Source organism: Scyliorhinus torazame, chromosome 7, assembly GCF_047496885.1.
Source record: "Scyliorhinus torazame isolate Kashiwa2021f chromosome 7, sScyTor2.1, whole genome shotgun sequence".
Taxonomy (NCBI): Eukaryota; Metazoa; Chordata; class Chondrichthyes; order Carcharhiniformes; family Scyliorhinidae; genus Scyliorhinus; species Scyliorhinus torazame.
The window spans coordinates 258973983-259093707 of record NC_092713.1 but is presented as its reverse complement, the minus strand read 5'-3'; the positions used below and the strand labels follow the sequence as shown (position 1 = coordinate 259093707).

The 119725-nt window shown below is 46.6% G+C and overlaps 1 protein-coding gene across 2 annotated transcripts; it reads left to right on the top strand.

The window, feature by feature from the left end:
* The first annotated feature begins 8682 nt into the window (after positions 1-8682).
* On the top strand, positions 8683-107923 carry LOC140426986 (mothers against decapentaplegic homolog 5). 2 transcript variants are annotated; one of them, XM_072512341.1, is made up of 7 exons: positions 8683-8845; positions 72372-73000; positions 81224-81475; positions 87822-87950; positions 97859-98080; positions 99984-100240; positions 105355-107923. In XM_072512341.1, exons 2-7 carry the CDS (start codon positions 72601-72603, stop codon positions 105496-105498), a joined length of 1404 nt encoding a protein of 467 aa, XP_072368442.1. In that variant the 5' UTR covers positions 8683-8845; positions 72372-72600; the 3' UTR covers positions 105499-107923. The 2 variants fall into 2 exon arrangements, with proteins under 2 accessions (XP_072368442.1, XP_072368443.1); XM_072512342.1 differs by lacking the exon at positions 8683-8845 and adding an exon at positions 15226-15336.
* Positions 107924-119725: the final 11802 nt, after the last annotated feature.

Below are 119725 nucleotides of genomic sequence, written 5' to 3'. Positions count from 1 at the left end.
GGAGTCTTGTGTGCTACACTCCCGGATAGACTTCTTTGTGCTGGGCAGGGCGCTCATCCCGAAGGTGGAGGGGACGGAGTATTCGCCATAGCCGTTTCGGACCATGCCCCGCACTGGGTGGAAGTAGGGCTGGGAGAGGAGAGGGACCAACGCCCGTTGTAGCGGTTGGATGTGGGACTGCTGGCAGATGAGGTGGTGTGTGGGAAGGTAAGGGGGTGTATTGAAAGGTACCTGGAGGCCAACGACAACGGGGCAGGTGCGAGTGGGGGTGGTATGGGAGGCGTTGAAGGCGGTGATCAGGGGAGAGCTAATCTCTATCAGGGCTCATAGGGAGAAGACAGAGGGCAGGGAAAGGGAGAGGTTAGTGGGGGAGATTTTGCGAGTGGACAGGAGATATGCAGAGGCCCCGGAGGAAAGATTACTTGGGAAAGGCGACGGCTCCAGACAGAGTTTGACCTGTTGACCACGGGGAAGGCGGAGGCACAGTGGAGGAAGGCGCAGGGGGCGACCTACGAGTACGGGGAAAAGGCCAGTCGGATGCTGGCACACCAGCTCCGTAAGAGGGTGGCAGCGAGGGAAATAGGGGGAGTCAAAGATGGTGGGGGAGCCATGGCCCAGAGTGCAACGGAATAAACAAGGTATTCAAGGCCTTCTATGAAGAGCTGTACAGATCCCAGCCACCAGGGGGGGGAAAGAGGGGATGAGAGGATTCCTGGACCAACTGCGGTTCCCGAGGGTGGAGGAGCAAGAGGTGGCTGGTTTGGGGCACCAATCGGGTTGGAGGAGCTGAGTAAGGGTTTGGGGAGTTTGCAGGCGGGGAAGGCCCCGGGGCCGGACGGGTTCCCGGTGGAGTTCTAGAGAAAGTATGCGGACCTGTTGGCCCCGCTACTAGTGAGGACCTTTAACGAGGCAAGAGAGGAGGGGACCCTGCCCCAGACAATGTCGGAGGCGACAATTTCCTTGATTCTGAAGCGAGACAAGGACCCACTGCAATGTGGATCGTACAGGCCGATTTCGCACCTTAATGTGGACGCTAAGCTATTGGCAAAAGTGCTGGCCACGAGGATTGAGGACTGTGTCCCGGGGGTGATACATGAGGACCAGACGGGATTTGTAAAGGGCAGGCAATTAAATACGAATGTGCGGCGGCTCTTAAACGTGATAATGATGCCATCGGAGGAGGGAAAGGTGGAGATAGTGGCAGCCATGGACGCGGAAAAAGCCTTTGACCAAGTAGAGTGGGAATACTTCTGGGAGGTGTTGCATAGGTTTGGGTTGGGGGAGGGTTTATTAGCTGGGTTAAGCTCCTTTACAGCGCCCCGGTGGCAAGTGTGGTGACGAACCGGCGGAGGTCGGAGTACTTTCGGCTGTACCGAGGAACGAGGCAGGGGTGCCCTCTGTCCCCCCTGTTGTTTGCATTGGCGATCGAACTCTTGGCCATATCACTGAGGAGTCTAATAAATGGAGGGGGGTGGTCCGCGGGGGAGAAGAGCATCGGGTGTCGCTATACGCGGACGACCTGCTGCTGTACGTGGCGGACTCAATGGAGGGGATGGTGGAGGTCATGCAGACTTTGGGGGCGTTTGGGGAGTTCTCGAGCTATAAGCTCAATGTAGGGAAGAGCAAGCTTTTTGTACTACAGGCAGGGGACCAAGAAAGAGGGATAGGGGACCTACCGCTGAGGAGGGCGGAGGGGAGTTTTCGGTATCTAAGGATCCAGATAGCCAGGAGCTGGGGGGCCCTACACAAATTGAATCTGACGAGGTTGGTGGACCAAATGGAGGAGGACTTCAAAAGATGGGACATGTTACCACTCTCGCTGGCGGGTAGAGTGCAGTCGGTCAAAATGGTGGTCCTTCCGAGGTTTCTGTTTGTGTTCCAGTGCCTCCCCATCGTGATTACCAAGGGCTTTTCAAGAGAGTAGGTAGGAGTATTATGCGGTTTGTATGGGCGAACAAGACCCCGAGGGTAAGGAAAGGGTTCCTGGAATGCAGTAGGGACGGAAGAGGGCTGGCGCTGCCAAACCTAGGGAGCTACTATTGGGCAGCAAACGTGGCGATGATCCGTAAGTGGGTTATGGAGGGAGAGGGGGCGGCATGGAAGAGGATGGAGATGGCGTCCTGCAAAGGAACGAGCTTGGGGGCGCTGGTGATGGCACCGCTGCCGCTCGCTCCATCAAAGTACACCACGAGCCCGGTGGTGGCGGCAACGTTAAGGATCTGGGGCCAGTGGAGACGGCATAGGGGTGCAGTGGGAGCCTCGGTGTGGTCCCCGATCAGGGGTAACCATCGGTTTGTCCCGGGGAAGATGGACGGGGGGTTCCAGGGCTGGCACCGGGCGGGGATTAGAAGAAGGGGGGACCTGTTCATTGACGGGACATTTGCAAGCCTAGGGGCACTGGAGGAGAAGTTTGAGCTACCCCCGGGAAATGCATTCAGATATATGCAGGTGAGGGCTTTTGTGAGGCGACAGGTCAGGGAATTCCCGCTGCTCCCGACACAAGAAATTCAAGACAGGGTGATCTCGGGTGTATGGGTCGGGGAGGGCAAGGTTTCAGCAATACACCAAGAGATGAAAGAAGAGGGGGAAGCGCTAGCAGAAGAGTTGAAGGGTAAATGGGAGGAGGAGCTGGGGGCGGAGATCGAGGAAGGTTTGTGGGCTGACGCCCTGGGTAGGGTTAATTCCTCCTCCTCATGTGCCAGGCTCAGCCTGATACAATTTAAGGTGGTTCACAGAGCGCACCTGACGGGGGCGAGGTTGAGTAGGTTCTTTGGGGTAGAGGGACAGATGCGGAAGATGTTCAGGGAGCCCGGCGAACCATGTCCACATGACATGTCCGGCACTGGAGGGGTTCTGGAGAGGAGTGGCGGGAGCAATATCTCAGGTGGTGAAAGTCCGGGTCAAGCCAAGCTGGGGGCTAGCAATATTTGGAGTAGTGGACGAGCCGGGAGTGCAGGAGGCGAAAGAGGCCGGCATTCTGGCCTTTGCGTCCCTGATAGCCCGGCGAAGGATCTTGCTAATGTGGAAGGAGGCGAAGCACCTTAGCGTGGAGGCCTGGACAAACGACATGGCTGGGTTCATAAAGTTGGAGAGGATTAAGTTTGCCTTAAGGGGGTCTGTGCAGGGGTTCTACAGGTGGTGGCAACCGTTCCTAGACTACCTCGCGGAGCGTTAGAGGAAGGTCGGTCAGCAGCAGCAGCAACCCTGGGGGGGGGGGGGGGGGGGGGGGGGGGGAGGGGGGAACGAGAGATTGCTTGAGGGGACGGATGAGCGTGGGATAACATGGAGGGTGGGGGAAACTGGCATGAATGGGCGAGAGCCAGTGTATAAAGCTATGTAAACATATCATCTTACCATATATATATCTTGCTCAGGGCGATTTTGTGTTATTTTGTTACGGGGGGGGGGGGGGGGGGGGGGGGTTATTGTTTGTAAGGGGAAAAAATTGTTTTGTTGCAAAACTTTAATAAATATATTTTTTAAAAAAGGGCTTTTCACAGTAACTTCATTGAAGCCTACTTGTGACAATAAGTGATTATTATTATTATTGTTCACAGGATCTGGCGAATCATACGCATATATTCTGGTCTTGTCCTAGGTGTGAGCTTTTGGGTCTCCTTCTTCAGCACCATGTCAGGGATTCTTGGGATTGAGTTTTTTTTAAATTTAGAGTAGCCAATTTTTTTTTCAATAAAGGGCAATTTTGTGTGTCCAATCCACCTACTTGCACAACTTTGGGTTGTGTGGGTGAGACCCACGAAGACATGGGTAGAATATGCAAACTCCACATGGATAGTGACCTGGGGCCGGGATGGAACCCGGGTCCTCAGCGCTTTGAGGCAGCAGTGCCATCCACAGCGCCACCGTGCCGCCTCCTCTTGGGATTCAGTCAAAGCCTTGCCCAATGGTGCCGATCTTTGGGGTCTCGGACTCACTGGAGCTGCAGGTGGGGATGAAGGTGAATGCTCTTGCCTTTGCCTCGCTAATAGTCCGAGGGCGAGTTCTGTTTGGGTGGAGGACTCCGGTTCTGCCCAGTTCTTTGTCTTGGTTGAGTGACATTATGTAGTTTTTGCACTTAGGAAAGGTAAAGTATATCATGAGGGGGTTGGCAGAACAGTTCGACTCGAGATGGCAGCCTTTCATTTCCTATTTCCGGGAGCTGGTCACTGTCAGATGTTAGGGGAGGAGGTTGGTTTCTGGTTTTGTTCTGGGTTTTGTCTCGGTTGCTTTTCATTTTTGGTGTGGGGGGTGGGGTGCAGGGGGTGGTTGAGTCTGGAATTGTATTTGTGCAGTATGATTTTACGCTGTTATTTTAAAAAGATTTTCTCAATAAAAATATTTTTTGAAATAGCAAAGATGCCTCCCACAATCCAGTGGTTTTACCTGCACCTCTTGAGGTTCACCTATGAGACGGTATACGTCCAAGGTAAAAAGTAGACATCAGAAGACACACTTTCAACAGTCACAGTAGGTTTCCCAATAAAACAGTATGTCAATCACATTGAGCAACTGGAAGTGTACTCCCAATTGACAAGGAGACACCTATCATTGACCATAAATAATCTCCAAAAAGTCCATCAGGAACAAATGCACAATCAGCATCCACAGATACTGCCAACAATGATGGTCTCAGCAGAGTACAAATAGAGGGGCCATGAAAACCTGGTTCGAACAACAAAAACACTTTAGTGTTATAATGATATAATGATTTCCTGGTCTACGAGCAGCGGCTGATCATCCCAGACTCCCTGTGGCCAGACGTCCTCCAAAAAATACATCAGGGCACCCTGGCCATCACCAAGTACAGGTCACAGGTCAATCCGCTGTCTGCTGGTGATTGCAATTGTCCAGGTGTGTGTGTTGCACAGGACCAAAGAGAGCCCCTCAGCCCCACATAATTCTCGATTATGTCGCGGGAGAGACTGGGCTTGGATCTGTTCACCTTCAACAGGAAATCATTCATTGAGAAAAAAGTGGTGCATTATTTCTCCAGATGGGTTGAGTGAAGCAAATATTTACAACTATCACAGAGGCAGTATTTAAGACACTAAAAGTTCACTAGATGTTCACGAGCCACAGCATCCTGGAGGAGATCGTATCTGATAGTGGTCCAGAATTCTTTGCGCACGTCTCTACCACATTCGGCTTCTACCACTGCAACAACTCCCCAAAATAGCCACAGTCAAATGGGAGGCTGAAAGAGGGTCTGCATGGTAAAGGCCCTCCTCAAAAAGAATGAGGACTTCCCCACAGCTCAGGACCTCACATACTGGTCAACACTGCAGCCTGTCCTGATCCGAACTCTTGGATGGGCAGGAAACTCCATACACAAATTCCAATCCTGCCGAAAAATCTCATATAAGGATTGGTGACCAAGGAGAGGGGTGGCACAAGGAGATGAGCACTGCTACCTCACGGTGCCGAGGACCCGGGTTCGATCCTTGCCCTGGGTCACTGTCCGTGTACAGTTTGCACATTTTACAGTAAGAATCTTTGTTAGTGTCACAAGTGATGTGTTAAGTGGTGCCATGATGTGTTCAGTAAGTTGGTTCAACATTGAATGCAACTGGATGCAGTGAAACTAGAAACAGGAGATGGTCCAACACTATTTTATTGAACTTCCTGATTGCTGTACATAGTCTGCTGTGAGTTGAGACTATCAATCTAACTGATAACCTCCTACTGGCTTGACCAGACTAACTCTCTACCTCATGGTGATAGTGCTCACTGGCTTGTGCACTCTTACTATCTCAGTAGCTGTGTCCTGTAGAGAGAGAGTCTTAATGCCCTGTGTGCTTTTTAGTAGTGGTGTCCTGTCTGGTGATTCGTTGTTATGTGTTGTGTGTGTTCATTGGTTATCCTGTGCGTCAATCACTGCCTGTCTGCATCTCATTATATACATGAGTGGATATTATAACAACAAGTAGGCTTACATTAACACTGCAATGAAGTTACTGTGAAAAGCCCCTAGTCGCCACATTCCAGCACCTGTTCGGGTACACGGAGGGAGAATTCAGAATGTCCAAATGAGCTAACAAGCACATCTTTCGGGGCTTGTGGGAGGAAACCTGCGCAGTCACGGGGAGAACGTGCAGACTCCTCAAAGACAGTGACCCAAGCCAGGAATCGAACCTGGGACCCTGGCGCTGTAAAGCAACAGTTCTAACCACTGTGCTACCATGCCACCCTCCCCGTGTCTGCATGGGTTTCCTCCGGGCACTCCAGTTTCCACCCATATGCCCCGCAAGACGTAGGTAATTTGGACACTCTGAATTCTCCCACTGTGTACCCGAACAGGTACGCAACCCAAAGTTGTGTAGGTCAGGTGGATTGGCCACACTAAATTACCCCTTAATTGGATTTTTTTTTTAAATTAAAAAAGGACTGGTAACCAAGGATTACCAGGACACCCAGTCAAGAGAGCAGTCAGACAGGCAGAAGCAAGCAAGCATATGCAACAGAAGATACCAAATCTGGGTACCTTCCACAATTACAGAAAGGTGACAACATCTAGATTGAAGACCTTGAGAGAGAAGGGAGTATCATTCGAGTCAGTGAGGACCAACCTTGCTCCTACCTGATTGGCACTGCCAGTTAGGAGAAACAGGAGGTACCTTCTCATCTCTCGACTGCCATCCCCATTGTGCAAAGGAGAGATATCGAGAAACATAACCAGATGCCAGAACAACCTCCAACCTACAGAAAGAAGCAGCAGAAACAAAGCCTACCATTCCTATGATAGTAGTGCGAACAAGATTTGGAAGGTTTATAAGGCATCCAGTCAGCCTGAATTCAAGGAGTGAAGTGGGGAGTAATAATGTAGCAATGACAATGTAAATGTATGATAGTAATAAAAATGTAAGACACAAGGTAAACTATAATGACTCAAGATACATTGAATAGAGGTTTATGGGGAGGTGTAGTATGAGGGGCTGGCACATAAATTTTTTTTTCTTTTCTCGAATACCCAATTCATTTTTTCCAATTAAGGGGCAATTTAGCGTGGCCAATCCACCTAGCCTGCACATCTTTGGGTTGTGGGAGCGAAACCCACGCAAACACTGGGAGAATGTGCAAACTCCACATGGACAGTGACCCAGAATCGAACCTGGGACCTCGGCACCGTGAGGCAGCAGTGCTAACCACTGTGCCACCGTGCAGCCCTAAGGGGGACTGGCACATATAATATTAGTATGGGACTGAATACCGTATCACCCACACATATGAGCCGCACCCAGGGTGAGTTGAGTTTTGAACAGAGTGGTGTGTATCAGCAAGCATGAAAGCGTTTCCAATTTTGTACCCTTTACACTATACTTGTAAATAGTTCTAAGAGACACTAAAGACCCACATATCACTATGAAGGACTATTCAGACTATAAACTGGAACCAACACCATACAACAATAATCTCCCTTCCATCGCATTTATCATTACCCCACTGTACAAATCCCGTTTCCCCATTCCTTCTGTGAAAATCATTCATTCCCCAGAAACTCCCCACTGAGATAATGCCCCTCCATTCCCCAGATACCCCTCCCTGCTGTGAAAATCCCTTCATTCCCAGTTACTGCCCCGCTTGAAAATCTCCCTTTATTCCCAGTTATCTTCCACTGTGAAAATCCTGTTTATTCCCAGCTACACTGACCTGCTGTGATAATACCCATCATTCTGATTTAACCCCAACCCCAATGTGATAATCCCTGACTATTCCACAATTACCCCCCTCCTGTGCTGATAATCCTCTTCATTCCCAGTTACCCCACCAATGCTGTTTTATGTTCTATGTTCTAATGCAGTGATAACCCTTCTCATTCACCGTTACACCCTCCCGGCTATGGTAATCCCTTCATTCCCAGTAATCTTCTCCCTCGCTCTGATACCCCTCTTCAATTCCCAGTTTCGCCATCCCCCACTGTTTTAATCCCCCTCCATTCCCCATGAATCCCATCCCTTGCCCAGTAACCCCCTCCTACGTGGTGATAAACCCCCTCCCATCCCCAGTTACCCCCTGCCCCTGCTGTGGTAAACCCCCTCCATTCCCCAGTTACCCCCTCTGGTAAACCCCCTCCAATCCACAGATACCCCCTCCCCGCTAATAAACCCCTCCATTCCCAAATTACCCCCTCCCCTGCTTTGATAAACCCTTTCCCTTCCTGTTGCCCCACTGTGATAAACCCCTTCCATTCCCCAATTACCCCCTCCCCTGCTGGGATAAACCCTTTCCCTTCCCGTAACCCCCTCCCATCCCCAGTTACCCCCTCCCATCCCCAGTTACCCCCTCCCATCCCGTTACCCCCTCCCCCGCTGTGATAAACTCCCTCCCATCCCCAGTTACCCCCTCCCCCGCTGTGATAAACTCCCTCCCATCCCCAGTTACCCCCTCCCCCGCTGTGATAAACTCCCTCCCATCCCCAGTTACCCCCTCCCCCGCTGTGATAAACTCCCTCCCTTCCCCAGTTACCCCCTCCCACCCCCAGTTATCCCCCTCCCCCGCTGTGATAAACCCCTGCCATTCCCCAATTACCCCCTCCCCTGCTTTGATAAACCCTTTCCCTTCCTGTTACCCTCGTCCCCCGCTGTGGTTAAACCCCCCTCCCCCGCTGTGACAAACCCCCCTCCCCGGTCCTCCCGCTCCCCGCGGAGGGATACTCACTCCCGTGTGCTCCGCCTCCAGTCTGAGCGTCGCCAGTTTTTTTTTCCACTGGAAGTCGGAGGAAAGTTGAGGGTGAGGAGTGGGGGGGAAGAGAGAGAGAGAGAGAGAGAGAAAGAACGAACGAACGAACGAAGGAACGAAGGAAGGAAGGAGAGCGGTGGCGAGCGAGGAGGACAAAAGGCGCCGAAAGGTGATGGGGGTGGACTGCCGGCGGGTTTTGCGGTGGGGGGGCCTTCCTGTCCTGTCCTGGCTAAAGTTTTCCAGCCCAATCTCTGACATGGCGGCGGCCCGAGGCCCGGGAGCAGAGTCTCAGCCGCCTCCCCCTGTCCATCTCTGTTGGGAGTTTTAAACTTCGGCCCATCCCAGGATTTGTTTAGTTATCGTCCCCACCCTCCGGGCATTGAGTCAGCGCCACTATTGGGGCTGAGATTTGCCGAGTGTCGGGACCGGGCCGGCCCTCGGCGGCTCTCCGCCGTGTTTGTGGCAATGGACAGGGCGAGAGGATCCCCAGAAAGCCCGCAAAAGCTGCTGCACTTTGGGGGGGGGGGGGGGGGACACGCATTTCAAATAAAATTTTCATAAGGAAAATGTTGTGGGTGGGGTGGGGAAGTTTTAAAAAAAGGGAAACATTTATTCACTGCGCACTGTGCGAATTAAGGCTTTTCGCGGACAAAAGATGAAAGCTCGCCCGTCCCCGTCTGTGCCAAGCCTGCAGCAGAGGGCGATCCCGGCCGGGAAGCGTGAAAACTGATGTGGTGGTGGGGGGTGAAATGTGGTGAGGTTTGGGGGGAGGGGGGGGGGGGGGTGAAATGTGGTGAGGTTTGGGGGGAGGGGGGGGGGGGTGAAATGTGGTGAGGTTTGGGGGGAGGGGGGGGGGGGTGAAATGTGGTGAGGTTTGGGGGGAGGGGGGGGGGGTGAAATGTGGTGAGGTTTGGGGGGAGGGGGGGGGTGAAATGTGGTGAGGTTTGGGGGGGAGGGGGGTGAAATGTGGTGAGGTTTGGGGGGGGGTGAAATGTGGTGAGGTTTGGGGGGGGGGGGGTGAAATGTGGTGAGGTTTGGGGGGGAGGGGGGGTGAAATGTGGTGAGGTTTGGGGGGGGTGAAATGTGGTGAGGTTTGGGGGGGGGTGAAATGTGGTGAGGTTTGGGGGGGGGGGTGAAATGTGGTGAGGTTTGGGGGGGGTGAAATGTGGTGAGGTTTGGGGGGGGGGTGAGGTTTGCGGGGGGGGGTGAGGTTTGGGGGGGTGAAATGTGGTGAGGTTTGGGGGGGTGGTGAAATGTGAGGTTTGGGGGGGGGTGAAATGTGGTGAGGTTTGGGGGGGGGTGAAATGTGGTGAGGTTTGGGGGGGGGGTGAAATGTGGTGAGGTTTGGGGGGGGGGTGAAATGTGGTGAGGTTTGGGGGGGGGTGAAATGTGGTGAGGTTTGGGGGGGGGGTGAAATGTGGTGAGGTTTGGGGGGGGGGGTGAAATGTGGTGAGGTTTGGGGGGGGTGAGGTTTGGGGGGGTGAAATGTGGTGAGGTTTGGGGGGGGTGAGGTTTGGGGGGGTGAAATGTGGTGAGGTTTGGGGGGAGGGTGTGAAATGTGGTGAGGTTTGGGGGGGGTGAAATGTGGTGAGGTTTGGGGGGGGGTGAAATGTGGTGAGGTTTGGGGGGGGGTGAAATGTGGTGAGGTTTGGGGGGGGTGAAATGTGGTGAGGTTTGGGGGGGGGTGAGGTTTGCGGGGGGGGGGTGAGGTTTGGGGGGGTGAAATGTGGTGAGGTTTGGGGGGGTGGTGAAATGTGAGGTTTGGGGGGGGGTGAAATGTGGTGAGGTTTGGGGGGGGTGAAATGTGGTGAGGTTTGGGGGGGGGTGAAATGTGGTGAGGTTTGGGGGGGGGGGTGAAATGTGGTGAGGTTTGGGGGGGGGGTGAAATGTGGTGAGGTTTGGGGGGGGGGTGAAATGTGGTGAGGTTTGGGGGGGGGTGAAATGTGGTGAGGTTTGGGGGGGGTGAGGTTTGGGGGGGTGAAATGTGGTGAGGTTTGGGGGGAGGGTGTGAAATGTGGTGAGGTTTGGGGGGGGTGAAATGTGGTGAGGTTTGGGGGGGGGTGAAATGTGGTGAGGTTTGGGGGGGGGGGTGAAATGTGGTGAGGCTTGGGGGGGTGAAATGTGGTGAGGTTTGGGGGGGGTGAAATGTGGTGAGGTTTGGGGGGGGTGAAATGTGGTGAGGTTTGTGGGGGGGGGTGAAATGTGGTGAGGTTGGGGGGGAATGAAATGTGGTGAGGTTTGGGGGGGGGTTAAATGTGGTGAGGTTTGGAGGGGGTGAAATGTGGTGCGGTTTGCGGGGGGGGGGTGAGGTTTGGGGGGGGTGAAATGTGGTGAGGTTTGGGGGGAGGGTGTGAAATGTGGTGAGGTTTGGGGGGGGTGAAATGTGGTGAGGTTTGGGGGGGGTGAAATGTGGTGAGGCTTGGGGGGGGGGTGAAATGTGGTGAGGTTTGGGGGGGGGGGTGAAATGTGGTGAGGTTTGGGGGGGGTGAAATGTGGTGAGGTTTGTGGGGGGGGGGTGAAATGTGGTGAGGTTGGGGGGGGAATGAAATGTGGTGAGGTTTGGGTGGGGTTAAATGTGGTGAGGTTTGGGGGGGGGTGAAATGTGGTGAGGTTTGCGGGGGGGGGGGTGAGGTTTGGGGGGGGGTGAAATGTGGTGAGGTTTGGGGGGAGGGTGTGAAATGTGGTGAGGTTTGGGGGGGTGAAATGTGGTGAGGTTTGGGGAGGGTGAAATGTGGTGAGGTTTGGGGGGGGGTGAAATGTGGTGAGGCTTGGGGGGGGGGGTGAAATGTGGTGAGGTTTGGGGGGGTGAAATGTGGTGAGGTTTGGGGGGGTGAAATGTGGTGAGGTTTGGGGTGGGTGAAATGTGGTGAGGTTTGGGGGGGGTGAAATGTGGTGAGGTTTGTGGGGGGGGGTGAAATGTGGTGAGGTTGGGGGGGAATGAAATGTGGTGAGGTTTGGGGGGGGGTTGAAATGTGGTGAGGTAGGTTGGGGGGTGAAATGTGGTGAGGTTGGGGGGGGTTGAAATGTGGTGAGGTTGGGGGGGGTTGAAATGTGGTGAGGTTGGGGGGGGTGAAATGTGGTGAGGTTGGGGGGGGGGTGAAATGTGGTGAAGTTGGGGGGGGGGTTGAAATGTGGTGAGGTTGGGGGGGGGGATGAAATGTGGTGAGGTTGGGGGGGCGGTGAAATGTGGTGAGGTTGGGGAGGTGAAATGTGGTGAGGTTGGGGGGGGTGAAATGTGGTGAGGTTGGGGGGTTGAAATGTGGTGAGGTTGGGGGGGGGTGAAATGTGGTGGGGGAATGTGGTGAGGTTGGGGGGGGGAATGTGGTGAGGTTGGGGGGGGGAATGTGGTGAGGGGGGGGTGAAATGTGGTGAGGTTGGGGGGGGGGGGATTGTGGTAAGGTTGGGAGGGAAATGTGGTGAGGTTGGGGGGGGGGATTGTGGTAAGGTTGGGGGGGGGGGAAATGTGACATTGGGGGGGGGAATTGGGTGAGGTGAGGGGGGATTGGTTGAGGTGAAGGGGGGGCTAGGTTGGGGGTGAGGTGCGTGGGACTGGGGGGGTGAGGTTGAGGTGCTGTGGAGAGGGGGCTTGCGTGATGGGGTGGGGGGAGGGCTAGAATCGTAGAGTTTACAGTGCAGAAGGAGGTCATTATTGAGTCTGCACTTGGAGGGCAGACACGGGGAGAACGTGCAGACTCCGCACAGACAGTGACCCAAGCCGGAAGTCGAACCTGGCACCCTGGCATTGTGAAGCAACAGTGCTAACCGCTGTGCTGCCCCAGGAGGGGTGGCGTTGCAGGGGCGGGTGGGGGGGTTGCAGGGGCGGGTGGGGGTGTGTGCTTGGGTGAGGTGATGTGTTGGGGGGCAGGGGAGGGTGGGTGGTGGGGTGAGGGTGGAGTGGGGGCTGCAGGGATGGGGAGGCTGAGGTGGGTGAGAAGAGGCTGGGGTGGGGTTGGGGGCTGAGGTGGGGAGGCTGGGGTCGGGTGGAGTGGGGGTGCAGGGTTGTGGTTAGGGGTTGGGTGTGGGAATGCTGGGGTGAGGTGGGATTGGGGGGTCTTGGGTGGGTGGGGGCTGGGGTGGATGAGATTGATTTGCTGGGGTGGGTGATGTGGGGCTGGGTTGGGAAAGGTGGGTTTTGGGCGGGTGAGGTGGGGCTGGGGGCTGCTGGTGTTGATTCTTGGGTGAGATAGGGGAGAGGCAGATGAGTGTTGGTTCTGTTCTCGAGAGGAAATCGTTTTGAGCGGTACTCAGATTCTGACAAAAGGGGTTGCAGGGGCGGGGTTGTGTGTGCTTGGGTGAGGTGATGTGTTGGGGGGCTGGGGAGGGTGGGTGGTGGGGTGAGTGTGGAGTGGGGGCTGCAGGGATGGGGAGGCTGAGGTGGGTGAGGAGAGGCTGGGGTTGGGGGGTGAGGTGGGGAGGCTGGGGTCGGGTGGAGTGGGGGTGCAGGGTTGTGGCTAGGGGTTGGGTGTGAGAATGCTGGGATGAGGTGGGATTGGGGGGTCTTGGGTGGGTGGGGTTGGGGGCTGGGGTGGATGAGATTGATTTGCTGGGGTGGGTGATGTGGGGCTGGGGTGGGAAAGGTGGGTTTTGGGGTGGGTGAGGTGAGGCTGGGGGGGCTGCTGGGGTTGATTCTTAGGGGAGAGGCAGATGAGTGTTGGTTCTGTTCTCGAGCGGAAAACGTTTTGAGCGGTACTCAATTTCTGACAAACTCAGGGCGGATGGGGTACATCGCAGATTTGGATGTGGTTTTTAGATGTAATCACTGACACTGTGATTTGATTTACATACTTGGGTATAATAAACGCTGATGTATGGTAACCGTTTCAGTGCGTATTCATAATTTTTTGAAAAGATTTTGCGATTGAATGTGTTCTGTTGTACCCAATCTTATTTTTCAAAGGCAATATGATTTGTGATTATACTGTTAAGGAATAACATTTTATATGTTTGTGCATGGGGCTTTGGAAAAGTACATAAGTCAATTTTTTTTGTCAATTTCTTGATACTTCCGCCTTCTGGCACAAGATAAGATCATGGAATGGTTCTAAATGCTGATTGTTAAGTAAGTTGCATTGCAAGGGGGTTGGTTAGCCCAGTTGGCTGAGCAGCTAGTTGGTGATGTGGAGCGACACCAACAGTGCAGGTTCAGTTCCCCTATTGGCTGAGTTATTCATGAAAGCCCCTTCTCATCCTTGCCTGAGGTGTCAGGTTAAATCTCTACCAGTCCGTTCTCTCAAAAAAATTGTCCTCTGGGACAACAGCGACATTCATTTCATCCAAGACATCTCCATATGTATATGAAAAAGCAGTGATCCTAACACTGAACGTCACTGAAATTTTTTTTTAAAGCCACAACAAATTGAAGATATGCATGTATTTGCTGCATATATTGTTGGTGCTCAAAATTATGTAAAAGTTACCGTCCCACTGGAAGCTACAACCGAGGTTCGTAATTTAAAATGTCAGGAAGGAAATTTAATTTGGAGGGAGAAGAAAATTTTAGTTTTGGTAACAGATCACAATGTATAATCTGTTAAATCAATCTAATATTGCATTTATGCATTCTAGAAATATTTTTATCAGTACAATTAGTATTTTAAATAGTTGGTTGTTTTCCTTTATGAACTGTCATAAGGCACAATCATAGTAGGTATATATGAATTCTGGGTTGTTTTTAATACCCTTGCATTTGCTTCTTTAAGTAATTGTACATAATTTGTTCAAGCCAATTTGAGAAGTAATTGTAATGTCCAAGTTGCAAGCCATTTTGATTGTCAATAAGGGTTTGTGGTCACTGATTCCTGGGATAACATTTTGGTGCTGGGCAGACTTGATACTCTGATGTTGTTTTCTCTGGCTCGGAGGGTCACAAAGGGTCACAGTCTCAGGATATGGACAGTAAGAAGTCTTACAACACCAGGTTAAAGTCCAACAGGTTTGTTTCAAATACTAGCTTTCGGAGCACTGCTCCTTCCTCGGGTGAAGGAGCCTGAGGAAGGAGCAGTGCTCCGAAAGCTAGTGTTTGAAACAAACCTGTTGGACTTTAACCTGGTGTTGTAAGAATTCTTACTGTGCTCACCCCAGTCCAACGCCGGTGTCTCCACATCAGGATATGGAGTAAGACATTTAAGACTGTGATGAGGAGAAACTTCTTCACTCGGCTGGTGAACCTGTGGAATTCTCTACCACAGAAGGATTTGGAGGCCAAGTCACTGAATATATTTAAGAAGGAAATCGATTTCTAGTCTCTAAAGGCATCAAGGGGGTTAGGGCGAGCGTGAGAGTATTGTGCTGAGATCAAGATCAGCCGTGATCATATTGAATGGTGGAGCAGCATCAACAGGCCGAATGGCCAACTCCTCCTTTTTCTATTTATAATGACTTTCAATCACAAATTCATTAAATGGAGCAGTTCTAACATCAAATAACTATGTCTTCAAACAGATTACATCTCCTTTCTGTTGCATTCTCTTCATCCGCCATACATTCCATGTCATGTATGAGAATTTCCACATACCAATGTGTTTTATTTTCTCCCTTTCCATACTCTAGTACGGATAAGTACGTATCGTACACGTGGCACATCAAGTCAGATGGATAACAAAATGAGGAGGGGAGAAAGGAAAGAGATGGTGACCAAGGAGTCTCTTGCCTCACAGACTAGTGCGTAGACCCGCTCTTTCATATCTCACCCTCTTGCACTTGCTCAGCACTGCGATCAGTTGCTTGAGTTTTCTTGTGCTTATTAGATATAGTTTGATTATCCCTTCTACTGCTGTGACCATCAGGCAGGGGCTGTTTAGCACAGGGCTAAATCGCTGGCTTTGAAAGCAGGCCAGCAGCACGGTTCAATTCCCGTAACAGCCTCCCCGAACAGGCGCCGGAATGTGGCGACTAGGGGCTTTTCACAGTAACTTCATTTGAAGTCTACTTGTGACAATACGCAATTTTCATTTCATTTTTTCATTTCATTTTCATCATTCCCCCCCTTGCCTTTTCTTTCTCTGCAATCGCTGCTTCCTTTTTACTCCTTGGTCACCATCTCTTTCCTTTCTCCCCTCCTCATTTTGTTATCCATCTGACTTGATGTGCCATGTGTACTATACGCACTCATTGTGCATTCTTTCTCTTTATACACTGGATTTTTCTCTCTATTGATGTTGTAAGGGTCGTTCCTGATTATTCCTTTATTTCCCCTTTTATTTTGCAGTTATCACTTTTGATTCATGGGTGATTAATGGATATGTATCTTGAAGTCAAGCAGCAGAGAGAATGAGGAATTCAGAAGTTACAGCAGCGAACACTGCTAATATCTGCATAGTTTGAACAGGAGCTTTAGACTTTTCAGAGAGAGAAGTGAGCTGGGACTCGGTTTGATAGATTGGCTGGGTGCCAATGAATTGGCCCAAAAGGCTGTACTCTGGCTGGTAGCAGGTGGTGATTGTATTCTGTCCCAGTGGAATGGTTTGATTGATTGGCTGGGGGCCAATGGATTGGCCCAAAAGGCCGTACTCTGGCTGGTAGCAGGTGGTGATTAGATTCTATCCCAGTGGAATGATTTCCAGAGTCCCACGGAGTTTCAGTTTGACTCCTGGAAGTGCAGGAACAAGAACTTTCTTTCCTCTGTTTTCTCTAGAAAGGCTGTGAGTGCTGTATACATGAACCTGAATGAATGAATCTACAGGAAAACCATTAAAAGGTTACAAGCAAAGACCAGGACATTCGCTCACTCTCTTGCTCACGCTCTCTCACGCCCTGCCTCTCAGTCCTGTCTGCCCAGAAACTGAGTGCTGTGTTTCTAAAACTGCCGAGGTCTGACTGAATGTACAGCAAAAACTTCGACTGAAAGCAAAGTTTGATGAGGAGTAAGATGCTAATGAACCACCATCTGAAACAAACATTCTTTTTTGTTTGACTTATATTTTTAAAATGTCTTTCCTCCCTTCTGTGTCTGTCTGCCTTGTATGTAGAGGGTTGGGGGTGGGGGGTGGGGAGGGGGGGGGGGTGGGAAGAGGGGGGAGCAAGTTAAAGTGGGGAATTAGATAATTAACCAGTTGTGTTGCTGCATATTTCAATGTGGTTCATGTTCTAAATAAACAGTAATTGTGTTTAAATTTATAAACACGGTGACTAATTATTGGGCAGCCAGGGACCAAAGACTTTGGGTATTTTTCGAAGAATTATTGGCCAATTCACTTGAGCTGTGACTCCAGATCAAATAGGGCTGGAATTGACCGCACACTAGCCTAGGATGTTGTAACATTATTTCGGGACTTGTCCGGGATCTTTGGGATGGTAGACAGCGATGTTTGGATTACAGAATAAATTAAAAAGAGACATCAGGTTTATAACAACGCAACAGGATGGCTCTGGAAGCTGCTCAGGGTTTTCTTCAGGTGGAGGACTTGTCTCTGATTTATTTAAAAGAGCTTCGTAAAGATAAGCTATTCAAATTGGCAAGGGAATTAAAAATAGAGCTACCAGCTAGAATTATGGCTACATCATGATTTGTTTCATAAATATATCAGGTGGTCTGGATTACCTTGGTGCCAACACACCTAATCACTCAAGTCTCCGTGATGTGTATCATGATAAACAACTCTTCTTTGATGCTTTGTAACCACAGAACTGAAAAAAGAGCAGACCAGGCCAATCCAAATCCAACAACCTACTCTGAAAACTCTACTCACAATTTTACAGCCCTGACAATTCACCACAGCTGAGGCAGCCCACAACATTCTAAATGAAAGGACTCACAACATTTTAAAAAAAAAAGTAAATTTGTCCTCTGTCAACAGATCCTTTAAAAAAAAAATCCAGGATCCAGATCCTCTGCTTTCACAAAGACTAATCAGTTCTTCCTTGGGCATGCTTGTCTATCAAGTTTCATTAAAATCTGCGTATTAGTTTTTGATACACAGACAAACAGCAAAAATATTCAGTGGTGGAGGTAATTACATTGATGTACTATATAATTTATGCAGTGAGCTAAAGGTTTTAAAAACATTTCATGAGATAAATGTGTTGCTGGCTGTTGCCCTTGAAAAAGTGGTGGTGAGCTGTTTCCTTGAACTGCTACAGCCATGTAGTATAGGTGCACTCATTGGTGCTGTACGGAAGGGGGTTCCAGGAGTTTGATCCAGCAACAGGGAAAGAATGTGGATAATGACCCAAATCAGGATGGAGTGTGACTTGGAGGAGAGCTTGAAGGTGCTGGTATCCTCGTGCATCTGCTGCCCTTGTCCTTTTAGAACTAGATGATAGATATTGCAGGTTTGGAAAATGTTTGAAGGTGCCTTGGTGAGTTGCTGCAGTGCATCTTGTAAATGGTACACACTGTGTCAATGGTGGATGGCACGGCAATCATGTGGACTGCTTTGCCTTGGGTGGTGTTGAGCTTCTTGAATGTTGTTGAGCCATATTCATCCAGAGAAGTGGAGATTATTCCATCACACTCATGACTTGTGCGTGGAGATGGTGGAAGAGGTTTCAGGGTATCAGTAAGTGAGTTGTTCACCTCCGAATCCCAGCGTCTGACCTGAGCACTTAATTGCCGTGTAAGTGTCACTTGATAGCACTGTCGACAATACCTTCCATCACTTTAGTTTATTTGTGCTTTTGTTAATGGGTACTTTTATACTACAGTTACTTGCATAGACTGACAAATGGCAGTTAGGTGCATTCATCCTGTTGCCATTGCATTGGTTCTTCAGGGAAACTGAGTTCTGTGCTTACAATGAAGCATGTGCAGACGATCTTACGGCATTTAAATTCTGCTTAATTTTAAAGTGCCAATAAGATAATTTTCTATTTTAAATTAAATGGATTAGAATGAAGCCTAAGAACCTAGGTAGTTTATCAGGATGTCAGGGTAATCTTTAAAATACAAATTCCCAGCTGATGCAAAGTTGCCATGTTTTTCTTTAGCTCGGTCCAGATGACTTCATAATAGCCAAGTTAGACTACATGATTTAGTGTTGTAATAAAACCAAAGCTGCTTTTATGAATGCAACTTGTATTGTATGTGACCTGTAATTAGCAATAGTTAAAGCACTTCTGAAATATTAAAAAATTTATTCTGTGGGTATGGATACGAATGTAAAATTAAGTTGCATAAGCATGAAGTAGAGCTGAAATTATGAAGAAAAACATAGTTGATCCTTTCGTGTGAAATGAATCATTTGGATATCTGAATTTTGTAAAGCTAAAAAAGTCAAAAAGACTTTTGGATGAATTTAAATAAGTAATTTTCAGCAAACATCTGCTTTCTATGAAAGATGAAAATTCATATCCGTGTTTATGACGAGCAGCAGTGTATGACCATATATAAGTTTTAAAATAAACTTTTATATAGTCTAAATATTTCCACCCAAACTGTTTAAATTCTGTATCTGTAGAAAGTATTTTTTCCTTATACTTTTATTCAGATTATGACTTGTCAGAAACTGCTCAACATAGTTTTAAATTTTAGCTAAATCTATAATATTTCTTGTAATATTTCTGCACAAGCAGGTAGTTTTAATTACACTGACCAACTTTGTTCTCAAATACTTTGAACCCCTTTTACTTCATCTGTCTATTCAATCTAAATTTGAATGTTGCCATAGTTTCTGCTTCAACGTATGGGCCTGGAAGTAAATTCCACTGCCTTCTAATTCTGCTGGCCAATGAATTAACCTGATTTTTAGTGATCTGTTAAATTGAGCTGATACTTCAGTGCATGCATAATGCATCATGTTTACTGTATTTGAGAATTACTGAATGTCACAGTGCAGAAACAGGTGATTCAGGCTGTCAAGCTCACATTTTACTTCATGTGAGCTAAACAGTCATTTGTGGTTAAGAATTTCATAGTGCGACCTGCACTCTTCTCGGTATCAAATGTGAGACGAATATTGTGAACAGACTGGCTTAATTTCAGACTGTTGAGAGGGATGTGGCCAGTTGCAATACTGGAGGGAACAGAGTTTGGATTTGGGTTTGTTTATTGTCATGTGTACTGAGGTACAGTGAAACGTAATTTTCTGCGAGCAGCTCAAACAGATCATTATTACATGAAAAGAAAATACATAATAGGGCAACACAATGTGATACATAGACACCGGCATCAGGTGAAGCATACAGGAGTGTAGTATTAATCGGGTCAGCCCATAAGAGGGTCGTTTAGGAGTCTGGTAACATTGGGAAGAAGCTGTTTTTGAATCTGTTCGTACATATTCTCAGACTTTTGTATCTCCTGCCCGATGGAAGAAGTTGGAAGAGTGAGTAAGCCTGGTGGCAGGGGTCTTTGATTATGCTGCCTGCTTTCCCAAGGCAGCGGGAGGTGTAGACCAAGTCAATCGATGGAAGGCGGGTTTGTGTGATGGACTGGCCTGTGTTCACAACTCTCTAACGTTTCTTGCGGTCTTGGGCCGAGCAGTTGCCATACCAGGCTGTGATGCAGCAAGAGAGGATGTTTTCTATGGTGCATCTGTAAAAGTTGGTAAGAGTCAGTGTGGACATGCCAAATTTCCTTAGTTTCCTGAGGAAATAAAGGCGCTGTTGTGGTTTCCTGGTGGTAGTGTCGACGTGGATGGACCAGGACAGATTTTTGGTGATGTGCACACCTTTGGAGCAGGCCCAAAAACAATGGCTTCAGTCTTTCTGATATTTAATTGGAGGTAATTTCAGCTCACCAATAATGTATGGCAGATAATTGAGCAATAGTGGAGAATTCAAAAACGGTGATAATGAGGTAGAGCTGGGATGTCGCCAGCACATGTGAAAACTAGCGCTGTGTCTTTTCATGATGTCGTCGAGGGCAGCATGTGGATGCGAAGTAGGAGGGAACAAGGATAGATTCTTGGGAGGCATAAGTAATGGTGCAGAAGCAGGAAGGGAAGCTACTGTAAGTGATTCTCTGGTTATGATTAGATAGATAAGAACCCTAATAAAGAAGTATTGAAGTGAGTTGGTGTGATCAGTTGTGTCAAAGGGTGCTGTCTGGTTGAGAAGAATGAGGAGGGATAGTTTACCTTTGTCACAGTTACATAGAATGTAATTTGTGATTTTGATAATGGCTCTTGTGTTACTGCGGTGGGGGGTCAGAAATTTAATTGAAGAGATTCAAACATAGGAATTCTGGGAAGAATAGGAAGAGCTGAGGAGAAACTACTTCTCCCAAAGGTTTGTGAATCTGGAATTCGCTACCCCAGAGGGCGGTGGATACTGCAACACTGAGTAAATTTAAGGAGGAGTTAGACAGATTTTTAATTGGTAATGGGTTAAAGGGTTATGGAGAATGGGCAGGATGGTGAAGTTAAGGTCTGGATGAGATCAGTGGAGCGAGCTTGAGAGGCTAAATTGCCTACTGCTCCTAAGAAAGAACTACTCTGTCTGATTTCAGCATCCCGCTCTTGGTCTGTAGCACTGTAGGTAACAGCACCCAAGCACAAATATGGTGTTCAGGATCAATAAGGGGATTTCTTGGACTTCCGGTTGCGGCTATGCCTAGGTAGGTCGCACGTTCGGCAGCTCCCGCCGGAACGGACCTTTGGGCTCTCTAGAGGGGCCCCAACGGCACTTGTTCGACGGCTTCCAGTGTGGGATGGCGACAGCAGGGTCCCCCCGACATTATATGGATTGGACCAGGAGTGGAGCGGTGAAAAAAGTGATCTTGGGGCAGCGAAAAGTGAGAGGGAGAAAAAACAAGATGGCGGCGGGTGGAGACCAAGCAGCATGGGCGCAGTGGTCACAGGAGCAGCAGGGGTTTCTTAAACGCTGCTTTGAGGAGCTGAAAACCGAAATGCTGGCGCCAATGAAGGCGGCGATTGAGAGGCTAGTGGAGACCCAGAAGGCTCAAGGGGTGGCGATCCGGGAGGTGCGGCAAAAAGCCTCGGAGAACGAGGACAATATCTTGGGCCTGGCGGTGGAGGTGCACGAGGCGCTGCACAAGAGGTGGGCGGTAAGATCTGAGGACCTGGAGAATAGGTCGAGGAGGAAGAATGTTCGGATTCTGGGTCTCCCCGAAGGAGTGGAGGGGCCCGATGCTGGGACATATGTGAGCACGATGCTCAATTCGCTGATGGGCGCGGGAGCCTTCCCGAGGCCTCTGGAGCTAGATGGGGCTCACCGGGTCCTAGCAAGGAGACCCAAGGCCAACGAGCCGCCAAGAGCTGTAGTGGTGAGGTTTTGCCGCTTTATGGACAGAGTGTGTCCTGAGATGGGACCAAGAAAGAGTGGAGCAGCAGGTGGGAGAACACGGAGATCCGAATCTACCAGGACTGGAGTGCAGAGGTGGCTAAGAAGAGAGCTGGTTTCAATCGGGCTAAGGCGGTGCTCCATCGAAAGGGGGTGAAGTTCGGTATGCTGCAGCCAGCGCGATTGTGGGTCACGTTCCAGGATCGGCACCACTATTTTGAAACGCCTGATGAGGCATGGAGCTTTATACGGACTGAAAAGTTGGACTCAAATTGAGGGTTTGCTGTGGGGGATGTTTACTGTGTATATGGTGTTCATTAAGTTTAGGGAATGTTCCTTTGGTTTGGGTGCTGGATGGGGATGGGTGAAGGGATTTGGAGGGGCGGGGCCGGCTCAGGAAAGCACGGGCTTTTTCCCGCGCTAGGGAAGGACGAGGGGGGATGGGCGGTGCTGGAGAGGAGCGCACACTGACTGCCAGGGAGGGGGGATTCTCACACTGGGGGGGGGGGGGTCGATGGAATGGTGGGAGAGGCTGGGGTCAGCAGGAGTCAGCTGACTTACGGGAGTGCTATAGGGGGAGCAAATGGGCTAGATGTGGATCTAGCAGGGGGAGGGGGGGGTATAGGGTTGCTGATGCATTGGCCAAAGGGGAGCTGGAAGTAGGAGAGGTGGTCGGGGCGGGGGTCTGCCATCTGGAGGGTGCGGGAGGCGCGGGCACGTGGCTGTCCTAGAAAAGGAGATGGCTAGTCGGCAGGGGGGTGGGTGAGCAGCCCCCCAATCCGGCTGATAACTTGGAATGTGAGGGGCCTGAACGGGCCGGTCAAGAGGGCCCGGGTATTCGCGCACTTAGAGGGACTGAAGGCAGACGTGGTTATGCTCCAGGAGACACATTTGAAGGTGGCAGATCAGGTTAGGCTGAGAAAGGGATGGGTAGGGCAGGTTTTCCATTCAGGGCTGGATGCGAAGAACAGAGGGGTTGCAATACTGGTGGGGAAGCGGGAGTCGTTTGAGGCAATGAATATTGTAGTGGATAATGGAGGTCGATATGTGATGGTGAGCGGTAGGTTGCAGGGGATGCGGGTGGTACTGGTAAACGTATATGCCCCGAACTGGAATGATGCCGGATTTATGAAACGCATGCTGGGTCGGATTCCGGACCTGGAGGTAGGAAGCTTGATAATGGGGGGGGATTTCAACACGGTGCTGGACCCAGCACTGGATCGCTCTAGGTCCAGGACGGGTAAGAGGCCGGCTGCCAAGGTGCTTAGGGGGTTTATGGACCAGATGGGGGGAGTGGATCCATGGAGGTTTGTCAGGCCCCGGGCCAGGGAATTTTCATTCTTTTCCCGCGTCCACAGAGCCTACTCGCGGATAGATTTTTAAATTTTGAGTAGGGCACTAATCCCGAAAGTGGAGGGAATGGAGTATTCGGCCATAGCCATCTCAGACCACGCCCTGCACTGGGTGGAGCTGGAGTTAGGAGAGGAGAGGGACCAGCGCCCGCTGTGGCATCTAGATGTGGGATTATTGGCGGATGAGGAGGTGTGCGGGCGGGTGCGTCTGGGAGGCGCTGTAGGCGGTGGTCAGGGGAGAGTTAATCTCCATCAGGGCCCACAGGGAGAAGAGAGAGGGGAGGGAGAGGTTGCTGGGGGAGATCTTGAGGATGGACAGGAGATATGTAGAGGCCCCCGAGGAGGGACTACTCCGGGAGCAGCGGAACCTCCAGACGGAGTTCGACCTGTTGACCACAGGGAAAGCAGAGGCACAGTGGAGGAAAGCGCAGGGGGCGACGTATGAGTATGGGGAGAAGGCGAGTCGGATGCTGGCACACCAGCTTCGTAAGAGGGAGGCAGCGAGGGAAATAGGTGGCGTTAAGGATAGCGGGGGAATACGTTGCGGAGTGTGGTGAGAATAAATAAGGTATTTAGGGACTTCTATGGGGATCTGTACAGATCTGAGCCCCCAGCGGGGGAGGAGGGGATGTGACTGTTCTTGGATCAGCTGAGGTTCCCAAGGGTGGAGGAGCAGGAGGTGGCTGGTTTAGGGGCGCCAATTGGGCTGGAGGAGCTGGTTAAAGGATTGGGGAGCATGCAGGCGGGGAAGGCCCTGGGGCCAGATGAGTTCCCGGTTGAGTTTTACAGGAAATACGTGGACCTGCTAGGCCCGTTGCTAGTGAGGACTTTCAATAAGGCAAGGGAGGGGGGGACCTTGCCCCCCACAATGTCCGGGGCGCTGATCTCTCTGATCCTGAAGAGGGACAAGGACCCACTGCAATGTGGGTCGTATAGACTGCTCTCGCTCCTCAATGTAGATGCTAAGTTGCTGGCAAAAGTGCTGGCTACGAGAATTGAGGACTGTGTCCCGGGGGTGATTCATGGGGATTTGTAAAGGGCAGGCAGCTAAACACTAATGTGCGGAGGCTCCTCAATGTGATTATGTTGCCCTCGGTGGAGGGAGAAGCAGAGGTAGTGGCAGCTATGGACGCGGAGAAGGCCTTCGACCGGGTGGAGTGGGAGTATCTTTGGGAAGTGCTGTGGAGGTTTGGGTTCGGGGAGGAGTTCATCAGCTGGGTCAGGTTGCTATATAGAGCCCCGGTGGCGAGTGTGGCTACGAATCGGCGGAGGTCGGAGTACTTTCGGCTGTACCGAGGGACGAGGCAGGGGTGCCCCTTGTTGTTTGCATTGGCAATTGAGCCTCTGGCCATGGCACTAAGCGAGTCCAGGAAATGGAGGGGACTGGTCTGAGGGGGAGAGGAACATCGGGTTTCGCTGTATGCGGATGACCTGTTGCTGTATGTGGCAGATCCAGTGGAAGGGATGGCGGAGGTCATGCGGATCCTAAGGAAGTTCGGGGACTTCTCAGGGTTTAATCTCAATGTAGGGAAAAGTGAGCTCTTTGTGGTGCATCCAGGGGACCAGGGAAGGGATAGACGACCTGCCGTTGAAGAGGGCGGAAAGGAGCTTTCGGTACTTAGGGATCCAGGTGGCTGGGAGTTGGGGGGCCCTGCACAAGCTCAATTTGACGTGGTTGGTGGAGCAGATGGAGGAGGATTTCAAAAGATGGGATGTGCTGCCACTCTCGCTAGCGGGCAGGGTGCAGTCGGTTAAAATAATGGTCCTCCCGAGGTTTCTCTTTGTGTTCCAGTGCCTTCCCATTATGATTCCCAAGGCCTTTTTCAAATGGGTAGGTAGGAGCATCATGGGTTTCGTGTGGGCAAATAAGACCCCGAGGGTAAAGAGGGTGTTTCTGGAGCGTAGTTGGGACAGGGGAGGGCTGTCTCTGCCAAATTTGTGCGGCTATTATTGGGCTGCCAATGTGGCGATGATCCGTAAGTGGGTAATGGAGGGAGAGGGGGTGGCGTGGAAGAGGTTGGAGATGGCGTCCTGTGTGGGCACGAGCCTGAGGGCGCTGGCGACGGCACCGCTGCCGCTCTCGCCGACAAGGTACACCACGAGTCCGGTGGTGGCGACGACGTTGAAGATCTGGGGGCAGTAGAGACGACACAGGGGCGAGGTGGGAGCCTCGGGTTGGTCCCCGATTCGGGAGAACCATCGGTTCGTCCCGGGAAGGATGGATGGGGGGTTTCGGAGCTGGCATCGGGCAGGGATTAGAAGAATGGGGGACCTGGTTATAGATGGGACGTTTGCGAGCCTAGGGGCGCTGGAGGAGAAGTTTGGGTTACCCCCGGGAAATGCTTTCAGGTATATGCAAGTGAGGGCGTTTGTGAGGCGGCAGGTGAGGGAATTCCCGCTGCTCCCGGCACAGGGGACTCAGGACAGGGTGATTTCGGGTGTATGGGTTGGAGAAGGAAGGGTTTTGGCGATCTACCAGGAGCTGAAAGAAGAGGAGGAGGCCTCGGTAGAGGAGTTAAAGGGCAAGTGGGAGGAGGAGCTTGGGGAGGAGATAGATGAGGGTCTGTGGGCTGATGCCCTGAGTAGGGTTAATTCTTCCTCCTCTTGCGCCAGGCTCAGCCTAATACAATTCAAGGTTACTCACAGAGCCCATATGACAGGGGCGAGGTTGAGTAGGTTCTTTGGGGTGGAGGATAGATGTGGGAGGTGCTCTGGAAGCCCGGCGAATCACGTCCACATGTTCTGGTCGTGCCCGGCACTGGATGGGTTCTGGAGGGGTTTCGCGAGGACTATGTCCAAGGTGGTGAAAGTCCAGGTCAAGCCGAATTGGGGGTTGGCAATAATTGGGGTAACGGACGAGCTGGGAGTGCAGGAGGCGAAAGAGGCCGGTATCTGTCCTTTGCGTCCCTAGTAGCCCGCCGGAGGATCTTGCTATTATGGAAGGACGCGAAGCCCCCCAGTGTGGAAGCCTGGATAAATGACATGGCAGGGTTCATTAAGCTGGAGAGGATAAAGTTTGCCTTACGAGGGTCTGTGCAGGGGTTCTTCAGGCGGTGGCAACCGTTCCTAGACTATCTCGGGGAGCGTTAGGAGGAGGTCAGCAGAAGCAGCAACCCAAGGGTGTGGGGGTCTCTTTCGGGGGGGGGGGGGGATTTGGGTGGGTAGGGGGGGGCTTCCCTATGGGTACCTTTGAATGTCATATGGGGGGGTTACTGTATATGGGGAAACCCAATGTATAAGTTTTGTATAATTTTTGACTTGTGTTTGTGTTTCTTTTTGTTATGGGGGGGGGGTTGTTAAAAATGTTGTTGGAAAATTTGAATAAACATATTTATTTTTATTTTTAAAAAAAAGGGGATTTCTTGATTAATATGAAGATCGGGTTACGGGGAGAAGGCAGGAGAATGGGGATGAGAAACATATCAGCCATGATCGAATGGTGGAGCAGACTCGAAGGGCCAAATGGCCTATTTCTATTCCGATGTCTTATATCTATATAGAGGCAGGGTAGAGTAAAATGTTTCAATGATAACATTTAAGCTAATCCTTTGTTGCTCTTCTGTTTAATTCTGTGTTTAAATTTGTTTTACCATAAAAGCTTCCTCTTGGTCAGTGTTACCACTCCTGTGATGCAGTGACATTTCTTCACAATTTACCAAATGCAAATTATGGGTTCTAGCCCAGGATGTTAACAAAAGATTGGGGTTCTGGTCTGGACCCATATCACATGATTTCCCTTTCGTAAATCCATGCTGATTGTCTGATTCTCCCACTTTTTTAAGTGCTCTGCGATAAAATCCTTGATAATGGACTCTAGAAATTTCCTCACTACCGACCCAGGCTGACTGGTCTATAATTCATTGTTTTCTCTCTACCTCCCTTTTTAAAGAGTGGGGTTACATTAGCTACCCTCCAATCTGTAGGACCTGTTCCAGAGTCTATAGAATCTTGGAAGATGACCACCAATACATTCACTATTTCTAGGACCGCTTCTCTAAGTATTATGGGGTGTAGATTATTAGGCCCTGGGGATTTATCAGCCTTCAATCCCATCAATTTCCCTTGCACCATTACTCTCCTAATATTGATTTGTTTCAGTTTCTGCCTGTCACTAAACCCTGTGTTCCCCAATGTTTCTGGTATGTTATTTGTGTCTTGCTTTGTGAAGACAACCAAAGTATGTATTTAGTTGGTCAGCCATTTCTTTTTCCACACGATAAATTCCCCTGTTTCTTATTGTAAGGGCCTTGCATTTGTCTTCACTTTTTTTCTCTTCACATACCTATAGAAACTTTTCTGTCAGTTTCTATATTCCCCAAAAGATTACTCTCGTACTCTATTTTCCCCTTCTTAATCAATCCCTTTGTCCTCCTTTGTTGAATTCTAAACCTCTCCCAATCCTCAGGATCTAATACTAGCTCTAATTTCCCTTGTAAGCCGAGCAGCACGGCGGCACAGTGCTTAGCACTGCTTCGATCCCGCCCCGGTTCACTATGTGGAGTTTGCACGTTCTCCCATGTCTGCGTGAGCTCATCCACAAAACCCCAAAAGTTGTGCAGAACGGTGAATTGGCCATGTTAAATTGCCCCTTAATTGGTAAAAAATAATTGGGTACTCTAAATTTATTTTTAAAAAATAAAAATTTCCCTTGTAAGCCAAAATATGTCAACTTTTCCCGTTTTACTTTTGCCAGACAGAAATGAACAACTGTTGCAGTTCACCCATGTATTCTTTGGATGTTTGCCATGCCTATCCACTGTTACCCCTTTAAGTAACATTTCCCAATCCATCATACCCAACTTGCACCTCATAACATTCCTAGATTCCTTTAAGATTCAGGACCCTAGTCTCAAAATCAACTACTTCACTCTCCATGTTGATGAAAAATTAGAATTCTATCATATGGTCACGCATCACAAAAGGGTCTCACACAACTAAATTGCCAATTATTCCTTTAACATTACACCAAACTCAGTCTTGGATGGCCTGTTCTCTAGTTGGTTCCTCAATATATTGGCCCAGGAAACCATCCCATATACACTCTAGGAATTTATACTCTATGCTATTGTGACTAATTTTATTTGCCCAATCTATGTACAGATTAAGTGACTCATATTTATAGGTGTTCTTTTATAACATGGGTCTCTAATTTCCTGTTTAATGCCATTTCCAACATCACCACTGCAGTTTGGAGGTCAATATACGGCCCCCGCTAATGTTTTTTGCCCCATTAGTGTTTCTAAGTTTGACCCATAGAGATTTCACCTTGTTAGATCTAATATCTTTCATCACTATTGCATTGATTTCCTCTTTAAACAACAGCACAACTCCACCACCTTTTCCTTTTTATCTGTCCTTCCTAAATACTGAATATCCCATGATATTCAATTCCCACCCCTGGTCACCCTGCAGCCATGTCTCCGCAATCCCTATTATATCATACCCGTTTACATGTATTTGCGCAATTAATTCATCCACTTTTTTGTGAATGCTCTGCACGTTAAAGCACAAAGCCTTAAAGCCTGCCTTTTTAACACTGCTCGTCCCGTTCCCAATATTTTTCACTAAGGCTCTGTTTGAACCTGCCCCTTGATTTCTATGCATATCAGTTTTCTTATTCCCCTTTCTGTCTTCTGTTCTTGTCCTTTTTGCCCCCTCTGGCACCAAAGTTTATACAAATGAAAGCATTTGTATAGACAGCAGCTAATTAAAATGCCCCCTCCTCTGACTTCTTGCATACGTTTGCACCCCCTGTCATTTTAGTTCAAACCCTCCCCAACCACTTTTGCAAATACTCCCCCTAGGATATCAGTCTCAGTCCTGCCCAGGTGTAACCCAACCAGCCTGTACACCTCCCACAGAACCAGCCCCAATATCCCAGGAATCTGAAACCCTCCCCCTCACACCATCTCTTCAGCCACACATTCATCCAATATATTCTGCTATTTCTATTCTGGCTAGCATGTGGCACTGGTGGTAATCCTGAGATTACCTTTGAAGTCCTACTTTTCAACTTAATTCCCAACTCCCTACATTCTGCTTTTAGTACCTCCACCATTTTTCTTACCCATGTCATTTGTACCAATGTGTACCACGAACATTGGCTGTTCACCCTCACCCTCCAGAATGTCCTGTAACCACTTCGAGACATCCTTGTTCCAAGCACCAGAGAGGCAACATGCCATCTTGGAGTCTTGTTTGCGGCCACAGCAACACCTATCTATTCCCCTTACAATTGAATTCCTACGCATTTTATTCCTCCCCTGTGCAGCAGAGCCAAACGTGGTGCAATGAATTTGGCTGTTGCTTTCCCCGAAAGGCCATTCTCCATAACAATATATCTGTTTTTCAGGGGATTGGCCACAGCAGATATCTGCCCTGCCTGCCTAGTCCTCTTGCTTTGTCTGGTGGTCACCCATTCCCTTCCTACCTATGGGCCCTTAGCCTGCGGTGTGACAACCTCTCTATGTGTTATCCACAATACTCTCTGCCTCATGAATGCTCCATAGTGGCCGCTACCACTACTTGAGCTCCAAAACCCAGGCTTCCAGGGGCTGCAGCTGGAGACATTTCCTGCGCTCATGCTGGCCCTGGGCATTGGAAATGGTCCTGGCTTCCCCCAAGGAGCACGCCACGGCATTGAGCTCTCCTGCCATGACTTGCTTCTTTAAATGAAACCTTTGGAAGATGTTTAAAAAATTTTTTTTTAAAGAGTACCCAATTCTTTTTTTCCAATGAAGGGGCAATTTAGCGTGGCCGATTCACCTACCCTGCATATTTTTGGGTTGTGGGGGTGAGACCCATGCAGACCGGGAGAATGTGCAAACTCCACATGGACAGTGACCCGGGGCCGGGATCGAACTCGGGTCCTTGGCGCTGTGAGGCAGCACCTTTGGAAGATGCTTAATATCATATCAATAACGCCATGGGATCTTTTACATCCATCTGAAATAACAAACGGGATGTTGGTTTAGTATCATAGTGGTTAGCACTATGGCTTCACAGCTTCAGGGTCCCAGGTTTGATTCCCGGCTTGGGTCACTGTCTGTGCGGAGTCTGCACGTTCTCCCCGCGTCTGCGTAGGTTTACTCCGGGTGCTCTGGTTTCCTCATGTAAGTCCCGTAAAACGTGCTATTAGGTCATTTGGACATTCTGAATTCTCCACTCTGTCTACCCGAGCGGGCGCCGGAGTGTGGCGACTAGGGGCTTTTCACAATGGCTTCATTGCAGTGTTAATTTGAGCCTACTTGTGACAATAAAAGATTATTATTATCAATCACTCTGGGGCACTTCTTTCCTGGTCCTTATGGCTACAGGATATAGCCCTTGCGAACTATAAATCACAAAAAGACCGTACAAACTATAAGCGATAAAAGTAGTAAATCCGTACCTGAATGTACCCACTAATTAACAATCAGCTCTCTCCCTCGTAGTCTCTCCTGCTGCAGCAGGGCAAGACCACACTGAAGATTAGAAAAATTCGAAAGCAAGGGAAAAAAAGCACAAAGCACCACTTTCCCCTCTGCACCGAATTCCCACCCAAATTCCTGACGGTTACTCTAACTCTTGCCGTGACTCATTCAGGACGTGGTCTCTCCCACTGCTTGTGCACAAAGCTCATTGATCCAGTCAAATACATGCACTCCGCTCTGAGCCCAAGTTAGAGTCTGGATTTCTCCTCCGAATGCCCCCAGCTGATGATCACATGAGAGTTTCCAAACTCCACTCCCAAAATCTCACTTTAAAATCTTCTCTCATATTAATGCTTCCTCTTAGCAGTTTGCATTCTGAAATCTAGCCCAGGTTTTCCAAATGACATAAGAACATAAGAACTAGGAGCAGGAGTAGGCCATCTGGCCCTTCGAGCCTGCTCTGCCATTCAATAAGATCATGGCTGATCTTTTGTGGACTCAGCTCCACTTTCTCGCCCGAACACCATAAATAACCCTTTATTCTTCAAAAACCTATCTATCTTTATCTTGAAAACATTTAACGAAGGAGCCTCAACTGCTTCACTGGGCAGGGAATTCTATAGATTCACAACCCTTTGGGTGAAGAAGTTGCTCCTAAACTCAGTCCTAAATCTACTTCCCCATATTTTGAGACCATGCCCCCTAGTTCTGCTTTCACCCGCCAGTGGAAAAAACCACTGCATCTATCCTATCTTTTCCCTTCATAATTTTATGTGCTTCTATGCGATCCCCCGCATCCTTCTAAATTCCAGCGAGTACAGTCCCAGTCTACTCAACCTCTCCTCGTAATCTAACCCCCTCAACTCTGGGATTAACCTAGTGAATCTCCTCTGCACACCCTCCAGCGCGTGTACAACCTTTCTCAGGTAAGGAGACCAGAACGGAACACAATTCTCTAGGTGTGGCCTCACTAACACCTTATACAATTGCAGCATAACCTCCCTAGTCTTAAACTCCATCCCCCTAGCAATGAAGGACAAAACTCCATTCGCCTTCTTAATCACCTGTTGCACCTGTAAACCAACTTTTTGCGACTTATGCACTAGGACACCCATGTCGCTCTGCACAACAGCATGTTTTAATATTTAAATAATAATCCCTTTTGCTGTTACTCCTACCAAAATGGATAACCTCACATTTGTCAACATTGTATTCCATCTGCCAGACCCTAGCCCATTCACTTAGCCTATTCAAATCCCTCTGCAGACTTCCAGTATCCTCTGCACTTTTTGCTTTACCACTCATCTTAGTGTCGTCTGCAAACTTGGACACATTGCCCTTGGTCCCCAACTCCAAATCTCCAAATCATCTATGTAAATTGTGAACAATTGTGGGCCCAACACTGATCCCTGAGGGACACCACCAGCTACTGGTTGTCAACCAGAGAAAGACCCATTAATCCCCACTCCTTGCTTTTTATTAATTAACCAATCCTCTATCCATGCTACTACTTTACCCTTGATGCCATGCATCTTTGTTATGCAACAATCTTTTGTGTGGCACCTTGTCAAAAGCTTTCTGGAAATCCAGATGTACCACATCCATTGGTTCCCCGTTGTCTACTGCACTGGTAATGTCCTCAAAAAATGGGACAATTTCCATCCAGATGCCTCATTATTTCTTCCTCGGTGATAGATTCCAGCATCTTCCCTACTACCGAAGTGAAGGTAACTGGCCTATAATTACCCGCTTTCTGCCTACCTCCTTTTTTAAACCGTGGTGTCACGTTTGCTAATTTCCAATCCGCCAGGACCACCCCAGATTCTAGTGAATTTTGGTAAATTATCACGGGTGCATTTGAAATTTCCTTAGCCATCTCTTTTAGTACCCAGGGATGCATTCCATCAAGGCCAGGAGACTTGTCTACCTTTAGCCCCACTTTATCAAAGCTTCCACTCCACTTTTAACAGTGAATCCAGTCCAGTCCACCAACCCTTTTAGGATTTCTTTGTCTTGACTGCTTTGCAAAGTTCTCACAGTTTTAACTCTTGATTGCCAAACTGTATTAACCTGACATCAAACGTTTTATCTACCTCTGAAGTCTGGTGTCCCACTTGAAATCTATTTACTGTGATTGTCTCTTTAAGTCTGAACATCTTGTTTACTTTTTAATTCTTCTGACTCTTCCTTGAATTCTTCTGAACAATGGGCTGGGTTCTCCGGTCCCCCAGCCGCATGTTTCTCGGCCACGAGTCGTTTGATGGTGGCAGAATTGGATTCTATCTTGTTCCCCATAACCACCCCAATGCTGCGGGGGAACCCATGGATGGGGGGCACGCTGTCGGCGGGCAAAGTGAATTGCAGCGACCAGAGAATTCCGGCCAATAACGTGGTCTGTGTTCACTTAACTCAAGACTTCTTAGACACTTTTTCTGTCCCAATTCCCTGACTATCTGGATTGTAACTTGTACTCAAGGAAGCCTGCCTCCCGTCCTGTCTCGCCTTTCTTCTGACAGAATTGTGAGATGTTTACTCCCTGAGATTTGTCTCTCGCTGCTCTCAAATTGCCAAAACATAAACATTTTTTTACCGTACAAGGGCCTGCAGTTTCTGAGCAACGACCATGCTCTTATGCTTTTTATTTATTTTTCATGCTGTAACCTTCTAAGCACAAGAGAAACCTAGTCAACCTGGTTAAGTTGGAACTTGACCAATCCCCACACATACAAACACCATTGTCCAGCATGAATCTAACTGTAGGTTTTGCCCTTCTACGCACAGAAATTAAATTAAACCCACTTAAGAGTATATTTTATTTCTAATGTTTACCAATATAAATCCCTTTAAACTACTTTTATTTTCCTGACCCCTTCAACAATCTCTTTCTCCAGCTGGTTACATGCTTCTTAAGCTACTGTGCCACACCTTTTCAAATGTGTTTTCAAATTGGTATAGATCGCATTCAGTGCATTTTAAAAAATAACATTCTTTGTTTTTTAAATAATTCTTGGGTTGGCCAAACACCTCCCTTTTTAGGTATGCTGACCAGTTTTAATTAGCTGCTGTTTATATAAATGCTTTCATTTGTTGGTACAGGCTGTAGTAATTTTAAAATAATTTAAGCCCGGTCAATGGTTTTGTTGCTGTATTCTTTTAGAATAGGGGATAGTCACCTTTGACGCCATCCTCCCGTCCTAATAGCAATTAGAGTAGTTATTTGTTCCTTGGTTGTCCCGGGATCCCTGAATATCTATCTTCAGTTGAGGTTTATTCTTTAAATTCTGAATTATTCTTTAATTAACCTGCAATCATTGATGTTGGTGCCACAGTCTGAATGTTCACCTCTCTGAATGGCAGCAAAGCACAAATTCAGTATTTCTGCCATTTGGCTAAAAACTTTATTTTGTTACCTTTAATGCTACTTGACGATTCTTACTCCTAATTTGAAATCATTGCTTTTTATTATCGTTTTTTTGATTGCAAATTTTCTTTCTCGTTCCCTCTGGTCTTTTTAAGTGTCAGCCAGAGCTCAATGGTAGAACTCCCGTCCGAGAGGCAAGAGGGTGCAAGTTCAAGCTACAATTCACATAATCTAGGCTTGAGCTTCTGTGTGGTCTTAATTATCCATCAACCAACACTTAAAACGCATTTTCTACATTTTCCCTCATTGCATTTGTCCACATTACTGTAGCCACTACACTTCAAAAGCACTTTATTGGCTGTGAAGCCTGTCCTGAGGTTGTGAAAGGTTCTGTAGAATCCATTACTCTGCTCTTATTGCTTTTCCATCTTCCATTTATATCGTTTTCTCATGTACTTCCTGCATTTTACAGTATCTAAACATTGAGTACATTTTGTTCCAAATTTGATCCATTCTTCCATGGATTCCAGCCAATAATTATTTTTTTTTTGTTTGTTTATGTTGTTTGTATCCTTCAACCTCCTGTTTGAATATTGTCAGATTTTTTATTCGGCATTCTATTTATTGTTTTTTTTTCCTGCCATATAATTTTGGGCAATATCTCCCAATAATTTGCTTTTCTTTTGTCTTTTTTTCCTTTCTATTATAATTATATTTTGGTTGCTGTTTCCCTATTTTTAGTTTGCGTACTGAGTGCTTCCTTCCTTGCGTAGCAACATGTTGGTTGAGAGACATTCCTGGCCAAAATAATTTTCGCTATTCTAGTCTATTTTTAGATAATCCAAACCCCTCCATATAACTCTACTGTTAAAACAAACCCCTTTTAATTTATTTTTAGATTTCGCATTTGGCTTTCTGCTCTTTGGCCTACGGTATTGTTCTCACCGATGTATGTCCCTGATCCCTACCACTTCTCAGCTCCAAAGAGATTCTTTTTGGATCGCCTGTTGGTTTCCCTTATTATTGAAGATGGCAGTTTCAAATTGTGCAGTGGGCGATTTGTTGTGCATTCTCACATGATTGTGCATTTGCATACCTGCATGAGTTTCCAGAGTGTGGACAGGATGAATTGTCTGTTTTTTGTTGGGACAGCCCGGTCTTTCTAGTTCCTTTTGTTCTCAGCTGCCTGTATTATTTGCTGTTCAAATAAAACATCACCATTACTTGAAGTTGCTGCCCAGGTAGTTCTTGTTTGGGCATTTTGTTCAGTCTTTGGTGGATATGCGACATTTCCTGAGGAGAATTTGAACCTTAACCTTAACCTCTGCCTTCCTCCTAATTTTTTTTAATTTAAAAAATGTTTTAAAAATAAATTTAGAGTACCCAATTATTTTTTTTCCCCAATTAAGGGGCAGTTTAGCATGGCCAATCCACCTAACCTGCACATCATTGGGTTGTGGGGGCGAGACCCAGGCAGACACGGGAGACACTGGGAGAATGTGCAAACTCCACACATATAGTGACCGGGTATCGAACCCGGGTCCTCAGCGCTGTAGACAGCAGTGCTAACCACTGCGCCACCGTGCCACCCCACCGTCCTCCTAAATTGTGAATAATTGACCATCTTAGGGATTTTGTTGTCAGTGGTACACACGACATGTCCACTCCATCTGAACTTCAATTCTAAGTGTTTCTGCTCTTTGAAATACCTCTCGAGCAGCACGGTAGCATAGTGGTTAGCACAGTTGCTTCACAGATCCAGGGTCCTGGATTTGATTCCCGGCTGGGTCACTGTCTATGCGGAGTCTGCATGTCCTCCCCGTGTCTGCGTGGGTTTTCTCCGGGTGCTCCGGTTTCCTCCCACAGTCCAAAGATGTGCAGGTTAGGTGGATTGGCCATGCTAAATTGCCCTTAGTGTCCAAAAAGGTTAAGTGGGGGTTACTGGGTTACGGGGATAGTGTAGATACGTGCTCTTTGTAAGGGCCGGTGCAGACTCGATGGGCATTGTAAATTCTATGATTTTTCTCGACTGGGCATTTGTTCCTCTAATTTGATGCCCATGATGTTCTGAATGCATCTTGTGGAGCTGGTACAACTGCTTCATATGTCTGGCGGAGGTAGGCTGTTTCTTTCAGGCATATGGGGAGGGCAGTTATTACTACAGTTTTGTAGCAAGTTTTGTTGTAAGTTTCATACCTTGTTTTCTCCACAGCTTCTTGCGTAAATGTGCAAGTGCTGAACTTGCTCTGGAAAATCCATTTGCCACCTTGCTGACAATGCAAACATTTCAGAAGATTGTACTTCTGAGATATGTAAAGTTATCTACAACCTACAAGGTTGTGTCATTGAAAGCTATAGTAGGTGGGGTGCAGTCAGAATTTGGTGACAAATCTTTGCCTTCCTTAATTACTTCTGATACTTAGTTGAATATTTCAGTCATCTCAGGTTGAAGAACTTGTTCGGATCACTTCGCTTTGAATTCTTATGCTTTAGTGCCTAAGCCATCAGGGACATTTAATTGTTACATATATTGTCCAAAACTGCCAAGAAATTGTGATCTTTAGGACCAAATAGTTTTGGAAGTTTTCAGCTTCCACGATAAAATAAAAAATATTACAATGATTAAGTTATTTGGATGTGGACGTGGGAGGGACTTCGATGGAAGGTTACTGAGGGGTCGGGAGTGGGGGCCGCCCCGGGGCGGGCCGGAGGAGGTGCGGCGCATGGTCTAGAAGCGGGCCCAAGAAAAGTGATGGCTGACCGGGGGGGGGGGGGGAGGGGGGGGGCACTTTGCCCCCCAACTAGGCTGGTCACCTGAAATGTCCGGGGGCTAAATGGGCCAGTGAAGAGGGCTCATGTGTTTGCACACCTGAGGAGACTGAAGGTGGACGTGGTGATGCTGCAGGAGACACATTTTAAAGTAGTGGATCAGGTCAGGTTGAGGAAAGGTTGGGTTAGTCAGGTTTTCCACTCTGGGCTGGACTCAAAGACGAGGGGGGCAGCGATTTTGATCAAAAAAAGGGTGGCGTTTGAGGCAGGGAGGATAGTCTCGGATGTGGGAGGTTGATTAATCATGGTTAGTTGCAGGGGATGAAGGTAGTGCTGGTCAACGTATATGCGCCAAATCGGGACAGTGGGGATTTTATAAAGAGGGTACTGGGGAAGATTCCCGACCTGGATTCGCATAGGCTGATTATGGGTGGGGATTTCAACATGGTTATTGATCCAGGCCTGCACCGGTCATGTTCGAGAACGGGCAAGGTGCCAGCAATGGCAAAGGAGCTGAAAGGGTTCATGGAGCAGATGGGGGGGGGGGGGAGTTGGATCCATGGAGATTTAGGCAGCCGAGAACCAAGGACTTTTCTTTCTTCTCCCACGTTCAGAAGGTGTATTCCCGGATAGAGTTCTTTGTTGTGGGCAGGGCCCTGTTGGCGGGGGTGGTGGACACTGGTTATTCGGCGATTACGATCTCGGACCATGCTCCGCACTGGGTGGACCTGCAGGTCAGTATGGATAGTAAGCAGCACCTGCAATGGAGATTGGATGTTGGGCTGTTGGCGGACAAAGCGGTCTGCGAGAGGTTGAGGAAGTGCATGCTGAACTACCTGCAGGTCAACGACACGGGGGAGGTCTCAGCAGTGGTGGTCTGGGAAGCGCTGAAGGCAGTGGTGAGAGGAGAGCTGATCTCGATCCGGGCTCACAGGAACAGGACGGAAAGGGCAGAAACGGACCGACTGGTAAGAGAGATCCTATGAGTGGATAGGAGATATGCGGAGGCTCCAGAGGCAGGGCTATTGAGGGAACGCCGGAGGCTGCAGATGGAATTTGGTTTGTTAACTACAGGAAGGGCAGTGGAGCAGCTCAGGAAGGTGAAGGGAGCGATCTACGAGCACAGGGAAAAGGCCAGTAGAATGCTTGCACAGCAGCTCAGAAAGTGGGAGACAGCTAGGGAAATAGGGAAAGTGGTTGACGGGGATGTGAACTTAGTTGGGGACTCGGAGGGGGTGAGCAAGACCTTTCGGGACTTTTATAGTAGGTTGTATAGATCGGAACCCCCTGGGGGGCCGGGGGGGGATGAGGCACTTGGGTGGGCTGCCTTTCCCGAAGGTGGATGGGGAGCTGGTAGAAGGGCTGGAGGAGATCGTGGAGGGCTTGAAGGCCATGCAGTCGGGGAAGGCCCTGGGGCCGGATGGGTACCCAGTCGAGTTCTATAAAAAGTTCTCCGAATATTGGGGCCGGTACTGAAGAAAATCTTTAACGAGGCCAAGGAAAGAGGGGTTTTACCCCAGACGATGTCACAGGCCATGATCGCGCTCATTTTGAAAAGAGACAAGGACCCGGAGCTGTGCGGTTCTTATAGGCCGATATCCTTGTTAAACGTGGATGCCAAAATTCTGGCCTCTAGGATTGAGGACTGTGTACCGGACGTTATAGGGGCAGACCAAACAGGGTTTGTTAAGGGTAAGCAGCTGGGGGCCAATGGAAGAAGGTTGCTCAATGTGATTATGATGCCCCCAGAGGCAGGGAAGCTGAAGTGGTGGTTGCGTCGGACGCGGAAAAAGCGTTTGACCGGGTCGAGTGGGATTACTTATGGGAGGTGCTGGAGCGGTTCGGGTTTGGGAGGGGCTTTGTTGACTGGGTTAGGCTGCTGTACCGGGCTCCAGTAGCTAGTTTACGGACAAATAGGACGAGACAGTGATGTCCCCTCTCCCCACTGCTGTTTGCGCTGGCGATAGAGCCGCTGGAAATTGCTCTGAGGGCCTCAAGGGGCTGGAAGGGGTTGGTTCGGGGGGTGGGGGGTGGAGCACAGAGTCTCGTTGTATGTGGATGACTTGCTGCTGTATGTCTCAGACCCAATGGAGGGGATGGGGGAAATTATGGGAATCCTCGGGGAATTTGGCCGGTTTTCGGGGTACAAGCTTAATATGGGGAAGAGCGAGTTGTTTGTGGTTCAGGCAAGAGGTCAGGAGAGGCGACTAGGGGAACTGCCGTTCAGAGTGGTAGGGGATGGTTTTAGGTACTTGGGTATTCAGGTGGCGAGGGATTGGGACAGGCTACACAAATTGAACCTGGCCCGGTTGGTGGACCCGATGAAGGAGCATTTCTGGAGATGGGACCGCTCCCGTTGTCTCTGCCGGGTAGGGTGCAGTCGGTAAAAATGACGGTCCTCCCGAGGTTTATTTTCGCTTTCCAGTGCCTCCCCATCTTCATCCTGCGGTCCTTCTTTAAGCGGATTAATAAGATTATTGTGGGGGGGGGGGGGGGGTAAGCCCCCGCGGGTGAAGAGGGCAATGCTCGAGCGGAATCGGGGAGATGGTGGACTGGCGCTGCCGAATTTCAGTAATTACTACTGGGCGGCTAACATAGCCATGGTGAGGAGGTAGGTGGGGGGGGGGGGGGGGGGTGCGCGCGCGCGCGCATGGAGGCGGCTTCGTGTAAGGGCACAAGTTTAGGGGCCCTGCCGTTCCCGCTGGCGCCAGTTTGGTGGTGGTGGCGGCCCTGAGAGTCTGGGGCAGTGGAGGAGGCATGTGGGAGCAGACCTGTGGTCCCCAATCTGCGACAATCATAGGTTTAGCCCGGGGAGGATGGATGAGGGGTTCCGTATTTGGCGGAGAGCGGCGATAGAGGATGGGGGACTTGTTCTTGGAAGGTAGCTTCCCGAATATGAGGGTGCTGGGGAAGTTTGCACTGGCTGGAGTGAATTAACTCCGATATTTGCAAGTACGGGACTTTTTGCAGAGGCAGGTACCAACCTTCCCACTCCTGCCGTTAAGGGGGGATTCAGGACAGGGTGGTCTCTAGAGGATGGGTAGGAGAGGGGAGTGTCTCGGACATATATAGAGTGCTTATGTGTTCGGAGGAGATGCAGACCGAGAAGCTGAAGCGTAAGTGGGAGGAGGAGCTGGGGGGAGAGATGGAGGAGGGTCTTTGGGCGGACACGTTAGGAAGGGTCAATGCTACCGCAACATGTGCCAGGCTCAGCCTGATCCAATTTAAGGTTGTTCACCGGGCTCACATGACAGTGGCCCGGATGAGTAGATTCTTTGGGGTGGAGGACAGGTGTGCGAAGTGTGCGGGGGGGGGGGGGGCCAGCGAACCATGTCCACATGTTCTGGGCATGTCCAAAACTGAGGGGATTTTGGCAGGGGTTTGCCGACACCACGTCCACAGTATTGAATGATGAGTCCGGAGGTGGCGATTTTTGGGGTATCGCAGGACCCGGGAATCCAGGAGGCGAAAGAGGCAGACGTTCTGGCCTTTGCTTCCTTGGTAGCCCGGAGGCGTATATTGCTGGCGTGGAGGGACTCAAAGCCCCCAAAATCGGAGACCTGGCTTTCAGACATGGCAGACTTCCTCTGCCCGGAGAAAATAAAGTTTGCCATGAGAGGGTCTCAGCTGGGGTTCGCCTGGAGGTGGCAACCATTTGTCGACTTCCTCGTAGAGAACTAATCGTCAGCAGAAGGGGTGGGGGTTAGGCTAGCTTAGGTTAGGGGGGTAAGTAATGGCAAGACCTGCGGGAGCGGGTGGTGGAATTTGCACTATGTATATACTTCTCTTGTTAGTTATATTGTTGATTCTGTTGCTGTTAAAATGCCAAAGAAAATACCTCAATAAAACATTTAAAATTTTTAAAAAAAAGTTATTCGAATGTGAGTTTGGAAGGAATTCCTTTGTATTCTGGAAAGAATTTTGAAGACCAGGATCTCAAATTTGAGATGAAGGTTATGGTTTACTGGGCAACAGTGAACCCTGAGCGGTTTTATATTTCAGAGACTTACACAACCTATATTAGGCACCTCAAAGCACTGTTGCAGTACATCATCAGTACGTTTGCAAGATCTTCCAAATCCCATCAGCAGACACGAGAATGTGCAAACTCCACACAGACTGTGACCCGGGGCTGGGATCGAACCCGAATCCTTGGTGCAGTGAGGCAGCAGTGCTAACCACTGTGCCACCGTGCTACCCTAAGTCAATTTCATCATCCCTATTTCTTTCCCTGGTATTTTTATTTGACATTTTAATTTCCCTTTTTTGTTTGCTATCTACTCCACTGTTTCCAGTTCCGTGGTCCCATTATCCGAAGCTTCAAAATTTCTTCCTAATCTGCACCAAATCCAAATCCAATCTAATTTGGTGAAATCCATTACCTGATCTTTTAACTCTTGCAACTCTGCTCGCAATCTTTAACTTTCCCAATCATCCAACGTTCCTTTCTTAGGGCCTCCACGTTAAACTTCACTCATGGTCCAAAGAGGCGGCATGGTGGTGCAGTGGTTAGCACTGCTGCTTCACGGCGCCGAGGACTTGGGTTCGTTCCCGGCCCCGGGTCACTCTCCGTGTGCAGTTTGCTCATTCTCCTCATGTCTGCATAGGTCTCACCCCCACAACCCAAAGATGTGCAGGATAGGTGAATTGGCCAAGCTAAATTGCCCCTTATTGGGGAAAAAAGAATTGGGTAGTCTAAATTTATTTTTTAAAACTTCATCCGTGGTCCCTTCTACTCGCAGACCCTCAACAGTATCATGTGACAAGTTGCCTCGGTGTGTAATATTCTTACCTTGAGTTACACTGTGAATTCAAATCCCACTCAGTACTTGGGCACATAATCAGGGCTGACACTTGTGGAATACTGAGAAAGTGTCAGAAGCTCCATTTCTTAGATAAATCAACTGAGGGAATGTTTGCAAGCTCAGATGATTGTAAAATATTTCAAGGTACTTTTCAAAGGGAATAGGGAGTTTACTTGGCTAACAAGTGACTGCATTTCAAATCCCCTGGCTAGAGTATGGATTACTTTTGATCAGATGCTGCAGAAATGCAAATTTTTTTTTTTTTTTAATGAAGTCCAACTTGTATTTATCCACCACCATTGATCAATCTAGAGTCACTGCTGTATAATTCTACTGTCTATCTGACACTGACATCAAGTCCTGAATGAGCGGTAATTTTCTCCAGTTTAGTGTATGAAAATCTAAGACTGTTATCTCTGCTATTGTTCCCGTCAACCTCCAATGTAATTTTAAGGACGGGGGGAGCCGAGTAAAAGAGCAAGAAATATGTGTGGACTCAGATTGAAGGTATTTGATGCCTTGCAGAGATGCTCATCAAGATATTGTATTATTTCAGTCAAGCTTTTATTTTCCTAGAGTACCCAATTATTTTTTTCCAATTAAGGGGCAATTTAGCGTGGCCAATCCACCTAACCTGCACATCTTTGGGTTGTGGGGGTGAAACCCACGCAGACACTGGGAGAGTGTGCATACTCCACACAGACAGTGACCCAGGGCTGGGATTCGACCCAGGGCCGAGATTCAAACCTGGGTCCTCTGCGCTGCAGTCCCAGTGCTAACCACTGTGCCACATGCCACCCTTTTATTTTCCTATGCATCAAGGAACCTTAATTCCATATCCAGCAGCTGAATCTGAATCTCATTCTCAGGTTTACTTACTATCACCACTGTGCATTGTTTCTATGGTTAAAATGAATAGAGCGTTAGTATCAAAATAAAATAAATCATCTTCTTGAGTCCTTCTGACAGTTTCAAAGATAGCAAAGGTTTCTTTGAATTCTCAGGTCTGCTGGTTTGCAACTTGGTTTTCTTTCTTTATTCATATTCGGGATATATGAATAATATATGATTGGTGTCCTTTTGCACTATAGGGATTCTATGATTGGGGCGTTGCTGGCTAGGCCAGCATTTATTGCCCATCCCTAGTTGCCCTTCGCAAGGTATTGGTAAGCTGCCTTCTTAAACCGCTGCAGTCCCTGAGGTGTATTATTAGAGAGGGAATTGCAGAGTTTGGACTCAACAACAGTGAAGGAACGGCAATATATTTCCAAGCCAGAATGGTGAATGACTTGGAAGGGAACCGACTGGTGGTGGTGTTCACAGGTATCTGCTGCCCTTGTCCTTCTAGATGGCAGTGGTTGTGTATTGGAAGGTGCTGCCCAAGGAATCTTAGTGAGTTCCTACAGCACATCCTGTAGATGTTATAAACTGCTGCCAGTGGTGGAGGGTTTGAATGTTTGTGGAAGAATTCGCAGTCAATGTGCCTCGTAAAACTATTGACATTGTGGACTAGATTTTACATTTTTCAGTGGGGTGAGAGAAGCAGAACTGAAAGTGAGTGATTCACTCGCTCTCACCCCTGCCGTCTCAGCGTATCAAATCAACGTTCGTTGTCAGACGGGAAGACAGCCAATTAGCAGTGAGAGGGGGTGGCGGAGTCTAGGCTGGAATGTCATGTGGCAGAAGGGTTAAGCCGTGAACAGGATTTTGGTCATGGCTATAAATTTAAAGGCCCCCTGCTGTCTCGATGAAAAAGATGGGTTAAAAAACGTACAGATGTTGTCACCTTCAGCAGAATCTGCTGCTACATTCAGCCACAGTCATGTTGGAAGTCTTTTGTCCTTGTGCTACCTTGTCACAGCTGCTGTAAAACACCTCCGACACTCTGCATTTTTTGAGTAATGAAAAATTGCAAACGATTGGATCGTTAACAATCTATGAGCGCAATCTACCCGAATGGGTACAAACAATTGGATTGTTAACAAACTATGGGTGCAATCTACCCAAATAGGAACAGTCCCATAACAAGCACCTTTTAGCCAGGTGTTGAAACTCCATGCTATTGAATGGAACTTTATTCCCATTTGGATAGATTCGGAGCCTCAGCAGGTAAGTCCCTGACGAGGCTGCACTTCGTCCTGTTTTCTGCACTGACGAGCTCCGCTCACCGGAACTCCTCAGTGCAGAAGGAGAGCTGGATGCCATTTTTAAATGGCGTCCCGATCTCTCAACTGCCCAACCTGATTCCCCCAAAACCCCAACTCACTCAGGGCATCTCCCGGGCCTGATCACCATCATGGGGAATATGCCAGCCTGGCACCTTGAATTGCCAGTGCACTGCCAGCTGGCAGTGCTACCTGGGCACCTTGGAAGTGCCAGGCTGGCACCCAGATGGCACGGCCTGCTGGCAGGGGGACTGCCAGTGTGCCAGGCTGGCAGTGCCAAGATGCCCCAGTGGCGCCAGCGTGCCACCATGCTCAGCGCAAGCACCTGGGGACCTCCAGTCCCTTGGGAGACCTCCACAAATGCCATTCCGTCTGGTCCCCGTTTGTGAGGACCAGCACTGAATGTCACTTGTCTGAGATCTCCAAGGCAAAGTGGTTAGATCGCGGGAGTGCATTTAAAAAAAAAAAAAATTTGCAGTACCCAATTCATTTTTTCCAATTAAGGGGCAATTTAGCGGGGGCAATCCACCAACCTGTACATAAGAACATAAGAACTAGGAGCAGGAGGAGGCCATCTGGCCCCTCGAGCCTGCTCCGCTATTCAATGAGATCATGTCTGATTTTTTTTTTTGTGGTCTCAGCTCCACTTTCCGGCCCGAACACCATAACCCTTAAACCCTTTATTCTTCAAAAAACTATCTTATCTTTATCTTAAAAACATTTAATGAAGGAGCCTCAACTGCTTCACTGGGCAAGGAATTCCATAGATTCACAACCCTTTGGGTGAAGAAGTTTCTCCTAAACTCAGTCCTAAATCTACTTACGCTTATTTTGAGGCTATGCCCCCTAGTTCTGCTTTCACCCGCCAGTGGAAACAACCTGCCCGCATCTATCCTATCTATTCCCTTCATAATTCTATATGTTTCTATAAGATCCCTCCTAATCCTTCTAAATTCCAGCGAGTACAGTCCCAGTCTACTCAACCTCTCCTCGTAATCCAATCCCTTCAGCTCTGGGATTAACCTAGTGAATCTCCTCTGCACACCCTCCAGCGCCAGTACACCCTTTCTCAAGTAAGGAGACCAAAACTGAACACAATACTCCAGGTGTGGCCTCACTAACACCTTATACAATTGCAGCATAACCTCCCTAGTCTTAAACTCCATCCCTCTAGCAATGAAGGACAAAATTCAATTTGCCTTGTTAATCCCCTGTTGCACCTGTAAACCAGCTTTTTGCGATTCATGCACTAGCACACCCAGGTCTCTCTGCACAGCAGCATGTTTTAATATTTTATCATTTAAATAATAATCCCTTTTGCTGTTATTCCTACCAAAATGGATAACCTCACATTTGTCAACGTTGTATTCCATCTGCCAGACCCTAGCCCATTCACGTAACCTATCCAAATCCCTCTGCAGACTTCCAGTATCCCCTGCACATTTTGCTTTACCACTCATCTTGGTGTCGTCTGCAAACTTGGACACATTGCCCTTGGTCCCCAACTCTAAATCATCTGTGTAAATTGTGAACAATTGTGGGCCCAACACTGATCCCTGAGGGACACCACTAGCTACTGATTGCCAACCAGAGAAACACCCATTAATCCCCACTCTTTGCTTTCTATTAATTAACCAATCCTCTATACATGCTACTACTTTACCCTTAATGCCATGCATCTTTATCTTGTGCAGCAACCTTTTGTGTGGCACCTTGTCAAAGGCTTTCTGGAAATCCAGATATACCACATCCATTGGCTCCCCGTTATCTACCGCACTGGCAATGTCCTCAAAAAATTCCACTACATTAGTTAGGCACGACCTGCCCTTTATGAACATGCTGCGTCTGCCCAATGGGACAATTTCCATCCAGATGCCTTGCTATTTCTTCCTTGATGATAGATCCCAGCATCTTCCCTACTACTGAAGTTAAGCTCACTGGCCTATAATTACCCACTTTCTGCCTACCTCCTTTTTTAAACAGTGGTGTCACGTTTGCTAATTTCCAAAGCGCCGGGACCACCCCAGAGTCTAGTGAATTTTGGTAAATTATCACTAGTGCATTTGCAATTTCCCTAGCCATCTCTTTTAGCACTCTGGGATGCATTCCATCAGGGCCAGGAGACTTGTCTACCTTTAGCCCCATTAGCTTGCCCATCACTACCTCCTTAGTGATAACAATCATCTCAAGGTCCTCTCCTGTCATAGCCTAATTTCTATCAGTCACTGGCATGTTATTTGTGTCTTCCACTATGAAGACCGACTCAAAAAACCTGTTCAGTTTCTTAGCCATTTCCTCATCTCCCATTATTAAATCTCCCTTCCCATCCTCTAAAGGACCAATATTTAACATAGCCACTCTTATTTGTTTTATATATTTGTAGAAACCTTTACTATCTGTTTTCATATTCTGAGCAAGTTTACTCTCATAATCTATCTTACTCTTCTTTCTAGCTTTTTTAGTAGCTTTCTGTTGCCCCCTAAAGATTTCCCAGTCCTCTAGTCTCCCACTAATCTTTGCCACTTTGTTTGCTTTTTCCTTCAATTTGATAGGGGCAGCACGGTAGCCTTGTGGATAGCACAATTGCTTCACAGCTCCAGGGTCCCAGGTTCGATTCCGGCTTGGGTCACTGTCTGTGCGGAGTCTGCACATCCTCCCCGTGTGTGCGTGGGTTTCCTCCGGGTGCTCCGGTTTCCTCCCACAGTCCAAAGATGTGCAGGTTAGGTGGATTGGCCATGATAAATTGCCCTTAGTGTCCAAAATTGCCCTTAGTGTTGGGTGGGGTTATGGGGATAGGGTGGCGGTGTTTACCTTGGGTAGGGTGCTCTTTCCAAGAGCCGGTGCAGACTCGATGGGCCGAATGGCCTCCTTCTGCACTGTAAATTCTATGAATCTATGATACTCTCCCTTATTTCCTTAGATAGCCACGGTCGATTTTCCCTCTTTCTACCGTCCTTCCTTTTTGTTGGTATAAACCTTTGCTGAGCACTGTGAAAAATCACTTGGAAGGTTCTCCTCTGTTCCTCAACTGTTTCACCATAAAGTCTTTGCTCCCAGTCTACCGTAGCTAGTTCTTCTCTCATCCCATTGTAATCTCCTTTGTTTAAGCACAAAACACTAGTGTTTGATTTTACCTTCTCACCCTCTCATCTGTATTTTAAATTCCACCATATTGTGATCGCTCCTTCCGAGAGGATCCCTAACAATGAGATCATTAATCAATCCTGTCTAATCACACAGGACCAGATCTAGGACCGCTTGTTCCCTCGTAGGTTGCATTACATACTGTTCTAGGAAGCTATCGCGGATACATTCTATAAACTCCTCAAGGCTGCCTTGACCAACCTGGTTAAACCAATCGACATGTAGATTAAAATCCCCCATGATAACTGCTGTACCATTTCTACATGCATCAGTTATTTCTTTGTTTATTGCCTGCCCCACCATTATGTTACTATTTGGTGGCCTATAGACTTTTTGCCTTACTATTCCTGATTTCCACCCAAATGGATTCAACCTTATCCTCCATAGCACCGATGTCATCCCTTTCTATTGCCCGGATGTCATCCATAAACAACAGAGCTACAGCACCTCCCTTACCATCCACTCTGTCCTTCCGAATAGTTTGATACCCGGATATTTAACTCCAAGTAGTGACCATCCTTTAACCATGTTTCAGTAATGGCCACTAAATCATAGTCATTCACGATGATTTGCGCCATCAACTCATTTATCTTATTCCAAATACTACGAGCATTCAGGTAAAGTACACTTATGTTGGCTTTTATACCTCTGTTTTGAATCTTAACACCTCGATCAGTAACCTCTCCTAAGTTATATTTCCTCTTAATTTTTCTCCTAATTTTCCTTGTCGTTGAACCCATATCTTCATGTAACAACCTGCCGCATCGCTTGCCATTTATGCTTTTACTTGCCGTTTTATTCCTTTTAGTATTACTGGGCCTATTCACTGCGCTCCCCTCAGTCACTGTACCTTGTACTGTCGCCCTTTTTGATTTTTGACTCTGGCTTCTTTGCCTTACACTTTCCCCCTTACTGCCTTTTGTTTCTGTCCCTGTTTTACTACCTTCCGACTTCCTGCATCGGTTCCCATCCCCCTGCCACATTAGTTTAAACCCTCCCCAACAGCTCTAGCAAACCCCCCCCCCCCCCCCCCAGGACATCGGTGCAGACCGTCCGGTTTGTACTGGTCCCACCTTCCCAGAACCGGTTCCAATGCCCCAGGAATTTGAATCCCTCCCCTTGCACCATCTCTCGAGCCACGCATTCATCCTATCTATCCTGCCATTCCTACTCTGACTAGCTCATGGCACTGGTAGCAATCCTGAGATTACTACCTTTGAGGTCCTACTTTTTAGTTTAACTCCTAACTCCCTAAATTCAGCTTGTAGGACCTCATCCCATTTTTAACCTATATCGTTGGTGCCTATGTGCACCACGACAGCTGGCTGTTCACCCCCCCCCCCCCCCCCCCAAAGAATGTCCTGCAGCTGCTCCGAGACATCCTTGACCCTTGCACCAGGGAGGCAACATACCATCCTGGAGTCTCGATTGCATCCGCAGAACTACCTGTCTATTCCCCTTATGATTGAGTCCCCTATCATTATAGCCCTGCCATTCTTCTTCCTGCCCTGCTGCGCAGCAGAGCCAGCTACGGTGCCATAAACCTGGCTGCTGCTGCCTTCCCCTGGTGAGCCATCTCCCTCAACAGTGTCCAAAGCGGTATATCTGTTTTGCAGGGAGATGACCGCAGGGGACACCTGCACTGCCTTCCTACTCTTGCTTTGTCTTTTGGTCACCCATTTTTATCTCCCTCAGTAACTTTCACCTGCGGTGTGACCAACTCGCTAAACGTGCTATCCACGATGTCCTCAGCATCGCGGATGCTCCATAGTGAGTCCATCCGCAGCTCCAGAGCTGCCAAGCGGTCGAACAGGAGCTGCAACTGGACACACTTCTTGCACGTGAAGGAGCCAGGGACAGTGGACGTGCCCCTGAGCTCCCACATCGCACACGAGGAGCATGACACTGGTCTGGGATCTCCTGCCATGTCTTAAACCTTAGGTTAACTTATACAACTACAATTCCAAAAAACGAAAGAATAAATAAATAAATAAATTAGACAACGAAAAGAAAACTACATACCAGGGTTAAAAAGCACCTCCGCCCCACCCAGCTTCGAATTCCCACCGAGCTTCAAATTCCCAAACTCACTCTTTGCTGTCTCACTCTGGCTGTGTCTTCTCTGGCTCACTGGGAGAACTCACTGGGAGTGAGTTACAAGTTGCGCTTTTAAATTGGCCAACATCTTTGGGTTGTGGCAGCGGCTCCCCGCAAACACGGGAAAATGTGCAAACTCCATACGGACAGTGACCTAGAGCCGGGATCGAACCTGGGACCATGGCGTCGTGAGGCTGCAGTGTTAACCACTGCGCCATCATGCTGCCCCGCGGGAGTGCATATTTGAGTGAGACTAGCTGTCTCACTCTAATGTGCAGTTTTGCGAAAAAATGATCCACAAATGGGCGGGATTTACATCACGAGATCACGTTAAATCTCGCAAGGGGTGGCTAGCTGGGTAGATCCCGGAAAAGGAATCTCCTGGCATCCACTGGCCGCGTTGCACCGCTCTGCGCTGCCTTTCGGGCCTGGAGATTGCATTCTTTAGCTTGTTTTTGTTTTATAAATTTTGAGTACCCAATTCATTTTTTCCAATTAAGGTGGCCAATCCACGTACCCTGCACATCTTTTGGCTTGTGGGGGTGAAACTCTCACAGACACGGGGAGGATGTGCAACCTCCATACAGACAGTGACCCAGAGCTGGGATCGAACCTGGGACCTCGGCACCGTGAGGGAGCAATGCTAACCACTGAGCCACCGTGCTGCCCTCTCCAGATAGCCACTTGAATAATTTCTTATCCACAGTCCATGATAGCCAAAGATGTGCTGATATCTTGTGGCAAATTTCAGTGTGCATTTCATGTTGTAATTAATATTTGGTTAAACTGTTTTAGATTTGAGTTCTGTGGTTTATAGTTGTCAGTTCAAGGTTGCATTGACCTATAACTTTCCACTGATAACTCGGTCTTTTCAACCATAACCCCCCCCCCCCCCCCCCCCCCAACAATTTTTTGAAAATAAATGGGTTAACTGAGCAGTTTTCCCTCCATCTTCAAATTTCCTCATGCTAACCATTACTTGGCCGAGATGAGCAGATCATCAAGCTTTTCCATATGTGATTCAAATTTAACTATTAATGCCTCTGCAGGGTTTTCATATTGATCTTTAATCTGTATCTTTTAATTTGGGGGGGAGGGGGGGAACTAGGAACTTGCTAATGTGCAGAGGCAAATTTGTTGCATAAATCAATGGCAGAATGCATGAAGGGCAAAGTACAAGCTTTCTCAGGACAGGAGGCTTGTGAGCAAGAATTAAATAATTCAAACTGCAAATGTACAATTGAGCAGAATATCTAAATATGGTCTTTATTAATTGAATGTTTTGTGTTGACTGATATTTAAGTGTGGGCATAGAAATGGTAAACTGTAATATTTGAACCAAAACACTTCTTTAAAATCCAAAGATGCTGAGATCTGCATGTAGCAAGTGCTAAAAACCCAAATGGAGATGTAATTTTTAACCTTTATAAATAATGCACTCATTCTCTAAATATGATCTCCCTAGCGAATTCATAGTAAAAGCAAAAATTCTGTTTTTTTGACCTATGAAAATCTTGTATTGATTTTGTAGCAAAGGATTTGGCTGTTGGGAAATGAAACGTTGTTTCCCATTAGTGCGATTCAGGAAGTCTGATCATATTGTTGTAAGATGGCTGAATAATTCATGTGCTTGGATGGCATGGCAAAGGAGCTGAGCTGCCCGAACTTATAAAAAGAGAGGATTATGAAGTAACTAAGACAAATTAAAAAAAAAAAAAAATGCTTTCTTGCACAAAGAAAATCTTTGTTCTTTTTTGCAAGGGGATTTTTCACTGCCAGTTAGGTTAAAGTGCCTTTTATTGCATTGTAGCTTGATTTGTCTTTTCAGATAGTTCTTGTACTTGAATACATTCACAAGTAGATTATTATGGACCAAGAACATCTGCCTCGACTTCAAATGTTTAACAGAGCTGACCCAGACAATCTTGACAGTTTAATAGTAATGGCAGTGTCATGCCTTGAATGTATTTCTTCTGATGGCAGCTGGTATGAGTGATAGAATGTCTAGATTTTTGATATAAGGTTGGCGACTTTTACAATGCAAAGTCTTACTTATGCAAACCTTATGAACAGTATTATTTGTTTTGTCATGTATATTCATTTTATTGAGTAGTTTATCTAGTCATTTACAGGTGTATTTCTAAACCATGAATCTGAATAATACTCATTAAATTGGGGATAAATTGCTCTGCTCTTATGCAAAATATGAAATTGTATACTAAACATGTATTCATACTTTATTCATTTACGTATTACATTTTTTTGGTTGCTGTGGGAGTATTTTGAAGTATAAAGCTTTGAAGATTAATACAGCTTTTGCTTGTCCTTGAACTATGTGGCTGACTTAGTTTGTGGTAATTATACTTCAATTATACACAAATGCCCTCCTTCCCTGTCTCTTATGCTGTCTTTTGTGATGATTAACATTGAACTCTTAACATCCATTTTATTTACAAATCTTGTACAATGTTTAGAGACCTAACATGATAATGAAATGAAATTTGGTCTTAAACTGCAATACAGAAGGGTGAACGACTGATCATTTTGCCAAAGCTAAGCCTATTATTTCTGCAATCTGTAAGTAGATTCTCACTTTTGCTGTTTTAGCACCCCAGTAAGAACCACTGGCCTTGTGATCTCCACAAAATTGGAGAAAGAACTTATAGCAAGTTTGCTCTTTAATTTCAATCTATGCATAATTTAAAGTCATGCATATAGAGTTTGAAGCATTAAATCTGTGGGCAATGCATTAAACCTACCTATTGCATACATGTCAATGCTTTACTCTTATTAAATAAGCAACTTGGACATATTGATTTGCTAAAATGTAGATCAATACATATTCTACAAAAGATAACCACTTGAGCGGTGCCAGTCGATGCTGCATCCTATCAAGCAGCTGTTTATATATTTCCGCTGCCTCCATTTTTCTTTCACAAGTAGATGTACAACTATATAAATAATGATTATAATGTTCAGTTCCCGCGCTAATCATCTTCAACACACTTGCGTCGCTGTTATAACCCCAACAGAGGTCATGGGACCATCAGGTTTTCTGTGCTCTCCGGGAAATATGAACTACCCGGTAAAGGGGCAGGGATTCCCCTTAACAGGTGTAGCCCTGTTTAAAAAAAAAACCTCGACCTGGGTGCAGGTTGGGGAAGGAGACCCTCCAGGAAGAGGTGGTGATTTGATTGTAAGTAATAATAAAGCTCTTTGTGCTCTAACCTACGGCTTCTGTGTGGCTGCTTTTCTCTGATCAATCACTGGCGATGAGGATTCAGTGGAGCTGCCGCTGACCCCAGTTGCTATGCGCCCGGTCTACCTTGTCTAGGTCTCCAGGGGCCCCACTAAAAGCCATCACCATGTTGCATATCGGGAAGATGGAGCCATTCAGTGCAGGTGCAGATGACTGGGGACAGTACATAGAGGTGATACAATTCTTCCACACGAACATGATTATTGGCGTACAAGTGCAAAACTGGCCTTCCTGACAGCTTGTGGGAGGCCCACATACAGCATTATAAAAAGCCTAGCCCTCCTGGACCGATCAGGCACCCACTCGTTCGCCTTCCGGGCACCACTGTGCTGCCCTACCCGTGTCCATTCTGGAGGTCTAATAAGAGCGCTGCATATCCACTACGTTTGGTGGCCTGGCATCAACGTGGAAATTGAACGAGTAGCCCAGCGATGCCCCTAATATCAGGCTCATAAAGGATTACTATGGTCAGCCCGACTCCACCCTCTGGAATGGCCTGGAAGGCCTTGGGCCCAGGTTCATATCGACTTTGCAGACCCTTTCCAGGGGATAATGCTCCTCCTCCTGGTAGATGCTCAGTCTAACTGGCTGGAAGTGTGCGGATGCAGGCGACAACCGCCCGGGCCACCATGGAAAAACTAGGCTTGGTGGCACAATGGTTAACAGGGCCCTGGGTCACTGTCCGTGTGGCGTTTGCACATTCTGCCCGTGTCTGCATGGGTTTCACACTACCACAAACCAAAGATGTGCAGGTTAGGTGGATTGGACATGCTAAACTGCCCTTTAATTTGGATTTTTTTTTTGGATATTCCAAATTTATAAAACACAGATTTCCAGTATGCACGGAATCCATGAAGTACTGGTTTCTGATAACGTCATGGCATTCGCCTCCACCAATGGGATTCGACATGTGAGGACTGTTCCCTACCACCTGGCTTCAAATGTACTGGCCGAAAGAGTAGTCCAAATATTTAAGCTGGGCATGAAGGAGCTGCCAGCTGGATCCTGGGACACTCGCCTGGCGCATTTACTCCTATCGCACCACACTGCATGCTCCAACGGAGCTCTTGATGGACCGTCGCCTCCGCACCCGGCCGAGACTGGTCATCCCCGATCTAGTCAGGAGGGTCCGCCAGGAGCAGACCGAGATCAATGCCGGTCGCCTTCCCTTTCTAACACTCACTTTCCTCCTTTTAAAATCTCCTGCGGGATTCTCCCCCCCGCTCCGGGTCGGAGAATCCCCGGGAGGGAGCGTGAATCCTGCTCCGACGCCGGCTGCCGTATTTTCCGGCGCCAGTTTTCAGGCGGGTGCGGGGATCATTCCACACTGGTCGGGGGCCGTTGGCAGCGGCCCCCCGGCAATTCTCCGAGCACCGATGGGCCGAGCTGCCGTCTGTTTCTGGCCAGTCCCGCCGGCGTGAAATGGACATAGTCCCACACAGTGGGACCTGGCTGGTAGGCCGGCTGGTGCGGTCGTCGGTGGGGGGGGGGGCGCAGGGGGGATCTGACCCCTGGGGGGGACCCACAGTGGCCTGGCCCGTGATCGGGGCCCACCGATCTGCGGGCGGGCCTGTGCCGTGGGGACACTGCATACGCAAGAATACGCTGGCCGGTCTGCGCATGCGCGGAACCACGCTGGCGGTTCTGCGCATGCGCAAACTCGCGCTGGCCCTTCGCCGCCGGTTGGCGCGGCGCCAATTCCTCCAGCGCCGGCCTAGCCCCCTGCAGTGCGGAGGATTCCGCAACTTCCGGTTTGCCCAATGGCAGAATGTTTCGTGCCATTTTTTCATGTCGCCGTCGGGCCATCGGGGGATTCTGGAGAATCCCGCCCCTTAAACCTACCTCTTTTACTGAGCTGTTAGCCATTAGCTCTAACATTGTTTTGTGTGACTTGGTGCTGCTGTGAAGCACCTTGGGATATTTTATTACTTTACATGAGCTATACATTAATTGCAAAAAGCCTGTTTTGGGGGATAAGTCTTGTGGGATGTACACTACGTTTACCTATTATTACATGTTAGCAATGCTACAAGATTCATTTATGTAACTAAAAAAGAAAATGCTGGAAAAGCTTTGACAAAGGGTCATGTGGACTTAAAACGTTAGCTCTTTTCTCTCCTTACAGATGCTGACAGATCTGCTGAGATATTCCAGCATTTTCTCTTAGTTTCGGATTCCAGCATCTGCAGTAATTTGCTTTTTTTTCACTCCTGTGAGCTTGTTACATTTTCTGAAGCTGCATTTGATTCCTGAATATCTGAGACTTTAGTGTGTTTTCGGGTCTCCCCTGAGAGAAGAGTCTTAATCGAGTAACTGCTTTCTAGAATGCACCACCAGCATTACCCTGTCCATGGTCGCTAAGTTTTATTTGGAACACCCCAGTCCAACGCCGGCATCTCCACATCATGGCTACCATCGACACCGCAAACTGCCGGCTCAAAGTGGAGAGGATCTCCAGGAAGATCGCGCATATAGACACTGACACCCCAGTCCAACGCCGGCATCTCCACATTTTATTTGGAAGGCCTCGGTCTCAGAATCTGGGCTTGGAGTATTTTTGCTTTGAAGTGCAACTTTGAGCTGAATTTGGATTGTGATCTGAGCAGATGAATTAAACTAATTTCTCGGCATGCATCACTTGCTGTTCTCTCAGCTCCGGAATACTTTCGCAGTTTCAAGTATTTTTTACCATGTTATCTTTCTCAAATTCTTTTGTAAGAGAACAATTTCAAATCTTTAATTGGTAAAATTTATGTATATATTTTTAAGGACTGTGGGAAAGAAAGAAATTAGTGTTGTGGTCATGTACATTGTAGCTCTTGTTTTTCATTTTGTGAAATTTAAAAGTGTACTTAAATGTGGTGGGGTGGGTGGAACCTAGACCAGGATGAGGGTCAGACAGTCTTTGTATAAGAAAAACAGAAAATGCTGAATATGCTCTGGTCAGACCGCATCTGTTCCCACTCTGACCTTTTTGCCCTTGGACTGCTGCTATGCTCCAGTGAAGCTTGACGCAAGTTCAGTGAACAGCACTTCATCTTTTGACTCGGTACTCAAGTCTTCTGGGCTCAATGTTGAGTTGAACAATTTTAGATTTAGATTTATTATTACATGTACCGAGGTACAGTGAAAAAGTATTCTACATACAGTCCAGGAAGATCGTTCCATAGATGAAACATAGGACATAGGATAAATACACTGTGTAAATACATAGACATTGGGTGAAGCATACGGAGTATAGTTCTACAACAGTAGAGAAGATGCATAGAGAGATCAGTTCAGTCCAGAAGAGGGCCATTCAGGAGTCTGGTAACAGCGGGGAAGAAGCTGTGATTGAATCTGTTGATGCGGGTTCTCAGACTTGCCGATGGAAGAGAGAGTAACCCGGGTGAAACGGGTCTTTGATTATACTGTCCGCTTTCCCAAGGCAGTGGGTGGTGTAGACCGAGTCAATGAATGGGAAGCGGGTTTGCGTGATGGACTGGGGTGTATTCCGAACTCTCTGTAGTTTCTTATGGTCTTGGGCCGAGCAGTTGCCATACCAACCTGTGATGCAGCCAGATAGGGATGCTTTTGATGGTGCATCTGTAAAATTTGATAAGAGTTGATGTGGATAGGGCAGCACGGAGGCACAGTGGTTAGCACTGCTACCTCATGGCGCCGCGGTTCCAGGTTCGATCCCGGTCCTGGGTCACTGTCTGTGTGGAGTTCACACATTCTCCCCGTGTTTCCCCATAACCCAAAGATGTGCAGGGTAGGTGGCTTGGCCACACTAAATTGCCCCTTAATTGGAAAACAAAATGAATTGGGTATTCTGAATTTATTTTTAAAAAGAGTCGGCGTGGACATACTGAATTTCCTGAGGAAGTATAGGGGTTATTGTGCTTGCTTGATCATAACGTCAACTTGGGTGGACCTGGACAGATTGTTGGTGATGTGTACACCTAGGAATTTGAAGCTATTAACCATCTCCACAAAGGCACCATTGATGCAGGCAGGGGTGTGTATGGTACTTCGTCGATGTCCAACTCCTTAGTTTTGCTGACATTGAGGGAGAGATTGTTGTCGTTGCACCATGCTGCTAGGTTCTCTATCTCCCTTTAGGTCACAACTGTTGCCATCATCTTATTTCATGTTTTTGTTAGTTTGGGTATTTTTTATTCTTTGGAATCAGAGAATAGTACAACAGTAGGGGGAGGCCATCTTGCCCATCCAAATCTGTGTTGGCTCTTTCAAAGAGTATTCTGGTTTGTACCACCATTTTCAACATCCTGACATTTGTGCTCTAAGCTTCTACCATTTAGCATGTAGTGACTCTCCTCATTTTTTCTGCCCATGTGTATTTCCTCATTTTTTTCAGTGTTGAATTTTATCTTCCATCTGTCTGCCTACCTGTGTCCTAATTGAAGTTTATTACTATCTTCCTCTGTTTTACTACACGTCCAAGCTTTGTCGTCTGCACATTTCAAAATTGTATCTCCCTGTACCCCAATGTCCAAATTGTTAAATGTACATCTAAAACAGCAGTATTCATCCACTTTGGATGGTTGTGAATGCTAACCAGCCATTTACACCTCTATCTAAAAAACATTTTTTGTTTCTTTACTTTCTTATTACTACTCCCTTTGGCTTTTGTACATAAAACCATTCGTCATATGATTGCCTCTGCCCTTCACCTTGTAGATTTCCCCTTTATTGTAAAAATATTTTTATTTTAAAAAATTCATTGTTAACAAACACAACATCAACATCAGACAGCCCAAAAAGCAGCTTATACATAGTACAGTATCATGGAGGGCGGCATGTGGTACAGTGGTTAGCACTGGGACTGCAGCGCTGAGGACTCGGGTTCGACCCTGGCCCTGGGTCACTGTCCTTGGTTTGCTCATTCTCCCCATGTCTGCGTGGGTTTCACCCCCACAACCCAAAGATGTGCTGGTAAGGTGGATTGGCCATGCTAAATTGCCCCTTAATTGGAAAAGAAAAATAATTGGCTACTCTAAATTTATTTAAAAAAATACATAGTACAGTATCACAATAACAATATATATATAAAAAACAAAAGAAACCCAGAACCGACTTTATAACAACAGCCCAACCCTACCTCCAGCAATAACATTAACCCCCCCCACCCCAATCTGCTAACTGCTGATGGTGACTAATTCGTTAAAGTATGAATGAATGTCCGCCACCTTAGGTGGAATCCCTCCCATTGATCCTCTAACGGTGTACTTGACCCGTTCCAAATATAGAAATTCCATGAGGTCACCGAACCAGGCCGAGGCGCTAGGCAGAGTGGAAGATCTCTATCCCACCAGAACTCTCCTCCGGGCTATGAGCGAGGCGAAAGCAAGAACATACGCCTTCACCCCGGTCTGCAACCCTGGCAAGTCCAACACCTGGAAAATGGCCACCAACGGACAAGACTCCAGATCAATGTTAAGAGTCGTTGACATGGTGCTAAAGAAGGAGACGCAAAAGCTTACCATCCTTCGACATGACCAGAACATGCAGGTGTGATTAGCAGGCCCACGAGAGCAACGCTCACACTTGTTACCACTTCACTTCATCAAAGAACCCACTCATCCTAGCCTTAGTTAGGTGAGCACCATGTACTGCCTTAAGCTGAATCAGGCTGAGCCATGTGCAGGATGAGATGGAAATCGCCCTACAAAGAGCCTCATTCCACACTTCCTCATTCAGAATGGGTCCCAGCTTCACTTCCCAAGTCTCCCTCACCCCCTCCAGCAGTGAAGCAGCTTTCATTGACGTGATCTGCCCGTAACTATTTGAAATGCGCACCCCCCCCCCCCCCCCCCCGGCCAGGGCAAGCCTTACGGATAAAACCTGATAGTTGTAATTTTGCCGAGAACTGCTCTCAACTGGCAAACTGTCCCACCATGAAAAGATCCTTAAAGCACTCACAAGCCCGTACCTTCCCACAACTTAAACGTGGCTCTAAACCCGACGGCACAAACAAATGGGTACTGCATATGGGGGCCAGCAGTGATATGGCACTCAGCTTATAATGCTGTCTAAACTGCCTCCATATCCTTAATGTGGAGATCACCACCAGGTTCGAGGAATACCTCCATGGGGGGAACGGGAGCAAAGCCGTAACAAAAACTTGCATACTCAAACCCTTACACAAACTTGCCTCCATGCCCCCCATATGGAGTCTGATGCCCCCACAGCCACCCCAGCACCTTCTCAACATTGGCCACTCAATAATAAAGGAAAGAATTGGGTAATGAAAGACCCTAGACTTCAGGTCCCTCTGAAGGTACACCCTGTAGATTCTTGGTGACTTACCCGCCCAAATAAAAGCAGTCATCAACTTGTTTACCGTAGCAAAAAAGGACTTGGTAAGTAAAACGGGGAGGCATGGGAACAGAATCAAGAACCCTGGCAGAATAGGCATCTTAATCGTCTGGACCCTGCCGTCCAGGGACAGTGGATGGTTATCCCACCTCTAAATCGGACCTCCCCATCTCACCAGAGTTGTATCGTTTAATCTATGAAGCATGGACCAATTATGGGCCACTCAGATACTGGAAGCTACCCGTGGCAAGACAAAGGCACCCCATGCCTTGTACCCCTACCCAGTGGAAAACATCCCGAACTCAAGGCATTAGTGTGTACACCGGCCGTAGGGGCATTGTCACACGGGTGCGGCCGTTGTATAAAATTTGGCCCAAGTCAAAATCTCTCGAGCACCTCAAAAAGGTACTCCCACTCCACAGACGGCACGAACAAATGGTTACTGCATATGGGGGCCAGCAGTGACCTGGCACTCGGCTTGTAATGCTGCCTAAACTGCCTCCATATCCATAATGGGGAGATCACCACCAGGTTTGAGGAATACCTCCATGGTATTCCTCCCTTTCTCAGCACCTATAGATATAATCACATCTGGTTCGGGGGCTAGAGCAAGGGAAAGGACAATGTTCAGAACCCTCCGTATATTAGCTGATAGCTTCCGTCCCTTCACAAAGCCTGTCTTCGGGACACAGCACTCCAATCGCAGCACCAGCACTTTAGCCAATAGCATGATGTCCACATTCAAAAGAGAGATGGGCCTGCATGAACCACATTCCATGGGATCCTTATCCTTTTCCAAAATGAGGAAGATAGAGGCCTGCGAAAGTGTATCAGGCAACAATCCCCGAGCTAGAGAGTCATTGAATAAATCTACTATCAATGGTACCAACTCGCCCCCAAACCTCTTCTAGAACGGGAAACCCATCAGGGCCAAGAGCCTTACCTCTTTGCATCAGCCCAATGCTCCTCAGTGCATCCGCAAAACTTTATGGAGCCTCCCACTCTTCCCTGCTGTCTCTCTCCACCACCGGGAAGGGGAACCCACCCAGGGAACTCCATCATGTCTGACCCATTTCCCATGTGCTCTGACCTATAAATATCCCTATAGAAAGTTTCAAACACCTTATTAACTTCCCTCGAAGCGGAAACCAAGCTGCCATCCAAGTCCCTGATCTGTACGATCTCCTGGGAAGCCGCCTCAGCTGGTGCGCCAAAAGGTGGCCCCCATGCTCCTAAATCTCCCCCCCCCCCCCCCAATGAGCGCCACAGCTGGCGCACCCCTTCGCCGTGGACACCAAGTCGAACTGCATTTGCAGCTGATTCCTAGTTGTCAGCAACTCTGGAGTAGGGTTCTCCGGCAGGGGGGGGGGTGGGTGTTCGCCTTCGTTGCCGTTTTTTCAGCTGAGGAAATGCGATAAGCCTTGTCTAGCGAAGAATTGTCCACTGTGGGTTTCTTGCTTCCTTTCCTTTTCTTTTCTTTTGCGAACCCTGTAGTACTGATCCAAAGTGCTTTCCTGAAAGTAATTCCCCCAAAATTGGGCAAAAAGGCCTAAAAACACGATCCTTGTCGGAGCTACCAAAGCGCGACCTCTTCCTCACATGCCACCACCGGAAGTCCCTACACCTTCCCTTTCTTCGCCATCTTCCATTTCACTTGCTGAAAACCTATCCTCAATCTGTTGAAGGGTCATCATCAACCTGAAATGTTAACTCCTGAACTACTGAGTATTTCTAGCATGGTAGATGTGGAGAGGATGTTCCTCTTGTGGGAGAATCTAGAACTTGGGGTCACTCATTTAAGATGGAGGTAGGTGAAATTTGTTCACTCAAAGGGTCATGAGTCTTTGGAACTTTCTTCCTGAAAAGGTTGTGGAAGCAGAGTTTTAGAATATTTTAAGGCAGGGATAGGTAGATAGATTCTTGGTAAGCAAGGGGGTTATTGAGAGTAGGTGGAGTGCAGATTTGAGGTTGCTGTCAGATCAGTCACAATCTTATTAAATGGAGGAACAGGTTCGAGGGGTTGAATGGCCTACTTCTCCTTGTTTGTATATTGATTAGGGTGGTGCAAATGCCTTTAGCTTGTTCGAGGAAAGGTGAATATGCAGGAAGAACCCTGCATGCTTCCATAAACCATGCTTTCAAAAATGACTCAGTCCTAATAAATGAGACTAAATTCATCACCCCTGAATGTGATTTTATTTTAAGTTGAATGTTCTTGCTGTAGATCCCCAAACCTGGATATTGACAACCGACAGGTATTGCCAACTTAAACCTCTTTTTCAAAATAATTCATTTTATGGGAGGTGAGTGTCGCTTGCTAGGGACTAATTGCCCTCCATTTCAGAGGAGGATATGCTGTGAATCTAGAATCACATGTAGGCCAGATCCCAGGGAAGTACAGCAGATCCCTAAGGGAGATTAATGAACCAGATGGGTTTTCAGGACAATAGTTCAATCGACAATGGTTTCATGATCATCATTAGACTTTCAATTTCACCATCTGCTGTGGTGGGATTTGAACCTGCGTCCCCAGATCTTGCTTCGGGTTTCTGGATTACTAGTCCAGTGACAATACCACTGCCACTGCCTCCCCTCTGCAGCAACAAGACAGCTGCTGTCCACCTAATTTCAGTAGTAAAGTGGAATAGAGAGGTAAGAAAACAAGTTTTTAAAAAAAAAGAAGGAATAAAGTGAATGCGAAGGATAGTTAAGTGGTAAGAGCTGGACTGTAGAAAATAAAAAGCATGACAGAAGCGCGATGGAAGTGACAAAAGCTGATGGGACGAATTAGTGAGAGCAACTGTAAGAGAGAAGAGCGATTAATTGTCAATTTTCAAGCTTGATTTGATATACTTGTCATCAGAAAGAATAGTGGTGCATAATTTAAAACCTCGAAAAAGAACTGTCTTAATTGGCCTTAATTTGTCGTTGTAATAACCGTAAAATTATCGACACTCACCGCCGTTACTCCATAAGACTGACAGTAACCTTCTCCCGCGGATGGAAATGGCTAGCACGAGGGGACATAGCCTTAAACTGAGGGGTAATAGATATAGGACAGAGGTCAGGGGTAGGTTCTTTACGCAAAGAGTAGTGAGGCCGTGGAATGCCCTACCTGCTACAGTAGTGAACTCGCCAACATTGAGTGCATTTAAAAGTTTATTGGATAAACATATGGATGATAATGGTATAGTGTAGGTTAGATGGCTTTTGTTTCGGTGCAACATCGTGGGCCGAAGGGCCTGTACTGCGCTGTATTGTTCTATGTTCTATGTTCTAACCACTGGCATCTTGATGTGCTGTTAAATGTGGAAATCTGGAAGTAAAAGCCAGTTAAAATATTAAGACTTACTCTGCCAGGAGCAACTGAGTTTTTTAATGGCTTACTAAGTTGTATACTACTGAACAACCTTTGAAGAACTAATTTTACATGTTTAAATTCTTATTTCCTCAAGAACATTTAAAAATTGGTTGATTTTAATGTTCCCCCTTTTGATATTTCTCCCATGTGTGCAGTCTGTTCCAATCTTTATTTTTGCTTTCTGTGCAACAATTAAAATGCAAGTTATAATCTCTGCTCCGGTTCTGGCTTCAAGTCCCACTCCAGGTCAGAAGCTCCAGTGTAATACTGAGGGAGTGCTGCACTGTCAGAGGTGCTTTCGTTCAAATGAGATGTTGAATTGAGGTCCCATTGCTCTTATTTTGAAGAAGAGCTGAAGAGTTATTCCTAGTGTCCTGGCCAATAGTTATCCTTCAATCAGCATCACAAAATGGATTACCAGGTCATTATCACATTACTATTTCTGGCAGTTTGATGTGCTCAAAATGGCTGCCGCATTTCTTGTGGAGTGCTTCGCAATGCCTGGTGGTCGTGAAAAATTCTATATTAGTGCAAGTCTTTATGCCTTTTATTTCCTACTTTGCTGGCGGCAAATTATTCAATCTGATTGATCAATCTGCACAATCTCTGGATGCTACAGATCCCCTATAGAAGGCACCATTTTCAAACTGACACCAGAATAAAAGGAATAAATTATGTGGTGGCTGCCGAATCTTTTGTGGGCAGCTTTTTTGAAGCTTTGCTGCTGTCTGCAAAATCTAGGCAATTAATTTCTTTGTTGTCAGATGTTCAAGTATTTCAATAGTCTTTTAATCTCTTTTCCCATTGGAATTTTCTGTGTGGAGAGGGGGTAATATCAAACTAACAGATACTTGGTAAGTTTAAGAGCTTATTTTAGATGACTTAAAAATTTCCAGTCGGCTGTGATTACTTTATGGTACTAATTATTAGAAGTCAGTTTATTTGTCAGCCTGCTGATCTTTTTTTCCCCCTATAAATTTAGAGTACCCAATACATTTTTTCCAATTAAGGGACAATTTAGCATGGCCTATCCACCTACCTCGCACATCTTTGGGTTGTGAGGTGAGACCCACACAGACAGAGAGAATGTGCAAACTCCACATGGACAGTGACCCGGGGCTGGGATCAAAACCGGGTCCTCAGCGCCGTGAGGCAGCAGTGCTAAACACTGCCACCGTGCTGCCCCTCAGTCTGCTGATCTGACACTATGATTCACAATGTACATAGTCTGGGAAAAAGTGTTGTGTATAATTGAAGTTATATAATTAATGTGCTATGTCTACTCCAGGAACATAATGTGTAGAAATGTTTCGCTCCTTCATATTTCTAATGAGTAAATGCTCTCACATTCCTGAACTGTCTTTGATGAGTAGTTTGAAGTATAAAGATGGAGAGGACTGAATGTGGATGCATTCATACTACAGCTGTAGTAATACAACCTGAATCCAACATCGGGGCATGAAGTGATGATGGCCTGTCTCTCTCCGCTCTGGAGTTTGTATTGTATGTGGTTTACATTTCCAAGTTCAGCAGCAATGTAGAATCAAAATTGCTTGTAGTGCTAAGTGTGCAGACAGGTACACTTCTGTTGAATACAGATTCCAGTAGCAGCCACCTCTGAGTTAGAAAGTCTGTTTCTAAGTTGATCATATATACATGAGTTATAGAACAAAGAGATCTAGGAGTACAGGTTCATAGCTCCTTGAAGGTGAAGTCGCAGGTGGACAGGGTGGTGAAGAAGGCATTCGGCATGCTTGGTTTCATTGGTCAGAACATTGAATACAGGAGTTGGGACGTCTTGTTGAAGTTGTACAAGACATTGGTACGGCCACACTTGGAATACTGGGTGCAGTTCTGGTCACCCTATTATAGAAAGGATATTATTAAACTAGAAAGAGTGCAGAAAAGATTTACTAGGATGTTACCGGGACTTGATGGTTCGAGTTATAAGGAGAGGCTGGATAGACTGGGACTTTTTTCCCTGGAGCGTAGGAGGCTTAGGGGTGATCTTATAGAGGTCTATAAAATAATGAGGGGCAGAGATAAGGTAGATAGTCAACATCTTTTCCCAAAGGTAGGGGAGTCTAAAACTAGAGGGCATGGGTTTAAGGTGAGAGGGGAGAGATTCAGAAGGGCCCAGAGGGGCAATTTCTTCACTCCGAGGGTAGTGAGTGTCTGGAATGTGCTGCCAGAGGTAGTAGTAGAGGCGGGTACAATTGTGTCTTTTAAAAAGCATTTAGATAGTTACATGGGTAAGATGGGTATAGAGGGTTATGGGCCAAGTGCGGACAACTGGGACTAGCTTAATGGTTAAAAACTGGGCGGCATGGACTGGTTGGGCCGAAGGGCCTGTTTCCATGCTGTAAACTTCTTTGATTCTATTCTATATAACCTACATTTTGATACTTTGGAACATCCTGTCAGTAATGTTAAACTGAGACCCGTTTGTCTTCTCGCATAGACACACATTCCCACAGTACAATTTGTAGTAGAGATTTTCCTGGTGTCCAGGCCAACATATCCCTCACCCAACACCATCAAAAACAGATTATTCGGTGGGTGTGCATGGTTTTACAGTACCAAAAACAGGTAATTTGGTCCAAAAGGCTGTTTATAAGCCACCCTCCACCCTGCTACATCCAATCCTATTTATCTACATATCTTTCAATTCCTTTCATCCTTTTGTTTATTTAGCTTCCCCTTGAACACAAATGTATGGTAATTGCCTCAATTACTTGTTATGTGTCCTACATTCTAAGCACTCTGGGTGAAGACTTCTCTCCTAAATTCCTCATTAGATGTATTAATAATTCATATATTTATAATCCCAAATTCTGGTCACTAAGTGGCAACATAGCATGTTTATGTATCAGCTCACCACCCCTCAGTCTTCTCTTTTCTACAGAAAAGAGCAGAAGCCTCTTTAATCTTTCCTGAAGGTGTAACTTCAGTTCAGGTATTGTTGTAGTAATTTTTTTTTGCATATTTCCTTGTGCTTCTATATCCTTTTTGTTATATTCAGATCAGAGTTGTACACAATAGTCTAAGTGTGATCTAACCAAGGATTTATACAATCCATAGAATCCCTGCAGTGCAGAAGGAGGCCATTTGTCCCATTGCGTCTGCACCGACCCCCTGAAAGAGCACCCTACCTAGGCCCCACTCCCCTGTCCCATCCCCATAACCCCACATTACCTGCACATCTTTGGACATTAAGGGGAAATTTTAGCATGGCCAATCCACCTAACCTGCAGATCTTTGGACCGTGGGAGGAAACCGGAGCACTGGAGAAAACCCACACAGACTTGGGGAGAATGTGCAAGCTCCACACAGTCACTCAAGGCTGGAATTGAACCCGGTTCCCAGGCGCTGTGAGGCAGCAGTGCTAACCATTGTGCCACCATGCCGCCCGACAAGCTTAACACAACTTTTTCAATGATAGTCTTCTGAAAATGAACCCTAGTTCCTTGTTTGCTTTTGTTTCCAGGGCTTATTACCCCATGTAGTTACTTTGTGATTTGTATAATTGTATATATAAAGATATAGAAACACTGGAGAATATGTCAAAAAGATTTACCATCATGATAGCAGAGCTGAGAAATTATATTGGTAAGAAAAAATGGAACAGACTATTGCTCTTTTCTCCAGGAAATAAATTGAGTAGCTGACTTGATTTAAGATTATAACACGATTTGTTGATAGGATAGTCACAGAGTAGATGTTTCCACTTTCAGGGGAGACCAGAATTTGGAGCCATGAATAGAATATTGTCACCAATATCCCCTGCTGAATTTAGAGTGGGTAGAATGTGGAACTCAATATTGAGATCTAGCAGAGATGCATTTAAGAGGATTCCTGAACCCCATCATTTATGTACCAATTCTTGTGAAACACCACTTCCCACCTTTTTGCAAGCGGAATAACTACCTTTGCCTCCAAAACAAAACCATCCCCCTCTGCATAAAACCCCCAACTCTGGACTCTTTTTTTTGTAGCCAGCTTGTTCTCCGTTATACCACCTGTCTCCTGACTTCACATGCTCTGACCTTATTCATGAGTCTGCCACGTGATGCAATATATTTAATCTACTACATTACCATTGTCAGCCCTTGATGTTGCTTCAAGGAGTGCTGTAGTCCTCTGTTTGGAACTTTATGCAGGTAATTATATTTTTCTTTTCTAGATATTTTCTATTATATTTTGGGTAAGAATTCCAATTATCCTTCCTGTCATTGGTCAATTACCTCAAGCTATTTGTAAAATCTTTGTAAATTGCCTATACAACAGTGACCATAAATCAGAATAGTTCATTGACTATCAATAGCTTTGGAACAATCCCAGGCTGTGAAAGACTTGTTCCCCCTTGTGATGAACTCTGTAGGTGGAGGGAGTTTAGGAAGGAAGTGATGATTAACTGAACTCCAGCATGGTCTAAACTCCAGGTTCACCCATATATTGTAAAATAGCTGTGTGTGGTTTTTGGTATTAAGGCAGCATTAAATCTTTTTTAAAAAATAGAGTTTGCGATATAGCCTTGTTTGCAATTCACGTGACACAGCTGAATGTGGGAACATTATCAGCCTTTTTATTCAAAACTACTGAACAGCTGATAAAAAGGTAAGGATGTTAATTGTGGGAACAATGTTGTTTGTCAGCTCGAGCAACAACAAAGGAAACATCTTTACAGCAGACATCCTCTTGCCAAGTTCCACATGTGCCTTCTGCCAGCTTTTAATTGTTCATACTTGTTCAACCATTCACAAGGGAATCTGGATCAGAATTTACCATTGCTTATCAACACAGTGGCACGGCACATTGCTTCCTTCTTATCACCATAACACCCTCCCTTAAATTAGTGACCTGTAGATGTACTGCATTATTGTTTCTTGAGAATGTGTTCCGCAGAGTGCAAAACATTGAATCTAAAACTAATCACCGTTAGAATCCAAACTAATAAAAATGAAGGCCTACGAGTTCAGAGTTAATTTGTTGTATATTGTTGCGTTTGGTAACGAATTGCAATGACACAATAGGAACATAAGTTACTTAAAGAATACGGTTAAGATAATTGTAAATCTGTACAACTCCCAATAAATTCTGCAGTACATTTTCCATTAAGTTGGTTTGATCGAATGATGATAGAAGATATTATTCTGTTTCTAAACAAATTTTGCTTAAAGGCTAAAATTTACCTGCTCTATTTAATCTTTCCCTAAAATTTGACACGTAATCCAATAATGTAAGTTCTGATTTCTCGCTCACCAATTTTTCCTTAATCAATTAAGTGGTCCTCTTACCTCATGACCAAAAATTAATTCAAAAGGATTGAATTTGGTTGACTCATTAGGTGCATCCCTAATTGCAAACAGTACGAATGGAATTCCTTTATTCCAATCCTCTGGATAATCTTGACAATAAGCCCTCAACATTGTTTTTAATGTCTGATGCCACCTTTCTAACGCTCCCTGCGATTCTGGATGGTACGCAGTTGATTTAAATTGTTTTATTCCTAAGCTATCCATAACCTCTTTGAATAACCTTGAGGTAAAATTCGATCCTTGATCCGATTGTATTTCTGTGGGTAGTCCACATCTAGTAAAGAATTTAAGTAACTCCTCCACAATCTTTTTAGCTGTAATATTACGTACGGGAATGGCCTCTGGAAACCTAGTAGACACATCCATTATCGTCAAAAGATATTGATTCCCACTTTTTGTTTTGGGAAGCGGTCCTACGCAATCAATTAGGACTCTTGTAAAAGGTTCCTCAAATGCTGGAATGGGTATTAAGGGCACTGGTTTTATCACTGCTTGAGGCTTCCCTATCACTTGACATGATTGACAAAATTTAACGGCATTTTTATGTAGTCCAGGCCAATAAAAATGTTTCTGGATTTTAGCTTGAGTTTTCCTTATTCCCAAATGACCTCCCACTGGTACCTCATGTGCAACTCACAACACCTCCTTTCTATACCCTACCGGCAATACTACTTAGGTGAGCTTCTGCTCACCTTTCATCCGCTTGCATATGTAAAGGTCTCCATTTTCTCATCAAGACACCACTTTTACAGTAATAACACTCTGGTATACACTCCGATTCCTCTTCCGTGTATGCTTTTCTGATACATCCGTTTTATTTCTACATCTTTCTGTTGTAACTCTGCCAATTTTCCTAAACTAAAAATATCCGCCTCATCCTCCACCTGTTCTTGTTCTTTTTCAACCATCTGATCAAAAATCGCTTCTGATAATTGCACTTCAATTTCATCTTCACTCTTTGATTTCTCCTCTTGTCTTAACCTGTGACTTTGCGACCTTGTTACTACACAATTCGGAAAAATCCCAGGATATTCGTCCTTCAACACTTCAGTTATCTGATTTTGCACTGGCTTATCAACCACAGTCGGCATCACTCCCACCTGCGATCCAGCTATATCATTACCCAAGATAAACTGTAATCCTGGACAAGATAGTTTCTCTATTACTCCTACTAGCACTTCACCACTCTTCACTGGACTTTCCAACCTTACCTTATATAATTGAACACTACTCCTCTCACCCTGAATTCCACATATTGCCACCTTTTCTGGCAGCATTCTTCCCAAACTACATAACTCCTCATCTCTTACCATTAAAGATTGACTAGCTCCCGGATCTCTTAAAATTGTGACTTCTTTACCTAGTCCTCCTGATACACATGAGTAAACTTTACCCACACAAGTAAATTCTTTACAGAGATCTGACACCTTCTTATCAATCACCTCTTGATCAGGCTGTACAATCTTTTGCACCTCCTTCGCTTCACTTGGGCTTTACCACTCTAACAAACCCCACTGTCTTATCCTGTTTTACCACATCAGCCTTCCCAGTGCTTTTCTTCAACCACCAACATTGTGACTCTACATGGCCTAGTTCATTACAGTGAAAACATTTGAAACTTTTCATTTCTTTTCCACCCTCCTGGATTAAAAAAAAAATAAATAAAAAATTGGAGTACCCAATTTTTTTCCAATTAAGGGGCATTTAACATGTCCAATCCACATACCCTGCACATCTTTGGGTTGTGGGGGCGAAACCACGCAAACACGGGGAGAATGTGCAAACTCCACACGGACAGTGACCCAGAGCCGGGATCGAACCTGGGACCTCAGCACCGTGAGGCAGCAGTGCTACCCACTGCGCCACCATGCTGCCTCTGGATTTCTTTTTTAATCTGAGGTACACTCCTTATTATCTCCCATCAGATCATTTTTACCTTTACCACTTGAGTATTTCTCATGTCCCCAGTTTCTATCCCTCACAGGCTGAAACTGATGTCGGAAACCAAGCTTTGATTTATGAACTAATTCATAATCATCTGCCATTTCTGCCATTTTCTTTCTCGTGTTCCATTTGTTTAATTTGTAACTGAATTTTTGCCATTTCCAATGAGTCAAACTGTATCTCAGGCAACTTTAAATGCTTAGTCACTGCCATAATGACCTCATCTTTTCGCATTTTGTCAGGTAATTTTAACTGCAATGTTTTTGCCAAATCTAACCGTTTGCTTTTAGTCTCTGTCCGTAATGTACTGCGTGACCGTCTCCACCCCCAAAAACTTCAGAGCCTCTGAAAGAGCCATTGTCCACAACACATTCCCTACTTAAACTAGAATACCACACCTGAAAAGCAACCACAATATGCTCACCCCTCACTGTCTTTAAGTTCACTAAGCCAATCCAATAGATAGACTTTTATCCCCCTCGAACCCCCAATTTGTTATGGGCCAGGGTTTAGAGAACCCCAAAGAATACAACACTAAGTAATTCTTAATACCTTCCCAAACAACATCCAGAAGACAAAAGAAACACCGTTTAACAGAAGCACGTTAGGTTTACATTCACTACTGAGAACATTTATAATTCTAAATTCACCAAATGATCAAGAGATAGTCTTTTCATGGCAGAGAGAACAGCAGTACACCTGCTTTGTCTGGCTTCAGCGCCAACACGGAAAACGAAACGAAAACACACTGCAGCAAACAGCCTAAAACGAAAGTAAAAAGCTGACAGACAGCCCAGTTCCACCCACACTCTGACATCACTGATAAACACCCATTTCTTAAAGGTACTCTCATATGACAACTGGAAGGTGGGATTTTGGCCTGTATTTTAGTCATAGTTGAACGATTTGAGGTATATGATATTGGCTGGGTGGGGTTCTTGCCTTTCTCTTGTATTAAGGTTGTTTATGCTGGACCCAATGTCTGGGAAGGTAGGTTGCCTCAAGTACAGAATAAAAGTTTCAATGGATGTAGGGCCTTGGAGAACTACCATGTGGGGCTTCCTCGGTTGGAAGATCTTTATAGTCAATTGTAGTTCACTGAGAATGGGCACTTGAAGCTGAAAACCTTCTACTGTAGGGTCTAATGTAATTCTCCACCCATGATCAATTGGACTAATTTGGGGCATGCTTACATATTCTCTTGTCTTCCAGCTATTTGATTTATTGAGCGGACGGTGAAGAAGGTAAATAGTATGTTGGCCTCCAAAGGGTGAGGATTAAAGTACACAAGCAGGGATGTCTTGCTGCAGTTATACGGGGCCTGGGATATTGTGTTCAGTTTTGGTCTCATTAGAGGAAGGATTTTCTTGTCATAAAGGGAGTGCAATGAAGGTTTGTCAGACTGATTCCTGGGATGGTGGGACTGACTTATGAGGAGAGATTGAGTCAGTTAGGATTATATTCGCTGGAGTTCAGTAGAATGAGGGGTGTGGGGAGGGTCTCATATAAATCTAAATAATGATTTAAAATTTTTTTTCCAATTAAGGGCCAATTAAGCGTCGCCAGTCCATCTACCCTGCACCTCTTTGGGTTGTGGGGGTGAGACACGCAGACACGAGGAGAATGTGCAAACTCCATGTGGACAGTGACCCGGGGCTGGGATCGATCCCGGGTCCTTGGTGCCAGAAGACAGCAGTGATAACCGCTGTGCCGCCCTAAATCTACATAATTCAATTCGGACTAATCAGGGTAGCTGCAGGAAGGGTGTTCCTAATTGCGGGGGGCTCAAGAACCAGGGGGTCACAGACTGAGGATATAGGGTAAATAATTTCAGACTGAAATGAGACATTTCTTCACCCAGAGAATGCTGAGCCAGTGGAGTTCTCTACCGCGGAAAGCAGTTGAGGCCAAACGATTGTATGTTTCAAGAAGGAGTTAGATATAGCTCGTGGGGCTAATGGGATCAAAGGACATTGTTGGGGGGGGGGGGAGAGCAGGAACAGGCTAATAATGATCAACCAATGAATGGCAGAGCAGGCTCGAAGGGCTGAATGGCCTCCTCCCGCTCCTGTTTTTAAGTAACGGCCTTCTCCAAGAAGGGCTTTTCTAAAGAAACTATAACATTTTTTTTGATTAACATTACCACCATGCTTGACCAAAGAGGAGGTAACTATCGTTTGTTCCACCCCCTCTGTGGAAAGCTTGTTGTGTTCTTGAATTACCGAAATCCCTATTCCTTTTATAGAGAGAGCATTTTTAAAGGGAATTGTCATTTTACATTTCTATTTTGGCAGCTCATTGTCACCACCCCATCACCATTATTTTTCTGTTCCATTAGATTTTTTTGTAGCTTTTATCCCTTTGTTTCTGCCACCTTCACATGTCTCCAAGATAACAATTCCTGGTTTGAGTTGGATCTCACATTTTGAAAGATTACATCCGACATTGGGATTTCAAACACTCAAAAAAAACTTTTTAAAAATCACCCGTTGGCCACTGCAGGACATACGGTTGCAGGGTTTGTAACAACATGGAATTATTAAATACTGGACAGATCAGTGAGTGCTATTTTAAAGGAAATAATTTCCAAGTATTCTACGTACCTAGTTAGGAAAGCCTTGTGTTTGCTGACATGGCGCTTGGATAATGGTGGGTTCTTCAATGTTTTAAAAAAAAAAAAATAATAATAATATTTGTGAGCATATGGGTGATGTCAGTGAAAGAATTTGTATTTACTTTGGGGACCCTGTATCATTTTACTTGGCAATGTTCATGTAGACTGTATATCATCTATATCATCTGTCTGACATTTTAATGTAGTGTGAAGTAACTTAGGAAAGAACCAAAACTTATCATAAGTTTTAATAAATCAAGCATTGGTAAGATTTGTGTCCATTTTCTTTTGATCTAAAACACAATGTGTTACAACAACTAAATTGAAGCAAAATCCCAGACTTGCAAGACAGTCTTCACTTTGAACATGAGGTAATCAAAACTCAAGTGGATGGCTTTCCATGTAGCCGTCTGCTTCTCTGAAGTCTTATTTTGGGAAGTGTTATGGAATTCTATAATATCTAGCTGCTTGCAGGTGGTTGTTGAAAGTAATGCTTAGTATCTATTAAGTGCATTTGATCTTTGTTTATTTTTTCAGTCTAACTCAACAATTTATTTTGCCATTTGACATACTTACAGATGGACTTTTTATTTACAGGTGCTGTAGGCTGAGGAAGCGGTCTGAAGGCCAAGACTAGGATGTCATGATTTTAATTTGTAAGCTGATACAAAGACAATTGTGACTGCTGAAAGAAAGAATACTTGCTCATGCAACTTCATAGGTTTGAGGTTTCCTTTTGAATCAGTTCATTGCTGTTTGCAGCTGCTGACCTTGCTCTGGAAACAAACTCCTGCATGCTTGTATTTGTGCCATTAATTTTTTCACAATGACGATGGCAAGCTTGTTCTCATTTACCAGCCCAGCTGTAAAACGCCTGTTGGGCTGGAAACAAGGGGATGAAGAAGAGAAATGGGCAGAGAAAGCGGTTGACGCTCTAGTAAAAAAGTTGAAAAAGAAAAAAGGGGCCATGGAGGATTTGGAAAAGGCATTGAGCAGCCCAGGTCAGCCCAGCAGATGTGTTACCATCCCACGATCTTTAGATGGACGACTTCAGGTATCGCACAGGAAAGGCCTGCCTCATGTTATTTACTGCCGTGTGTGGCGCTGGCCAGACCTTCAAAGTCATCATGAGCTGAAGCCATTAGACGTTTGTGAATTTCCATTTGGATCGAAGCAGAAGGAAGTTTGTATCAATCCGTATCATTATAAGCGAGTGGAAAGTCCTGGTATGTATTTAAAATATACTACAATTTCTAATACATTTTGGTTAATTAAGATTAAATTTGTAGCATTGCCGCATTACCTGGCAGTGGAATGAGATGGCTTAGAAGACTATTTTATAACTGTTTATTTTGATCTTAGTTTTTTTTGAAGAAAATGGAATTTCCAGTGTTCAATGGTGCAAGTTTGATTATTTAAAAAAAGCTTTGTCCCCTCCAATCTGTTTATCCAATGTCGTCATACAGCACATTTTAGAATTCTAGCAATTTTAGGAATAAGGACCAAGTATGATACACTTGAAAAGATCCTTGGAAAAGTAAGCAAATGTATGTCCCATATTTTTGTATTGTTTGTAAAATTGGTTTAAAATTTGCATATATTTTCCTTTGTGCAAATATCACACATGCACTCGGTAACTTGCCATTGCGCATCAATTAGTGAGAATAATCCAATTCCATATATATAGAACATACAGTGAAGAAGGAGGCCATTTGGCCCATCGAGACTGCACCAACCCACTTAAGCCCTCACATCCACCCTAACCCAATAGCCCTTCCTAACCTTGTTGGTCACTAAGGGCAATTTATCATGGCCAGTCTACCTAACTTGCACGTCTTTGGACTGTGGGAGGAAACCGGAGCACTCCGAGGAAACCCATGCAGACACTGGGAGAACGTGCAGACTCTGCACAGACAGTGACCCAGCGGGGAATTGAACCTGGGACCCTGGCGCTGTGAAACCACAGTGCTATCCACTTGTGCTACCGTGCTGCGATATATGAACATCGTTGACATATTGCATGTAAATGGTGAACCCCTTGGCTTTCATGAAGCTCCAGCAGGAAAATGCATAATACAAGTGGCTCTGGATCATACAAATCAGTACAGTCTTGTGTTTGGTCCTGGTCTTTGCAAAATTATTTGATTTCAGCTCGGGTGCTGTTGCTGTTTTGGGGGAATGTCAGTTTGGATTGTAGAGTATTGCCCATGGTTCTTGCTTTGAGGATTATCTAATGACATACGTAGGAAAATTCTTCATGTGGGTGAAAAATGGTTGATTCATCTGCTTTGCAGGCTTTAGATGCCACATAACCAGGCCCAATTGAAGGGACAATGGGTGGGATTCTCCGTTGTAGAAACTAAGTGTTGACGCTGGGACTGACGTTGGACTTCCACAACAACTAAATTGGCGCTGGTCCTGGGGCAATTCATGATCTGTTAATGGGCTAGCACCAGCGCCACGTGGAACTCGATTGATTCCAATGAAAAACAACGTCCGATTCACCGGGGTCGGGATTGGAACTCGAGAGGTTGACAAGTTGCAGCCACGTATTAGCACTCCACTCCCAACCCGCATTCATCCAAGCCAACAAGATGGCAACACTGAGAGCGGCACCCCAGTTTGCGGACACAGAGCGGGAGACCCTGCTGGACGCCTTGGAGGAGAGGAGAGCAACCCTTTTCCAGGGGGTAGGACGGAGTCTGCCACCCGTCACCGTGTACTGGGCCTGGGCTTGGGCGGTAGAGGCTGAGTGCCACCGCCAGGACCGGACAGCAGTGGAGGAAGGCTCCTGGGACACTATCTGGTGTGCACCACACACGTGCAGCGGTACATCAGGTGGAGGTAGGAATCCCTGAGGGGTGGATGGTCGGAGGGTGGCCCGACCCCAGGGACTAGCTGCCACCCAGACGGGTCTCGGGCTTCTGGAAAAGACTGTCTGATCAATGATGGAGATGCAGATACAGACCCAGAGACTACATGAGGGGTTGTCAGCAACCATCCAGCGTCTGCAGGTGCAGTTGCAGGAGCCCAACCGCTTGCAGCGGCAGGAGGCGGTGCCGGCCATAGGTGCCACCCATGCCAACACCGCACAGGTGGCGTCCGTGGTGGACGCCTTGGAGGTGAAGGTATCGGCCATGGGTCAGGATGTTCAAGGCCTGTGGCAATGTGTAGGCCGAGGCACCAGGGCAGGGTTGTCCTGTCACAGGCAGCTATGTACCAGGACATTGCGTCGGCACTCCAGAGCTTTGCCCAGTCACAACGGTTATGGCTGTGGGCGTCAAAGGCATTGCCTGGGCGATAACTGACATGAGCCAGTTCCAGAGGGACGTGGCACAGTCCCTGTGCTCCATAGCTGCGAGCATGGAGACACTGGCCAAGATGAGAGCAGGCCTCCAGGACTGTCAGCGTCAGGAGACGGGGAGCCCCAGGAGTTTGCTCTGGTTGCGCCCATGTCCTAAGGAGTAGCTCAAGGTCACCGGGCACCCCGAGGGAGGAGGAGGTGATGGGGCTCATGCTGGTGACTCCCGCAGGGGAGATGCTGGAAACGCCACAGAGCCTTGGACTCTTCCTCTCTTTCCCCTTCTTTCCTGTCCCTGGTGCATCTGGTGGACAACCGGCTGAACAGGGTTGCACCATGCCACCTTGAACTCCCGAGTGAATGCTGGGCCCATTCAGGCCCTGTTGCTCCAGAGGATGGCCGTCAAACGGGACCCAGGTCACAGGGCGCATATCTCAGCAGGCGGTTTGACTCTTGATGTACCGCCTGGGGATCCACTTGGGTGTAGCGTTGGGGTCCAGAGGCCAGAAAGGTAGACACCAGTTAAGTTGGCATGGGTGCAGGGCACAGGATAGTGTTAGGGGCTAGGGCACAAACTGTTTTAGAGATATTCACCTGTCATGTTCACAATAAATACCTGTGCCCAAAAGTTCCAAACTGCCTCGTTTTTTTCAGAAGGGTGCGAGGGATGGGCTGGGTTGGCTGCAGAGAGGTTGGAGATCATCATCATCCTCCATCCCTTGGACCAGACCTGCTGTTACTGTCAACCCAGAGCCCACACCTTAATGAGGCAGGTAGGAATCTCGGAGGGGTTGGGGTGGGGATGGTGGTGCACGGAGGGTAGTCATGGGAGGGGTTGGTCCGTGGGTGGTGTGGTGTGGTGGAATGGGATTTTCGTGCCGTCGGGCAGGCCGCCTAGTCGGTGAACCTGGAGATGATTAGAGCGTCTCATGCGGCCTCCTGTGCCTGCCCAGGCTTCCTGTCCCTGCCCATCCTGGCCGTCCCCCGCATCCTCCCTGTCGGACGAGGTCTGGCATTCATCCTCCTCCAGCGCATCGCACTGTTTGCTGCGCGATGTTGCGGAAGGCGCAGCAGGCCACCACGATGTGGGATACTCTCCTGGCATTATACTGAAGGGTCCCTCCAGAGTGCCCAGGTACGTGAACCGCATCTTCAGGATGCCGATGCACCACTCGATCATGCACCTGGTCGCTGCATGGATGTCATTGTAGCGAGCCTCCTTGTTGATCTGTGGCTTCTGGATAGATGTTATCAGCCACAACCGCAGTGGATAACTCCTGTCACCCGTGAGCCAACCCCTCACCCAGGGACTGTGCCACGAAGATGTTGAGAATCGTTGAGGCATCATGCACACTGTCCGGGTATTGGGCACAGGCGTGCATAATGTGCAATTCATGGTCACACCACTAGCTGCATGTTCATCGAGTGGAACCCCTTTCGGTTCGTGAAGACTGGCCCGTCATGTGCCAGTCATTGTAGGGGGACATGCATCCCATCAATAATCCCCTGGGCCTAGCGAATCCCGGTAATGGTGGCGAACCCTGCTGCCTGGACATCCTGGTGGGCGATATGTTGTGCCGACGAGGCATATAGGGCCTCTGTGACGGCGTGGTTGCACTCGTGCATCAAGGTCTGCGAGATCCCAGACAGGTTCCCACTCGGCGCCTGGAAGAATCCTGTGGCGTAAAGATTCAGGGCGACCGTCACCGTGACAGCCATTAGGAATGGGTGTCCTCCCACAAAACCCTGCAGTTCCAGGTGTGCCGTAATCCGGCAGATATGCTGTACAGTCCCCCTGGTCAGCTGGAGTCATCGATGGCATGGCCAGTCTGGCAGGTTCTCGAATGACAGGTGCTGCCGGTACACACGAGGCAGCGTTGCCAATGGCACCGAGTAGGTATTCAGGGTGCCCGGTGGTGCAGTCCACGGTGAAGATTTGGAACCAGTTAAGGAGGTATTTTAGGATGGAGGGGGATGTCGGTGTGAACGCTGCTGTGTTAGAATCATGGGTTTGAGCCGGTCGGGATGGATGGCATGTATAGGAGGTGGAGGGAAGTGGGGCTGGTCAAGGTGGTGGATTTGTACCTGGAGGAAGGGTTTGCCAGTTTGGAGGATCTGAGGGAGAGGGTAGAGCTCCTGCAGATAAGGGACCTTGTGCGGAAGGTTTGGAAGGAGTTCCCTCGGTCGCCGAGGTACACCCTGCTGGAGCGACTGCTGCTTCCGGATGTGGAAGGGGAGGGTAGAATTGCGGATATATACAGGTGGCTGGGAGAGCAGGGAGGTGAGCGGGTGGTGAGATTAAAGAAAAATGGGAAGTGGAGTTTGGAGGGGAGATCAATTGGGGAATATGGGTGAGTCACTGCGCAGGGTAAACATGACCTCGTGCGCAAGGATGAGCCTGATACAGTTTAAGGTTGTACAGGGTACGTATGACTCGGGCAGGAATGAGTGGGTTCTTCCAGGGGGTGGCAGATGAGTGTGAGAGGTGTGGGCGGGGGGTCAGCGAATGACGCGCTCATGTTCTGGGGCTGCGAAAAGTTGGAGAGATTCTGGGCAGGTGTGTTTGCGGCCCTGTCGAGGATAGTGGGGGAGGAGGTGGAGCCGGATCCTTTGGTGGTGATATTTGAGGTCTCGGAGAAGCCGGGGCTCATGGAGAGGAGGAAGGCTGATGCTGTGACCTTCTCCTCTCTGATTGCTTGGTGACGAATCTTACTGGAGTGGCGGTCAGCAGCGCCTCTGGGTGTAGCGGCCTGGTTGGGTGACTTGTATGACTACCTGCGGCTGGAAAAAATAAATCTCAAGTTTCAGGAGTGGCAAAAGTAATAATAATAATCTTTATTATTGTCACAAGTAGGCTTACATTATCACTGCAATGAAGTTACTGAGAAAATCCCCTCCTTCGCCACACTCCGGCACCTGTTCGGGTACACTGAGGGAGAATTTGGAATGTCCAATTCACCTAACATGTACGAGCTCAGGGGTTCAGCAGAGGGGTATGAGACAAGGTGGGGGATAGTCGTGACTATGTTTGAAGAGTTGTTTGTCGTGGGTGGGGGTGTGAAAAGGGGGGAAACAATTGTACAAACTGTATAGTTAATTATTGGGAAGTCTGTTTCCCGGATTGTTTGTGTTGTAACTTTTTTTATATACGTTTGTAATAAAATACGTTAAAAAGAAATTTCTTGAATGTGAGCCATTGTAGATCAGCAAACACACTAAGGGAATGAGACTTACTGCAAGTTAAGACACAGGCGGCATAGTTTTAGATGAGTTCATGTTTACAAAGGGTAGAATGGGGGAGACCAGCCAAGAGTGCTTTGGAATCGTCAAGTCTAGAGGTGATGACGATGAGGAATTCAGCAAGAGATGAGCTGAAACGGGTGAAGTCGAACTATGTTACGGAATTAAATAGGTGATCTTCGAGGTGGCACAAATATGAGCTTGGAAGTTCATCTCGGGATCAAATGTGACACCCAAGTTGCGAACAGACGGGCTTAATCTTAGACTGTTTGCGGGGAGAGGGATGGTATTCGTAGTTGGGGAAAGGAGCTTGGGATGGGGACCAAAAACAATGACTTCAGTTTTCCCAGTATTTAACTGGGGGAAAGTTCTGCTTATCCAGTACTGGATGTTGGGTAAGCAGTCTAATAATTTTAGCAATAATGGAGCATCAAGGGAGATATTGATGATGTACAACTGGATGGTGTCAGTGAATATATGAAACCTTTTTATAAATTTAGAGTGCCCAATTATTTTTTTTCCAATTAAGGGGAAATTTAGCCTGGCCAATCCACCTGACCTGCATATCTTTGGGTTGTGGGGTTGAAACCCACGCAGACACGGGGAGAATGTGCAAACTCCACATGGATAGTGACCCGGTGCCAGGATCGAACCCGGGTCCTCGGTGCCGTAGGCAGCAGTGCTAACTGCTGTTTCCTCGTGTGGCAGAATCTAGAACTAGGAGTCACGGTTTAAAAATAAAAGGCACTAATTTAATATGGAGATGAGGAGAATTTTTTTCCTGAGGGTCGTGAGTGGAGCTCCCTTCCTCAAAGGACAGTGGAAGCAGAATCTTTGTTAATAGCCTGTTTCTGCACCACCACCACCCCCCCCCCCCCCTCCCCGGCAACTATTTACCGATTGCACCCACATACTCGTTCACTGACTTATCCATTCATCTGCTCAGTTCACTGCCATAAAAATTGGACTTTGAATTTGTCATTTGGCTGAACTCGTCATTAGCCTGAACTCGCCATTCGGCTGGAGAAAACGTGTGTGTCCTGTCGTTTCCCGATTCTGCACTGTTGTGATGGAGTTCCCTGATGGATGCTGTGCCACATATTTTTTTCACGGCTTGTATTGGAAGATCCCTGAAGAAATGCGCAGCAATGTCAAGTTGGGGGACAATGAGATGAGTGAAGTGGCATTCTGATCATCATTGCAGTTGCTCTGAAGATCTGGGCCATAGTATTTCCAGAATTATTTGTTTTAATGTGTTCTGTCTGGTTCATCTTTGGACAAAGTTGTTGACTTCTTGAATATCGAAGTCATGCTGTTTCTAGTCATGTTCAGATGCATTTCCAGACGAGCAGCTGATGCTAGTACTGTGCCAATATTCAAGCTTCACCCATTCAGAATTACACATGTGCCCTTAAGCCCTTACTACACGGTCGGACATTCTTTGAGGAGCAACTAGAATACAGCAAAAGTCATTAGTAATCCTGCCATGATAGTGAGCTGTTGGAGGGGTGTGTCACAAATTTTTTCTTGTGGCAAGATGTCGGGTGACTTGGTAACTTTGGGCTTTAATGTTGTTTCTGCAGACCCTGGCTATAAAATTGAGCATTCTCGAAACCGAGGGAATCTATTTATTTCTCAGTTTGAACTTTAATTTTTCTCTCCCCATGTCAAATGGCTGCTTGAAGGAAATCCAACCGTTGGAACACATGTAATGGTAATAAATGCCTATGAGATGTTAACCGATAAATGCTTCAGTTTCTTAAAAAAACACTTAAAATTATATTGTTTAATTAAAATGGCGTTATTGCTGGTATCAGCAAATATTTGTGTCGTCATTTAGATGGAAATCAGCTCATTGCCTGCAGAGACTTGTAAAAATTTACACTATTGGTCTGTTCTGAATAAACACATTGCCACTCCTGAAACTTGTGATCTATTTTTAAAAAAGAATTTTAAACTTGTTTCTTCATCATAGGTTATTAACATGACTAGAATTTCAGATGAATTTTATCTAACTATACAAAGATTCCCAATAATAGAATCAACAAGATTTTCTGTCATAAACCGTTGAAGTTTGCATTTATTTTTCCGGTTGTGTTCTAAGTAGTGGTTTCATTATACTTTTGATTTTGCCAACTCTAGCCGTAGAACACCCTGTAGTGAAATATGGATTACAATGCATCAATATGCAATATTGAAACAAACTGATCTATATTTTATGAACAAATATAACAACTACTTTAAAAATCAATTTCAATTCTTGCAAGGAATTGTTTCAAATTCTCATTGAGTCAAGTTTAACTTTGGAAGGAAAGAACACACACTGTCTAAATGGATACTGCTTTTTTGAAGGTTTGATTGAGGATGGAGGGGAAGGTAGTGTTCCTAAAGCCTGGTACAATTGAAGGGAATTTAAACTCGAGCAGTATTGACACTTTTAATATATGCTTAAGGTCAAAGGTTATCCACAGTTAATTAAATAAAGTTTTATCTAAGCAAGTTCCTGGAAATATGTGAATCATGACCAGGATTATGTACAATGTTAAAATTGGACCAGCGATGTTGCTGAAAGGGAAAGGCAGCGAAGAAACTGCAAAAAGGAAGAAATAATAAAAAAGTGTGCGGATGTTTGTCTTGATGAGCACAATGAATCTGCATCTGAGGCATAAATTGGAATCGATGTGCACTCCACCATATTATTTTGATTGAAGTACTCACTAATTTATCACGTTTCAACGTGCCAGTTACACAAAAGAACCAAATGTCTCAAGTATTTTGCATTTATACAAATGTTAATATATTTTTCATTTTGGTCAACTAAATGATCAGATGTGCATGTTTCTCGACTGTGGTAAATGTATAGTCAACACTTATCACGTAATATGCCTATCTTTTTTTAAAATTCTAGTTCTGCCACCGGTTTTGGTTCCAAGACACAGTGAATTTAACCCACAGCACAGCCTTCTCGTCCAGTTCAGGAATTTGAGTCATAATGAACCCCATATGCCACACAATGCCACGTTTCCAGATTCCTTCCAACAACCAAATAGCAATCCATTTCCTATTTCACCAAATAGCCCATATCCTCCATCTCCTGCCAGCACCACCTACCCCAGCTCTCCAGCCAGTTCTGGGCCAAGCAGTCCTTTCCAGATGCCAGGTAAGGACCAAATTAATTTCTTCTTTAAAAATTTACTGCTTTATTTCTTTATAAAGTAATGCAGACCAATTCTGCAAATTAAAATAATAGAAGAAATCTGCACGGACTAGGTGGTGAGAGAACTAAACATTAGTTTGCTTCAAAATTGTGGGTTAAATTTGACTTAAAAAAACAACAATATCAAGTAAGCTCTTTTCATAAATGCAACTGTTATTAGGATTTCAGTTGAGTTTGAATGCTTGTGTTGAAGCTTGACCAAATTTCCTGAAAATAATTCCTTCATTCAGGCACCATAGGAATTAGCTTGATTTGGTTTGAAGGAAAATGTATTTTTATATCTGCTAATTTCTCCATGTTAAAAATGCTTTATAAATGCAAGTTTTATCATGCATATAGTTTGATATGATGTACGCAATGGGCTGTGGTCCATGCTGCTGCCAACTTCTGTAAAGCCCCGGTATCGTTGAAACAACATTAGTTTACCTTTAATAAAAGCAAATTACTGCGGATGCTGGAATCTGAAACTAAAAGAGAAAATGCTGGACAATCTCAGCGGGTCTGGCAGCATCGGTAGGGAGAGAGAAGAGCTAAAGTTTTGAGTCCAGGTGACCCTTTGTCAAAACTAAACGGCATAGAAAGTGGGAGATATTTATACTGTGGGGTGGGGGAATTAAAGATGAGTCATAGCCACAGAAACCAAGGGAAAAGAGTGTTAATAGCCACAGAAGCTAAGGGAAAAGAGTGCCAATGGCAGCCTCCATAGAGAATAAAAGGTGTCAAAGGCCAAACAGCAGAGAAATTAAAATCAGAGGATAAACTGTAACAGACTTAGGGGGAAGGGGAAAGCAATGTGAAGAAAAGGTAAGGAGAGAGGGGGATAAGATAGGAGGGGATATATAAAGAAATAAAAGGTAAAATACAGTTAAAATGAAATGGAATAAAATCAAAGGGGTCGAAGTGGGGTAAAGCTAATCATCTGAAGTTGTTGAATTCGATGTTGAGACCAGAAGGCTGTAGCATGCCTAACCGGAAGATGAGATGCTGTTCCTCCAGTTTGCATTGTGCTTCACTGGAACATTACAGCAGGCCAAGGACAGACGTGTGGACATGGGAGCAGGGTCTTGTGTTTAAAATGGCAAGCAAAAGGAAGGTCAGGGTCCTGGATGCGTACAGACCGAAGGTGCTCAACAAAGCGATCACCCAATCTACGTTTGGTGTCTCCGACATAGAGGAGACCACATTGGGAGCAGCGAATGCAATAGACCAAATTGAAAGAGGTGCAAGTGAAACGCTGTTTAACCTGGAATGAGTGTTTTGGGCCTGGGATGTTGAGCATGGAAGAGGTAAAGGGGCAGGTGTTACACTTTCTGCAATTGCTTGAGAAGGTGCCATGGATGATGGGAGAGGTGTAGGGTATGGTGGAGGAGATTATCTCCGAGGAAACGGTATCTACGGAATGCTGACAGAGGGAGTGAAGGGAAGACGTGTTTGGTGATGGCATCATGCTGGAGTTGGCGAAAATGGCGGAGGATTGCATACAGAGGCTGGTGGAGTGAAATGTGACAACGACGGGGACTCTATCTTTGTTCTGGGGGAGAGGGTAGTGGCGCGGGAGATTGCCCGCACGCTGTTGAGGGCCCTGTCAACAACTGTAGGTGGGAAATCATGGTTGGGGAAGAAGGAACACATTTTCGAAGCACCACTTGGAAAGTGGCATCATCGGAACAAATGCGACGGAGGCGAAGGAGCTGATAGAAAGGATGGAGTCCTTGTAGGGTGCAGGGTGCGGTGAGCTGCAGTCCAGATAGGTATGGGAGTCAGGGGGCTTGTAATGGCCTGTAATTAGTTTACCTTTTTTCAGCTTGTGTTCTGCACTCCCTACAGCATGTTTTTCACTGTTGAATCAAATCAATCCTTTAACTTCAATTTTACCACAGTTCATAACTGATCCCTCAGTTTACACACCCTGTGTATTTAGTTTTATTTTTTGTTCATACAATTCTGGTTCTCTCATTAAGATTTCCGTGCCGGAGCTTGAAACATCAGTGTTATTGTTTTACTTGCTGACTTTGTTTTTTCAATGAAAGCTAATTATTATCTTTCTTGTGACACTGTATTTAAAAAGAAATGCTGCGAAACCGGTTTTGGCAGCTCAGCAGCAGCCATGAGAATTTTATTACTTTCAGAACATAAGAACTAGGAGCCGAGTAGGCCACCTGGCCCTTCGAGCCTAGTAAGCCATTTAATGAGATTATGGCTGATCTTTTGTGGACTCAGCTCCACTTTCCGGCCCGAACACCATAACCCTTTATTCCTTTATTCTTCAAAAAATTATCCATCTTTACCTTGAAAACATTTAATGAAGGAGCCTCAACTGCTTCACTGGGCAGGGAATTCCATAGATTCACAACCCTTTGGGTGAAGAAATTCCTCCTAAATTCAGTCCTAAATCTGCTTTCCCTTATTTTGAGGCTATGCCCCCTAGTTCTGCTTTCACCTGCCAGTGGAAAGAACCTCTCTGCATCTATCCTATCTATTCCCTTCATAATTTTATATGTTTCTATAAGATTCCCCCCCCCGCATCCTTCTAAATTCCAACGAGTACATTCCCAGTGTACTCCACCTCTCCTCCTAATCCAATCCCCATAACTCTGGGATTAACCTAGTGAATCTCCTCTGCACACCCTCCAGCACCAGTACGTCCTTTCTCAGATAAGGAGGCCCAAACTGAACACAATACTCCAGGTGTGGCTTCACTAACACTGTATACAGTTGCAGCATAACCTCTCTAGTCTTAAACTCCATCCCTCTAGCAATGAAGGACAAAACTCCATTTGCCTTCTTAACCACCTGTAAACCAACTTTTTGCGAATGCACTAGGACACCCAGATCCCTCTGCACAGCAGCATGTTTTAATATTTTATCATTTTTCTACCAAAATGGATAACCTCAAATTTGTCAACACTGTATTCCATCTGCCAGACCCTAGCCCATTCGCTCAAACTATCCAAATCCCTCTGCAGACTTCCAATATCCTCTACACTTTTTGCTTTATCACTCATCATAGTGTCGTATACAAACTTGGACACATTGCACTTGGTCCCCAACTCCAAATCATCTATGTAAATTGTGAACAATTGTGGGCCCAACACTGATCCCTAAGGGACACCACTAGCTACTGATTGCCAGCCAGCGAAACACCCATTAATCCCCACTCTTTGCTTTTGATTAATTAACCAATCCTCTATCCATGCTACTACTTTACCCTTAATGCCATGCATCTTTATCTTGTTGTGTTAAATAGTGGAGAGGCTATGGGGAATTGGAAGATGAGCTACTCACTGCAGATTGCGTAGATTTTGACTTGAGCTAGAAACCACATTGTTTATGTGGCTGATCCTGTTGAGTTTCTATTCAATAATGCACCATCCCCTGGATGTTGATGATTGAGGATTTGAGGAAGGTAATGCCATTGAATGTTGGCTAGGTGATTAAGCTTTCTCTTGCTGGAGGCCAATGTCGTCTGACAATGGGTGTCAGCCTAAACCTGGCTGTTTTCCAGGTCTTGTGCAGGTGGAGATGGAACTGCTTCATTTTCTGGGGTATCATGAATAGAGCTGAACACTTACCAGTCATCAGCAAACGGCCTGTTTGAATTCATGATTGAGGAAAGACCAAAACAACTGAACAGTTGACCAAAAATGCTTCCCTGAGGAACTGCTGCAAGGATCTCATGAGGCTGAGATGATTGCAAGAAAATCACAACTATTTTCCTTTGTGCCAGGGTTGACTCCAGCCATTTCCCCCTGATATCCATTGTCATTACAATTAATAGGGTTCTTTGTTGTCACACTGTCAAATGCTGCCTTGATGTTAAAGGCAATCACCCCTTCTCACCTCTACAGTGTTTTGTGTATGTTTGGGCTAGTTAGTGATAAATAAGTGCTTTTGATAGAACAGTGGACATCTGCTGATTGCGAGTAGGCTGACAGGATGGTAATTGGTCAAGTTAAACCTGTCCTGGGTAATTTTTCTCCCAGTTGAGTAGATGCATGTGCCATAGTTATATGAGAACAACTTGACTTGAAGCAAGTTCCCAACTGAAATGCTTCTTGATGGCATGTGAATGAATATAATTGGATGAACAGTTTGTAATGGTGAGGATCTCAGGCGGTAGACATATCATAGAATTTACAGTGCAGAAGGAGGTCATTCGGCCCAGCGAGTCTACACCGGCCCTTGAAAGAGCACCCTACTTAAGCCGACACCTCCACCCTATCCCAGTAATCCTACCTAACCTTTGGACACTATGGGGCAATTTAGCATGGTCAATCCACCTAACCTGCACATCTTTGGACTGTGGGGGGAAATCAGAGCACCAGGAGGAAACCCATGCAGACACGGGGAGAACGTGCAGACTCCGCACAGGCAGTGACCCAAGCCGGGAATCAAACCCGGCGCTGTGAAGCAACAGTGCTATCCGCTGATCTACCATGCCACCCACTGCAAAGAGTCATCCACTGAGCATTTCTGGATGATAATTGGTATTCTTCAGCCTCTTTTTGTTTTTGTTGCTTAGTTGATGTTACTTTTATATGCATCTTAAATCACATTGGATGTCATTTGTGACTTTCACAGGACTCCCAAACTGGAATTCCTTTGTTTCTTAGAGAGTTTTGTCAGTGTCCTTTCTGTTCATCCCCTTATTTCCCATTTCTTTTATTTTGCCATTATCATTTTTGATCCTTGGATGCTTAATGGACATATATCTTTAAGTCGAGCAGAGGCGGTGAGGAACTCAAAAGATCCAAAAGAGTACACTGTGTTAGTTTTCGAACAGCAGAACCCTGACTTTTGGGCATCCAAGAGATCGGTGGGACTCAATTTGATTGGTTGGCTAGTGGCCAATTTATGGCCAAAAGGCCGTATTCTGCTCGGCAACAGATGGTGATTGGATTCTACCCAAGTGAGATGATTTTTGGAGAACCAAGGAAATGACAGTCAGGTCCTGGACCCTCGCCCTCTCTCGCTCACTTTCTCTCGTCTGTCTGTCTTGTGTGTGTAGAGGGTGGGGATGAGTTAAAGGGAGGGGTTTAGGAATCAGATAATAGTTAACCTGTTGTATTTTCTGCACATTTCATTATAGTTATTTTTATTAATTATGTTTAAAATTACAAACCTGGTGACTGTAGTCATTGGGCAGCCAAGGGCCAAAGACTTTGGGTGTCTTTCTAAGAATTATTAATTTCAATTGTGTTGTGACTCCAGGTTAAGTGGGGCTGGAATTGCCTGCCTACTAGCCCAGGGGACCATAACTGTTTTAAAACCAACCTTGATGTTACCCAATCACGTAATGATTTATTTTGCTTGTGTCCTCCTCCTACTGTTCTACTTTGAACCCTTGTACTGTTCTCTACTACCTTCTTTCACCCTTTATCGTGGTTTCTTAGTTGAAAGGTTATTTTTGTCTGTCCCTGTCATATTTTATTTCCTAATGGATTATCACATTTGCTTAATTTATGGGAATAAATTATATTTGTTTCTCTGCTACCATCACTGAGCATACATAAATATGTACAGTTATAGTCTGGATAAAGCTACATTTCATTCTGTAGGTTAGCATGTCTTTTTATTTGGAGATATTTGTTATGATGTGTGTGTGTTCAGCAACATGTCGTGGAAAGTATAAAGAAGATTCTTCTTTGTTCAGCTGTTAAACATGAATATGATTGCAGAGTGTTTTATATTAAATTATCATTTGGCTTAAGGGAAGTTTTGCTTTATATTTATTTAACTAAATTAGAATTGCTGGCAATCGTCTCAGTGCCTTATGAGGCATGTTGAGTATGCCAGGGTCCACAATAAACACTGATATGCCAGGGAGACCAACACAGTCCCAATGTAATATATATGATTGCTCCATTCAACCTTTCAAGACATGCCTGTTGCAATATGCTTTAATTCTTCAACATTTATTTTGAATCTTTAAATGAATGGGCATTTGTTGATTTCAGTTTGCAAAGTGTGTAAATTATTTAAAAACTTAATTTTTTGTTCTAAACTGAGTGGATCATTTTTGGCCATGGAAATGTGTGATGTTTGGCTCCTTTAATTCCAGCTCCAACCCACAAAAATGAATTGCAGAAATGAATGGGATGAATTGCATAGCTTTTTTTTTTGAGGATTACTTTGCACCCGTGGTGGTGTTGTCCGGGGTGTGACAGACATGCACAAGACATATGTTAATATGCCAGTAAATGTTATGAGCTGGTGCTGACTTAGTGGATCTTGAGCTTATTTTGAGCCCTGGTATGTGATGAAGTTATAAATGCTCTCTTCTATGCAGCTGATACGCCTCCACCTGCTTACATGCCACCAGAAGAGCAGATCAATCAGGACAGTACACAACCGATGGATACTGGGAATGTCATGATGACCTCCAGCATACTCAATCTGCCTATTATCTCCGCGAGAGGTAAGATCCCAGAACTAATATACAATCAGCTTCAATTAGTGCTGCTGAGCTATTGGTCTATTTCTGATGTATTTTGGAAAATTAAACACAGGCTTGATCTTTTTGGAAAATAAGATGAGCTGCAGGTGTAGATTGCTATGTGGAAATATGTTATTGTGGTATTAACAGTGACCTGACTGAAAGAAGGACAGGGCAGGACTGGTGTTAAATATCCCTGGATACAAGATGTTCAGGAAAGGAAGAAAAGGGGAGGGGTGGCATTATTGATGAAGGAGGGCTTTACAGTGCTGGAGAAAGCGGATGTCCCAGACAACAGATATGGGCTGAATAAACTGGATGCAAAGTTTGGCAGGAAAATGGTAACTGATCAATGGGCTACCTTCAAAGAAAAGGTGATTCAGGCACAGTCAATGTACATTCCCTCGAAACGGAAAGGGAGGGCAAACAAATCCAAAGCTCCCTGGGTGACAATGGAGACAAAAATTAAAATAAGGAAAAGTGTGCTTATGACAGATGTCAGGTAGAAATTATAACTGAGGACTTCCGGGTGCGGCTATGCAGAGCTAAGTCGCATGGTCGGCAGCTCCCGCTTGGAACGGACTTTTGGGCTCTTTACAGGGCCCCCAACGGCATTTTTTCGACATTTCCCGGTGTGGGAAGAAGACTGCAATATTTCCCCCGACAGTGTCCCCCAGGAATGGTATGTCTCTTGGTTACCAGACCCGGCAGAAACAGTGAAAGATTTGGCTGGAGCTGCAGGAAACACAGAAGCCTCTTCCAGCATGCAGGTGGGGGAAGGGCAAGCTTAAAGGCTGCAAGCTGGCTTGAGGGCCTTTATTAAAGGTGAATTCTAGCAGCAGAGGGAACAACTGTGAAAAGATCTACCAAGGCCATTGAAGAAGCGGGGACGAGGCTTCCGGTGGCAGCCATGGAGGAGTAGGTCGCGCATTTGGCAGCTCCCATCTGGAACGGACTCTCAGACCTTTTTCAGGAGTTTCCACAGACTTTTTGGGGCAGATTGGTGAAGCGAACACTACCAAAAGGATTCCCTCTTGAGACTTCCAGTTGCGGCTATGCGGAGCTAAGTCGCACATTCGGCAGCTCCCGCTAAAACGGACTTGTGGGCTCTTTTCGGGGCCCCCAAGGGCACTTTTTCGACATTTCCCGGTGTGGGAAGGAGTTACTAATAGCTCCCCATTAGTATATGGCTTTAACTAGGAGCGGGGCGACAAAAAAGGTGGTGGTGGACCCGAAGAAGGGAGGGAAGAAGGACAAAATGGCGGCGGGCGGAGACCAGGCAGCGTGGAGGCTGTGGGCGGAGGAGCAACAGGAGGGTATCCAGCGCTGCCTCAGACAGATTAAAACGGACCTGCTAGAGCCGATGAAGGCTTCTATTGATAAGCTGCTGGAGACACAGACGGCCCAGGGGGTGGCGATCCGAGAGGCTCGACAAAAGATCTCTGACAATGAGGACGAGATCTTAGGCCTGGCTGTAAAGGTGGAGGCGCACGAGGCGCTCCACAAGAAATGGCAGGAGCGGTTCGAGGAGATGCAGAATCGGTCGAGGCGGAAGAATCTGCAGATTCTGGGCCTCCCGGAGGGGCTGGAGGGGCCGGACGTGGGGGCCTATGTGGTCACCATGTTGAACTCGCTGATGGGAGCGGGGCCCTTCCAGGGGCCCCTGGAGCTGGAAGGGGCCCATAGAGTGTTGGCGAGGAGGCCCAAGGCTAACGAGCCTCCGCGGGCGGTGCTGGTGCGGTTCCACCGGTTCGTCGATCGTGAGTGTGTGCTCAGGTGGGCCAAGATGGAGAGGAGCAGCAGGTGGGAGAACGCAGAGGTTCGAATATACCAGGACTGGAGTGCGGAGGTGGCGAAGAGGAGGGCCGGGTACAATCGAGTGAAGGCGGTGCTGGACAGGAAGGGGGTGAGGTTTGGCATGTTGCAGCCGGCGTGACTGTGGGTTACCTACAAGGACCGGCACCATTATTTTGAGTCTCAGGAGGAGGCGTGGGCCTTTGTTCAGGCCGAGAAGCTGGACACAGACTGAGGGTCGGGATGCACGATTGGGGACTGCGGTGGATATGTTATGCCTATTTTTTGTTCGGGGTTGAGGGGGGCCTTTGCATTGTTTTGGGTTTCTTTTTCTCTGTGTTTTTCTCTTTCGGGTTGGGGAGGGTGGATGGGGCGGGTTGGGCTCTGTTTTGGTTGGTGGCGGGGCCTGGTAGGTGGAGAGCGCGGGCTTTTTTCCCATGGCGAAGACTCGGGGGAGGGGGGTGGGGTGGGGAAGTGAGGATTGTTTCCCGCGCTTAGAACGGAGGGGGAAGGGGGAGAGCCTGTGGATGGGGAGCGGGAGAGGAGGGTGTGCCACACAATGCGAGGAGTCGAAGGGGAGGCTGGAGTGGCCGGGGTCAGCAGGAGTCAGCTGACTTGCGGAAGTGCAATGGGGGGAGTAAACCAGCGAGGATGGGTCCTAGCCGGTGGGGGGGTGGGTGGGGGGGAATAGAGTTGCTGCTGCTAAGGTCAAGGAGGAGCTGGAGCGAGTGGGGGGGGGGGGGGATGCTGCTGTGGGGAACGTGCTGGGTGTGGGGTGCGGGCGCGTGGCTGGCCGAGGAGGGGTAATGGCTAGTCGGCGGGGGAGGGGGGCGGTTAGCCCCCTGATCCGGCTGATAACCTGGAATGTAAGGAGACTGAATGGGCCGGTTAAGCGGGCCCGCGTGTTCGCGCACCTGAAGGGGCTCAAGGCGGATGTGGTTATGCTCCAGGAGACGCACCTGAAGGTGGCAGACCAGGTAAGACTGAGGAAAGGGTGGGTAGGTCAGGTGTTTCACTCGGGGCTAGATGCCAAAAATCGAGGGGTGGCGATCTTGGTGGGAAAGAAGGTGTCATTCAAGGCGTCGATAATTGTGGCAGATAATGGCGGTAGGGACAGAATGGTAAGTGGTAAGTTGCAGGGAGAGAGGGTGGTACTGGTCAATGTGTATGCTCCGAACTGGGACGATGCGGATTTTATGCGGCGTATGTTGGGTCGGATCCCAGACTTGGAAGTGGGGGGCCTGATAATGGGGGGAGACTTTAACACGGTGTTGGATCCGGCACTGGATCGTTCCAGGTCTAGGACGGGTAGGAAGCCGGCGGCTGCTAGAGTGCTGAGGGGATTTATGGACCAAATGGGATGGGTGGACCCTTGGAGATTTGCAAGGCCGGGGGCTAGGGAATTTTCATTCTTCTCACATGTCCATAAGGCTTATTCTCGAATCGACTTTTTCATTTTGAGTAAGGCGCTGATAGCGAGAGTAGAGGATACCGAGTATTCGGCTATAGCCATTTCGGACCGCACCCCGCATTGGGTGGACTTGGAGCTGGGGGAGAGAGGGACCAGCGCCCGCTGTGGCGCTTGGAGGTGGGGCTGTTGGCGGACGAGGTGGTGAGTGAGCGGGTCCAAGGAAGTATAGAGAGGTACTTGGAGACCAACGACAACGGGGAGGTCCGAATGGGGATGGTATGGGAGGCACTGAAGGCGGTGGTGAGGGGAGAGCTGATCTCCATTAGGGCCCACAGGGAGCAGAGGGAGAGGCTGGTGGGGGAGATGGTGAGGGTAGACAGGAGGTATGCGGAAGAGCCTGAGGAAAGATTGTTGAGGAAGAGGCGTAGCCTCCAGGCCGAATTCGACCTGGTGACCACCAGGAAGGCGGAGGTGCAGTGGAGGAAGGCCCAGGGGGGCGGTCTACAAGTATGGGGAAAAGGCAAGCCGGATGCTGGCGCATCAGCTTCGGAAGCGGGACGCAGCTAGGGAGATTGGGAAAGTTAAGGACAGCGTGGGAGCGTGTTGCGGAGTGCGGTTGGCATCATTAGGGTCTTCAGGGACTTCTAATAGGAATTGTACTGATCCGAGCCCCCACGGGAGGAGGGAGGGATGGGCCGTTTCCTGGACCAATTGAGGTTTCCAAAGGTGGAAGAGGGACTGGTGGCGGGACTGGGGGCCCCGATTGGGCTGGAGGAGCTGATCAAAGGGATACGAAGCATGCAGGCGGGGAAGGCACCGGGGCCGGATGGTTTCCGGTCGAGTTCTATAAAAAATACATGGACCTGTTGGGCCCGCTGTTAGTTAGGACCTTTAATGAGGCAAGGGAGGGGGTGGGCTTTACCCCCGACGATGTCCCGGGCACTGATCTCCTTGATCCTGAAGCGGGACATGGATCCCCGCAATGTGGGTCTTACAGACCAATTTCCTTGCTAAATGTAGATGCCAAGGTGCTGGCGAAGGTCTTAGCCACGAGGATTGAGGATTGCGTGCCGCAGATCATCCATGAAGACCAGACGGGGTTTGTGAAGGGGAGACAGTTGAATGCGAATGTGCGGAGGCTTCTGAACGTTATCATGATGCCGGCGAGGGAGGGGGAGGCGGAGATAGTGGTGGCGATGGACGCTGAGAAAGCCTTCGATAGGGTAGAGTGGGGGTACCTGTGGGAGATGCTGAAGGGGTTTGGGGAGGGGTTTGTCAGGTGGGTTAGGCTGTTGTATGAGGTCCCGATGGCGAGTGTGTCCACAAATAGGAGGAGGTCCGAGTACTTTCGGTTGCACCGAGGGACGAGACAGGGGTGTTCCCTGTCCCCCCTGCTCTTCGCACTGGCGATTGAACCCCTGGCTATGGCACTGAGTCGAGGAACTGGAGGGGGTTGGTGCGGGGTGGGGAGGAGCATAGGGTATCGCTTTATGCGGACGACCTGCTGCTGTATGTGGCGGACCCGGTCGGAGGACTGCCAGAGGTAATGAGGATCCTGAGGGAATTCAGGGACTTTTCGGGGTACAAGCTCAATATGGGGAAGAGCAAGCTGTTCGTAGTTCAGCTAGGGGACCAGGAGAGGGGGATTGGCGAGCTCCTACTAAAAAGGGCGGAGAGGAGCTTCAGATATTTGGGGGTCCAGGTGGCCAGGAGCTGGGGGGTCCTGCATAGGCTTAACTTTACCAGGCTGGTGGAGCAAATGGAGGAGGCGTTCAAGAGGTGGGACACGTTGCCGCTGTCCTTGGCGGGTCGGGTGCAGTCAATCAAAATGACGGTGCTCCCAAGGTTTTTGTTCCTGTTCCAGTGCCTCCCCGTGTTTATCCCCAAGGCTTTTTTCAGGCGGGTTAACAGGAGTATAATGGGGTTTGTGTGGGCGTGAGGGACTCCGAGGGTGAGAAGGGTGTTCCTGGAGCGGAGTAGAGATAGGCGGGGGGCTGCTGCTGCCCAACCTCTGTGGGTACTACTGGGCCGCCAATGCGACGATGGTGCGCAAGTGGGTGATGGAGCGGGAGGGGGTTGCATGGAAGAGGCTGGAGACGGAGTCCTGTGTGGGTACGAGTCGAGGGACGCTGGCAACGGCGCCGCTGCCGCTCCCTCCAAGGAGGTATACCACGAGCCCGGTGTTGGTGGGAGCCCTCAAAATTTGGGGGCAGTGGAGGCGGCATAGGGGGGAAGTTGGGGCCTTGGCGTGGACCCCATTATTGGGGAACCACCCGTTTGCCCCATGAAAAACAGGTGGAGGGTTTTCTGGGTGGCAGAGGGCAGGGATACGAAAGTTGGGGGACCTGTTTGTGGACGGAAAGTTTGCGAGCTTGGGTGAGCTGGAGGAGAAGTACGGGGTCCCCCCGGGGAACACCTTCAGGTACTTACAGGTAAGGGCGTTTGCCAGGCGGCAGGTGGTGGAATTCCCGCAGCTACTGCCACACACCATACAGGACAGGGTGCTCTCGGGGTGGGGGGGGGGGGGGGGGGTCTCGAAAACTTACCAGGTGATGCAGGAGGAGGAGGAGGCCTCGGTGGTGGAGTTGAAAGGTAAGTGGGAGGGGGAGTTGGGAGAGGAGATCGAAGAGGGGACGTGGGCAGATGCCCTAGGGAGTGTGAACTCTTCCTCTTCGTGCGCGAGGCTCAGCCTCATACAGTTTAAGGTGCTGCACAGGGCACACATGACCGGGACAAGGATGAGCCGGTTCTTTGGGGGTGAGGACAGGTGTGTTAGGTGCTCAGGGAGCCCAGCAAATCACACCCATATGTTCTGGGCATGCCCAGCGCTGGAGGAATTTTGGAAGGGCGTAGCAAGGACGGTGTTGAGGGTGGTAGGATCCAGGGTCAAACCGGGCTGGGGGCTCGCAATATTTGGGTGGCTGAGGAGCCGGGAGTGCAGGAGGCGAAAGAGGCCGGAATTCTGGCCTTTGCGTACCTGGTAGCCCGGCCTTCAGTGGAAAGATGCGACGCCCCCAAGCGTGGAATCCTGGATCAGCGATATGGCAGGGTTCATTAAATTGGAGAGGGTGAAATTCGCCTTGAGGACAAGGGTTCTTTAGGCGGTGGCAACCGTTCTTAGACTTTCTGGCAGAACGATAGACATTGGTCAATGGCAGCAGCAGCCCGGGGGAGGGGGGGGTGTTTACTTTGTTTTTGTTTATGTTATTTACGCTGGAGGGTCTGAGGGGGTGTATACACCTGTTGTGTTAAGTCGGGGTGTTAATGTTAATTTATTATTTATGTACGGGGGGGGGAGGGGTTTGGGGGGGGTTGCTTTTTTTAGATTGTGTTTTGTACTTTACCCTGTTGGGTTCTTTTTTCTTTCTCATTTTGTTATTGATATTTTATGAAAACCTTTAATAAAAATTATTTTAAAAAAAATAATTATAACTGAGATCCAATATTAAAGATACAGAGGAGAAGTGAAGAAGCAAAGAGGGATTATGAAAAAGGACTGCGAGCCTATAGAAAAGGGAATCCTCAATAAGCATGCAAATAGGACATGTTAACGGTAAAGTCGCCTTAGTCCCAGATGACCATTGGTTGCTTTTCTCTTTGAGGGGGAGAGCTGACTGGTGATGATTTGACCTGAGGATCACCACAGCTCAGGCGAGGGGCAAGGTTGAGAAGGCGGGGTTTAGAATACACTACCTGAGAGTGTGGTGGAGGCAGGTTCAATAGAAGCATTCAAAAAGGAATTAGACTGTTATCAGAAAAGGAGGAATGTACAGGGTTACAGGAGAGTAAATTCAAACACTATTTTCCTGTTCCACAATTCTGTGATGCAAAAAAAATATTGTGATCTGACTACTTTCCTCTGTTCCCACTCCAGTCTTTGAACATAGTAAGAGCATAAGATGGTGCAGAAGTAGACCATATGGCCCTTCAAACATGCTCCATCATTCATGGCTAATCTCTTGCCTTCTACCTTCCCACGCTATCCCTACATTCCTTGGTTCCCATTGTAATCAAAAAATCTAGTTTCCTCTGTTTTGAATATATTGAATAATTATGCACCCCCTCCCTTTGAGACAGAGAATTTCAAAGATTTACGACTCTTGGAGTAATTTTTCCTCATCTCCATTTTAATGGCTACCCCCAGTTCTAGACTCCCCAGATAGGGGGAACATCCTGACAGTACCTACCCTGTCAGAAACCCTTAAAAATGCTATATGCTTATGTGAAAGTGAACACCACATATTGTATGTTATAAATAGAAGCTTACCACTTGAATACAGACCTTTCAAAACTCTTATGGTCCCAACTACAAACTGTTTCATAATTGCCAATTCCAGCCCCATTCCCTTTTAACTATGAGGCTGAACAATACTGTTTGTAACATTGGTGCCATATTTAACCCTGAGGTGAGCTACCGTCCACTTCTACATGCCATCTTTGTAATGTCGTCCAACTTCAGCGTGCGTCAACTTATCTACTGAAGTCTTCATCCATGCCTTTGTTACATTTAAACTTGACTATTTCCATGCACTTTAATCTTTCACATTTTAGCCTCTGTAAACTTGAGATGATGCAAAACTCTGCTTTATGTCCTTATTTACACCAAATTCTGTTCACGCATCACGCCTGTGTTCTCCGACCTAGTTCCTGGTTCCTGCTCAAGCAGTACCTTGATTTTCAGGTTCCTACGTAGCCTCTCCCTTCTCTGTCGGTGATCTCGACCTCTACAACCTACAAATATCTGCTCATCTAATACTGACCTCTTGAATATCCCTGATTTTAATTGCTCCACTGTTTGTGGCAGTACCTTCATCTGCTTAGGCCCTAAACTCTGCAATTTTCTGCCTAAACCCATACAATACATAGGTCAGAAGATTAGGCAAATTTGAGAAACCAGCAAAAAAATGCTTAACAAATGAGGAAGACATTAGACTACGAGAGAAAGCTAGCTGAAATACAAAAATAGAAAGCAAGAGTTTCTACAAGTCTAAAAAAGACATGAGTAGCTAATGGGAGCTTTAGTTCCTTCGAGTGCGAATCCACAGAATTAGTAATGGGGAAACAAATAAATGGCAGAAGCTTGAACAGGTTTTGTTGAAGACAAACTCAAGAATAATTGAAAGTCATTAGGGAAGAACTTAAAACAATTTGGTCACGGGGGAAAAGGCACACTGGGAACACGATTGGACTAACTGCTGGCAGGTTCCCTGGCCCTGCTGACTTGCACCCTAGGGTCTTGAAGTAGCTGCACACATTATGGATACATTGGTTGTAATCTTTCCAAAGTTTTTGTGGAAGTGATGCCAAGCAAGCGGGCTGCTTTGTCCTGGATGTTGTCAAGCATCTTGAGTGTGGAGTGCCACAGGGCTTAGTACTGGGGCCTCAACTATTTACAATCTATGTTAACTTGGATGAAGGCACTGAGAGTATGGTATGGACAGAAAGATAGGTAGAAAAGCAAGTTGTAAAGAGGACATAAGGAAGCTGCAAAGGGATTCAGATAGGTTGAGTGAATAGTCATAAATTGGCAGATGGAGTATAATATGGGAAAATGTGAACTTGTTCACTTTGGCAGGGAGAACAGAATTTCAGAACACAATTTAAATGGAAGACTGCAGAAATCTGTGATACAGAGGGATCTGGGTGTACTGATCACAACAAACTAGCATGCAGGTCAGAAAATGATTGGGGAAACAAATGGAATGTTGGCCTTTATTGCAAGGGAAATGAAATAGTAAAGTAGGGAAGTCTTGCTACAGCTATACAAGGCCTTAGGGAATCTGCATCTGGAGTACTAAATACAGTTGACCACTGTTTTCATTAGAACGACGGAGGTTGAGAGGTGACCTGATAAACGGTCTACAAGATTATGAGAGGCATGGATAGAGTAAATGGGCAGGCACTCTTTCCCAGGGAGGAGGGATCAGTCGCTAGGGGGCATAGGTTTAAGGTCCTTAGGGCAAAGTTTAGAGGAGAAGTGCGAGGCAGATTATTTTACACAGAGTGGTGAGTGCCTGGCACGTGTTGCCAGGGGAGGTTGTGGATGCAGATAAATTAACGGTGTTCAAAAGGCATCTCGACAAATATAAGAATAGAATGGGTATGGAGGGATGCGGCACTAGGAAGTGCTGAGGGTTTTGGCCAAGGATGGTATCATGACCAGTACAGACTTGGAGGGCCAAAGACCTGTTCCTGTGCTGAATTGTTCTTTGTTCTTTCTTTAAGGATATAATTGCATTGGAAGCAGTTCAGATTTTTTTTTTTTAAAGAGTAGATGTCGTTAGATTGGTGATACCGGAATACCTGGTGAAGACTACAGATGTGTACTATGCAAGTCATGAAAGTAATTAATAATATAGGCTTGCAATCTTCTGTAGACTACAAGTTATGAATTGTAGAATTTTTCTACAAGGCCAATTGTTTAACTTGAGCAGTTGAACTTTAATGCAATCATTTCTTGTTTTTGTTGAGCAAAATAATATTTTTTGAATATATTCTACAAAGATGCTTCAAAAATGATACCTAAATATTTTGTAGTTATAGTTTTTTAAAATTGCTTTTCTCTTTCCACTGTAATTCAAATTTAAGGTCACATGCAGTTATTCTTTGGGAAATGGGAGAGGGGAAAATATCTTGCAATACAAAATATACTAAATTAAATTAATCTGCTCTAACTTTATTTCAGATGTTCAACCTGTTGCTTATGAGGAGCCTAAGCACTGGTGTTCCATTGTGTACTACGAGTTAAATAATAGAGTTGGAGAAGCCTTCCATGCTTCCTCTACCAGTGTTTTAGTGGATGGCTTTACTGATCCATCTAACAACAAAAACCGTTTCTGTCTTGGCCTTCTTTCCAATGTAAACCGCAATTCCACCATTGAGAACACCAGGCGGCACATTGGTAAAGGTATGCTTAATTTTCAAAGTAACTGAACCAGCGATGCCATACTATTACAGAATTAACCCGTATTGTCATTAACCAGAATTACTTATAGTTCTCCAGAGTTCTTGTTCACAGGCTGCGTTTCCTGCTAACTCTATGCATGCTGTAAACGTACACATTTCAAACACAATGTCATTTGGACTGTCCGAATAGACAGTGCCCAGGATCAATGATGATGCTGCTGAAATCATCACCAGGCACTTGGAAATAGATGTGAAATTGTATTAATTTGTACTCGTGCATTATGTGTCGCTTAAATTATAGTGCACATGAAGGAAAAGCAAAAATTTAAGGCTCAGCGTTGCATTCTGGGCAACACTGTAGCATAGTGGTTAGCACAATTGCTTCACAGCTCCAGGTCCCAGGGTCGATTCCCGGCTTGGGTCACTGTCTGTGCGGAGTCTGCACTTCCTCCCCGTGTGTGCGTGGGTTTCATCCGGGTGCTCTGGTTTCCTCCCACAATCCAAAGATGTGCAGGTTAGGTGGATTGGCCATGATAAATTGCCCTTTAGTGTCCAAAATTGCTGTTGGTGTCGGGTGGGGTTACTGGGTTATGGGGATAGGCTGGAGGTGTGGGTTTGGGTAGGGTGCTCTTTCCAAGAGCCGGTACAAATGCGATAGGCTGAATGGCGGCCTCCTGCACTGTAAATTCTTAGATTCTATGACTCTCCATCACTGATACCAGCATGCTGGAATATATCACAGCTGCTTGTAACCAGAATTCGTATAGTTAGAGATTTTTTGCAAGGAATAATTGCAGAATTGTCTGAAAAACAAGGAATGATAGTAAATTGTGGGGTTTCAAACTGTACTCTGCCATCTGTCAAGCCTGGGGAAGGCATATGATAACATGTGCTTGCTTGATCACAATAGTCGTTGTATAAGCAAGCATTGACAGGGGATTCCCTGAGAGTGTTTGCCCAGAGGAAGAAAGGGGGGTGACTCTGATCCAAGATCATCAGAGATAATTTGTTGCACAAAAATGCTTGGTTCTTTTTGGTCCAAAAATATTTGTTGGAGAATGTGTTGACCTACGTTGCTGACTTGCAAAGCAACATCCGTCATAAAAATTGGAGCTAATCCCACTTTGAGACAACAGCTTGAAAAACATGTCACATATTTCCTTCAATGCTGTCTGTATTGCAACTCCCCAGAACAATTTATAAGCTCTCATGGGCAGCATGGTGGCACAGTGGTTAGCACTGCCACCTCACCGCCAGGGACCTGGATTCAATTCTGGCATTGTGGCGTTTACACTTTCTCCTCGTGTCAGCTTGGGCTTCCTCTGGGTGCTCTGGATTCCTCCCACAGTCCATAATGTCCAAAGATGTATAGATATGTAGAGTTATGGGGATAGGGTGGGGAAAATGTGCCTAGGTGGGGTGCTGTTTCAGAGGGTCAGTGCAGACTCCATGGGCCGAATGGCCTCTTGCACTGTAGAGTTCTATTCTGTGGTCCGATTAAGCACAATTCAATACTTCACCGATCAGCATATGCGTTAAGAGATTCCATTATTAATTTCAGTTCTATTGCTTTACTATAACTGTCTGAAAAGGCTATGAATGGTGAAAATATTGAATTACTGACAAAAGTATGGCCTTCTTCATTGGGTTTTCACATTTAAAATTTCGGTCCCATTAGCACCTTGTTGAAGAGTGTCTCCCACCCTCTTTTCTGCCTTCTTGGTGGTTTTCCCCACCCTCTCACTTGCTCCCCTACCCTCTCTTGCTCCCACTCTGCGTCTTCGGCTTGGCCCTAGTAAGGGATGATGGAAATGCCAGTTTATATGTAAAGGCTGGGCTTTTTAATGTGATACATATCATAATTATTGCAATGATAACTTAAACTTTCTCTTGTATGTTTGCAGGTGTCCACCTATACTATGTGGGAGGTGAAGTCTATGCTGAATGTCTTAGTGACAGCAGCATTTTTGTCCAAAGTAGAAATTGCAATTATCACCATGGCTTTCATCCAACCACCGTCTGTAAGATACCTAGTGGTTGCAGTTTAAAGATATTTAACAACCAAGAGTTTGCCCAGCTCCTAGCTCAATCTGTAAATCATGGCTTTGAAGCAGTTTATGAACTCACCAAGATGTGTACCATTCGCATGAGCTTTGTTAAGGTGAGGAAAGAGGCCAAAAGGCTGAGCCATTAATTCAGAAAGTTTTAAATTAACTTGCATATGGTGTCTTCTTTAAAAAAAATTGTGAAAATCGTATCGTCTAATGCTGCTGAGAAATGTTTTATTTGACAACGTTCATTGCATCTACTGAGTTTGTGAAAGTGATGCAAAAACACATTGCAAAAAGTTTTTGGATATATGTCCCTACAGTTTGCAGTCCTGAAATCAATGGTCAGTCATTATCACCCTGAAGGGAGACACCCTCAGAGGGAGAAAAATAGGAGGACTATTCCTGCTAAGATCACTTTGCTCTTCTGTACCTTGTATGACCTTGTGGGACCTGTACAAATCGGACGGTCTGCATCTGGGTGGGACAGGAACCAATGTTCTCGGGGGTGTGTTTGCTAGTGCAGTTGGGGAGGGTTTAAACTAATGTGGCAGGGGGGTGGGAACCGATGTAGGAAGTCAGTGGGGACGGAAACAAAAGGCAGGAAGGGAGAGTGTGTAAAGCATGACCAGAGAAAGCAGGGCAGAGAGCAAGGAAAGTCTACATTAAACTGCATTTATTTCAATGCAAGGGGCCTGACTGGCAAAGCGGATGAACTCAGGGCATGGATGGGCACATGGGACTGGGATATTATAGCTATGACTGAAACATGGCTAAGGGAGGGGCAGGACTGGCAGCTCAATGTTCCGGGGTACAGATGCTATAGAAAGGAGAGAACAGGAGGTAAGAGAGGAGGGGGAGTGGCGTTTTTGATTAGGGAGAACATCACGGCAGTACTTAGAGGGGATATATCCGAGAGTTCGCCCACTGAGCCTATATGGGTGGAACTGAAAAATAAGAAGGGAGAGATCACCTTGATAGGACTGTACTACAGGCCCCCAAATAGTCAGCGGGAAATTGAGGAGCAAATATGTAAGGAGATTACTGATAGCTGCAAGAAAAATAGGGTGGTAATAGTAGGGGACTTTAACTTTCCCAACATTGACTGGGACAGCCATAGCATTAGGGGCTTGGATGGAGGGAAATTCGTTGAGTGTATTCGGGAGGAATTTCTCATTCAGTATGTGGATGGACCGACTAGAGAGGGGGCAAAACTTGACCTCGTCTTGGGAAATAAGGAAGGGCAAGTGACAGAAGTGTTAGTGAGGGATTACTTTGGGACAAGTGACCATAACTCCATTAGTTTTAAGATAGCTATGGAGAATGATAGGTCTGGCCCAAGAGTTAAAATTCTTAATTGGGGCAAGGCCAATTTTGATGTTATCAGACAGGAACTTTCAGAGGTAGATTGGGGGAGACTGTTGGCAGGCAAAGGGGCGGCTGGTAAATGGGAGGCTTTTAAAAATGTGTTAACCAGGGTTCAGGGTAAGCACATTCCCTTTAGAGTGAAGGGCAAGGCTGGTAGAAGTAGGGAACCCTGGATGACTCGAGATATTGAGACTCTGGTCAAAAAGAAGAAGGAGGCATATGACGTACATAAGCAACTGGGATCAAGTGGATCCCTTGAAGAGTATAGAGATTGTCGAAATAGAGTTGAGAGGGAAATCAGGAGGGCAAAAAGGGGACATGAAATTGCTTTGGCAAATAATGCAAAGGAGAATCCAAAGAGCTTCTACAGATACATAAAGGGAAAAAGAGTAACTAGGGACAGAGTAGGGCCTCTTAAGGATCAACAAGGACATCGATGTGCAGAGCCACAAGAGTTGGGTGAGATCCTGAATGAATATTTCTCATCGGTATTCACGGTGGAGAAAGGCATGGATGTTAGGAAACTAAGGGAAATAAATAGTGATGTCTTGAGAAGTGTGCATATTACAGAGGAGGAGCTGGAAGTCTTAAAGCGCATCAAGGTAGATAAATCCCCGGGACCTGATGAAATGTATCCCAGGATGTTGTGGGAGGCTAGGGAGGAAATTGCGGGTCCCCTAACAGAGATATTTGAATCATCGGCAGCCACAGGTGAGGTGCCTGAAGATTGGAGAGTGGCGAATGTTGTGCCCTTGTTTAAGAAGGGCAGCAGGGAAAAGCCTGGGAACTACAGACCGGTGAGCCTAACGTCTGTAGTAGGTAAGTTGCTAGAAGGTATTCTGAGAGACGGGATCTACAAGCATTTAGAGAGGCAAGGACTGATTCGGGGCAGTCAGCATGGCTTTGTGCGTGGAAAATCATGTCTCACAAATTTGATTGAGTTTTTTGAGGGGGTGACCAAGAAGGTAGATGAGGGCAGTGCAGTAGACGTTGTCTACAAGGACTTTAGCAAAGCCTTTGACAAGGTACCGCATGGTAGGTTGTTGTTGCAGAAGGTTAAAGCTCACGGGATCCAGGGTGAGGTTGCCAATTGGATTCAAAATTGGCTGGACGACAGAAGACAGAGGGTGGTTGTAGAGGGTTGTTTTTCAAACTGGAGGCCTGTGACCAGTGGTGTGCCTCAGGGATCGGTGCTGGGTCCACTGTTATTTGTGATTTATATTAATGATTTGGATGAGAATTTAGGAGGCATGGTTAGTAAGTTTGCAGATGACACCAAGATTGGTGGCACAGTGGATAGTGAAGAAGGTTATCTAGGATTGCAACGGGATCTTGATCAATTAGGCCAGTGGGCCGACGAATGGCAGATGGAGTTTAATTTAGATAAATGTGAGGTGATGCATTTTGGCAGATCGAATCAGGCCAGGACCTACTCAGTTAATGGTATGGCGTTGGGGAGAGTTATAGAACAAAGAGATCTAGGAGTACAGGTTCATAGCTCCTTGAAGGTGGAGTCGCTGGTGGACAGGGTGGTGAAGAAGGCATTCGGCATGCTTGGTTTCATTGGTCAGAACATTGAATACAGGAGTTGGGACGTCTTGTTGAAGTTGTACAAGACATTGGTACGGCCACACTTGGAATACTGTGTGCAGTTCTGGTCACCCTATTATAGAAAGGATATTATTAAACTAGAAAGAATGCAGAGAAGATTTACTAGGATGTTACCGGGACTTGATGGTTCGAGTTCTAAGGAGAGGCTGGATAGACTGGGACTTTTTTCCCTGGAGCGTAGGAGGCTTAGGGGTGATCTTATAGAGGTCTATAAAATAATGAGGGGCATAGATAAGGTAGATAGTCAACATCTTTTCCCAAAGGTAGGGGAGTCTAAAACTAGAGGGCATAGGTTTAAGGTGAGAGGGGAGAGATTCAGAAGGGCCCAGAGGGGCAATTTCTTCACTCCGAGGGTAGTGAGTGTCTGGAATGTGCTGCCAGAGGTAGTAGTAGAGGCGGGTACAATTGTGTCTTTTAAAAAGCATTTAGATAGTTACATGGGTAAGATGGGTATAGAGGGTTATGGGCCAAGTGCGGGCAACTGGGACTAGCTTAATGGTAAGAACTGGGCGGCATGGACTGGTTGGGCCGAAGGGCCTGTTTCCATGCTGTAAACTTCTATGATTCTATGAGCTAGATTAGGAACAACAGCGCAACAATTCAGTCGAATCATAGATTCTCACAAGGGGATATATTAATGACCATTGCCAGTCAGTAAACATTATTTGTGTTATTCATTTTCTTTTCAACTCCATTAAAAGAAAAAAGGAGGTACGGGTAGGAGGTTATGACAATTATCATCTATTTGCAATCAGATCAGCCTTAATCTTATTAAATGGCAGAGCAGGATCGAGGGGCTCAATGGCCTACTCGTGCTCCTAATTGATACGTTTGTATGCGTATGTTCGTATGAACCAAAGATGTAATGATGTCAGGAGCTGAGTGATCCTGGCAGAATCCAAACTGTGCATCATTGACAGGTTATTGCTAAGCAAGTACCACTTGATAAAGCTGCTGATGACCCCTTTCATCACTTTATTGATGGACAAGAGTAGACTAATAGAGTGGTAATTGGCTGGGTTGGATTTGTCCTTTATGTGTACAGTGCATACCAGGGTAATTTTCTACATTGGCAAGTGGATATCAAGGTTGTGGCTGTACTAGAACTGTGGGCTTGGGGCACGGCAGGTTCCGGAGCACAAGTCTTCAGGACTGTTGCCGGAATATTGTCAGGGCTGCTGAAATACTGAATTGGGCTAGCTATATAAATACTGAGCAGTCAAGAGGCTAGAAATCCTGTGGTAAGGACTTCACCACCCGACTCCCCAAAGTCTGCCCATCATCTACAAGGCATAAGTCAGGAATGTGTTGGAATGCTCTCCAGTTGCGTGGATGAGTGCAGCTTCAACAACACTAAGGAAGCTTTGCAGCATCCAGGACAAAGCAGCCGCTTGATTGGCACCCCATCAACAAACAGTCGCTCCGTCCACCACCGACGCACAGTGACATCTACAAGATGAACTGTAGGAACTCTCCATGGCTCCTTAGGCAGCACCTTCCAAACCTGTGACCACTACCATCTAGAAGGACAAGGGCAGCAGAAAAATGGGAACACCACCAACTGGAAGTTACCCTCAGTCACTCACCATCCTGACTTGGAAATATATCGGTTCCTTCAGTGTCCCTGGAACTCCCTCCCTAACAGCACTATGGGTGTACGTATGCCACATGGACTGCAACAGTTCAAGAAGGCGGCTCACCCACTTTCTGCAGGGTAATTTGAACTGGGCAGTAAATGCTGGCCTAGTCAGCCATGTGCACAACCCATAAATTAATTTTTAAAAGTGCTTCCTCCTAGTGATGTGCAACACCATACTGATTCATCAGCTGAGGGGCACGTGCGTGCTAATCAACAGGAGCTTTCCTTGCATATGTTTGACCTGATGCCTTGAGACTACATACAGTCCAGAATCGGTATAGTGAATTTGCTTTTGTGATAGAGGCAGATTTGCTTTGCATCTGACCCTGGACCATGTGGTACTTACAAGACAGACAAACAAGTGAGGTTCCATTCTTCACCGTATCCATGAAAACTCACTTTGAAGGATACAGGTCTGTTCCTTGAGGCTTAATGCAAGACATTTCCTCCTTCCTGTTCTGCGACTTGTTCAAATTGAAGAATATGGTTTGAAGAGTTGCATATTAATGGAGTACTTTACAGAGTTTAGTCTTCATAATTAGCTTTGCACCAATGGCTCCTCTTGTCAATCTAAATTATAACTTACTGTTTTGTTCCTTATTTCCAAAGGGCTGGGGTGCAGAATACCACCGACAAGATGTAACCAGCACACCATGTTGGATAGAAATTCATCTTCACGGTCCACTTCAGTGGCTGGACAAAGTTCTTACCCAGATGGGCTCTCCTCATAACCCTATCTCCTCTGTATCTTAACAGTGAAATATGATCTACAGGGGTGGAAAACACCAGAGGGGGGAACTTTATTTAAACTGGACACTGTGAAAGATCTACTGGACGAAGAACAATTTAAAAAAAAAAAAAAAAAAAAAAAATTCAAATGACAATGTTTCAGATTTTATATTTTGGTTGCTTTACCATACTCACTAATTATATATTGAGTGATATTTATAGTTTTTTGTCATCTGCTTATGTGTAGCTGCTAACATTACAAAACCATTGATGGATGTCTTTAGAATCTTTGTGATATGATTTGAATGCTTCCAAAATTTTGCTTTGGTGTGAAGTTCAGCTCTATTGAATGAGCTGTTATGAACAGTTTTAGGCGGCTAATTGCAGGCAGTAAAACTAGAATCTGAAATTGGAGCACGGTGATGCTAATGAGATGTTCTTTTTTCAGTTATGCTAACACCTTGTAAAATCTTTTTTTTTAAAACTGTTCCTGTCATGAACATTACTATTCCAGGGAAACCTAACCATTAGTGGGGTTTCTGATCAGAAAGTGTATTAGTTCAGAACACGATTTCTCACTTTTATCATAGTGAACGTGGCCACTTTCTCAGATATGCAGTATTCTGAATCTGTTCTGAGCATTGTTTTTGAAACGTTGAGCTGTCTTGAGTTTGTAGAAAAGCATTGCTATTTGTCATCTTATAGATGTAAATTGCATCAAGTATTGGAACAAGTCTTAAGTTTTGTATTATATATTCCTCTTGACTTTCTTCAAGTTGTATAAATAGAAGTCATTGGTCAACAGGCTTCATAGTGGCTAGTGATAATCTGTGTGCTACTTATCCTTCGAGCAAGAAAAGTACTCGTGGACCTAAGAATACAGTTTATCATGCAGTTGTGTTCATTGCATCATGACTATCTATAAATGCAGTTCTGCTGCTGTGCAGATGCAGCCAGCTTTCAAACTTGCATGCATTAAAAGCTTTTAAGTTTTTTAATACGTTTCTTTACCTGTCTATTTTAATAATAGATAATATAAGAGAAAATTGACTTTAGTGTAGATTGATAGCTTAATGAGCAACAACCTAATTTGGAGTTCATTCTGTACCAAATAAGACAAAATTATTTGCTTCTCTTTGTAATGCTTGAGTATCTGATATTTACATGAACTGTAGTTTAGGAAAGTGGGATTGCAATCTGGTATGTATATATTAATGTGTCAAGATAATCTGGAGTAAGACTGAACTATAAATACTCATCATTTTGACACTTGGAAGAGATATTTCACTAAAAAGCAGCAGAAAAAGAAATGGAAATGATCTTGTTGCAAGCTGTGGCATTCCTTTCACAAGTAGTATTTCTCAAATAGATGAATGCTGTAGGCAGGAACTCAGCATAAAGATTGTTTCTGTTGGGTGCTTGGGTCTTTGTGGAACCAAGAAGTACCTCTTTTTAAACTGTATGAATTATGTTTTGCTAGGTTTTATTTTTCTCTTTGAGGTGCTTGAATTGTCAGCACTAATAGCAGCGTAAATTCCCAACTGCATAACAACTGGTGAATCCTGCATAATTGGGTTATGCATTCAGTGTATTTATATGCAAATCGTAGCAGTTGTATTTTTATTTGCTGTGTATGTTTAGGTTGTTTCTAGCAATTGCAAAATACTTTCTAAACCATCAACACTTGGACAAAATTGGTTTAGTTCAGTAGAGACTTGGTAACTTTGCAAAATCGATTGGGAATTGTCCACGTATTTCTTAAGGTGTTCTCCATTTCTTTTGGATATCCACATTTGTTAGGCAAATGCTGAATAGGATATAACAATACTAAGATAAGAATGTAAATGTTGCCATAGCCAACATAGTCGTCATTGTCCTAGAAGACTTTGAGAGCTGACTGGTGGTGATTTAATCTGAGGGTCACCACACCTCAGGTGAGAGGCAAGGTTGAGAAGGCAGGGCCTTCCTGAATAACCTCAGCTGGTGCGTGAATTACGCCCATCCTGTTGGGGATGCTCCGCGTCACAAACCAGCTGTTCTTGTAAAATTAACTTTTTTTGTTTAAAGATGGAAATATGGGGGGAAATTGGTCATTAATAGCTGCAAAGTAAATGCTGAAAGTCTTTAAGTGCACCTTTTGTTTTCCCCCACTCCCTCGCTTAATAAGTTGCAATTTGTTAGAAGGTAGGGGAATAAGTGAAATTGACCATTTCCTAATTCAAATGGGATTTTGCCATTCTTTACTTTTCATTTTTGATGTCTGAACTTGTTTGGCAATGCTAATTGCTTTGCTGTTCAAGAACTCTGCATTTTTATATTTGTGAATCTGTCATTGCTTACTTTTATTTTACGCACACGCACAGTGGGAAAGTTTGAACGTGTTTGAGTCACAGAGCATGGATATTTCTGTGTACTGCCAAATTTCTCAAATAAAGACAATATCTATTAATGGGATCTTTATTATTTTCTGTGAAGTGGTGGAGTTTGTTTCAGAACCTAGCTAAACTACATATTTTAAGTAAATTAATTTATTGCTATAGGAATTTGCAATTATATGACACTGTGACATGGTCCAGCTCACATCACAAATGAAAATAGACAGGAAAATGGATAAAGAACAGTTGAAATGCAAAGTAAACAATGAAAATAGGAATAGATTAACCGTTAAACCTCACTGTAGAATACCAGTGTATTTACTGTCTGCTTATTGTGGGTTCTTGCTCAGCCTCCCTTGTCTAAACAACTCTAACTTGTCCATCTCTCCAAATCCCTATGCAATTATTCTTCAGATACATCCTCCTTTACTTCCCTCTTGGTCTTTCCTTCAGTATTTTACAATAGAATTTTTTTAACTGCAGGACAATATGCTCAAATAACTAAATTGCTGTGTCCTCTGACAAATCTATCATGCTGCTTGATTAGGGAATAATATGCATCATATGATAACACTATTAAAATGAAAAGAAAATGCAGCCATATTTTCACTAGATAGGCTGACGTATGACGGTAGACATTGGTTCAGACTGAGGTGATAGTTGAGGCAGGTAATAAAACTTTTTAAAAATATTTTATTAAGATATTTGAAAAATGTTATAACAATAACAAAAACAATGACATCAACATGGTAAAATAAACATTCCCCCCCGCCACCCCCCCCCCCAGCCCAATCTTCACACACCTCAACCATACAACAACAATCCACCCCCCTCCCCCCTTGGAATACTGCATCTGCTGACATTTTTAATTTTCCCCGAGAAAGTCGACGAACGGCTGCCACCTCCAGGTGAACCCTAACATTGTCCCTCTTAAGGCAAACTTTATTTTCTCAAGACTGAGAAATCCAGCCATGTCACTAACCCAGGTCGCTACACATTAATAAGATCTGTCTCCGGGCTACCAGGGAGGCAAAGACCAGGACATCGGCCTCTTTCGCCCCCTGAACTCCTGGATCTTCTGACACTCCAAAGATCGCTACCTCCAGAATCGGCACCACTCGTGTTTTTGGCACCGTGGACATTGCCTTAGCAAAACCCTGCCAAAACCATCTAAGCTTCGGGCATGCCCAAAACATGTGGACATGATTTACTGGGGTTCATGCGCACCTCGCACACCTATCCTCTACATCGAAAAACATGCTCATCCTAGTCACTGTCATGTGTGCCTGGTGGACTACCTTAAATTGTATCAGGCTATGCCTGGCGCACGATGAGGAGGTATTAACCCTGCTTATGGCATCCGCCCATAGACCCGCCTCTCTCTCTCCTCCTAGCTCGTCCTCCCGTAAGCTCCTCCACCGGAGTTTCCTCCGCCTCCGAAAGCTCCTGGTAAATATCCAATACTTTCCCCTCTCCCACCCAGGAACTGGAAACTACTCTACCCCGTATCCTTCACGGTGGCAGCAGCGGAAAGGCCGGCACCTGTTTTCTCAGGAAGTCGCGCACCTGCAAATACCTAAAACCATTCCCTGCTGGCAATTTAAATTTATCCTCCAAAGCTTTCAAGCTGGGAAAGTTCCCATCTATATATACAACCCCCATCCTTCTAATTCCTGCCCTCTGCCAACTCCGGAACCCGTCAACTAGCCTACCCGGTACAAGCCTGTGGTTGTTATAAATCGGGGTCCAAATCGATGCTCCCTCCACTCTCATATCTCCTCCACTGCCCCCAGATCCTCAGAGCCGCCACTATCCGGACTTGTGGAGTATCGGGCTGGCGAAAATGGCAGAGATGCTGTTACCAATGCTCCCAGACTGGTGTCTTTACATGATGCCGCCTCCATCCGCTCCCATGCCGACTCCTCCCCCACTACCCACTTCCTGATCATGGCTATATTAGCCGCCCAGTGGTAATTGCAGAAGTTCGGCAGCGCCAACCTACCCTCCCCCCGACTGCGCTCCAGCAACACTTTCTTCACTCGCGGGGTTTTACTCGCCCACACAAAGACCAAAATAATCTTATTCACCCGCTTGAAAAAGGCCTTCGGGATGAAGATGGGGAGGCACTGAAAGACAAACAGAAATCTTGGGAGGACCGTCATTTTCACGGTCTGTGTCCTCCCCACCAGTGAAAGCAGGAGCATGCCCCATCTCTTAAAGTCCCCTTCCACTTGTTCTACCAACCGGGATAGGTTTAACTTGTGTAGTACCTCCCATTTCCGGGCCTCCTGGATTCCCAGATTTCGAAAGCTCTCCCCTACCATTCTAAGCGGCAGCTCTCCCAGTCTCTTCTCCTGCCGTCTTGTCTGGATCGCAAACATCTCGCTTTTCCCCATGTTCAATTTATACCCTGAAAAATTGCCAAATTCCCCCAAGATTCGCATTACTTCCCCGATCCCCTCCAAATGTACAAAAGCAGGTCACCTGCGTAGAGCGAGACTCGGTGCTTCTCCCCCCCCCCCCCCCCCCCCCCGCCCGAACCAGCCCTTTCCAGTTCCTAGAGGCTCTTAACGCCATGGTCAATGGCTCTATGGCCAGAGCAAATAGTAACGGGGGAGAGGGGGCACCCTTGCCTCGCCCCTCTGTGCAGTTCAAAATACCCCAACCTCAGTCGGGTTCGTACGCACACTCGCTACTGGTGCCTGATAGAGCAACCACACCCAGTCAATAAAGCCCTCACCAAACCCAAACCTTCCCAGCGCCTCCCACAGGTAATTCCACTCCACCTGATCAAAAGCCTTTTCCGCAACCATCGCTATCACCGCCTCCTCTCCTTCTGAGGGCATCATAATAACATTTAGAAGCCTTTGGACATTGGCCTTGAGTTGCCTGCCCTTAACAAATCCCGTCTGGTCTTCCCCTATCACCCCCGGGACACAGTCCTCTATCCTTGTGGCCAGTATCTTAGCCAGCAGTTTGGCATCCACATTCAGTAGCGAAATCGGCCTGTATGACCCGCATTGCTCCGGCTCCTCCCGTTTCAAGATCAATGAAATCGAGGCCTGCGACATTGTTGGGAGGAGGACACCCTTCTCTCTTGCTTCGTTAAATGTCCTCACCAGCAGTGGGCTCAATATCTGTGAAAAAGCTTATAGAATTCCTCTGGGTAGCCGTCAGGCCCCGGGGCCTTGCCCGACTGCATGCCCTCCAGCCCCTTGATTATTTCCTCAATCTCAATTGGGGCTCCCAGCCCCTCCACCAGGTCCTCCTCCACCCTCGGGAACCTCAACTGATCCAGACATTGCCTCACCCCCCTCCACCCCAGTCGGGGTTTCCGACTCATATAATTTACTATAAAAGTCCTTAAACACCACGTTCACCCCCGCTGGGTCCAGGACAGTATTACCATCTCTACCAAAGAACAAAGAAATGTACAGCACAGGAACAGGCCCTTCGGCCCTCCAAGCCCGTGCCGACCATGCTGCCCGACTAAACTACAATCTTCTACACTTCCTGGGTCCGTTTCCTTCTATTCCCATCCTATTCATATATTTGTCAAGATGCCCCTTAAATGTCCCTATCGTCCCTGCTTCCACTACCTCCTCCGGTAGCGAGTTCCAGGCACCCACTACCCTCTGCGTAAAAAACTTGCCTCGTACATCTACTCTAAACCTTGCCCCTCTCACCTTAAACCTATGCCCCCTAGTAATTGACCCCTCTACCCTGGGGAAAAGCCTCTGACTATCCACTCTGTCTATGCCCCTCATAATTTTGTATACCTCTATCAGGTCGCCCCTCAACCTCCTTCGTTCCAGTGAGAACAAACCGAGTTTATTCAATCGCTCCTCATAGCTAATGCCCTCCATACCAGGCAACATTCTGGTAAATCTCTTCTGCACCCTCTCTAAAGCCTCCACATCCTTCTGGTAGTGTGGCGACCAGAATTGAACACTATACTCCAAGTGTGGCCTAACTAAGGTTCTATACAGCTGCAACATGACTTGCCAATTCTTATACTCATTGCCCCGGCCAATGAAGGCAAGCATGCTGTATGCCTTCTTGACTACCTTCTCCACCTGTGTTGCCCCTTTCAATGACCTGTGGACCTGTACTCCTAGATCTCTTTGACTTTCAATACTCTTGAGGGTTCTACCATTCACTGTATATTCCCTACCTGCATTAGACCTTCCAAAATGCATTACCTCACATTTGTCCGGATTAAACTCCATCTGCCATCTCTCCGCCCAAGTCTCCAGACAATCTAAATCCTGCTGTATCCTCCGACAGTCCTCATCGCTATCCGCAATTCCACCAACCTTTGTGTCGTCTGCAAACTTACTAATCAGACCAGTTACATTTTCCTCCAAATCATTTATATATACTACAAAGAGCAAAGGTCCCAGCACTGATCCCTGTGGAACACCACTGGTCACAGCCCTCCCAATTAGAAAAGCATCCCTCCATTGCTACTCTCTGCCTTCTATGGCCTAGCCAGTTCTGTATCCCACCTTGCCAGCTCACCCCTGATCTTTTGTACTAGTCTACCATGAGGGACCTTGTCAAAGGCCTTACTGAAGTCCATATAGACAACATCTACTGCCCTACCTGCATCAATCATCTTTGTGACCTCCTCGAAAAACTCTTATCAAGTTAGTGAGACACGACCTCCCCTTCACAAAACCGTGCTGCCTCTCACTAATACGTTCATTTGCTTCCAAATGGGAGTAGATCCTGTCTCGAAGAATTCTCTCCAGTAATTTCCCTACCACTGAAGTAAGGCTCACCGGCCTGTAGTTCCCGGGATTATCCTTGCTACCCTTCTTAAACAGAGGAACAACATTGGCTATTCTCCAGTCCTCCGGGACATCCCCTGAAGACAGCGAGGATCCAAAGATTTCTGTCAAGGCCTCAGCAATTTCCTCTCCAGCCTCCTTCAGTATTCTGGGGTAGATCCCATCAGGCCCTGGGGACTTATCTACCGTAATATTTTTTAAGACACCCAACACCTCGTCTTTTTGGATCACAATGTGACCCAGGCTATCTACACCCCCTTCTCCAGACTCAACATCTACCAATTCCTTCTCTTTGGTGAATACTGATGCAAAGTATTCATTTAGTACCTCGCCCATTTCCTCTGGCTCCACACATAGATTCCCTTGCCTATCCTTCAGTGGGCCAACCCTTTCCCTGGCTACCCTCTTGCTTTTTATGTACGTGTAAAAAGCCTTGGGATTTTCCCTAACCCTATTTGCCAATGACTTTTCATGACCCCTTCTAGCCCTCCTGACTCCTTGCTTAAGTTCCTTCCTACTTTCCTTATATTCCACACAGGCTTCGTCTGTTCCCAGCCTTTTAGCCCTGACAAATGCCTCCTTTTTCTTTTTGACGAGGCCTACAATATCACTTGTCATCCAAGGTTCCCGAAAATTGCCGTATTTATCTTTCTTCCTCACAGGAACATGCCGGTCCTGTATTCCTTTCAACTGCCACTTGAAAGCCTCCCACATGTCAGATGTTGATTTGCCCTCAAACATCCGCCCCCAATCTATGTTCTTCAGTTCCCGCCTTGTTATAATTAGCCTTCCCCCAATTTAGCACATTCATCCTCGGACCACTCTTATCCTTGTCCACCAGTACTTTAAAACTTACTGAATTGTGGTCACTGTTACCGAAATGCTCCCCTTTACCTATCTCCCTGGCCGCCTCTCTTGTCCTGAGCTGATGCGCCAACATTCTGCTTGCCTTTTTCCCCGTACTCCTAGATCGCCCCCCCTTGCCTTCCTCAACTGCTTTCCCTATGGTCAACAGCCCAACCTCCACCTGTAACTTCCGCCGCTCCCTCAGTAGCCCCGCATCTGGGGCCTCCGAGTATCTCCTGTCCACCTGGAGTATCTCCTCCACTAATCTATCCCTCTCAGCCTGTTCCACCTTTTCTCTGTGGGCCCGTATTGAGATTAATTCCCCTCTGACTACTGCCTTCAAAGCTTCCCAGACCGTTGCTGCAGAGACCTCCCCTGTATCATTTGTTTCCAGGTAGTTCTGGATGGACTTCTTAACCCGCCCACAGACCGCCTCATCCGCTAGCAACAACACATCCAGTCTCCACAGCAGGCGTTGCCCTCTCTCCACACTAACCCGTAGATCCACCCAGTGCGGGGCATGATCCGACATTGCAATTGCCGAGTACTCCATATCCACCACCTTCGATATTAGCGTCCTGCTCAAAACAAAAAAGTCGATGCGAGTGTATACCTTATGGACATGCGGAAAAAAAGGAAAATTCCTTTGTCCTCAGCCGTGCAAACCTCCATGGGTCTACTCCCCCCATCTGTTCCATAAAACCCTTCAATTCCTTTGCCGCAGCCAGCTTCTTCCCTGTCCTGGATTTTGACCGGTCCAATTCCGGATCAATGACTGTGATGCAGTCCCCTCCCATGATCAGGTTATGTGACTCTTAAGTCTGGGATCTTACCTAACACCCAACTCATAAATTCCACGTCATCCCGATTCGGAGCATGTTTGTTCACAAGTACCACTCGCACCCCCTCCAGCTTCCCACTCACCATTATGTACCCACCTCCCTTGTCTGACACGATTCTCCCTGTCTCGAATGCCTCCCGTTTGCTGATCAAGATCGCAACCCCCCTGGTCTTTGAGTCCAGTCCTGAGTGGAACACTTGGCTAACCCACCCCTTCCTCAATCTCGTCTGGTCTGTAACCTTTAGGTGTGTCTTGTAGCATTGCCACGTCCGCCTTCAGTTCCCTCAAATGTGCAAACACGCGAGCCCTCTCTTGACCGGCCATTTCAGTCCTCTCACGTTCCATGTGATCAGCCTGGATAGGGGGCTTCCACCCCCCCCCCCGCCGACTAGCCATCATCCTTTTTAGGCCAGCCTCTTGCTCGTGCCCTCCACTTCCTCGAGTCCCCACTCAGGCTGTCGCCGTTCCTATTTGTCCCCTAGAAACAGTTCCTCCCCTGTCAGCAAAGCAGCTCCCCCCGCCCCCTCCCTCCCTAGCAACAACACTTAAAAACCCAATCCCCCAAGTCAAGCTCCAGCTTAACACCTGTTCACCCTCCACTGTGCTTCCGAGAGTCAGCTGACCCATGCGACTCGATAGCTCCCGCCCCTGGCACCAAGCAGTCTGTCTCCCTATTGTACTCTCCTCTCTTCCCCCCACATGAATAAACACTTTAAAAGCATCACGTTCCCCAGTAAACAACAGAAAAAAATACAGCGAAGAAACAATCACTTTAGAAAAATAGTCACCCAAAAAGCAGAACTAAATTCAAAGCCCACCCCCCCCCCCCCCCTTCTAACAAGGTCCCTGCAAGACAGATCAACCTTTAACCATCCACAAAGCCTATTATTTCACATAGAGCTAGTTAAGTTTTTACAATCTAGCACCACAAATCGCTGCCACAGTACTTCTCCAAGGCTTAAGTCATAGAATCATAGAAGTTTACATCATGGAAACAGGCCCTTCGACCCAACCAGTCCATGCCGCCCAGTTTGTCTTTTAATTCGCCTCCAGCTTCATTTCTTTAATAAAGTTCCATACTTCATCTGGCGTTTCAAAGTAGAAGTCCCGTTCCTCATGTGTGACCCACAGGCGGGCTGGGTATAACATCCCGAACTTCACCCCCTTCTTAAAGAGGGTCGATTTTGCCCAATTGAACCCAGCTCTCCTCTTGGCCAAATCCGCTCCCAGGTCCTGATAAATGCGCAACTCACAGTTCTCCCACTTGCTGCTCCGTTCTTTCTTGGCCCACCGCAAAACGTGTTCCTTGTCCATGAAACGGTGAAAACGTACCACCATGGCCCTCGGCGGTTACTTCGCTCTGGGCTTCCTCGCGAGGGCTCTGTCCAATTCCAGGGGCCGAGGGAATGCCCCAACCCCCATCAACTTCTCCAACATGTCCATCACATAGGCCCTCGCATCCGATCCCTCATTGCCTTCAGGGAAGCCAACAATTCTGAGATTCTGCCTACTGGACCTATTCTCCAGGTCCTCCAGCTTCTCGTGAAATCTTTTCTGGCAGTCGTTCATCATCCCCACCTTGCTTTCCTGCACGGTTATATACTCCTCGTGCTCAGACAACTTTGTTCGACCTCCTGGATCGCTCTCCTGTGGGTTTCCTGATTCTGAACCACTTGATCAATCAAGGCCTTAATCGGGTCCAGCGTGTCCTTCAGCTTGGCGAAGCAATCCTCGAAAAACTTCACCAGCTGCTCCGTCGACCACTGCCGTTCCTCTGCCATGCTGTCCTGTGTTACCAGCTCTGCTTGCGTCTCCCTTATAGGACTTTGTCGTCTCACACGGCCACTTCTGGTCCAATTCTCCATACACTGGAGGGGGATTTCTCCTTACTGTCTCACTCTTCACTGCTTTATTCCATAAAATCCGGGAAAAAACGGGGGGGAAAAAGGTCCAAAAGTCCATTACAGGCGGGAGCTATCAAATGTGCGACCTACCCCTTCATGGCCGCCACCGAAAGTCTCCCGAGGCAGATAATAAAACTTGTGGGGCTAAAGATTATGGATGGAAGAAATTGTGGCTCATCCAAAACTGCAGCAATCAAATAGTATGACAGCTAGTGGAGTAGTAGCGCTTGGTCATACCAATCAGTTTTGATGATGTAACCAAGGGGCAATATGTGGACAAGGAAGATATATGGATTCTTGGGAGAGATTAGGGTGGAAAAATAAGCCATTGGTTGAGATCCTTTGGTTACAGTTGCACAGTTGGGAAACTAGATAGGTAAATAATTACTCTGCAAAACGTCAGTACATTTATTGTAATTACAGGTCATATAATCTTGAAGTAGAAGAAAATTCAGATGAAACATTCAGTGTGGTAAGAATGGCGACCTCGGGCGGCGCAGTGGTTAGCTCTGCTGCCTCACAGAATCAAGGACCAGGGTTCGATCCTGGCCCCGGGTCACTGTCCATGGTGTTTGCACATTTTCCCCGTGTCTGCGTGGGTCTCATCCCCACAGCCCAAAGATGTGCTGGGTAGGTGGATTGGCCATGCTAAATTGCCCCTTAATTGGGAAAAAAAGAATTGAGTACTTTAAATTTGAAAGAAAATGTGTAACTCACTATCCCAGAGACAGTGAGAAACGAATAATGTAGATGCATTTAAGACAAAGTTAGAGAAGCGTCTAACTTAGGGAGAAAGGGATTGAGGTTTACGGTGTTGGATTTAGATGAGGAAAGATTTAGATGAGGAAAGATGGGAGGATGCTCGAGTGGAGCATAAACAGCAACATGGGCGAGTTGAGCCAAATGGCCTGTATCTGTGCCATGTACCCTATGTAATCCTATCCAACCCGTGTAAGAAATACTTCTCCAAATCCATAATTGTTTTAAAAAAAGAGGGACAATTAAGGGAGAGATGGGGAAAAAATCTTATCAGCCGGCATGTGATTTGTAAGTAAACGGTGCACGTTGTCTAGTTTACAAAGTCAATATGCGCAAAGTAGTTAAGTAGTCAGCTTAAATCTCCAATTGGAATGGAGGTTACTGCAGTATAATTGTATTATAAATGATTTCTGATTTCCAATAATAGTTTGCAAAGCGAGTTTGACTTCCATACAGCCATTCAATCAATTCTTTTGTTTATTGTTTCTATTTATTTGAGTGGGATGAGTTGTAACAGTTAATAATCCAAGCAAACCAAGTCCTTATTTTGAGGTATGCTATTTCTCTATTCAAGATATTCTGAAAATTTGAGCTATGCTTTGTATCCATCATAAGTTCATAAGATATAGGAGCAGAATTAGGCCAAACAGCCCATCGAGTCTGATCTGCCATTCTATCATGGCTGATATGTTCCTTATCTGCTACCTAGAATGCTACAGACCAAGTGCTGGATTGCGAAATCAGCCAGAGCACCTCCTCCCTAGAACACATGACCTAGAGGCAGGAATAGACAATTTAGTCTCCCAAGCCTAAACACCCTCAATGTGATCATGGCTGATCCCATCCTGGCATCAACTCCACCGTCCTGCCCATTCTCCATAACCCTTCAACCCATTACCAATTAAAAATCTGTCTAACTCCTTAAATTTACTCACAGTCGCAGCATCCACTGCACTCTGGAATAGCGAATTCCACAGATTCACAACCCTTTGGGAGAAGTAGTTTTTTGCTACCTCTTATTCTAAGATTATGACCTCTCGTTTTAGAATGCCCCACAAGAGGAAGCATCAGCTCTACATCTACTTTATCCATACCTTTTAGCATCTTATATACCTGAATTAGATCTCGCCTCATTCTTTTGTATTCCAGAGAATATAGGCCTAAACTGTTCAATCTTTCCTCATACGACAAACCCCTCATCTCTGGAATCAATCTAGTGAACCTCCTCTGAACTGCCTCCAATGCCACTACATCTTTCCTCAAATAAGGGGACCAAAACGGTGCACACGGACAGTGACCCGGGGTCAGGATCGAACCCGGGTCCTCGGCACCGTGAGGCAGCATGTCTAACCACTGCACCACCGTGCTGCCCTATTAAAGGCGAGCTTAACTAGAACTGCCAACAACAAGAACATCCACTGTTGCTACGACCGGGATGTTAGGAAGACCATTAGCTGACACTTCAGTGCAGTAATGTGGGAACCAATGCAAGGAAAGAAGATATTTGATACAAGAATTTATTAATTCGGAAAAGTGATTTGGGAAGGCTGATTCCAAAAATGTTCATGGAATCCATCTGCAGCTCAAAAAGAATACCCATTCAAGATATTATGAGAGATCAATTTAAATTGTTAATTGCTCTGCTGTTTTCAAGAACCAGTGCGCCAGAGGTTTTATTATTTCGCGATTTTGTGTTTCATGCAGGATATTTTACTTTAAATCATTTAAATAAAATATTTAAGCTTCAATAAGACCACCATCAAAGAAGAACCAGGCAATATGTCTCAATGACTACTGTCCGGTGGCTCTGACATCAATCATAATGAAGTGCTTAGAGAGATTGGTCATGAAGCACATCAACTCCATACTTCCAGAACGCCTTGATCCACTGCGATTCGCATACCACCGCAATCAGTCCAGAGCTGACGCCATCTCCTTGGCCCTACATTCATCCCTAGAGCATCTCGACAACAAGGACTCCTACATCAGACTCCTATTTATTGACTACAGCTCCACCTTCAACACCATAATTCCAGCCAAGCTCATATCAAAGCTCCAAAACCTAAGACTTGGCTCCTCCCTCTGCAACAGGATCCTCAACTTTCTGACCCACAGACCACAATCAGTAAGAATAAACAACAACATCTCCATGATAGCCCTCAATACCTGGGCACCACAAGGCTGCATACTTAGCTCCCTATTATACTCCCTACACACACGACTGCGTGGCAAAATTTGGCTCCATCTCCATTTACAAGTTTGCTGACGAGACGACCATAGTGGGTTGGATCTTGAAAAAGGACGAGTCAGAATACAGGAGACAGAACCTAGTGGAGTGGTGTAATGACAACAATCTATCCCTTAATGCTAGCAAAACTAAAGAGCTGGGCATTGACTTCAGGAAGCAAGTACTGTACACATCCCTGTCTGCATCAACGGGTGAGAGGTGGAGATGGTTGACAGCTTCAAATTCCTAGGTGCGCACATCACCAAAAATCTCGTGGTCCATCCACGTTGACACCAACACTAAGAAAGCACAACAGCACCTTTATTTCTTCAGGAAACTAAGGAAATTTGGCATGTCCACATTAACCCTTACGAACTTTTACAGATGCACCATAGAAAGCATCCTATCTGGCTGCAACGCAGCCTGGTATGGCAACTGCTCGGCCCAAGACCGCAAGATACTTCAGAGAGTCATGAACACAGCCCAGTCGATCACACCCACCCACT

Coding starts and splice junctions, on each gene's coding strand:
- LOC140426986 (XM_072512341.1), top strand. CDS start 72,601: ATGACGATGGCAAGCTTGTTCTCATTTACCAGCCCAGCTGTAAAACGC. Junction 81,476..87,821: donor CAGTCCTTTCCAGATGCCAG/GTAAGGACCAAA, acceptor TCTTCTATGCAG/CTGATACGCCTCCACCTGCT. Junction 100,241..105,354: donor TTCGCATGAGCTTTGTTAAG/GTGAGGAAAGAG, acceptor TTATTTCCAAAG/GGCTGGGGTGCAGAATACCA.